The sequence below is a fragment of the Polypterus senegalus genome, chromosome 5 (assembly GCF_016835505.1).
Source record: "Polypterus senegalus isolate Bchr_013 chromosome 5, ASM1683550v1, whole genome shotgun sequence".
In the NCBI taxonomy this organism is placed as follows: domain Eukaryota; kingdom Metazoa; phylum Chordata; class Cladistia; order Polypteriformes; family Polypteridae; genus Polypterus; species Polypterus senegalus.
Window position 1 is genome coordinate 186,166,248 of NC_053158.1, and position 144,179 is coordinate 186,310,426.

Sequence of the window (144,179 nt, forward strand, 5' to 3'; positions counted from 1 at the left end):
CTCGATTATGTTGACCTCTTCTGTAAGACTCTTTGGATAAAAGCATCTACTCAGCAAAAAAATGTTTGGGTTCGTGGCAATCTCTCAGTGCCCTCTGAAGTTGAAAATGTGTGTAAATTTGAGAGAAGAACTTCCATGGTCCTACTACAGAGACCCTACAACGGCCTCCTCGTCACTTTCTACAGCTCAGGCACGAGCCAATCTTGTGTAAATCACTCTTCCTCCAGCAGTGCCAGCTTTAACATTCATTCATGATTCTAGCGGCCAATCTATAGGAACGTCTCTCTGAGAGATCAGGGCTGAGGCGGGCAGGTCCGCTGGGGGGTTGACATCACCCTAATACAATGTGCTGATTAGACACAGATGTTTGCCGAGGGCGAGCACTGGGCTCTGAAAACCACTGGACAAGCCACATCCAATCAGGGACCTCACAGGAGTGCGCGTGTGAGGGTGAGCGTGCGTCCGCAGCCAGCCGGCCAGCTTTGATGAAGAAACGCTGCGGCCTGCTCTGTTTCCACTTAGGGAGTCAAGCGAGAGGAGCATTACTTCACTGTGCAGGTGGCCAGCGTGCAACGCGCTGATTTCTAGGAGGGAATGAAAGAGACGGCCTCTGACAGAATCCAAACAAATGTGGATTAGTCAGGAATCTGGAAATCAAAACGTTATATTAGATAACTCGGGATCAAACATTTCAGTCGTTGAAGTCTTCCATCTCTACTGTACCTCGTCTTTAAATCTCACCTAACCAATAGGAGCTTCTATTCACTTGGGTGGGCTTTCTGTCCTCTTTAGCCCCTCTTACTTGCGGGGTTCTGGAGGGTTCCATCCTTGGGCCAGTTCTCTTTTTGATGCACATCTTACTTTTAGACTCCATTGTTAAGAAGTGTGGCTTCACCTTTCAACTGCTATGCTGATGACTTTCAAATCCATCTGCCACTAAAAGCAAAGCAGAGAGAGACAATACAGACCCTCCATGTGTGCTTGAGTGATATTAAAACCTGGATGGCAATGAGTTTTCTTAAATTAAATGATATTAAAAATGAAATTGTGGGGTTCAAAAGCTCATATACTCGCAGTATCTCTGATTGGACCCCTTGCCATATATCAGTCATTCCTGGAGGGCCGCAGTGGCTGCAGGTTTTTGTTCCAACCCAATTGTTTAATAAGAAGCACTTATTGCTCTAGAAACACTTCTGCTTCATTTTAGTTCTCTCCCTCATTAAGATTTTGAACCCTTATTGCTTATTTACGTCTTAAACAGCTGCATTCTCGGTTTTTTATTGACAATAAGATGCAAATGACAAAAGAAACCAGCAGTTATCCATTTTGCTGGTTACCCTTTACGCCTACAGTACTTGGAAGGAAAAGAGAAGAGAAAAAAGTGAAGGAATGAGAATTACCCATCCATTTTATACTTCAGAGTATTTGGATGATATCCTTAGAATGGAAAAAAAATCTAGGATATGAGAATGACTTGACATAGCAGAGTTAAAGCACTAACAAGCCATGAAAAGTAATTATTGGCTGGATTGGTTGGAACAAAAACCCGCAGCCACTGCGGCCCTCCAGGAATGACTTTGCCCACCCCTGCCATATAACCTAACAGTTCACTGTCGTAAGTTAGGGCCCACTGGTAGTTCACAACCCCAAAACACAGATAAAGCACAAAGTACTTAGACACCACAGTCATAGACATTTATCGTAGAAGAGTCATAATCCGGTTATTTGTTGGTGAGAAAAAGAACAAAAAATATCAACAAGAAAAATGTGCCATAAACAGGTAACAATCCATACAAATAATAGGTAGCAATCAAGCAAGAACGAAATAGTTGTATGCAAGAAAAAGGAAAACTGCAATAAATAACCAAAACGTTCATTCACTGCGTTTTACAGGCAAGGGTTCTGAAAATGCAGAAAGTCCAAAGATGACAAAAAAAAAATCTGGTAAATCTGTAGCAGCCAAAATCTAGGAGACCCCGCGGCTTAACAAGGTTAAAACATCCCTTTAAAACAGCCAAGAGAGCGGGAAAACAAAATACACAGGATCCTGAACGAATAGCACAGGGGCTTTTTAACCATATCTTCCAAACTAGCTTAAAGATGATCGACTCACCCAATTCTGAAAAATCGGGAGACGTGATCTTCTCGGAAGTTCTTGGAAGACACTTAAAAGACCCGTGAGACGATAAAGACTGGCCATGGAGCGTCTCGCGGGGACCGTAAACATGAGACTTGGTGCCAAGAGATTGTCTCAGGACCGTCTCGTGGGGACGTGGAAGATGAGATTCTGGCAAGACACGCTCTACTTACAACCGATATCAAATTAGAGCACGGCCAGCAAAACACTCAGTCATGTAAAGGCACGTAGCACTCACAGGTCCTGTGCTCTCAGCACATATAAAGCGTATAAGGACAATACGTTCTAGAGGAAAGCAAAGAAGAAAGAGCAGCGCGGAGAAAAGAGGCCCAAAAGCATTGGAGAGAAAAAAAGGCAGAGAAGCGATTATGAAATCAGTGGAATTCGAAAGGCTCAAACAAACTATGGCGTGATACACATGCAGAGAAAGGTAAAGAATATAAAAGCAGTAAAATTCGAAAGTATTGTAGCGTCCCAGCCAGGCTGAAGTTTTTTTTTGTTTTAAGGGACTGTTAGGTCCGATTGAGGGAGGGGTACAGCTTGGAAGACTGATAGCTTTGTATTGATTGATGCGGTAAACGAGACCCGGGGGATGAGGGGTTGGAGAGGGTGCTAGAAAGTTGTGTTTGGGATTACAAAGTTGACGATTGTTCAAGTAAAACTTTTGTGACACTGTATTACGTCAGTCTGTTTTTCTTACTTCTCTTTTCGAGCCGGACGCGGAGGTCGCTATAGTATCAATAAAAAGATAGTAAAGATCGCATTAGCGCAAACAAAAGGAAATTAATCATCAGGACCAGGTATAATTGGAAAAATAGCAGGACAAAGCGAGGTCAGAAATAAAAGGCAAAGAGTAGAAAACAAAGTAAAACATCATAAAGAGGTTTAAAAACGAGGGGGCGAAATACATGCATAGCAGGTTAGAGATAATGAAAACTGGGATTCAAAACACAAAAAAACGTAGGCACGATATTCATAAAGAGCAAGTTACAGAATATAAAAGCAGAAAAATTCGAAAGTATCAAAACAAGATAAAGATCGCATTAGCTCTAAAAAAGAGAAATTATGGACCATACGCTATGAGAATCTGTGGTCCTGCAACAGTTAAAGCAACGGCAAGTTGAATTTCAAAGAAAACACAATTCGGTCAGGTGTATATTTATGATCATGGAGAAGCGATGCACATTTAAACAGGCGAAAAGAAAGGTAACGTAGTACTTTGTATATCTTCCGCAAATAACATTAGACACCGAAGGAGATCTTGTTATGCCGTTCGTATTAAGGTGTTTACAGTTTCCCGTGAGAACAGCTATTGCTATGACAAATCACAGGGACAAACATTAGAAAAAGTTGGATTATTTATTAGAGAAAAAGAAACGACATTCACTCACGGGCAGTTATACGTTGTGTTGTCACAATGTATCTCTAGAAACGGAATCAAAATTCAATGCGATCCTGAAGAAAAGGTAATTCCAAATATTGTTTTTAATGAAGCTTGTAAAAGTGCAAATAATGAAACTGAAACAATTCCAAAGAAAAAAACTGTATATCCGATTAACCAAACACAGGGGTTGTCAAGTGACGCGAGCAGGGGCCGGAGCCCCCTAGTATTTTTATATAATGTACATTACAGAGCCATCAACAACAAATCAAATCAAATTAATAATATACAGAACAAATGTTATAAAAGTAATGTTTGAATAAATCGGACTCTGCAGCTGCATGAATAAAAGAGCACCACTTCCGGTTAGTGGAAATAGCTCAAAAGTTGATAGAAATCTACGATTTGTACCTAATACCTGTATGCAAAATTTGGTTGACCTAAGTGAAAGCGTCCTCAAGTTATCGTGTTTACACACACACAGACACAGACTTAATTCCAAAAATGATATTTCCGACAGAGGGAGGTCTAAAACATCGAGATTCATCAAAACCTCGAGGTCGAATTTTTGGACGATTACAATACTTTCCCTATACTTCCTTTACGAGAAAGTAAAAAGGGGGATCCACCCCGTTATAATCATTTTAGTCCTACAGATAAACTCACTTACATTCATTTCACACATCCCCAGGATTTACTTCTAAAACCTTAACAAAAAAAAAAGTACACAAAATCGAAGAAAAAAATGAAGTAAAACTTCTACCACTCCTGCAGTGCGACTGCGCTCCCCCCTTTCCCGTTTCGCTGCTCTTGACTAATGTGAAATCAGCTGCTTGCAGGACTTTAGCAGCATAAAGACAGGAGTGTCAAGTGCAAGATGGAAACTGCCTGTCAACTGAACACAACAGCAGCAAGTCTGCCAAAGAAGAGGACTCCGCCAAGCCAGTAAGTGAAGGCATATCACGAAATCTAAAAATCTGATTCCTGCTAGAATTATTCACTAACATTGTCTCGTGAGGATTCATTTAAAGTTACTGCTTTTCAGGACTGCACCTGTCAACTCCACCCTATAATATATTTGGTTTAATTGTGGCCGCTACTGGTTCTTCCAGTTCACTGGAGCTGGCAAAGGTCCCAGTGACAGCACTAATACCATCACACTTAAAGCTTCAGTTAGGTACCTAGGCCTGATTTTTGACAGTTTATTCAAACTTGACAACCAGATAAATTTGGTGAATAAATGCAGCTTTTTCCAGCGGAGACTTTTAGCTAAGGCAAAGACTTTTCTTTCTTTTAGTGATCTTGAAGAGGCCAACCATGTTTTTATATATAACATCTTGTTTGGACTATTGCAATTCTTTTTATGTAAGTGTTCATCAGGCCTTGTTACGATGCTTACAACTAGTCCAGAATGCTGCTGCTCGCTTACTGAATGGTTCACATAAGGGTGACCTTATACTGACCTCGCTTTATTGGCGGCTCGTCCACTTCAGAATTGATTTTAAAATTCTATTCCTTACAGTTAAATGTTTGAATGGAATAGCGCCATCTTACTGTACCTCTTGGAATGTCTTCACTTGTATGTGCCAACAAGCACACTGCGGTCTACTAGACAAATGCTCTTAGTTGTGCTGAGGTCGAGGTTGAAGCAAATTGGGACGGGACTGTGCTTTTGTGGTAGTTGCTCCTTTTCTCCAGAATGACTTGCCTTATTATATTAGATCTGCCACAACATTGGAAATTTTTAAGTCATTATTAAAGTATTCTCTCTTCTCACTCACATTTGACCCTGCCAGAGATTGACATTGGATAGATAGATAGATAGATAGATAGATAGATAGATAGATAGATAGATAGATAGATAGATAGATAGATAGATAGATAGATAGATAGATAGATAAGGCACTATATGATAGATAGATAGATAGATAGTAAAGGCACTATATGATAGATAGATAGATAGATAGATAGATAGATAGATAGATAGATACTTTATTCATCCCAAGGGGAAACATTATGTTTGTATATGTTTGTATATGTTGACTCATGTGCTTTCATGATTATACATACGGAGGTAGATCATTTTGACCTGGTCATTTTAAAAGTAGCTCGCAAGCTGAAAAAGTGTGGGCATCCCTGAAGCGTATATATGAGGGGGGACCCAAAAATAACCGGAAATATTTTTAAAACGTGTTTAATTTAATTTTCTGTACAAACTACAATTAGTCTCCTTCAAAGTACTCTCCATTGGCGGAAATACACTTATCTAACCGTTTGTTCCATTGTTCGAAACATTTTTTAAATTCGTCTGAAGTAATGGCCATTAATGCTCTGGTCGTTTCTTGTTTTACCTTTTCGACGTCAGCAAAACACCTTCCTTTCAAGTCTTTTTTCATCCGAGGGAACAAAAAGAAATCACACGGAGCTAAATCCAGTGAGTAGGGTGGGTGGTTCAGGGTTGTCATACCGTTTCAATAACAATAGTTTCTGCAACACTTTTTTCAAGTAGAAAACAAAATTTCACTGCCGCACGTTGCTCACGATAATCGGCCATTGTAAAAAAACGACGCTTGCACAAAACTACTTTTACAAAATTCACTGAACACAAGCACAACCTTCCAGACTGATGGTACTTGGCAGACTGACTTGTGAGGAGTGTAACTAGATCGCCCTAGCGGCCCAACCATGTACTACAAGTACCAACCTAACAACAACAAAATTCTGATTATTTTTGGGTCCCCCCCTTGTATATATCTATACTAATAAAAGGCAAAGCCCTCACTCACTCACTACTCACTGACTCATCACTAATTCTCCAAGTCCCCGTGTAGGTAGAAGGCTGAAATTTGGCAGGCTCATTCCTTACAGCTTCCTTACAAAAGTTGGGCAGGTTTCATTTCGAAATTCTACGCGTAATGGTCATAACTGGAAGCTATTTTTTTCCATATAATGTAATGGAGTTGAGTTTGAAAGCCGTGGGGGGGGGGCGGAGTTTCGTGTGACATCATCACGTCTCCCACTTAATCACATGAACTGACTGTCAACGCAAAGCGTAGAAAACCAGGAAGAGCTCCAAAAAGCGCTGAAGAAAACATGCATTATATAATTGAGAAGGCAGCGAAACAATAAGAAGCGAGCGAGTGACATATACAACCATATTCATGAGTGCTGCTACTTCGGTAACAAAGCACGGTGTAAACCTAAAGTTTAAATTAAGTTCATAGACAGGCTGCCGCTGGCGTTTCACATGCCCAAGTTTAATGAGAGGACGCAGGATATAAACAACAGTTTTGATCACTTTGTAACTAAGTTAAAATTGCAGGTGAAGGACTGTGCTTATGCAAATTCCGAGAGACTGTGTTTGTGGGGGATTGACAGTTAAGGCAGGCACTACTTACAAAAGGTCACATTGACAATCGTGTTACGTTATTTTTAAAATGTTTCCTTTTCTTAGCACAAGCACAGCTGAGAATCTTCGATGCATGTGCTCCATAACGCGTTAAAAAATAATGCATTTAATCACACTTTGCATTCCAAGCAAAGGGGAGCTTTTGTCAATGCATGATTTCCTGGTACACCGATTACATTGATCAGCGCTTCCCGATTCATTTTACCCTCGCACCACCTTAGTTTGAGAAGAAGTATGAAAAAATATGAGGTTAACACAGAAAAACAGATCACCAATTGAAGCTTTATGAATAATCGATACTTTATTCGCCATCAATAATTGTTTTGGTAAAGCCATACTCAGTGTAATCCTCCTTCCATTTTATAAATTTTCCGCCACTAGCCATGATTAAATGAACGTAAAAAAGTAAGAGCGAAGCGAGGGTGACTTATTCAGGCAGGCAGGCGACAGCTCAATAGCTCGATTTTGAAGTTAAATTTGGAAGTTGAATTTAGTCTTTAAATTTATGGTAAAAAAAAAGTTATGCAATGATGACTAAATTTAACTATATAAAGTCAAAACTTGTATATATAAAGTCATTCCCGAATATATAAAGTCAAAACTTGATTATATAAAGTCACTGTTGGAATAAATAAAGTCAAAAGTTGAACATATAAAGTCAACGTCGGTATATATAAAGTCAAAACTTGTTTCTGAATATATAAAGTCAAAACTTGAATATACAAAGTCAGTGCTGGAATATCCATCCATTTCCCAACCCGTTGAATCCGACCACAGGGTCACAGGGGTCTGCTGGAGCCAATCTCAGCCAACACTGGGTGCAAGGCAGGAACCAATCCTGGGCAGGGCACATGCATCATTTTCAAAACATTAACCGAACAGTGTTTTTTAAATTTATTTTTCTGAATACATTTTTGTTAACTTAGTTCAGTTCAGAGTCATTTCAATCAATATATTTTGACTTTGACTTTATATAATCAGGAATGACTTTATATATTCCGACGCTGACTTTACATATTCAAGTTTTGACTTTATATATTCAGAAAAAAGTTTTGACTTTATATATACCAACACTGACTTTATATATTCAAGTTTTGACTTTATATATTCCGACAGTGACTTTATATATACCCCCGTGACCCTGTGTTTGGATTCAGCGGGTTAGAAAATGGATGGATGGGTGGACTTTATATATTCAAGTTTTGACTTTATATATTCGGGAATGACTTTATATATTCCAAGTTTTGACTTTATATATTTTGACGCCAACTTTATATATTAACTGCAAGCATAATCAACAATAGATAGATAGATAGATAGATAGATAGATAGATAGATAGATAGATAGATAGATAGATAGATAGATAGATAGATAGTGTAAGAAAAGGCGCTATATAGTTGCCTGACCTAACACAGATGGACACTGGAGGCACTGTATAAAAGCAAAGACTTTTATTTTTCTTCAGCTAGAGGGCATGTCTTCCCCGTAATCCCTCCAGCCACAACACAGTCTCACGCACCAACACACAACGTGAAACAAAGCAAAACACTCTTCTCTTCCTCCACCACTCCTCCCTGGAAACCTTGTCCTCTTCGTCCTGATTCTGGCTGCCGAGTGGTGGTCGCTGCCTCCCTTTTATTGGGTACCCAGAAGTGGTACAGGTGCTTGCACTTCCGGGTAAGGTGAAACCAGTGCCCAAAAGTGGCCAGCAGCTCCTGCTGCAGCACCCCCTGGCGGCGCGTGCGGAACTTCACAGAGTTGCACAGAACTCCAACCCCCATGAGGCCCTGGGGGAGTCCGAGGCACCACTGCAGCCCAGGGAGGCTGCCATCTAGCGTCCAGGGGGAGATACTGGGATTCCCACCCTTGTCCCCCTGGCAGATGTGGTGAAGGGGCGTCCTGGCCAGGCATGGGCCCCGGCCATCCGTCACAATAGATAGATAGATAGATAGATTTTAACTTCTTGTTTTACCCTTTCTTGTTCAGTTCTTTTTGGCTGTTGTAAGTGTGCTTCGTAAAAAAGTTTGCCTTGCCCTTCTTCTTTCATTTTCTTTTATACTAAACTTTCTTCTGTTTTAAAGCAAGTTGCACTCCAGTCTTATCAAGAGTTACTCCTATGAAGGGCGCTACAAGTCAGACTAGAATAAAAACCCAGAGTAGAATTCAAAAGTATTTATGAAGTGTCCTATACACACTCCCAGCTAGGAGTGAGAGTTCACGTTTGAGAATGAATAACGTCACAACTTCACGAAACCCAGAGCCATAAACCACAACTCATGGTGATGTTTTGTACTTTTCTGATACTAACGCTAAGGCTGCACCACAAATGTAATAATAATAATAATAATAATAATTTTAATTGAGGTAGGCTGGCGCCCTGCCCGGGGTTTGTTTCCTGCCTTGCGCCCTGTGTTGGCTGGGATTGGCTCCAGCTGACCCCCGTGACCCTGTAGTTAGGATATAGTGGGTTGAATAATGGATGGATGGATAATATTCAAAGTTGTGACTGAAGAAGAAGGAAACATAATAAGGTAGGATGTTGCTCTAAGCTGCCCATGATTTTTGCCACTTTGCAACAACACAAAGAACAATACTGTAGCAATCGATACGGACAGGCCAAGGTGCAAACTCTGATAACAGGCCCGTCTGTTTAATAATGAATGCTTTGAGGATTGTTCCTGTCTTGCACCCTATGGGTTTTAGCTTCCCCGCAATCCTACTTAGGATAAAGTGAGTTTAGAAAATGGATGGATGGATGATCCACAGCCATACTTTCAGCTGAATCAACCAGAGAAATGAGAAATGCCTTGTAAGGTAACAATTTTACTGAAAATAGCCACAGCTATTCTCTCACCCTTCCAGTGTCCCAATCATCTTTCACTGTGTCATGCTACGTCTTCCTCCATGATCTCCACTTATCTTCTCCAAGGCTCCATTTATGCCCTGGGAGTCTCTGCCTGCCTTTGTGAGCCTTCCCAGGCTTGTAAAATGTAAAACGAATCCTCAAGGGGATCATGAAATGCAGAGCTCAACATACCTGTGTGACATTTCTCTATCAACCTCCCATTCTTCCCCGATTATCTTCAGAGTAATACGCTGGATACTACAGTCCAGTTTGCTTCCATAAGCACCTGTGTGTTGACGTGTGTGATATCATTTGTGATTTACATATGCGTATAAATCGTATATCACACACTTGGGCCAATGATCTTTATATGTGCACCAATTTGCATGAATGCAGCTTGCCTTAATATTAACACCAGTGGAGTTGTGGGGGGAAATATAAATCTGTGGGTTACCTAACGTGTTGTAAGGACATTCAAAGTTGGTGCAGAATTTGAGAAAAAACGGTTTGTTATGACATACCAAATAGTATCTACTGCGATGCTAAGTTTGCCACGTGATGTTAACAACACTTGCATTTCAGCTAACAGCGAATGGCTACTCCCCGTGGAGATGGGGTGATCCCGTCATGTAAAAGATTTTTAAGAGTTCATTGTTGTCCAGAGTTTCCAAAATATTCCGCCTTTACAGTTCATGAGCTGTCCTAAATCCTGGTGAAGTTATGTGTAGTTTCCTAAATTAGGAACACTGATGAAATGCTTTTACTTGTACTCCTAAGAGTAGGACCAAATTTGCATCACTTACAGATTTCTGTGAGCCAGTTAGTCATTTTCCTACTCTGAGACGTTTGATAAATATGGACACTGGTCTTGCATCCGACCCTTTACATATGCTAATCCCATCTTTTACAAAGCATCTCATCACTCATTACCAATACTGGCCTGGAAACAGGATCTCCCATTTATCTCTTGTATTGCATGGAGTTTATTTTATAAAAATATTTCTTTAGCGTCAATTGAGTTTATTTTTGTACAGCTTTCTCCGGTGAGTGTAGGCTCAGAATGCTCTTAAGAAATTCACAGGTAAAATGTAATTACACACTTTACTGACTACTAATTACATACAGCATACATACAGTATAATGATTTGTTTAAATGTGGTCGCACAAGCGCGCATAGGGAGCATCAGGACACCGGGCTGCTACTGCCTCCACGGACACTCCTATGAGTTCTGAGACGAGCTTTGACGTCACTTAGGATTTTTGCCATGAACATCTCACTGTGTCTTTCACAGAGTGATGGCACAAGAACCCGGTTGCTTACAAACTAATCCATTGCTGATAAAGATGCAGATCTCAGAGGAGAAAAAACAACAATTTGGAGGAGCGGGCAACGCCCAGGCAGGTTAGAAAAAGGATGACAGATATCAAATTATTTCTTTTGTATTTTACTTTTTTTGTTTATATTAAATGGATTGCCTGAATGGACCCCAAAACTTTTACATTCTCATTTTTAATTATTATATTACAACACACAGTAAAACAAAGTAGTTGCAGATTGATATACATAAATGGAAGCTAACGATATCTGTTCATTTAACAATTCTGTTAACTATGGTCATTTGAAAACTGATGGCAACACTACAACCTTTTTATTGAAAAAGGCAGATATTAGCCTCCATTTTCACCTTTCATTTACACTAGGGAAGTGTGGTCAGGGGAAATGTGTCCACTGGTCTGTGCTATAAATTTGTTTTCTGTATGATACCAATAATTTTGATCATTTTTATAGTCAAAATCACTAAATGTTTGCATTTCCTGCTCAAATACAGGAGAGAAATGTGAGGTGTGGCAGCGACAAGCCTCACCTCACCTCGGACTGCTCTCTCCCTCACACACTGGGTTGATGCATGGAATTGGCACGTGCCAATTGCTGTCTCTCTGTATGTTGCCAATATAAGGTTTGCAGACACATTTATTATATACCTGACTTTCCACAGTCTGGCTAATATCTTTAATGAATGTGTGTGACATATTTAGTCTTGCTGATCGGGCATAAAACTGTAAGGAAAAGGCACAAGGTGAGGCAGACAGTACCGTGCCGCACTGAAGGGGGCGCATGAGAGCCGAACAGGTCCTTGTTGTTGCTGTTCTTCTACGCAGAGGCTCGTGACACCAATAAGTTGGCAATATCAGAAAGTCAAGTGCACTGTAAAGGTCAGTTTATTTTTATTTTTTATTCCGATTGACTACCAAAATGGAAGATTTAAGATTTTTAAAACTAAAGGAAAATAAGGAGGACTTTTAAAAGAAAGTGACGGAGATTTTCGTGGAGAAGAATAGGCGCATGGACTTAATTTACAAATAAAAGTAAGACCATAAACGGTATTCAATTTTATAAAAATGGGATCAGACTAAGAAAAAAACAATCCAATATTTAAAAACTACATTTTGACCTTAAATAAAATATTCTTTTGTTTTTCTTGTTATCCCTTTGTTGAACAGTCTTTGTTAAAATTGATTAAAGCATTAGAATTAAAAGCTCTGCCTCAACATGCCATGAACCTCACTACACGTCACTGATCCCACACTACCCTGCCATTTTTAACCCACGAAACTGGGACTTTTGAAAATGCTCTCTGGAGTCATTTGCATCTGAAAATGGCAGCTCACCATTGCAATGTGGATGGGTGAAAATGTAGACTTTTTAAAAATGCAGACTCTAATAACGTTCTGATTTGGTCATGCTTATTACGCAGCTCTTCCCTGATTGGACCCTGCTAATTATAATATTTCATTCACTGATTGGTCACCCTCCACAACAAACTAAAAATCTTATTCTCACATAGTGGACATAGAACCTTCTATGACGCTTGTTGTATTGCTTACCTGTACACTGTGTACACAATCATTAGGCAAGTTGTATTTTTGAGGATTAATTTTAATATGGAACAAACACAGTGCTATCAGTCAATCCAAAATGTTAATAAACCTGAAACCTGAATGTTTCACAACGGAAATGTGAGTGTGAACATCATCAGGGGAATACATATGTGCGCACAATTATTAGGCAACTATTAGTGTGCAGATTTATTATGCAACTAAAGGAAAAATGAAAATTTTCCCATCTCACTTGTTTATTTTCATCTGTTATAGTGAGAATAATAAACAAACACCTCAAAATTTACAAATAAACATCTCTGACATTTCAAAAAAATAAATCAATCAATCAATGACCAATATAGCCACCCTTCTTTCCAATAACAGTCATAAGCCTTTCCATTCATGGAGTCTGTCAGTTTCTTGATCTGTTGACGATCAGCTTTTTGTGGAGCAGTGACTACAGCCTCCCAGACACTCTTCAGAGAGGTGTATTGTTTTTCTCCCCCGTAAATCTAGCGTTTAAGAAGTGCCCACAAGTTCTCGATAGGGTTTAGGTCAGATGAGGAAGGGGGCCATGTCATTATTCCTTCATCTTTAAGGCCTTTACTGGCTGGCCACGCAGTGGAGAACTTCGATGCAAGTGATGGAGCATTGGCCTGCATAAAAATCATGGTCTTTTTTCCTGTATCACTGTTTGAAGAAAGTGTCTTCGAAAACCTGGCAGTAGGTTTGGGAGTTGATTTTGAGTTCATCTTCAATGCAAAAAGGTCCAACTAGCTCATCTTTAAAAATACCAGCTCATACCAGTACCCCACCTCCACGTTGGAGTGGAGCTCTGTGCCATTACTGATCCACAGGTCCATCCATCTGGTCCATCAAGAGTCACTCTCATCTCATCGGTCCATAAAACCTTTGAAAAAAATCTGTCTTCAGATATTTCTTGGCCCAGTTTTGACGTTTCAACTTATGTTTCTTGTTCAGTGGTGGTTGGGTTTCAGCCCTCCTTACCTTGGCCATGTCTTTGAGCACTGAACACCTTGTACTTCTGGGCACTCCAGGTAGGTTGCAGCTCTGGAATATGAAAGTACTGGAGGATAATGGGTTCCTGGTAGCTTCACGTTTGATTCTTCTCAAATCTTTGGCAGCTAATTTGCGTCTTTTGTTCTCAACACGTTTCTTGAGACCCTGTTGACTATTTGCAACAAAATGTTTGATGGTTCTGTGATCACACACCAATATCTTAGCAATTCCAAAAGTGCTGCATCCCTCTGAAAGACTTTTTACAATTTTTGACTTTTCAGAGTCAGTTAAATCTCTTTTTTGGCCCATTTTGCCCGAGGAAAACTAGCTGCCTAATAATTCTGCACACCTTGATATAGGGTGTTGATCTCCTTAGGCCACACCCTCCCTCATTACACAAATACACATCACCTGACGTGCTTAAATCCAATAAGCATTCAAGTTAATACAGCTTGGAGTTGGAATATACGCATTAAAAATGATGATATGGTCAAAATACTCACTTGCCTAATAATTGTGCACACAGTGTATGCATTTATATTGAATTTTGTACAGACTGAAATCTGCATACATGAAGAAAATGCAAATAAATTTATAGATCGTTACAGTTTTGCAATAAATCTCCCAGTTGACGGCATTGCCATCCTTTGAAGGATGTTTCTGCTGATACACACATGCCCAGTGTGGGCTAATATGCCGTAAAAAATGCAGTTTTTAAATGAAAATGCAGCAGCGTGCACGCAGTGTAAGGAGATAAAAACAAAAACTCTGATAAAATAAGGATGACTTGACAGATTTATAAATGATTCAGAGTAGACATTAAAAGTGACACACAAAGTGGAAATGTTTACCGGATCATGAGACCCCACCATTAAGGAACATGTTTACATCATATGTAATCTAATCTAGCAACCATATGGAAAAAAGCAGGAACTTACTCCTCAGAGTGCCCCGAAATAATACTGCACACGGTTGAAATGAAAAGGTAAAAACATCTTTACACCTAAACTGTTATCATACTTTTGTAAGTTTTTGCTCTACTAAATCATTTTTACTTTTAATAAATGTATTTTTCTTTAAAAGTTTGAACCGTTTATCATTCAGTTTCACTTTCTTTTTGACGTACTTTGTTTTGTGACTTTTAGTTTATTTTACTCTTTTTAGGTGTGTTGCCATATAATGGGAAAAGCAAGCACTGTGGTTTTCATGTCTCTCTTTCTATCCATCTGTCACTCCTCATGAAAAACCACGTGTACCTAAAATCTAGCACACTTCACTGCAAGGAAATTTATTCACTGAGATACTTTAAAAAAGAGCTTTACAAACCTTTTAAAATTTGCAATATTATAACGTGAAGTTTATTTTTTATTTTCTTACTGTTTTCCTTTGTTTCTACAAATAACAGCAGACTTTGGGAGTTTTAGAGGTCAAGGAATCTGGTTGTCACATTTTTAATGATGTAAAATTAAATATGTCCCACCGCAGCACCGTCTAGTTATCATTATAGATGGCAATGTCTTGTGTGCCTTTGGTTAGGGATGTATTTATGGGTTGCCATGTGATGTCTCCCTGACATTGTGCTGAGCGAGATGACTCATAAGGCAGCAGCAAACAGCGTTCATCGTCCAAGTTTGTCTATACATCCTATCACCTCACGTTTCTGTTTGAGCATTTAAAAGACTTTCTGGCTTTTCTAACCCACAACTATGTCGTGAAGTACCAAGCCGCATAAATCCCAGCAAGTTCCTAAAGCACATCCAAAAATGCCAACTAGAGGAGGATATCACCGTCAAACCCTGACAAGTAATAAGGGAAAGCACTGAATCTTTATAAAGTAAAAAGTTTATTTTTACAAAGTTCTCTTCAATAACAATGATGCTTCGTGGAGCACAAAAAGCAAAGGGATTCCCCAAACACGCTAAGCAAATCCAAAGGAAACAAGACCCAAAACAGTAATCCAGAAACATAGTCAAACATGGAGCAATAATATTTAGAGATCAATGAATCAAAGAAACACAAGTAAACTCACCAACTCATTAGCACATTCAAAATGAACCACCAGGAGCTGCGGGAGACCCTCTGGATATATAGGGCAGACGACAGTTCCTGCTAATGACTGGCAGCTGGCCTTGCCTTTTGGGGAACCACCCATAAAGCACACAGAGCATTGAAAAGGCAACTGATATACAAAGACCAAAAATAACAAATGATGTACATAACCAACATAAATAAAGCAATTCAAAATGAACAAAAGAGGCACAAAACATGAACTTGAACCCCAGTCTGGGGAGGAATCTTAGATGAGACATGACAAACTAAGATTTAAGACTAATGTTTTGACATTGGTTATATAAATTATTTTTGATTTCTGACATTCTCGCTATGAATTAGTGAGGCTTCTCCTAGGAGAAAGAAGAACATCGGCTCCATCTACTGAATCTCAGGTACGTGATACAGAATGCACAACGGGCAGACATGGACAAACGTCTGTGTAAACTAACCTATGCTCCTATCCTCACACCAAAATGATTATGTGCAAAAAAAAAAAAGTGCTGCACAAAGTGATGGTGCGAAAAACAAGTTCAGTTGCAACATCTCTCGACCTTCAAGCCAAACACAGGAGGTGCTTCAGTGATGAAGAACAAGAAGAGGTAAGCCTAAATACACAGCCATTCAGAAGTTGGCTAATACAATGGCTCATCAACGTGGCACACATATTCCACAATACAGAAAGCAAGAACAACGATAGAGACATTAATGCCAACAAACGAGATCATCAAATGCTCACAAATTCCACCCATATGCAAATACAGCTTTTACATTCTTACGTCAATGTTTGCTTGAGGAGAACACCTTTTCAAAGTTAGTTCAGTGATGTGCTCACTGCGGGGTCAGCATTTTTTTCCATACTTAAAACAAAAAAACGTGTGGCCAAAATGGAAATGTTCAGCTTGATCCATATGAACTAACTTTTATTTGAAAACCAGACGTCTGCTCGTTTCTTTAGTGTAAGAGAATGATAATCAACACCATTCACGTTTATGAAGATGGCTCAAGTTCAAAAGTGGCCTTCTTTCACATCAAACAGGAGGGCAGTCCAGCATATGTTCAGATGTATGCTGTGCTCCTTGCATTAAAATCTGGATGCAGATGTTTCCACTCAGCTACAGCTACTGCTGCACGGCCGCCAAGTTCATAATTTAAACCTTGTGTATTCCGTCGCCTCAGGTTTTCAGATGCTCTAAAGCCTCCCACCAAGTCCTTGTCACGACTGTGAGCACATAACGCACGAGGCAGCTCATTCAGTGTGACTTGTTAACGTCTTGAAGAATCGGCCACTGGGAATGAGTAGGCCAGGAATTCAAGCCCTTTATTCCAAAAAGTCAACTTCAAATGGGATTGGAGATGATGGGAACAGTCAGATTGCAATTAAAGGTGTACATTGCACTATACAGCCCAATATGAAGGACCTAAAAGGAGACTGGCAAAGTGGTCTTGTATTCACCATCAGTTTGAACTCTACATGCTCTCCCTTTGTCCTCAAGGGTTTTTCTACAGGGGTGTTATTTTTCTCCCTCAGGTTAGGCATATTCTCTCTCTCTCTCTCTCTCTCTGACATGTCTGATGCAGACGTTGGTGATCATGGCCTTCCACTTGTCTCTTTACCTTGCCATACTAAAAATCTCACTGCAACCCATGTTGTTCCTGAACCATTTCACAGCATCTCCACTGATGGTGTTTCTCTGCCTTCCCTTCCTCTTTGCTCTCTTCCAGTTGTTTTTTCCTTATTTTCCAGAAAAATACAGTGAAAGTGCTTGATTGGCCACTAAAACAAAAAATGCTGTTCTGTTCCCCAGTTGAGTTGGGCAGCCATTACTCGTACATTCAGTCTTTAGCACATCATTTGTATTCCACCAGTTCTTCAGGTTTAAAGCACAAGCTGATCTCTTTCTTGGCACTTACCACAGAATCACTGCCATGGATGATGTTTGGGTGCAGAAATCGTCATGGATGGTACCAGTCTCCGTTTCTGCTGGACTGGTCTCACCCATCATGACTCTGCCAGTCTTGATTACATTTAGGCCTTCTCATACCATTGCCAAAACCGGCCCTGAATGCATGAGCTTCACCGGGTCACTGCAGAAGGGTTGCTCTCATAGATCAGTAGACCAATGCTCATTCAACAGATCTTTAGAGGCGTGCATGAACTTTATGGCTACCAGGAAGAAGCCCTTCTGCTCGAAATGTTTGATGGTCTTACACATCTATCCCCTCTGGATCCTGTCTGGCTTGACCTTGACAAAAGTGCACTCCTTGGTTCTGGCCAAGATACTGAAATTAAAGGAAGCTTTCCAAGACTGGCCAGTAAATCAAAACTGCTGAGCACTTTGGTGTCCATCAGGAAACAAGCTCTTCCCATTGAGTTAATCCAGCAATTTAACACTTTCAATGCCTTCAATGTCCCAAATATTTCAGTTTGTCTTTTCAATTGTGCTCTCTTTGGTACTCCTGGATTTTTTACTTTATCTTTTCATAAAGTTTTTAGAATTTATCACAATGTGCATCGGAGGATCTCCACACAGGGCTCAATCGAGGTATGTTATAACCTGCCAGGGCAAGAGGGGGTGCTGTTGCTAACATTCTCTTCTCCTTCTCTCCCCACAGCAAAGAGAAACCACCCAGTGATGGCACTTAGCCCCACCCTTTCCTGTTCATGTGATACAAGAAGTCCGGCTTTTCAGAAGGAGGTTTCTTTTGCACTCAGAGCATCCTGCTGGTTGGAGCTCCAGTGACCGAACCCTTACTCTGCATCAAAGAGCCAAATACTTTTATTGTTTGGTCTGAGAGGCTTACAGTGACATCAAGAGGCGTGATGCTTGTTTGGACTAATTAAACGGGATGACCCACTTGGTGTCCCAACTTTTCATTTGTTTTTGGCGACCTGTCATTCCTGCACCCGGCCACACATTCTTATAAAAAAACGCATCTAAAAACTTCTCTAGTCTACCTGCCATTGATTTTGTCTGGGCTTTGGATTCGGAGTTGGCAGCAACTACTAGGTTACTGGAGTCAGGGTTGGTAAAAATGTACCGAATCTAACTAAATGTAAATTGTAATGTAATGTGTTAAAATTTCCAATTTCATCTCTCTCTATATATATATAAAATGCAATGTCTGTTCTCTTTCATGACAGAACTACTTAACGGATTTAGATCTGGTTTTTTTTTCTATAATTTGCTTGAACATTCTGGTTGATTTTGTGACTTCTCTCATTGCGCTATGTATCATAGTTCACTAGCGGTGCCGATTTATATGCGCAAATCCAAGAGACACACAGCGGCCCGAGGGGAGCGGGAACCTACTCACTCACAAGCCAGCATCAGGGCGTACCTTACCTCTACTTATGTTGCGAATTAGAGAACTACTTAATGGATTTAGATTGGGTTTTTTCCTATAATTTGCTTGAACATTCCGGTTGATTTTGTGACTTCTCTCATCGTACTAAGAATCATAGTTCACTTGGAGGAGTGATATATTCGCGCTAATCCGAGATAGAGGCCGTGAGCCGGGGGTGGATTGGAAGCGTGACGTCGGGAGTAGGGAGCCGGGCAGGGCACTCCTCACTGTGGAGCCACAGGGGATGGCTAGAATATTATAGATTCAATGGAACTATGAATTTACATTAAAGACTTATTTCTAGTTTATTGCAAATTTCTAAATATTACATGCTGCCTTAAACTACCGGACATTGCCCGGTCTTCTTATACTGGGAACATCAGTATTTGTGGAAACGTGAAAATGAAACAATAACATAATCAAATTAATTCAGTGATATTTAATTTACAAATGCATATACTGTATCATTTTGATCTTCTATGTCAAGTACATGTGACCCGACATTTGTGCAATAGACATATGCGCACCCACAAAATAGCGCCGATTAAAACAAGCCGTCAAAATCGCCCCAACAAAATCGCTAAAGTTTCATTAAATATGAATTACTAGTTTAAAGCATATATAATAATGTTTATTTTAGAAGTCAATATTATGAGACGTGGCATGCCATCAGCACGGCACGCAGATAGTCCTTAAGATCACGCCCTGCATATGTAGGAAGAATTGCAGCAAGGGCGTCCCACTCTCTTGGCCTCTCTTGCGATTTTGTCGGCGCGCATTTGTCGTAAACCAGTTAGCGGGTTTGTTGGCGCTCAATTGTCCATCGCGGTTTTGTCGGGGCGCATATGTCTATCGCGCTTTTGTCGGTGAACCCAAGTACATACATATATTATTGCCATATGGCTAATTAATTAATCTGATGCTTTGCAATACATTACTTTTTGGTTTTCACCCCCAGTGCGTAAACGTATAAAATGTTTTGCTGTGCCCACTCTGGAGGAAGCCACATATCATTGACAACATGAAAAGCGTGGGCATTCTAAGTTAATAAATTCCACCTTGAGTGACTGTCCTTACGCCTTATGTATAAACATGGCAAAAGCAAGTCACACTGGGTATTGCTGTAACTTAAAATGGAAAGGCATGTCAGTGGATATCAGAGGCATGCGTGGAATGAACACATCTCCTTTAGCACTGCCAGTTAAAATTGTCACTCCTATCACTATTGGCATGAGTTTCTTTACACATAGCATTGTTCTACTGCACAATTGTGGTGGGTCAATATAACACAATAGCATTACTGGTGATCTGATTTTCGAAATTAAACTATGTGGTGGTATTCAAACTGGTAGCAAAGAATTTAGGAACTGAATGGGATAAAATACAGCTTGCTCACTACAAATGACAGTATCGATAGATTTGTATGGACCAGGATATCCTGAATTTTGAAAAAATAAATATCAAGGTTTGTAATCTGATGCCCAGAAAACCCAACACTTTGGCAGAAATCGGTTCATAAAGAAACAGTACCTACATTTTTCATGTGTCAAGGGGATGATATTGGGGTGGCTGGATGTGGGTGTGCTGGTTTTATGATAGCCTGGCATAGTCTGGATGGTTCTAGAGAGTAACTATGCAAAATTTGGTTCAGATCTGTCAAAGAGTTTAGGATTGTATGGGGTACATACATGCATTGTATTTTACATAAACTAATAAATTGAAACAGTATAAAAATCAAATACAAATTCATATTGGCAAGAATGGTTTTAACAAAATTGTCTGTTTTTTTTAAACATTTTAAAATCGCAACAGATTATTTGTATCAATGCTGTAGAATTATAGCATCCTGGGATAGGCTGAGGCTTCTCATGACTTTTATGCCAAATGCGGACTGTTGGGATTACTCATCTCCAGACCCTTCTTCTTTGTTCCCTGCCTCACTCTTAATTCTGTTTCACTGTTTGTAGCTCCCTGTTTCATAACCGCAGCTGGAGACGTCTTCAGCTGATGTGCGCGTTACCTTCTAGATTTGTGCTACTTTCCCGTCAATTCCTTACTTGTAAAAGCTTTTTTAATAGGCCGCAAAGGCCTGGAGACTTCTGCCCAGAGCACTGATCCAAGAACCTTCCCAATGTGCTCTCCACACTGCATTATTTATGCCAAAGAAAGGCACAGGCACAAGGGATCCAGTAATTTCGAAGCTTGTTTCTCAGGAACACACAATGTTTTACTCATTTAAAAACATCTCGAGAATAAATGTTTGCAGGTTTTTTGGATGGCACAGTGGTGCTGTGGTTACTGCTGCCACATCACAGTTTTAACTCCTACCCAATCGGACCTGATATAGAGTTTTCATGTTAAATGCGTGTCTGTGTGGGCTGCCCCAGATTTCCACACATATCCCAAAAGATGTGCAGGTAAGCTTTGGGTACTTGACTACTGCCATTCAGTTCAGTGTGAACGTGTGCCCTGTGATAGACTGGCACCCAACTTGGCTTTCAGCAGATTCTGCACAACTAAGACACAGATTGAGAGTATACGAGGTGGAGCAACAAAATTCCTGGAATCTGTCATTTGCGCGGGAGTAGGGTGTAGAGACTGAATACACCATTAGATATTGTCTACCTAGAGTCTAGTTAATCAGTCTCCTTAGTGGAACTGTGCGGAGTTGATTGTGTATTTCTGGTGTTTATTCTACCATCGCACAGGTGACTTGGGCAATTTTTTTTTCTCCAAGCAATTATGGCAGATTTTTCTTTAAAAGACAATGATGGTTGCGAAGAATTTTTGGAGAAGAATTTTGATAACAAAACTCCTTATACAAAAAGTAAAAAATTCCCATTAAAAAATCCCAAATTACCAGAGTCTCAAAATCCAGATCAGATATCCAGTCAAGTGCTTACAAAGTCCCAAACTTAGGTATTTTTGCTAAAATACTATAAAAAAGCATTTCTGGAAAATATTCTCCTGAATGAAAGTAAAACATGCAGTAATGAGAACAAGCTTTTGAACTAAAAAGAAGCAATAACTTCTTCATTGGCTACAATCCACTTCACATGATACCATATGATATCATCACCGAGGACTGGGGTCTGAGAGACGAATACAAATAGAGGTTACAAGTTAAAGAAAAGCTTGTGAAATTTTTATCAAGTGGAAAATATGCCTGGCATTTGTACAAATCTGAGATGCAAGTCTTCATTTCAAAAAGATCAATTCTGTTTCAACACACTATCGTTGCACATAAGCAAACTTTCCAGAACTGGTTTATTTATAAAATATTTTTTCCAACTTACACATTGGGAACACATGACTAGATTCCTGACAGGTTCATTATACGACACAAGTGGCAATTTTTATCATGATGCCTACTGTATAAAAAATTTTGTTACCTCCATACTCCATAAAAAGATTAACTTCATTTTTCTCAGGCATCACAGCAAACATGAGGTAACAGGTAAAAAAATAATTTTGAGTGGAATATTCCTTTAATTTCTGTAAATTAAGAAGTATACAGATTTAAGAAATGTGGTAGTTGCATCCTAATGACTTGTACCAATACTAATTTGGTGGACCATTAAAGTAAGAGCTAGGTAAAACTGTCATGTCAAATATCCTGGAATATAGAAAGGCAGAATTATTTAGGAATGAAGAACCTTGCAAAAAAGGAGAACAGAACATTGCGTACACTGTAACTGTCGAAAAAGATGGAAGATAGTTTCTGAAGTAAATGTTTGACTCCATTTAATGCTGTCCTTCCTGCTTAATTCCCCGACATCTCTTACTCTGTCCAGTCTTTCCTATTTTTGAGGTCCTTCAGAAGAGAAGCAAAACGCTCCGACACAGCTACCTGCAAAATGAGATAATAAGAACACTGAATATGCTATGTAAGAGAGAACAATAAAAGAGAGAATAGCTACAACCTAAGTTGACAAACGTATATAAAATTATACACAATAGACATTTGCAAGTATATTTTGTATATGCACTACCATTCAATTTGGGAATCCCCAGAAATGCCCATGCTTATGAGAGGAATTGATACTTTTTATGAAGGTATCATTACATTGATTTAAAGGTATAGCCAAGACATTACTAATTTTGCAAATGGCTGTTACTGCTTGAAATGATTTAGAATTTATCATTCCTACATGACTGCAAAGACTCATTTTCAGTAATCATTCCTCCAGTGCCCCAATAGTAAACTCTCTTAGCTCATCCTGAATTAACCATGTTTAAAATCTAATTGATTATCAGAGAAATGTTTGTAATTGTGTTAGCATAGCATAGTTGAAGCTTATTATACTGTGTAATAAAGCAAGTAAATTGTCTTTTCTTTGATTGCAAGGTACTAGTATGTCTAAAGATCAATTCTGGCTTCAAAATGGCCATAACAAAACAACTTTCTCAAGCAGCACATCAGTTTATTGTTTTTTTTAGCAAAATGAAAGTATTAAATGTGACAGATAAACTGTCAGAGGATAAGTAAGTTTGCGAAACTGACAGCTTACAGATCCATATCTGGTTGGTTTCTTAAACAGTAAATTCAGATTCTTGTGTCACTTGTAACCTTTTCACTGTTGCAATGGGCAAAAGCACACAGACATTGAACGGTGGGTTTTTGTCATGAGTGCATTGTCTTCAAAAAGCGCTACAGGAGATGCTGAAGTCAGCTCATAATATTATTAGATGCACCTCCTTCTACTCAGATTAAATATAGTATATCACTTGCTAGCTTAGAAAGGTACTGTAAATTACATCCATTACATGCACCTTTCTCTTCATCCTCCATTCCTAAAAATGTGCAGGATCACTAGGACGTTCTGTTAATTTTTTTATCTTCAAGTCAGAAGGCTCCTCAATGCCAACTTGAACTGACTACTATATGAACATATCTGATGTGTATGTATTGTCGTCTGTTTGTATTATACTGTGCCACCACTCCGTACGGTGAAAATATAACAATGGGATTGATCATGAAAAATTAATTTATGAGCAAATGCTGCAGATGAAATAAACCTAAACAAAAATTACAAACAAACACACGGCCCAACCCCAGTTTCTTCAAGACAGTCTTCATTCCGCATGAACCTATCAGCAAAGTCTCCACTTCGCCAAAACAATCAAAATCCTGAAAACTGTGTTCTCTGGAAATTTAAATCAATGTGTCTACTTTTTCACCTTATATCTGTCGGGCTGCTGTAGTCTCTTTAGACCTGGATTAAGAAGGATTAGTGAAGTCTGGACTCTATTTCTGATCTCTGTTGCACTCAAGAAAGGCTGAGTCGGCTGAAAAAAAGACAAATAGTGAAGATGGACATATAATTAAAATGGCAAACGTTCCATAGAGAATTTAAAACAGTCAGTGGAAAAATCTATTGTGAAAGCTGTGCAGAGTAAACAAACATAATACACAAATATAAAATGCTTATGTTTTACAAAAGGACTATTATTTATGCAGTGGTACATCTGAATTCATAGAATATAGAACATGCTATTTTAGTCTTTTTCATATTTGAGAAGAATTTCATTTATGAACTTATAAAATATTAAGAAAAATTCTAATATGCACATTATGCATAGGTGTGCATATTAGTTAAATAATTTAAAAACGCCACCAGTCACACTTCAAGGTACTATATAATTTTATAAAAATAAATAAATAAAACTTAACTCTGATGGTTTTTAAACATTAATAAAACCAATAATCAATACCTGGCCCAGAGAAAAAAAATCCTGATGAAGGAGCTCAACTCTTGCTGCCTTCACAGTCTCCATCTGCCCACCTAACATACAACAGTGCACTTCTTGGCCATCTGTGGGAACTGGTTCTTCCTTTAGAGTCATCAAGTCAAGGAAAGGATGACCTGCATAGGCAGACGTTATTGCTTAAATGCCATAAATTACAGATTTTAAAACACTCTTAATAGCTAAGGTTGTGAATTCTGTTCAGTTTACCTTGTCACTAAGAAGTTATCAAGAAAATTAATAAGGCCTGATTATAGACTCAAGGACAAATGAGGGAACAGAGTTCTGCATCAGTCCTGAGACAGTGTCATGCTATCTAGAAGTGCATTTGCAGATACACTTTGCAGTTTCAGCGACGTTGAATAAACAGAAAATCATTATTGTGTGAAAGAAGTGAATGAAACCATGGACCAAAATAATTATTAAGGATTCAATAGCTTACCTCTGGTTTTTAAAATAATTTATACGAAACCCTGAACTGCACTGAAAAGTTTAATACAAACAGGGAGAAGTGAACATGACAATTAGACCTAATTCAAAACCAAAATAAATCTTGTTCAGCACTTTGTGCATTGATCCCCTAAAAACAAAAAAAATAAAGAAAAAGGTACTTCTTACATCATATACTAATAAATGACTAAGCAGTGTGAATGAGCTGCTAAAAATAATAATGTGGAAGGACAAACTTGCATGAAGATGGCTTACAGTGTTAAATTACATCCATCAGCTTTAACAAAATAATAGGTATCATATCTTTGTGACATAATGATCATATAAAAAGCTTTGGGATTATAATCTGTGAAAGAAATGCACTTTATAAAATTAAAACTGACTGGAAACTGGAACTGAAGGAGTTTATACTACTCGCATGGATGCCCAGTTTTGATACATTTTTCCCAAGCATCACTATATTAAATACATTTTTAAATGTACAAATTTAAATGTCCCTGTTTCACAAAGCCAATTTACAGATGAAGCTTCTCCACTACAAGGCTTATCTAAAGCCTATTATGGAAACACTGGAAGCAAGCCAGGTACTATCCACAGATGGAGCAGACTACCACAGGGCACAATCATGCAAGACCCTCATGCAGACTCATACCAGGCCATTTTATGCACTACTGTTCCCAAAAAATGCATGTATGTGGGATATAGGTGGACAGGTGTATATCTGTAGAAAACTGACAAAGCCATGAGGAGAATGTAACATCCAGTTTACCAGAGCAGTGTTATTTTATTAAACACTAGCAAAATACCCGCGCTTCGCAGTGGAGAAGTAGTGTGTTAAAGAAGTTATGAAAAAGAAAAGGAAACATTTTGAAAATAACGTAACATGATTGTCAAAGTAATTGTTTTGTCACTGTTATGGGTGATGCTGTCATATAGATATATATATATATATTTTTATATAAACACACACACACGCACGCACGCACACACACACACACATCCACATATATACATATATATACTAGCAGAATACCCGCACTTCACAGAGGAGAAGTAGTGTGTTAAAGAAGTTATGAAAAAGAAAAGGAAAAATTTTAAAAATAACGTAACATGATTGTTAATGTAATTGTTTTGTCATTGATATGAGTGTTGTTCTCATATCTACATATATACATGTATATCTATATCTATATATATCTATATATCTATATATCTATATATACACTGCTCACAAAAATTAAAGGAACACTTTTTTATTGGGCCTGGCATGAAATCAATTAAACCTGTCTGATAATTTTCTGGTTGGTTAAGCAGCTGAGGTCATTGTTAATCACTTTCAGCTGTATTGGTGTTCATGGACTTAACGACAGGTGCACTAAAGTGGCAACAATTAGAAAACCCTCAAAACAGGACTGGTTTTACATGTGGAGGTCATTTCAAGTTTCTCCCTCTTGATCTTTTTGGCTGGTTTTTCATTCGTGCTAGTTTTGACTTGAGTAATTATCTCTACTGGCAGTATGAGGCGATTCCTTAACCCTACAGAAGTTGCACAGGTTGTCCAACTTCTCCAGGATGGCACATCCACACGTGCTGCAGCAAGAAGGTTTAATGTGTCTCCCAGCACAATCTCCAGAACATGGAGGAGATTTCAGGAGACTGGCTGTTATTCTCGGAGAGCTGGACAGGGCCGTAGAAGGTCCTCAACCCATCAGCAGGACCGATACCTGCTCCTTTGTGCAAGGCGGAACAGGCTGAGCACTGCTCGTGCCCTACAGAATGACCTCCAGAGGGCCACTGGTGTGAATGTCTCTACCCAAACAATCAGGAACAGACTTCATGAAGATGGCCTGAGGGCCCAACGTCCTGTAGTGGGCCCTGTGCTCACTGCCCAGCACCGTGGAGCTCGACTGGCATTTGCTCAAGAACACCAGAATTGGCAAGTCCGCCACTGGCACCCTGTACTTTTACAGACGAGCAGGTTCACCCTGAGCAGCTGTGATAGGCGTGAAAGAGTCTGGAGAAGACAAGGAGAACGATATGCTGCCTGCAACGTTGTTCAACATGACAGGTTTGGTGGTGGGTCAGTGATGGTCTGGGGAGGCATATCCATGGAGGGACGCACAGACATCTACTGCGTAGGAAATGGTGCTCTGACTGCCATAAGGTATCGAGATGAAATCCTTGAACCCATTGTCAGACCCTACGCTGGTGCAGTAGGTCCTGGTTTCCTCCTAATGCACGACAATGCCGCCTCATGTGGCAAGAGTATGCAGGCAGTACCTGGAGGATGAAGGAATTGAAACAATTGAATGGCCTTCACGATCCCCTGACTTAAACCCAATAGAACATCTGTGGGACATTATGTTTCGGTCCATTAGGCGCCGCCAGGTTGCTCCTCAGACTGTACAACAGCTCAGGGATGCCCTCATACAGATCTGGGAGGAAATGCCACAAGACACCATCCGTCGTCTCATTAGGAGCATGCCCCGATGTTGTCAAGCATGCATACAAGCTCGTGGGGGCCACACAAGATACTGAAAAGCATTTTGAGTAGCAGAAATTAAGTTTTTGAAAAAATGGACTAGCCTGCCACATCTTCATTTCACTCTGATTTTAGGGTGTCTACACAATTGAGCCCTCTGTAGGCAGAAAACTTTTATTTCCATTAAAAGACTTGGCATCCTTTTGTTCCTAAGACATTGCCCTGTCGTTATTTGTATAGATATCCAACTTCATATTGAGATCTGATGTATCTAATGTGTTTCTTTAAAGTGTTCCTTTAATTTTTGTGAGCAGTATATATATATATATATATATATATATATATATATAAAAATACCGCTTAGCAGGAGAAGTAAAAAGAAAAGGAATCATTTTAATAATAACGTAACATAATTGACAATGTAATTGTTTTGTCATTGTCATGAGTGTTGCTGGTATATTATATATATACATACATACATGTGTACATATATACACACACACATATACTATGGGATGCCAAACAGGCAAATACATTGATTTTGTGAATAAGTCGGCGTCAGAATATATAAAGTCAAAACTTGAATATATAAAGTCACTGTCGGAATATATAAAGTCAAAACCTGAATATATAAAGTCAGCGTCGGTATACATAAAGTCAAAACTTTTTTCTGAATATATAAAGTCAAAACTTGAATATATAAAGTCAGCGTCGGAATTTATAAAGTCATTCCTGATTATATAAAGTCAACATCGGAGTATATAAACTCACTCCTGAATATATAAAGTGAAAGTCAAAATCTATTGATTGAAACGACTCTGAACTGAACTAAGTTAACAAAAACGTATTCATATAAATAAATTAAAAAAACAGTGTTCGGTTAATGTTTTGAAAATGATGCATGTGCCCTGCCCAGGATTGGTTCCTGCCTCGCGCCCAGTGTTGGCTGAGATTGGCTCCAGCAGACCCCTGTGACCCTGTGGTCGGATTCAACGGGTTGGGAAATAGATGGATATTCCAGAGCTGACTTTGTATATTCCGACTCTGACTTTAAATATTCAAGATTTGACTTTATATATTCCAGCGCATACTTTATATAATCCGAAATATTCCAACGCCGTCTTTATATACTCAGGTTTTGACTTTATATACTGTATTTGGGAATGACTTTATATATTCAAGTTTTGACTTTATATATTCAGAAACAAGTTCTGACTTTATATATACCGACGATGACTTTATATATTCAAGGTTTGACTTTATATATACAAGTTTTGACTTTATATAGTTAAATTTAGTCATCATTGCATAACTTTTTTTTTACCATAGAAATTTAAAGACTAAATTCAACTTCCATTCCTAGCAAAGATATTTCTGTTGACTAAATAAAACCTACTTATATCCAAATTCGAGCTATTGAGCTGTCGCCTGCCTGCCGAACAAGTCACCCTCGCTTCGCTCTTACTTTTTTACCGTTCATTTAATCATGGCTAGTGGCGGAAAAATTCTAAAATGGAAGGAGGATTACACTGAGTATGCCTTTACCAAAACAATTATTGATGGAGAATCGATCATTCATAAAGCTTCAATTGGTGATCTGTTTTTCTGTGTTAACCTCATATTTTTTCATGCTTCTTCTCAAACCAAGGGGATGCGAGGGTAAAATGAATCGGGAAGCGCTGATCAATGTAATCAGTGTACCAGGAAATCATGCATTGACAGAAGTTGCCTTTGATTGTAATGCAAAGTGTGATCAAATGCGTGATTTTTAACGCGTTATGGAGAACATGCATCGAAGCTTCTCAGCTGTTCTTGTGCTAAGAAAAGGAAACATTTAAAAAATAACGTAACACAATTGTCAATGTAACCTTTTGTAAGTAGTGCCTGGAGGATTTAGTGTGGAGAAACTGTAGAGACAGTGTGTGTATTAACTTGTGGATTTTTCTGTGAGTATTTGGTGGCAGCGTCACAAACTCGCTTCCGTAACACTGCATTAGCTGCGGAGCTCAGCTCAGAGCGAAATGAGGTGAATGGGAGGGGAGATGATGACCTGACTACCCCACTCGTCTTAACTGTCAATCCCCCACAAACACAGTCTCTCGGAATTTGCATAAGCACAGCCCTTCACCTGCAATTTTAACTTAGTTACAAAGTGATCAAAACTCTTGTTTATATCCTGTGTCCTCTCATTAAACTTGCATCCTACATTACCCGTGGGCATGACAAACGCCAGCGGCAGCCTGTCTATGAACTTAAAGTAGCAGCACTCATGAATATGGTTGTATATGTCACTCGCTCGCTTGTCATTGTTTCGCTGCCTTCTCAATTATATAATGCATTTTATCTTCAGTGCGTTTTGGAGCTCTTCCTGGTTTTCTATGTACTGCGTTGACAGTCAGTTCACGTGATTACGTGGGAGGCGTGATGATGTCACACGAAATTCCGCCCCCCACGGCTTTTGAGCTCAACTCCATTACAGTAAATGAAAAAAAAATAGCTTCCAGTTATGACCATTACGCGTAGAATTTCGAAATGAAACCTGGCCAACTTTTGTAAGGAAGCTGTAAGGAATGAGCCTGCCAAATTTCAACCTTCCACCCACACGGGGACTTGGAGAATTAGTGATGAGTCAGTGAGTGAGTGAGTGAGTGAGTCAGTCAGTCAGTGAGGGCTTTGCCTTTTATTAGTATAGATCTACACACACATATACAGTATATATATATATATATATATATATATATATATATATATATATATATATATATATATATATATATATATATATATATATATATATATACACATATATATACACACACACATATATATATACACTAGCAGAATACCAAGCTTCAGCGGAGAAGTAGTGTGTTAAAGAAGGTACAAAAAGAAAAGGAAAAATTTTAAAAATAACGTAACATGGTTGTTAATGTAATTGTTTTGTCATTGAAATGAGTGTTGTTCTCATATCTATCTCTCTCTATATATATATATATCTATATATATATATATATGTTGTTCTCATATCTATATATATATATATCTCTATCTATCTATATATATATATACCCGCGCTAAGCAGCGGAGAAGTAGTGTGTTAAAGAAGGAAAGAGAAAGAAAAGGAAACATTTTGAAAATAACGTAACATGATTGTCAATGTAATTGTTTTGTCACTGTTATGAGTGTCGCTGTGATATATATATATATATATATATATATATATATATAGCAAAATACCCGCTTCACAGCGATGTCATGTGTTAAAGAAGTTATGAAAAAGAAAAGGAAACATTTTAAAAATAATGTAACATGATTGTCAAAGTAATTGTTTTGTGTATTTGGCAGCAGCGTCACGAAGTTGTTTTCGGCAGCTGCATCAGAAAATATACCACAACGTCTGACACACCTCCTTTTTACTGTTTTCTCACAGCTTGGATTGCTGCTGTCATATACACACACACACAAATTATATATATGTGTGTATGTATGTATGTGTGTGTGTGTGTGTGTGTGTGTGTGTGTGTGTGTATATATATATATACACATACATATACTTGTGTGTATGTTTGTATGTGTCTATATGTGTGTGTATAGGTTTGGTCACTGAGTGCAAGGGAAAAATAATAAATTATAGTCTATAAGTTATTAAACAGTAAAACATTAACGTTTTAAGAAGTACAGGTACATTGAAATTACATTTTCTATGTGAACGTTCAAATTTGTGCCTCTGGTAATGTGCCTTACCAGCATTTAAAGAAAATTAGTTTTGTGTCCTCTGCAGTGTTAAGAGAGAAAGGCTTTGGTTTGGGATAAAAGGAAAAAAGGTGTAAAGAAAGGAAAGTTGCCTTTTTCTTTTATATAGTATAGAGAGATGTGTTCGCTGACGTTATGATCGCCTTTTGGGGACAGTCGCGGTGGGTCTTGTGTAGACTGGTGAGACGTCCCCGCCATTAATCGGCTGTGATGGCACTGTCAGTCCTCCACTCGTGTGCGTGTCTTCATAATTCGAGGTGATAATCGTATACGTGCAAAAGAAAGTGTGAATCGCCTTAATATTATTTTGCCGTGGTGTTGAAAAGGGGTCCCGTGTTTGCACTTGTCTGGGCTATAGCGCAGGGGGAGGATGAAAAAAATTAAAAGTGCTCACTTTGACTTAAGGCAGAAGCGCAGTCAGCGTCTCAAAGGCCGGCACAGCTATGCCACGCGCTGGCTACTCGACTTTTGCTGGGCAGGAGACCCCAGTTTTTGCAGACACGCTCATGATATCAAAAGTCTCAGCCTTTGAGGTCATTCATATATATATAGCAAAATACCTGCGCCTCGCAGCGGAGAAGTAGTGTGTTAAAGAAGTAATGAAAATGAAAGGGAAACATTTTAATAATAACGTAACATGATTGACATTGTCATGAGTGTTGCTGTCATATATACATATATATATATATATATATATATATATATATATATACATATATATATATATATATATATATATATATATATATATATATATATATATATATATATATATATATATATATATATATACATATATACATATATATATACATATATACATATATACATATATATACATATATACATACATATATACATATATATATACATATATATATATATATATATATACAGGGTGGGCCATTTATATGGATACACCTTAATAAAATGGGAATGGTTGGTGATATTAACTTCCTGTTTGTGGCACATTAGTATATGTGAGGGGGAAACTTTTCAAGATGGGTGGTGACCATGGTGGCCATTTGAAGTCGGCCATTTTGGATCCAACTTTTGTTTTTTCAATAGGAAGAGGGTCATGTGACACATCAAACTTATTGGGAATTTCACAAGAAAAACAATGGTGTGCTTGGTTTTAACGTAACTTTATTCTTTCATGAGTTATTTACAAGTTTCTGACCACTTATAAAATGTGTTCAATGTGCTGCCCATTGTGTTGGATTGTCAATGCAACCCTCTTCTCCCACTCTTCACACACTGATAGCAACACCGCAGGAGAAATGCTAGCACAGGCTTCCAGTATCCGTAGTTTCAGGTGCTGCACATCTGTATCTTCACAGCATAGACAATTGCCTTCAGATGACCCCAAAGATAAAAGTCTAAGGGGGTCAGATCGGGAGACCTTGGGGGCCATTCAACTGGCCCACGACGACCAATCCACTTTCCAGGAAACTGTTCATCTAGGAATGCTCGGACCTGACACCCATAATGTGGTGGTGCACCATCTTGCTGGAAAAACTCAGGGAACATGCCAGCTTCAGTGCATAAAGAGGGAAACACATCATCATGTAGCAATTTCGCATATCCAGTGGCCTTGAGGTTTCCATTGATGAAGAATGGCCCCACTATCTTTGTACCCCATATACCACACCATACCATCAATTTTTTGTTCCAACAGTCTTGGAGGGATCTATCCAATGTGGGTTAGTGTCAGACCAATAGCGGTGGTTTTGTTTGTTAACTTCACCATTCACATAAAAGTTTGCCTCATCACTGAACAAAATCTTCTGCGTAAACTGAGGGTCCTGTTCCAATTTTGTTTTGCCCATTCTGCAAATTCAGTGCGCCGATCTGGGTCATCCTCGTTGAGATGCTGCAGTAGCTGGAGTTTGTAAGGGTGCCATTTGTGAGTAGCTAATATCCACCGAAGGGATGTTCGACTAATGCCACTCTCCAGTGACATGCGGCGAGTGCTACGCTGTGGGCTCTTGCTGAATGAAGCTAGGACAGCCACTGATGTTTCTTCATTAGTGACAGTTTTCATGCGTCCACATTTTGGCAAATCCAACACTGAACCAGTTTCACGAAACTTAGCAAGCAGTTTGCTAACTGTAGCATGGGAGATGGGTGGTCTCATAGGGTGTCTTGCATTGAAATCTGCTGCAATGACCCGGTTACTGCGTTCACCAGACATCAACACAATTTCTATCCGCTCCTCACGTGTTAACCTCTGCGACATGTCAATGGCTGTAAACAAAGAGAAACTTGTAAATAACTCATGAAAGAATAAAGTTACGTTAAAACCAAGCACACCATTGTTTTTCTTGTGAAATTCCCAATAAGTTTGATGTGTCACATGACCCTCTTCCTATTGAAAAAAGTTGGATCCAAAATGGCTGACTTCAAAATGGCCACCATGGTCACCACCCATCTTGAAGTTTCCCCCATTACATATACTAATATGCCACAAATATCACCAACCATTCCCATTTTATTAAGGTGTATCAATATAAATGGCCCACCCTGTATATATATCCTAAAGGATTATTAGGAACACCATACTAATACGGTGTTTGACCCCCTTTTGCCTTCAGAACTGCCTTTATTCTACGTGGCATTGATTCAACAAGGTGCTGAAAGCATTCTTTAGAAATGTTGGCCCATATTGATAGGATAGCATCTTGCAGTTGATGGAGATTTGTGGGATGCACATCCAGGGCACTAAGCTCCTGTTCCACCACATCCCAAAGATGCTCTATTGGGTTGAGATCTGGTGACTATGGGGGCCATTTTAGTACAGTGAACTCATTGTCATGTTCAAGAAACCAATTTGAAATGATTCAAGCTTTGTGACATGGTGCATTATCCTGCTGGAAGTAGCCATCAGAGGATGGGTACATGGTGGTCATGAAGGGATGGACATGGTCAGAAACAATGCTCAGGTAGCCTGTGGCATGTAAACGATGCCCAATTGGCACTAAGGGGCCTAAAGTGTGCCAAGAAAACATCCCCCACACCATTACACCACCACCACCACCAGCCTGCACAGTGGTAACAAGGCATGATGGATCCATGTTCTCATTCTGTTTACACCAAATTCTGACTCTACCATTTGAATGTCTCAACAGAAATCGAGACTCATCAGACCAGGCAACATTTTTCCAGTCTTCAACTGTCCAATTTCGGTGAGCTCGTGCAAATTGTAGCCTCTTTTTCCTATTTGAAGTGGAGATGAGTGGTACCCGGTGGGGTCTTCTGCTGTTGTAGCCCATCCACCTCAAGGTTGTGCATGTTGTGGCTTCACAAATGCTTTGCTGCATACCTCGGTTGTAACGAGTGGTTATTTCAGTCAAAGTTGCTCTTCTATCAGCTTGAATCAGTCGGCCCATTCTCCTCTGACCTCTAGCATCAAAAAGGCATTTTCGCCCACAGGACTGCCACATACTGGATGTTTTTCCCTTTTCACACCATTCTTTGTAAACCATACAAATGGTTGTGTGTGAAAATCCCAGTAACTGAGCAGATTGTGAAATACTCCGACCGGCCCGTCTGGCACCAACAACCATGCCACACTCAAAATTGCTTAAATCACCTTTCTTTCACATTCTGACATTCAGTTTGGAGTTCAGGAGATTGTCTTGACCAGGACCATACCCCTAAATGCATTGAAGCAACTGCCATGTGATTGGTTTATTAGATAATTGCATTAATGAGAAATTGAACAGGTGTTCCTAATAATCCTTTAGGTGAGTGTATATCTATACTAATAAAAGGCAAAGCCCTCACTCACTCACTCACTCACTCACTGACTTATCACTAATTCTCCAACTTCCCGTGTGGGTGGAAGGCTGAAATTTGGCAGGTTCATTCCTTACAGCTTCCTTACAAAAGTTGGGCAGGTTTTATATCGAAATTCTACGCGTAATGGTCATAACTGGAAGCAGTTTTTCTCCATTTACTGTAATGGAGATGAGCTTCAACGCCGTGGGGGCGGAGTTTCGTGTGACATCATCACGCCTCCCACGTAATCACGCAGTACATAGAAAACCAGGAAGACCTCAAAAGCGCCAAGAAAACATGCATTATATAATTGAGAAGGCAGCGAAACAATAAGAAGCGGCGAGTGACATATACAACCATATTCATGAGTTCTGCTACTTCGGAAACAAAGCACGATGTAAACCTACACTTTAAATTAAGTTCATAGACAGGCTGCGCTGGCGTTTGTAATTTAGTGCCTGCCCATATAAGGCCGTCCGTCAGCGGCAATCCAATAGCAAACTGCCACAGGTAAATATTCACGGGTGAAGGACTGTGCTTATGGAGAGGAAGATGAGATGGTCAGGGTGGTGTTTGACACAAACTCAGCGAAACTGCGAGAGAAAGTTTTAAGTGCCAGGACTAAGGTAACATTAAATACAGCCATGGACATAGCACGAGATGGCACCAGCACAGCTGGGAACCTTCGATGCATGTACACCGAGTGGCTCACGTGAACTGGCGCAGTGCACAGATAAAAGCAACAGTTCCAAAGAGCACTGAACAAAACCAATTACACAATTGAAAAGGCAGCAAAAATATGAAGCGCCTGATAAGCATATTCATAAATGCAGCTACTGTGGAAACAAAGCACACGGTGGAAAAGTCAATGTCCCGCTAAAGGAAGACAGTGTAAAAAAAACCCGTGCATGCAGTGTGTCAGGTCTCAGATAAAGAAGAAGATGAGCTGTTTATTGATGCAGTAAGAAACGAATCGATGAATGAAACCTGTCATCTTTACAACGATTGACAAACACGGAATGTAACTTGAACACAACACATCCTACAAATACGAACCTGATTGAAAGAAATAATGATAATCAAATCCTTGATGACAGCAACACTCAGTAACACTCACAAAACAAATACTGTATATTGACAGTCATGTTACGTTATTTTTAAAATGTTCCCTTTTCTTTTCTACCTTTTTAACACACTACTTCTCGCTGCGATACGCTGGTATATATATATGTATATATATATACCGATCTACATACTCGAATAATGGATACTTTATTCGCCATCAATGATTGTTTTGGTAAAGCCATACTCAGTGTATTCATTAGATGAACGGTAAAAAGTAAGAGCGAGGGAGGATGACTCATTGAGGCATGCAGGCTGTAGTGCGTCAACTCTATCTGAATTGCGCGATCACATTTGAAAAATATATCTTTTCAAGTTCTATTTAGTCCATATGTGTCAAACTCAAGGGTCATGGGCCACATCCGCCCGGCGTGTATTTATATCCGCCCGAGATCATTTTATATACTGTATTATTGTTATTAAAGCCGGGTATATGAAGCGCTGGTAACACAATAAACTACAGATCCCATAATGCAGCGCTTCAGCTGCCTTGCCGAACACTTACCGCTTACTAGAGTTATTGCGCACTGAGTTTGCACGGCGCTCTGGTGACTTTGAAGAACAAAAAAAGTCCGTCTACATGCGGCTCGAACCTTGTGCATGTTTGGTAGCACATATCTGTGTGAGAAGCTCTTCTCAGTGATAAAGACTAACAAAACAGCACACAGGAGTCGCCTCACTGATGAGCACCTGCAATCCATCCTGAGAATCTCCACAACACAGAACCTCACACCAAACAGAAACGAACTTGTGGCCAAAAAAGATGCCAGGCGTCCAGCTCTAAAATGACATATGAGCAAAGACAACTGAATGATTTGATTTGTTATTGCACGTAAGAGCGGGAGTCAACCGTTTTAACAAACAGCGTATTGCACTGATACGAAATAGCTGTGTGTGTATATATGTATGTATATGTATATATATGTTTATATATGTGTGTGTGTATGTATGTATATATATATATATATGTATTTGTGTGTATATATGTGTGTGTATGTATGTATATGTGTGTATATATGTGTGTGTATATATATATATATATATATATATATATATATATGACAACAACACTCATCACTCACAACAGTGACAAAACAATTACATTGACAATCAGGTTACGTTATTTTCAAAATGTTTCCTTTTCTTTTCATTGCTTCTTTAACACACTACTTCTCCTCTGGCTGGTATTTTGCTAGTATATATATATATATATATATATATATATATACACACACACACAGTGTATATACTGTATATGTATATATATATATATATATATATATATATATACATGTGTGTGTGTATATATATATATATATATATATATACACATACATACACACACACATATATATACAGTATATTATATATATATACAGTATACATATTGTAATAAAATAAAGAGTCCTTTCAAATAGAAAAAGATTTGGGGTTTTATCCCCGTATATTGTCGTCCAGAGAGCAATGAAAAGTATGATTCAAAAATGACGTTTCAGTACACAATGAATGAAATACTGTTACAAAATGGCGTTTATATAGCAGATGGAATGATGGGAGGAAGTGGTTGGCAGGAAGTGACGATTGGAGGCGGGACCACGGAACCAACGTCACCAGGAGTAGACTGGAGTAATCAAGTGGGAACCGGAAGTGACTTCATCAGATGGAAACCGGAAGTGACGTCATCGTGGCCATTTTGGATTTGTGAGTTTGGAAATGATTTATTTGTCTTCCAGTTTTCTGTAGATAGAAAGAGATTCAGGTAAGTACCACGTGATAAACCCTTGTCTCTCGAGATTTTACTCACCTTTAGGCTCTTTGACTGCCTCCAACTCGCACGCAGTGTGACATGACCCCCTCAGCCCAGACCCATCCGGTCGGGCGACCTGCACCGAGAGGTCGTGAACCCGGGAGAGAGCATCTGCGTTGGCCTGCAAGGAACCTCTACGATAAGTAACGCTAAACGGTATGGTTGAAGATCCAAAAACCACCTAGTGACGCGAGGATTTGACTCCCGATGAAGGGACATCCACTGTAAAGCGGCATGGTCCGTCACCAGAGTAAACTCTCGCCCCAATAGGTAGTACCTTAATGATGTGATAGCCCACTTAATCGCCAAGGCCTCTCGCTCCACCACAGCATACTCCGCCTCACGGTCCAGCAGTTTCCGGCTCAGATACATAACGGGGTGTTCAGCACCGTCGATACATTGGCTCAACACGGCACCCAGTCCTGTGGCCGATGCATCGGTCTGGAGAACAAAAGGAAGAGAAAAGTCAGGAGATTTTAAAACAGGTGCTGACGTAAGGGCCAATTTTAAGTCACTAAATGCTTTATCTACTGTATCATCCCATACCACTTTTATAGGTGCCCGTTTCTTTGTCAAATTAGATAAGGGCGTAGCAATTTCTGAGAAATGTGGCACAAAGCGACGATAGTAACCAGCTAATCCCAAAAATGCTTGTACTTGCCGCTTATTTATCAGACGGGGCCAATTCATGATGGCATCAATTTTAAGACATTGTGGTTTCACGACACCTCCCCCCACCAGATAGCCCAAATATTTGGCTTCTCTCAATCCAAAGAAACATTTCTTTGGATTAATACGAAGCCCTGCTGCTGCTAGTGTGGAAAGTACCATTTTCCCCTGCCATACATGATCCTTCCATGTGCTGGAATAGATGATGACGTCATCTAGGTAGGCGGCACAATAGGAATTGTGGGGCCGTAGCAGTGTGTCTACCAGACGTTGGAAAGTAGCTGGCGCCCCGTGCAAACCAAATGGAAGGACCCTGTACTGCCAATGTCCACTGTGAGTGCTAAATGCGTTTTTTTCTTTTGCAGAATCCGTTAAGGGAATTTGCCAATACCCTTTTGTCATGTCAAGGGTAGTTAGGAATTGAGCGCTTCCTAGTCGATCGAGCAGGTCATCCATTTGTGGTATCGGATACGCATCAAACTTAGAAACCTGATTGAGTCGTCAGAAGTCATTACAAAACCTCCAAGACCCATCGGGTTTAGAAACTAGAACAATTGGACTAGACCAAGGGCTATAACTTTCTTCGATAACCCCTAAATCCAGCATTCGTCTAATTTCCAACTCTACTTCCGCTTTCTTTGCCTCCGGGAGTCTGTAAGGTCTCTCCCTGACAATCACTCCAGGGTCCGTAATAATATCATGCTCAATCAATGCAGTACGTCCAGGTAATTCATCCACCACCTCAGGTACAGACAAGATAGCCTTTTCGAGATCTTGTCTTTGTTCTGATGTCAAATCAGAACCAAAATTAAGTTTGGCACAGGACATAAAAAGTGAACTAGGCTGTCCGGAGGAGGGGTCGGGTTCTCTTTCCTTCCACGGTTTCAGCAAGTTAATATGATATACTCTTTCACTCGGTCGACAATTCGGTTGTTTAACTAAATAGTCGACGAGACCTTTTCTTTCTTTAATTTCATAAGGTCCTTGCCAATGGGCTAACAATTTATAATGGGATGTTGGGACTAATACCATAACACGATCACCCGGGACAAATTCCCGAATGGTGGTGTTTCTATTATAGTAACGTGACTGTGCTGCTTGCGCTTTTTCTAAATTCTCTTTTAGGATAGGCCTGATTTTCTCTAGTCTATCGCGTAATTGCGCGATATATTCAAGAATATTTGAGGTAGGGAGTACCTCCTCCTCCCAACCCTCTTTTAACATGTCCAAAATCCCCCTGGGTTGTCTTCCATATAATAATTCAAAAGGAGAAAACCCGGTTGAGGTTTGCGGAACTTCCCGGTAGGCAAACAAAACGAGAGGAAGCAACTGATCCCAGTTTTTTCTTAGTCCACTGTTGCGGTAATACGTAACGGGTAGCAACAATGGAAATGTTACTCCCGGAGTCAAACATTGCCCTTACCTTTCTGCCATTTATAATAACTGCACCTGTATATGGAAGAGACAGAGGGTTATTCACTGTGGCACAGTACCTTTCTCCCCTTACTATCGAGCAATCCATAGGCTCGTAGGCACAGCTCGGGGACAGATGTCCGATCTCCCCGTACTTGAAACAGCGAGGGGGTCCGGCTGGTCTGTCCCTTCTACGAACGGCAGGTCCGGGAGTTTGTCTGTTGGGTTCGGCGAGAAGTCCGTTCCGACCGCCCCGATTTATAGGCTGCCCAATTACGCTTTGCTATTTGAATCAGGGTGTCCATATCCTCGAAGGTATGCTTTCTTATTTGTTGGGCGATGTGGTCAGGGAGGGCATGTACGAAGGTTTCGCATGCAAGAAGCTCAGCTATTTTATGGGAGGAGTTAATGTCGGGCCGTAGCCAGCGACACACCTTTCCCCAACCTTCAAAGCCCTGCGTTCTTAGCGGCCTTTCAGGATTAAATTGCCACTCCCTCCACTCTCTCGCCTGTTGTTCCGGTGAAACGCCGTAGCGCTTCAACACCTCAGTCTTCAGAGCGTCATAATTGGCTGCCTGTTCCTCGGTTAAGTCGTAATAGACCCTCTGCGCTGTTCCCTTCAAATAGGGAGCCAGTAGGTACGCCCACTCCGACCTCGGCCAAGCGTTCCGCTTCGCGGTCCGTTCAAAAATCAAAAAATAGGACTCGATGTCATCTTCTTCAGTTAAAGGTGTTAACTGAATTGGCTGTGACCGAGCCACCTCCGTCCGTGCATCAGCACGGGAACGAGCCTCGGCTTCTGCTAACTGGGTCCTGGTCTCCCCCATCTGGATCTTCAGGGTTTGGAGATCTCCCATGATCGTATTAAGTACTGTATTTAGGTCTTGTTCTTCGCTCATGATGAACAATGGATCCTGCCGACTACGCCAATTGTAATAAAATAAAGAGTCCTTTCAAATAGAAAAAGATTTGGGGTTTTATCCCCGTATATTGTCGTCCAGACAGCAATGAAAAGAATGATTCAAAAATGACTTTTCAGTACACAATGAATGAAATACTGTTACAAAATGGCGTTTATATAGCAGATGGAATGATGGGAGGAAGTGGTTGGCAAGAAGTGACGATTGGAGGCGGGACCACGGAACCAACGTCACCAGGAGTAGACTGGAGTAATCGAGTGGGAACCGGAAGTGACTTCATCAGATGGAAACCGGAAGTGACGTCATCGTGGCCATTTTGGATTTGTGAGTTTGGAAATGATTTATTTGTCTTCCGGTTTTCTGTAGATAGAAAGAGATTCAGGTAATTACCACGTGATAAACCCTTGTCTCGCGAGATTTTACTCACCTTTAGGCTCTTTGACTGCCTCCAACTCGCACGTGTGTGACAATATATACACACACACATATATATATATATATATATATATATATATATATACATATATATATACATACATACATACATACATACATACATACATACATATATACATACATATATATATATACACATATACATATACACATATACATATACATATACTAGCAAAATACCCGTGCTTCGCAGTGGCGAACCACTGCATTAAAATTTTTATTAAGAAGAAAATTAAACCTTTTTAAACTGAGGGAAAATATGCTAATAATTATTTGTTAAGGATCTCTTTGTATACCATGTTGTCAGTTCAGCCCTCCGGCTGTAACATGACCAAGCTGTGCGCTGAGCTTACTCTTGAGCATGTAACTTACAGTTGGCCATGTGAACAGTAATCTTGTCTCAAATCTCACAGCTTGGATTGCTGCTGTCATAATCGGTTTGAGTTTCATGGTTTGTTTCAATTACGACAGTATTTGTAGGACTTGTGTTGAAGAGACATTCGGCATCAGTTAAGCGTTGTAAGCACACAACCGGTTTCATCGATAACTTCACATCCAGCTTTTGAGAGTTTAAACATTCATAAACATCAAAGTGTGCACTACTGAAATTGTCACCTGTCAATCTAAGATGTTTAAGAGGTGTTGGCGGTTTCGAAAGGTGTAAAATATTTGGCCATTTCGGTACACTTGAAAGCGACAACCGAACAATTCAGCGGCAGCCATCAACTCACATGCAGAACCATAGGTGAAGGGCTTAAGCATTTCACTCTTGTAGTGCTCCTGTGTAGTATAATTATCTCCTGTACCGTCATCAGTCCACACCTTGAACCTGTCCCTGTCATTCAATACATAAGACAGAATGTTCCTCCGGATATCAAAAGTGAGCCTGATATGGCCGTGCAATATGTAACAAAGAGAATGGAAAAGGTAGGTGCTATTTCCGGGCATGGAAACCACTCAGTAAGTGACAGTTCTTTGATCGATGGTGATCATCTCAATAGACATGGTAATAGGGGTTGGAATGATAAAGGAAATGGGTACCTTAGCAATGTAAAGTAAGTCTAAAATACCTACACAATAATTATAATTGTAATAAACAAACAATAAAACAGCGAAGAAGCTGTGGATTAAACAAAAAGGCTGTGGTTATCATTAGGGAGATGTGAATCCCGTGGCGAAGCAAGGAAGGGAATGTAGAGACCGGAGCAACGGGCGGCCTTATATAGGCAGGCAGCCAACAAAGTGGGAGGCGTTGGGATGGGGGACCCAACGCCACCTCACACGGTGACCGAGGTGCAGGCTATGGACGTATATATGTACGTAAGTAGGATTCAGTTAGCGTTGGGAACCCGTGTACCAAATTTCTTGAAGATGGGCCCATAAGTAACAAAGACTGTTGAAAAGTTCAATATGGTGGCCGACAGTGGCATCATACCACCGAAACAAGTACGTACATTGGTTTCGGTTAGTGCAGGGAAGCCGCCTACCAAATTTCAAGAAGATGGGGCCATAAATAAGAAAGTTAAATATGGCGGATGTTGTTGACCGTTATGACCGTTATGCATAGAATTTCGAAATGAAACCTGCTTAACTTTTGTAAGTAAGCTGTAAGGAATGGAAATGCCAAAAATTTCAGCCTTCTACCAACACGGGAAGTTGGAGAATTAGTGACGTTTGGAAAATTAAATATGGCGGCCGACAGTGGCGTCATATCACCAAAATAAGTACTTGCATCGGTTTTGGTTAGCGCAGGGAAGCCAGCTACCAAATTTCGTGAAGATGGGGTCAGCCTTCTTTGTACACGAGAATTTTGAAAATTGGTGACGTTGGAAAGTTCAATATGGCGGCCGACAGTGGTGTCATACCATCGAAATAAGTAAGTATATCGTTATCGACCGTTATGACCGTTATGTGTCTCTCTTGCGAGCCTGCAAGAGAGTGTGTCTCTCGCGTGTGTGTGTCTCTTAAACGCGCGCCTCTGTGTTTGTGTGTGTGTCTGTCTCTTGCCTGTGTGAGTGTGTCTGTCTGTCTCTCGCCTGTGTGTGTGTGTGTGACTCGTACATACATACATACATATATATACATACATATACACACACATATACACATATCTACATATACACACAAATATATATATATATATTTATATACATACATATATATTATATATTATATATATATTATACAGTAATCCCTCGCTATATCGCGCTTCGACTTTCGCGGCTTCATTCTATCACGGATTTTAAATGTAAGCACATCTAAATATATATCATGGATTTTTAAGCTGGTTCAAGGGCTTTCTGGACAATGGGTCTTTTAATTTATGGTACAAGCTTCCTCAGTTTGTTTGCCCAGTTGATTTCATACAAGGGACGCTATTGGCGGATGGCTTAGAAGCTACCCAATCAGAGCGTGTATTACATATTAACTAAAACTCCTCAATGATATAAGTTATGCTTCCCGCGCGGTGCTTGATTGTTTGCTTCTCTCTATCTCTCTCACTCTCTCTGCCTGACGGAGGGGGTGTGAGCAGAGGGGCTGTTTGCACAGAGGCTGCCTAGAGGAAATGGATGCTCCTCTACAAAATGCCGCTTTATCGCGGTGCTTCGGAATACTTAAAAGCATGTATTGATTTTTTGATTGTTTGCTTTTCTTAGCGAGCGCTCTATCTGACATTCTCTGCTCCTGACGGTGCTCCTTTGAGGAGAAGATATGTTTGCATTCTTTTAATTGTTTAAAAGCACTGCCATCTCAGTCTTGTCATGGAGCACAGTTTAAACTTTTGACTAAAGGGTGTTATTTCATGTCTAGAGGGCTCTAATAATGTTAACAGTGTGGGAGAGTTTATAAGGGCTTAAAATATATAAAAATAACCTTACAAACATATAGTTTCTACTTCGCAGATTTTCACCTGTTGCGTTCCAGACCCCCCCGCGATCGAGGAGGGATCACTGTGTATATATATATATATATATATATATATATATATATCCTTTCGGGTGCGAGCAGCTGTTGCTGGGGGTGCCAGAATCCATCGAGGAAGAAAAATTAAAAACATTATTTGTACAAAATCTTCATTTATCTATCCATTCCTAAATAATTAAATGGGCAGGCTATTTCATATCAGTGCAATATGCTGCTTGTTAAAACAGATGACTTCCGCTCTTATGTGCACTTAGTGCTGCGTGGGTATTATGAACTATAGTATCTGTTCAAGTTCTATTTAAATTTTAAATATAAGTAATTTTTATTTAGTCGACAGAAATATCTTTGGTAGGAATGAATTGAATTGAATTTAGTCATCACTGCATAAATTTTTCTTCACCATAGAAATTTAAAGACTAAATTCAACTTACTGTACGTTCCTACCAAAGATATTTCTTCAAATATCTTCAAATAAAGATATTTTTTCAAATCTGATAGCGCATTTTTGATCAACTTGACACGCACCACATCGAGCTTGCGTGCTATTGTACTCTCGTCTGCCTGTGTCAATAAGAAAACATAAGGAGGATTACACTGAGTATGGCTTTACCAAAACATTTATTGATGGCGAATAAAGTATCCATTATTCATAAAGCTTCAACTGGTGATCTGTTTTTCTGCGTTAACCTCATATTTATTCATACTTCTTCTCAAACCAAGGGGGTGCAAGGGTAAAATGAATTCGGGAAGCGCTGATATATATGTATGTGTGTGTGTATATATATATATATATATATATATATATATATATATATATATATATATATATATATATATATATATACTGCTCAAAAGAATTAAAGGAACACTTTTTAATCAGAGTATAGCATAAAGTCACTGAAACTTATGGGATATTAATCTGGTCAGTTAAGTAGCAGAGGGGGTTGTTAATCAGTTTCAGCTGCTGTGGTGTTAATGAAATTAACAACAGATGCACTAGAGGGGCAACAATGAGATGACCCCCAAAACAGGAATGGTTTAACAAGTGGAGGCCACTGACATTTTCCCTCCTCATCTTTTCTGACTGTTTCTTCACTAGTTTTGCATTTGGCTACAGTCAGTGTCACTACTGGTAGCATGAGGCGATACCTGGACCCTACAGAGGTTGCACAGGTAGTTCAACTTCTCCAGGATGGCACATCAATACGTATCATTGCCAGAAGGTTTGCTGTGTCTCCCTGCACAGTCTCAAGGGCATGGAGGAGATTCTAGGAGACAAGCAGTTACTCTAGGAGAGCTGGAGAGGGCCATAGAAGGTCCATAACCCATCAGCAGGACCAGTATCTGCTCCTTTGGGCAAGGAGGAACAGGATGAGCACTGCCAGAGCCCTACAAAATGACCTCCAGCAGGCCACTGGTGTGAATGTCTCTGACCAAACAACCAGAAAGACTTCATGAGGGTGACCCAAGGGCCCCATGTCCTCTAATGGGCCCTGAGCTCACTGCACAGCAGCATGCAGCTCGATTGACATTCGCCATAGAATACCAGAATTGGCAGATGCACCACTGGTGTCCTGTGCTTTTTACAGATGAGAGCAGGTTCACCCTGAGCACGTGACAGAAGTGAAAGAGTCTGGAGAAGCCATGGAGGACATTATGCTGCCTGTAACATCATTCAGCATGAGCAGTTTGGTTGTGGGTTAATGATTGTCTGGGGAGGCATATCCATGGAGGGTCACACAGACCGCTACAGGCTTGACAAAGGCACCTTGGCTGCCATTAGGTATCAGGATGAAATCCTTGGACCCATTGTCAGACCCTATGCTGGTACAGTGGCTCCTGGTGCACGACAATTCCTGGCCTCATGTGGTGAGAGTATGCAGGCAGTTCCTGGAGGATGAAGGAATTGATACCATTGACTGGCCACCACACTTTGCTGACCTAAACCCAATAGAACACCTCTGGGACATTATGTTTTGGTCCATCCAATGCCACCAGGTTGCACCTCAGACTGTCCAGGAGCTCAGTGATGCCCTGGTCCAGATCTGGGAGGAGATCCCCCACAACACCATCTGTCATCTCATTAGAAGCATGCACCGATGTTGTCAGGCATGTATACAAGAACACAGGGGCCATACAAAGTGCTGCGTACAATTTTGAGTTGCTGCAGTTAAATTTTGGCAAAATGGACTAGCCTGCCACATAATTTTTTCACTCTGATTTTTAGGGCGTCTTTGAATTCAGGGCTCTGTAGGTTGATCATTTTCATTTCCATCAAACGATGTGGCATCCTTTTCGTTCCTAACACATTACCCAGTCTATATCAGTATAGACATCCAGGAGGATTTCTTTTTCCTATTGAGATCTGATGTGTTTTCAAAGTGTTCCTTTAATTTTTTTGAGCAGTTTATATATTATATAAAGTTATATATATAGTTTTACTGTCAAATAATGCAAAGAGTATGCAACACGTGTTTCGCCCTAATTCTGGGCTCATCAGGCGTACACACTCACTGCACCCCCTCTCGGGAATCGAACCTCGGACGTCAGTGCCTCTTGCATTGCGCCACAGCGTGTGATTTGTTTATTTGACAGTATGTAGATCGGGATATATATATATATATATATATATATATATATATATATATATATATATATATCAATCAAAATACCTGCACTTCGCAGCGGAGAAGTAGTGTGTTAAAGAAGTTATGAAAAAGAAAAGGGATCATTTTAAAAATAACGTAACATGATTGTCAATGTAATTGTTTTGTGACTGTTATAAGTGTTGCTGTCATCAAGGATTTTATTATCATTATTTCTTTCAATCAAATGCGTATTTGGAGGATGTATTGTGTTCTAGTTACATTCTGTGTTTGTCAACCGTTGTAAAGATATCAGGTTTCATTCATCGATTCCTTTCTTACTGCATCAATAAACAGCTCATCATACACTGCATGCACAGGTTTTTTTTAACACCGTCTTCCTTTAGCTGACAATTGACTTTTTCCACCGTGTGCTTTGTTTCCGCAGTAGCTGCACTTATAAGCTTATATGCGTCACTCGCTTCAGATTCTTTTGCTGCCTTCTCAATTGTGTAATTCTTTTTTGTTCAGCGCTCTTTGGAGCTCTTGCTTTTTGTCTGCGTACTGCGTTCACAGTAAGTTCACGTGAGCCGCTCGGACTACATGCATCAAAGGTTCTCAGCTGTGCTTGTGCTATCTCGTGCAATGTCCACGGCTTTATTTAATGTTAGCTAAAACCCTGTACTTAAAAGTTTCTTTCGCAGTTTCGACGATTTTGTGCCAAACACCACATTGACCATCTCATCTTCGTTTCCATAAACACAGCCCTAAACCCGCGAATATTTAGCGGTAGAGTGTTTCTATTGGATTGCTGCTGACGGACGGCCTTATATGGGCAGGCACTCAATTACGTGGGAGGCGTGACGATGAGAGACGCAACTCTGCCTCACACGGTGACCGAGCTGCAGGCTATGGCCGGTATATATGTATATAAGTATGTTCCAGTTATGACTGTTACGCGTAGAATTTCGAAATGAAACCTGTCTAACTTTTGTAAATAAGCTGTAAGGAATGAGCCTGCCATATTTCAGCCTTCTACCTACACGGGAAGTTGGAGAATTAGTGATGAGTGAGTCAGTCTGTCAGTCAGTGAGGGCTTTGCCTTTTATTAGTATAGATTTTGCTACTGGATTAACCCATCTTTGTTTCATTTTTTGCTCGCTCTTTAATATTGAGGACATAGTGCAAGAAATGTTACCATCATTGTTGTATAGTCTGTAAACAGCTTTCCTTCCTGGTAAAGTTGCCTTCTCAGGGTCTTCACAGAACTTCATTCGAGGTTTCCCATTCACCTGCACCAGCTATGGGGATAAAAACAGCATAAATATTATACTGCAATTCCCCAGTAAAGGCCTATCGACAGACGTTCAGTTAATTCACATAATTGCATATAGATGCAAGTGAAAATTTCTGTAATTTAATAGGAACTCAGAAAACAAATTATTGCAATTATTCAGATAATGAGATCTCCAGTTACGGATGTTTTATAAGAATCTTGTTTATTTGTCAAAAGTTACTTGCTTACCAAGTGGTATATCTATAGAAATACAAAAAGGAAAAGAAGTATTACCTTGTAAACATGACCCAGTGTTGGCTGGAGAGGACATGTTACCAAGTTTGTTCCCACTGCTATAATGTCAATCTCATTCTTCTACAACAGGAAAAAAAATCCCAGACAGACATATTATAATATATATATATATATATATATATATATATATATATATATATATATATATATATATATATATATATATATACAAACAATTAATTACTTTTCACAGCTGAATTAAACATAATGAGAAAAAAAGTGCCGTAAAAGCCAATCACATAGGATAAGGGAAGCCTTACGAAGCAGCAGCCCCTTCAAAACTTAACAAAATTATATTAAAACATTCAACAACAACAATTTATTTCTTTAGTACATTTTCATTATTTATTTCTTTAGTACATTTTCATACAAACAATGTAGCTCAAAGTGCTTTACATGTTGAAGAGAAAAAAGACAAAATAAATAACTAAAATTAGGGAACACTAGTTAACACAGAATAAAAGTAAGGTCTGATAGCCAGGGAGGACAGAAGAAAAAAATAAAATAAAATATTCACTTTGTATACTGCTGACATTATTATATTTGATGAGTCTTATTACCTGTTCCTTCATTTCCATTACAGATTGCTCAGAGATGCTGTTGCTTCCAATAATAACTAAAGACTTGAAGCCAGGAACCTGAAATCTACAGTATAATTAAATTAGATTTTTACCATTGGTGAGGGTACAGCCAAAAAATAAATACATGTAAATAAAAAAAATGTCCTAGATATATTTGCACTTGTGTAAAAATACTTAGCTCTTACTGTAGACCTATTAGTGATGAAAACAGTGAAAAGATAACTATGCTTTTTTAATTTTAATTTTAATACAGACGATTTTTTAAATCATTTAACATAATAAAAACAACACTAATAGTATACATAGAAAAAACTTTCTAATAACAAATAAATGATTAATTTTCAATAAGAACAAAAAAACAAAAATAAGTACTCACTCAGTGCTACAGGAATGAAAGATTCTGCGCAAGTCAACAGACTGCCTGCAGAGGTCTCCACTGTCAAGGCGAACACCAACCGGCTGATAATTAAGCTGACACAAAGCCAAAGCAACTGTGCAAAAGTTTACAGCCCCACTCCTGAGTACAAAACAGTAGGCAAGTAAGGGATTATGTGATAACCAGTTAAGAGGACAGAAGCGTCTAGCAAGAGGTGGTTATTACCACTTAACCAAATAAATAAAAGGCATGAACAATTTAAAACCACAAACCAATTTGCTGTAATTCAGATTAATATTTAGTGATTAAAACATTTTATGTGAATAAAAACAACCCATTTCATATTGTATAATATCAAAAACCACAATATACTTAGCCTTAACTACTTTAACTCAACTAACCTTATCTCCTCATCTGGTTCACCGTTATGAAATAAATCTTAACTCCTTTACAGTATATTTTAAACCTGTAAGATTTATATTGCCTTAACAGATCTCTGCAATATGGCATAGTTTGATAAAGGACTACATATATGAGATATTTTACAAAAGCATTAGAAAAGAGATCATGCATGAAGGAAACTGAAATAAAGTCACTACCCCACTAGATTAAGAGGACCCAGTTAAAGTGTCTCAGGAATATATTTGTAGTTAGAACAACACACTGCAAGAGAACTCTGATGCACATACAGGTGATGCTGGAAGAGTTGAATATATCCAAGATATTTTTCAGTAGGTGCTTTAGACTGCTAAAGTACTGTGCTTTAGTTCTGTACTTTAGATTGCTAAAGATAATAGGCTTGGTCTTCCTTGCTCAGTTTGTTTCTAACTAACTAATAATCACCAGAACAGACAGGCAGATAATGAATGAGCAATTGGCCATGTAAAAGAATTCCAATCTTTTGTATAATGAAGAAGCACTTTTAGGCAATGCAGATAACATTTTGAAAAATATTTGACTGTAAAACTATATTTTTCAGGAATAATGGTATTTCTACTGTTAACAAACTGTAGTTGAAAATCTAAGAGGGAAAAAAAGTGTCAAGATCCACAATGCTTGACCTCACCTGATAACACTGTAGGTATCCAGAAGTGCCAAAAAATTCCTAGGAAAAGCAATGGCATATGAGATGAAAGCAGCTAGTTCTCCCTTGTTCGCCTCTTCAGGGGTCATGTGCAAATGACTACAGACTCGGTTCAGCCAGAATACACTCAGCTTCACCAGATCTACTGGTGGGCCCTCTCCATTTTCCGAAATGAGGGTCTTGAGAAGCAATGAACAGAAATCTGTTCAAATAAAATATTCTGCAACGTTTAACAGGTTATAAGAGAAGCAGATACAGAAAGTTAAAGAATAGTAAACAAACCAAAAGGATTCAGGAGAATTTGTTTTTAATAACTGATAGAATCTGCTTCCAAGATATTTACAGAATCTACAAGAGCAGATTTATTCCTAACAACTGACATCTTGTAAAAGCATCAGAGGGTGATTTGTACACGCTATACTCTCCTGGTCATTGATTCCTGTATATTTAAACTTTCTCCAAGACTCTTATGTTACCTAAGTAAATCAAAATGGTCAGAATTTCCTATTCTTGCTCCTCTATGTGCTGCAAATTTTGATAGTAAGAAGAGTACAACATGTAGGAAGGCAGTGCTTTATTCTAACATTAAATATCAAAACCTACAACATAAGTCCCAACAACACAGCTACTGAAAGTTTTCTTTGACCAGCACATGCAGATAAAAAACATACTGCTTTACATCATTTGTTAGTGACTTTGACACATGCAAGGTTATTTCTTAAATGAAATGAATCCTCCAAATTCTGCGAGACCATTACTAATGTAAATGACTTACTGAAGGATGCACCTCTTTCAAAGAGGAGAAGGAAGTGATGAATGAGTGAGCCATTGTCCCAACAACTGGAATGTTAAAATACTTCCCAGCAAGTACATTGCTACTACCATGAAACCCTGTGCATAAGAGAGAGAAGAAAGGGATATCATTGGATATCTTTGTTCAAGGGGGCACATGGCATCTTATCTTTATTTGTAATAGAAAAATCAGTGGCACATTTAACAGTTCTGAAGGGTGAACTAGGGAAATGTTTATTAGTGTACAAAGAAGTAGTTTTAAATGGCATCAGGTAATTTATTTGCAAAGAGAGCCCAGAAAAGCAAATGCTTCAGAGTATTTAAAAGTAACATCCAGGTCTTTTCTCAACGTAACTACTTAAGAGAAGAATTTATTTACAGATACTTTATATAATAGTAGCGTTTGTGTGTCTGCACATAACGTATTTGCAATTCTGCAAACACACAGCTCAGAAAAAACAAATCATATCCACATACCCATAAGATGTTTTTTGGAAAAGTGCTATGAGAGCAAAACTTGTACAGATGTCATTTCATATACAGAGTCCTCAGTAGGATTGCAAAATAAAAAATAAAAAAATAAAAACACACAATGGAGCTCTAGATATACTTGAGTAGAAAAGAGCTACTCTAAACTCACTAGACAAAAGGTGGTCCATTTTATTGATTACAATAGTAGCTAGTTAAACTATTTTTATTGATTTTCCCTATTTTGCTGTAGGTGCTACTGGAGTCAGAAAAATGTTATTTCTCTCCTGTATCATGTGCAGCACTACCAGTTATGTGTTTCTCCAAATGAACAACTGAGTATGTATTCTGATGATCAGTGAGTGGATGATCATTATTACAAGTATTTATTTAAGAAACATCTTCATTTAAAGTGACTGAAAAAATAAATAAAACATATCTGACTGATTAGGCCAACAAAATGATTGAATGCTACACACCAAAACTTTTAAGTACTGCAAAATGAGCATAGCGCTATAGTTACTGTAATTCCACGGCAACATATTCACAGTATGAGAAAACCACAGAAGGATGATAGTTAATAGGGCCACTGCATCTGTAAATCCAGTGCAAATGCAGGGAGTGCAAACTCAGTTCCAAGATACATTGTGAATGCAAACAACAAAAGAATTATAAACATGTCATGTGAAGCTTTTGCCCCATAACAAACAGTCAAAGTGTAAAACATTCTATAGATGGAATGAAAGTCTGTGAACAAAACAAAACATTGTGCAAGAAAGAAAAACTCAAGAGTGAATGCTGATCATTATGTAACACTTTCTTTTTTCCTTAATAGCACATTTACATGGACCTTATAAGAACCAAAATGTGTACTTTTTGCTTGTTAATATCAATTATATAACTTAAAAATTATTTTGTCAAAAGTACATAAATGAGTATACTTCAGACAGAAATGTACAGGTAGCCCTGAAATTGTTAACCTACACTTGAATATGTCTATTCTAACAATACATTTTCAAAATAAAGCATTCCAAAATCCATTTCTGTCTCTGACCACATCCCGACCTGTCGTCACATCCAAGGTGATTATGGGAGGAAGAGGAGTTGGATTATACTATAGGCAGATAGTCAGACATAACACATGAAGTGAGTTAAGTGGGAGATTCTTAAGCCGGAGAAAAGACAAAGGCAGAAAGACTGAACAGGTCAATATAAGCACAATTGTGTTTTTTTGAAGATTTTTCTGTTTTATGTAGCCTTACTTTCCAAATATTTTACACTTGTTTGATTACATATCTGCTACATTCAATATTAATAATTATACTTTATTAAAATAATGACACCAAACTCATATTCTGTTACCGCTAATTAACTAGCAATACAAACACTTAAGACTTAGTGCTATTTGTCAATCGTGCAGTAACTTGAAAAGTTAAAAAAAAAGTTATAAACTGTGCAGATGTTTCTCACATCTGTATCATAAACTAAATCTCATAAAAAAGGCACTCACCTCCAATGTAAGAATAGCGTGAGGCTGAGAGCCCACCATCAGGACCCTGGGCTCGCCTTAGTCCAAACTCCAGCAACTTCTTGTTTGAGCCAGCAGCCAAGCAGAAGCGTGCAGCATTGGTGGAAACCAAACTGGAGTACACGGAAAAAAATGCATAATCTGTCACAAGATGTTGCCAAAATTAACAATAAAATCATTGCTCAAGGTAAAATGTGGGAAAAATAACTACATTCTTCTTCTTGCTTTTACTTAAATATATTAAACCACAAGTAATCTAAAAATAATAATGTTTATGTTATGGAAAAGTATACTTCTAAAATTTTGGTATGAAATTTTCTAGATCACAATAACAATAAAAATAGAGTAAAAGAAATTTATTGTTAAAAAAAGGGTTTGTCAAAAGAGATCAATTATAATTTTGGTGCATTAATGACACGGTGTAGTTGAGTTTAGAGCACAGGGTAAAAATAATATGAATTAAAAAAGGCCTTTTTCTACAAAACGTTTAGTTAAATGTGAACAAACTTCACGGTACTCCACTCTAGCATATACTATAAAGCTTTTTAACAGCTTTTAAAAAGTGCTGTGAAACTTATAGTTGCTCAGATCATTGGCTCAAAGTTTAGAAAAAAAAAAATACAAAACTACTCACAGCCATTAATCTTTAACTATGAATATACAGAATTGCAAGAAATATAAAATACAGCAAGCTTCTATTTGGATATGGATATTCCTGTTGTTTAAATGTAAGGGTAATTAAACCATTTTTGGCCCAGTAAGACAAAAAGGCCGGTACTGGTAACCCAAACAAATTTTTATATCAGTTGACTGGAATTTTAGTAATTTGTACTTTTTCTTGAAAATATTTATGTTAGATATGGTCAAAATATTAATTTACTGTGCAGTTAATGTAGATGGAATATCAACATTACATTATTACATTTCCATCATGGTAAGCAATGGTTAGTGCTACTACCTCAAAGGTCCAGGAGACTGGGACTCAAATCCTGCAGGGTCATGGTCTGTTTGAATGTTCTCCACACTTTCTTCACATACACTAAAGACAATTGGGGGCTGTAAATCAAAGACTCTAAACAGCCACTGTGCGAGTTATGAATGCCTGTGCCATAGGACAGAGTGATGTCCCAACTAAGATTGGTTCCTATCTGGAACTGCATCACTGCATGCTTCTGGGATGGGCTTTTGCAATCTTTTGCAAATTAACAGACAGATCAATGGATGAGAGGATGATTCTTAAATGTGATGGGTTGAAAAATAAAAAAAAACACACAAAGACTCTCATTTAACAGAATCTACTGCATTTTTGTCTGCATTATTTCATGCTCATTGGAGGCAAGGCAATGCAGTCTATTGTTTTTTAAAATAAGAAATAAAAGGTCACTCACTAAAGTGCAACATGATAAGGTAGTACTTACATATGCAAAAGACATGTCCAATTAGGAAACCGCATATTGAAATTGTTAATCAATACATATAAAGAATGAAAAGTAAAAACTATAAACTAGGTCCACACTATAGAAAGAGTTCACAGTTTCAATCCCAGGGCAGGACAATGTCTGTTCGGAATTTGCCTATTTAACTTCTCCTACTAGTGGAGTACCAGATCTCTCCCAGATACAGTATTTTACATACACACTAGATATATTAAAAACATGAAATTCAACACAAAGCCATCTTTACTTACAAACAACTATCATATTTAATAAAGAATTTAAAAATACTAAATTCTAATCATCCTTGCAAATAATGTGCTCAATATAGCAAGAGAACAAAAAAAAAATACTTTTTAAAATACTTACCAATTGGTTTTGCATCCTTGATTTTTCTTAGCTGGGGATGACGGCAGTTCAATCATTATATCAAAAATATTAGCTCCAGTGGTCTTAATATTTTCTTCTGAAACACTAGTTGTCATTAGCATCTTTTTAAATAGATGCTGAATAAATTCAAGTTCTTTTTTTAAGCTGACAATCTCTGCCCCATGCTCATAAACTTAATCTCATTTATATGAACGTGAATCCCTTTTTAGGGACCCCACCACTTTGTTCACTTACTGGTCAGAACACTAACACATAAAAAAAATAACACTCATGGTGTGTACTGAAACAAAGGAGTGAGCTTCACACTCCAGCAGAAATTTAGGTAGAACCACAACATACTTCTCTATCAAGGGGACAAAATAGATAGTTTTCTCATATTTGAGAACCACTATTATTTTTCACGTTCATTGCTTATTTTCAGGAAAAAAAAATCAAATAATGAAATTTTCAGTACAAAAAAAAAAAAAACACACAGGTTTTTGTAAGAAAAGATAATCAATTGAGCATAGCACCACATTTAATAAATAAAACTGTTATAATTCATGAAGAAATGTACAGTGATGTAAAGCGATGGAACATGTGCACTAACAATTCTCTGCTTAAGAACCAATAAAATATTATTGGTAAATTTTTGAATGTTAAAAAAAGAAAATATTAAATTATTCTATGATCATGGTTAGAACTAATTCAAACAGAAGTACTGCATACCAAAAGAAACTAAAATTGATGCAATGATTAATATTCTCTTAACAGAATCTATATATGCAAATAGACAAATGGATAATAATAAGGAAAGCATTTGAATTATAAATACAACAATTACCTGGCATAGTTTACCATGCACAATAAACTTGTCTCCAGTAACTGAACCACTGGCAATGGGCCTCGTACTTCCATCAATGGCACCTATGATGGCATGACAGAGAAGGTAAAAAAAAACAAAACAAACACAAAATAAAAAATAAACACCACATACAATCTGGATCAGGAATGGACGTTCAGAACAAACATAACTACATATCAAAGCAGCAGTAAACAATAAAATAGTCAATACTCAATAATTAAGTTACTATTGCCTTTATAAGTTTACATATGAAGATTGAAAATGATTTATTTCTAAGCTCAGTAGGTAATGAATTCCAGAGCTTTGGAGCAGAACAGCTGAATGCTCTGCTCCCCATGGAGGTTAGACGGGCGAGAGTGATGGTCAGGTGGATGAAGGAAGAGGATCTACGCTTATGGGAATGGCAACATGAAGAAGGTTGGACAGATATGGAGGGGCAAGATTATGAATGGCCTTAAATGTAAATAGCAGAATTTTAAAACCAATTCAAAACTTAATCGGGAGCCAATGAAGCTGCTGCAAGACCGAAGTAATATGGTGAAAAGAGGAGGTTCGAGTAATGATGCGAGCTGCAGAATTCTGGACTAGCTGAAGCTTACGGAAAGATTTATTAGAGAAACCAAAGAGGAGTGAATTGCAATAGTCCAGACGAGAAGTAACAAGACTGTCAAGAAGAATGGCAGTGGTATGGGGAGTGAGGGAGGGGTGGATGCGATTAATATTACGTAGGTGGAAGCAAGCAGAGCGGGTGATGTTATTAATGTGAGATTGGAAAGATAGAGTACTGTCGAGGATGACACCCAGACTCTTGACCTGAGGTGATTGGGGAAACAACAAAGTTATCAATAACAACAGAAAGATTATCAGCTTTGGATAATGATTATTTTGAGCCAATGAGGAGAACCTCAGTTTTGTCACTGTTTAATTTAAGAAAATTCAAAGAAAACCAGGATTTAATTTCAGCAATGCAGTCAATAAGTGAAGATGGTGGAAAGGAAGAGGTGGGTTTACTAACAAGGTAGAGCTGAGTGTCATCAGCATAACAGTGAAAGTTAATGTTATATTTAAGAAAGATATTGCCAAGGGATAGAAGGTAAATAATAAAAAGAAGAGGCCCCAGGACAGAGCCCTGGGGAACACCTGAAGTAACAGCGGTGGGTTGGAATGTGAAAGTTTTAAGCTGAATGAACTGAGTGCGGCCTGAGAGGTAGGATCTGAACCAATCAAGTGGAGTGTGGGTAATTCCAATCAAAGATAATCTATTAAAGAGAGTGGTATGACAAATAGCATCAAAGGCTGCACTCAAATCAAGGAGGATGAGAATAGTAATTAAACCGGAGTCAGCAACCATAAGGAGGCCACTGGTGATTTTAAGTGCCATTTCTGTACTGTGAAGGGGGCGAAAACCAGAGTGGAACTTTTCATACAGATTATTATGAGATAAGTGGGAGTTAAGTTGGATAGCTACTATTTTTTCAAGAATTTTGGAAATGAAGGGCAAATTAGAAATAGGGCGAAAATTATTGAAGTTAGTAGGATCAGCACCAGGTTTTACCAGTATTGGGGTAATTGCATCAGTTTTAAAAGATGAAGGAAAAGTACCAGTAGTGAGAGAAGAGTGAATTATGGCAGAAATGAACTAATTACTGAAGATGTTTTAACATACTTATTTTAATACACTGGCAGCCAAACCTCTTTTAATGAGGTTTTAGTTTTCCATTATTAAAAAAATAAAGACTCAAAAGCTTGTTGGCCAATTTTCATAAATCGCTTACTTTGGAAAGCACTTTCTCATAAGCCAATAAATGTACACAATTGAACTTTTTATCTATTTTAAATATTTTTTTCTATTTTAGAACAGTGATTGACACTACTGTCTTACATGCATGCATCATTCTTAATGACTTGACTGAGAAGAGAAACTACAACTCCATCTATACAACATAAATATGTATATGTCAGGGATACAATGCCAGGATAAAGCATTCAATTTTATACTGAACAATATCTGAAGCAAACAGCAGTAAAAAAAAAAAAACATGCTACATCCATATCTGTGGGAACAAAGCAGGTTAGCATGATGGTCTGTAGATTCACAAGGCCTTTTTTGTAATAAAACATCACAAACCTTTATACTGTAAGTAGTTGATTTAATGGCATCAATTAAATATGAGAGATTTACTGTATGTAAATGACGGGCCAGTTATTTACTACTGACATGTGTACTTAGGTTAGCATCAGATTTATTTTAATTTATTGTAGCAATTCGAGATGGCATCACAAATCTGTCTTACTATATATATATATATATATATATATATATATATACTGTAATGACAATAAGCTGCCTCAAAATATGAAGACAATGCAGCAGAAACACATTGTCATTTCAATCACATGCATATCATCTCATAAAAAAGTGCTTCTTCTTTCTTTGTGCTTTTATACTTTTAATTTTTATTCTTTTCATTCCATATTGTGAATCCTTTTATTCTTATGGAAGAAGATGATCCGCTGTGGCAACCCCTAACGGGAGCAGCCGAAAGAAGAAGAAGACGACTGTGAATCCTTTTATTCCAATAGGGGTCATGGAGGAGCAAAAGAAGATTAAGAGGCAACACGACTGAAGTGTTTAAAAATTAAGAGTTCATCAAGAACACGGGGACAGAGTCGGAAACTTGTTAAGGGTAAATTTCGCACAAACATTAAGAAGTTTTTCTTTACACAGAGAACTAATATTCTAATGGAAGAAATCTATCCTGGCAAAAACCCAAAGAATCAGGCAATCCACTGCCTGGCACACAACCGCACTTAATTATACAGTACATTGGTTGGAGAGCCAATTCAAAAATCATAAATTAACATAACCTTAACTTCTTTGAGAGGAAACTTAAGTATCTAGAAGAAAAGTCCAGGCAGTAAAATTGAAAACATATAAATTAAATACAGATACTACACAGGGCAGAATGTGAGTAAAGAACTTTAAGTCTAATACTGCACCAACCTTGCTTCTGCTTGCAACAAGAAGCAATACCCATCACGTTACCTTTATTGTTTGTGCCACTTTTCAGCAGCTTTCACTATTGCCTTCACTTTTTTTTCCTCCTTCAACAAAATAAACATACACTTAAACTTCCAGACCAAGGAATTCTATCATCATAAAGTTTAGTACATTCCCAATCCATTGCCCTCAGGGATTTGCATGCAATCCAAGTTATTTTTTCTGTGTTTAACTGTAAATCCCGGGGATGTTTCCTTGTATAATTTACCTGTAGATATATGTATTATTATTGACATGTTGACAGTTTATCTCATCTTGGTCACTGTCCCCTGCTAACCATTTAGAGTGGTCATTGGGCTCCTGTTAGTGATCATAAGAATGTATTATAGTTGTTGATGGTCACAACTATGAAAATAATGTAACACATCTATTATTGCATATGTATTCTAACATGAAAAACTACATCTGCAGGACTTACATACTTTTGGAAATACTACTGAACCTTCCGGGATAGCGGCTACGGAGACACTGCTAGAATCCACTTCCCTAAGGAAGTCAAAAAATCCTTCATCAATCGTGCTGGGCATAACACTCTTCAAATAAGTCACATCTGTAAAAAAATAAGCACAGTTAGTAATCAAAGCATTATGCACATAAGCTCACAGTATTTAAGGGTTACAAACCATACAACCATATAATCACTTATGAATGGATTGTGGCTAAACATACATTGTGCATAGATTATATTAATCCTGCTTTCCCTTCAACTTCTGGAAACAGAAAGAGTTTAATAGCTAGATTCCAGTTGTTTTTCCATTACAAGGAAAAAAAACTCTATAAAAGTCATTACATATACATTAATTATGTAAAATTTAGTTATAAATATAATTACATTACATAAATTACTTCCCCATATAGGAGACATGGTGGAATCTACTACAGTGTTTGTTATTTTGGCTTTATTATAACATTTTTTCTCAGCAGTGTTTTATACTGCACAGGATGTCTATTTCTGCCAACCTCAAAAAAGCAAAATTAAATCTACTATGACTCGGTGTTCTTATGGACTCTATACATAGAACATATATAAGGAGATACTGTGGTGATAATTTTCCTTTTCCCAAAGTTATTGTTTTGCCATGGTAATCCACCTTACAAGTTATATGGTACTTTGGGACTGATTAACATTTTCAAGACACGTTCGCATGTCATGTGCAATTAAGTACACTTGTTGGTCGCTACTGTATGTATTAAAAAAACAAGTACAGCATTGCACATAAAAGATACAGTATAAACAACAGAGCTGTGTGTTTAATAATGGCACTCAAAGAACAAGAAATAATGTTTCGAGCTAAGACTTGACTTGTGTATAATGACATGAGCTGTAACCAGTTAGCCTTGTTCTACATACAAAACAGGAACCAACCATGCTGAGAAATGCAATGGCTTCTTCCAGGAACCTTAAGGAAAATATAATCCACCTTAATAAAACGATAAGTGTCTGTGTGTCTGCCTAATTGCTATATCTTTGTCATTCCAAATGATGGCGCATCACAAATATTTTTACTAATAAAATGCATTGCATGTTTCATTCTAACAGATGGTGCATCACAAACATTAACACTGCTTTTACAAATCCCAGACCAAATGGCATATAACAGAGACATATGCATTGTATGGTGCACTGCGAATGTTAACGCTGAGGTCTACATTGGTTACTTAGAATTCAACCCCACTTAAACAGGGAGAACAGCTAGTCCGTATATAAAAAATTCTTAGATCTACTCCAGTCTGTCTCTTATGTGATTACTTGCAAACAATGGGGATAAAACTTTGAACTTAATGGAAAGCTTATTTAACACATTCTGGAAATTAAAAAAAAAACTGAGGGAACAACAACTACGGTAAAGTGACCTGTGCTCATGGATTTATAATGGCAAAGTGAAAACAAAACTAAGTAACAAGGCAGAAAGAAAAAAAAAAGAGCAGCAACATGAATGAGTGCTGAGCAAATTGCAGAGGCCAACTACACAACAGGAAACACCACAGTAGGAAAAAAAAAAAGATAAGAGCAGTGCCATCTGCTGAGCATGAAATGCGGGATACAAAATGCAAGGATGACAAAGACGGAAAAAATGCATACCGATTGTCAAACATGTTCAGAATTCATAATTAACTGTGATTTTAAGTGTGTAAAGAGCAGCACCATCCTTTGCCCCCAAACAATAACTGCTTTGACATCAACACTCACATCAAATTCAAGATAATAGAACACGATGAAAAGATTTACTTCAGTACAGTCAGTATTACTTCTGAAGATGAAAATGATCGACTTAAATTACCTGTTGAATTCATCAACTCTTTAACACTTTCATGGCTGACAACTCCCAAGCTTACTCTCAGAAAAGGGATTATATTCACAGTTCTTAGAAACTGTAATGGCAATAAAGGAATATTCAATGCCACCAGATGTGTGATCACGAATCAGCTTTAAAACGTTACTGAAGCCTACATCATCATTGGATCTTTCAGTGAAGAGAAGGTTTTTTTTCTGCTGCATGGATCTGTCTATTGAAGACCAAGCAATGCCCTTTGAAAACTGAAAGAAGGAAGTTTCTGATTTACCCAGCCTTTGCAATAACCATTAATAAAGTCCAAGGAAAAACATTTAACAAGGTCAGACTTTTTTTGGAGGGTGGTATGGAGATACAGTAGTAACACTGTTATCTCGCATTAAGGAGACAAGGGTTCAAATCCCAGTCCTCCCTGTGTGGTGTCTGCATATTCTCCCTGTGTCTGTGTGGGTTTCCTCTGGGTGCTCCGGTTTCCTCCCACAGTTCAAAGACATGCTGGTTAGGTGAACTGGCAATGCTAAATCGGCCTTGGTATGTAGTTGGTGCAGATGTGTGTGTGTGTTCACCCTGCGATGGGTTGGCACCCTGTCCAGGGTTTGTTCCTGCATTGCACTCTGTGTTAGCTGGGATAGGTATCAGCACCCCTCGCAACCGTTTACAGGACTAAGTGGGTTAGAAAATGACAGACAGACTGGCTGACTTTTTTTTGGATTTTCATGTTTCTTTAATTTTTATTTTTAACCTGCTTAGGCCCTTATCCTGCAATTGCTCCGTCCTGGGTATGATACTAATCTGCATCCATCCCTGCATGTAGGCCCTCCAACCCAATAGGGAAACACTTGCCGGGTTGGTGGTGGAATTGGCACTCCAGCCACCACAAAAAAAACTCACACTGTTCCACTCCATCTGAACTAGTGTGATGCTGAGCTGTCACCCACTGCACGGCTGCACTCGGGTTCTAATCTAGACCCCAAGTTGGTTTGTGGTGGGTGCGGCAATGCACTTTATCAGTGCGTGCTCCTAACCTCTTAGTGATTCACAAGCCAATATTCAGCTTATTCTTTATACAATTCATACAATACAGTTTATTTTTGTATTGCCCAAAAATCACATAGGAAGTGCCGCAATGGGCTTCAACAGGCCCTGCCTCTTGACAGCCAAGCCTTGACTCTCCCAAAAAAACCTTGTAGGGAAAAATGGAAGAAACCTTGGGAAAGGCAGTTCAAAGAGAGACCCCTTTCCAGGTAGGTTGGGTGTCAAAAGAAGGGGGTCAATACAATACAATACACAGAACTGAACAAATCCTCAATACAGTATAAAAATAAAAATTTTAGAAGTACGGAGCAGAATTTAACAGTAGATGATGAGCCACCACAAGTAATAAAATACATTATAACTACAAAAGGAACTAAAAGAGCAATTATTTAGGAAACTTAACAAGTACTGGCAGCTCCTTATACTGAACTAGGTTTTGATTTGCATTTTATTTTATGACGGCAGGTCTGCACAGGCGTGTTTCCAAGTTTTTATTTCTTTAGGTTTCTAGGCATAAATGAAGAGTGGGGGGGTGGGGGTCCCACTTGGTGCTTAAAGGACCTTGATATTCACATACAACAAGAAGCAGCATGGTCGTTTATACATTTAGATATATTTTGGAGGGATTTCCAGCATTTTAATTTACATATAGAGCACTGAAGAGCAGGCAGTTGCATTTGTATGTCTGGGTAAAAATAAAAGAATGGAAAGATCACGGGTTTAGCTCAACAGTGCAGGGGCGTAAGCCTCTAAAACCAAACCTATCCCTGAAGCCACTGAGTCCTTGTGTCTAGTATAAAAATATCAAGCACCAGATTTTGTTACATTCTCAATGCTTCCTAGAACTGGTAGAAAAGATGGGAAAATAGATTTTATAAAAAGAAGAAAACCAAAGATAACAGTTCTGAATTCTGATTTACCCCAGACTGATAATGCAAATTCGGATCCATCCATCTATTTTCCAACCAGTTTATCCAGGTCAGGTCGCTGAGAGTTGGTGTATATAATGACAGCGCAGGACTCAATGGGGTAAAAAGTCCGTCATGGGGTGCCAATACACTTACATTGGGCTAGTTACCCTGTCCTCCACGTCTATGGGAGAAACACTCAGGCACACGCTGGCAGAACGCCGAGTGCGTGCTGCACTGGAGCACTGACTTCTGTAATTTTGGCTGCGAGCTTGTCAGCTGGTTTTTAGAACAATTTTTCTGAAACGCTCCACGTAAACACACACAAGACGACTATTCTAGATTTGGCTTGCCTAGCCTCGCTAAGGATGATCAAGACCAAAAGTCAATGTTATCGATTACTTGAACCTGCAGAACGACACAATCAGTCAAACCTGTTACATGAATAAAAAAAGAGTGCTAATGTAAATGTTAAACTGTACAGTTCACGGTGCAGATTTGCAAAAACACCTGTAAGATTTAAATAGTTCAAAACTGGCTGAGGCATATTGAATGACGTACCTTCTGGCTTAATTCTGAAGTTGCGTATGAAGTGTAAACAGTCCTGAAGTCCGCAGAAGAGAGAGAAGCCACCCCCGAAAGGAAGGTCACGAAAAAAGAGCTCGAACACTGCCTCCTCAGCTTGTCGCCCACATTTCCAGTACCCGTAAGCCATAGTGAAATGGTACAGGTCTGTGAGCAGCGGCGGAACTCGCTGCAAAAGAGCAGAGTCCCAGCTGGTGGACCGAACCGAACCGCACAGTACTTCCATCTTCGCCAAACACGCGCACGCGCGGGGACGCCTGGGAATGGAGGCGGGACACTTGTCAGCATCCCCGAGAATAAGGCGGGATCGTTGACAGTTGTGATCATAATGTGATATACAGGAGAATGTTCTGGCATGGTGAAGCAATCTAACTATACGTGAATAATAAAAATAAGGAAAAAATGTGGTGTGTGGAAGAAAGGCGGAATATCAGATCAGTTTAGATATAGTTTCATTCCACCGCATGTTCAAGTTTGAGGGGAGTGGACAGCCAGAATCTTATCAACTTTTGACAGGGTGCCAAACTACAAAGAGGTTAAAGATAGCCCGTTAATCTATAGCTACAGATTCAGCTTCGACTGTCAATCATAGAGCGCGGAAAGCCTCAAATTCATTCGACAATTGACTAAATGTGTACGCTGGGGCTGAGGACGGGGTGGATGTGCACCTGTTCAACCCCTCTCCCTCAAATCCTCGATCGTGTCCGGTTATTGTCGATTAAGAGTTTGCCCTTTCAGCTCACTCTGTTCGAGAATTTAATTTCGACATCCCCAATGACGCGCAGGTCATGTGTGTGATTATGCATGTGTCCTTAGATCACCCTTAGCCCGGCCCTTTTAGTGTTGTCAGGTGCTGCAGTTAAAATGCCACATCAGCAAACCAATGTCAATCCCCCAACAAAATCTGAGAACAACAACTAACAAAACTAAAATTACTGTATAACGTGTAATTATCTACATGCCTAATAAACGCTGTTTAAAAAAACGGAACACTGCTGTATTGTAAAGAAAGGCTTTGTGAAAACGTGTATAAAATGTAAATAAAACAGAATGCGGGGAGCTGTAAATCATAAACCCATACAAAACTGAAAATAAAAAGACAACGTAGTAAAGGTTGACACTAATCAATTTTATTGGTTTATTAAAAATATATGCTCATTTTGAATTTGATGCCAGCAACCTATTTCTAAGTAATTGGGACTGAGACAACAGAAGACAAAAAAAAAAAAAAAACCCTGATGAAACATCTCTCAACTCTTGAGATTCATTGGCAACGTGTCGGTCACGTGAGTGGGTTTAAAAGGGGCATCCCAGAGAGTCTCTCAGAAGTAAACATGGTGAGGGGTACACCACTCTGTGAAAGGCTGCGCAGGCAAATTTAAGAATAACGTCCCTCGATGTAAAATTGCAAAGATTTTGAGGATTTTCGCAAAATCATTAAAAGACTAAAAGAATCTGCAGAAATCTCTGTACGTGAGGGACAGAAACCAGTACTGGATGGATGTGATCTTCAGACCCTTTAGGTGGCACGATTTTTAAAACATCAGCCATTCTGTAGTGGAGATCACTGCGTGGGCTCAGGAACACTACAGAAAAACATCGCCTGTGAACACAGCTCATCACTGCATACACAAATGCAAGATAAACGCTCTGTCATGTAAAGGAGATGCCATATATAAACATGATCCAGAAATACTACCGCCATTTCTCCAAGCCAATTTAAGATGGAGAGAGAATAAGTGGAAAACTGTCCTGTGCTCTGACAAATCAAAATTTAAAATTCTTTACTTGCGACAAAGGTGGCATCCTATGAAACTAAGGCAGATTTAGCAGAGCAGAAATTCCACATACAAACTAGTGACAAAGGTGGCATTCTATGACAGTGCCACGTTTAAAGTCACTGAACTCTTCAGTACAACCCATCCAACATCCAAGGTTTGTCAATTGCTTGGTTATGTGCTTGAGTTTAGGTATCTGTTAACAGTTGATGCAGCGGAAACATCTGAACTCAATAATTTGGAGGGCTGTCAACACACTTTTGGCCATACAGTGTATAATGACAGCTGATGTTTGGGGGTGTCCATGAAGATGTGTAGAACACCGGGTGCCTGAAGAATCGATTGTTCACATCTGTACATTCCCTCTCTGACACACTTGGATTGAGAATGTTTTGCCATCAGGTTCAATGAAAAAAATCTGTTTCACATCATATTTTTCAATGAAAGCTCACATCTCCTGTAATGAAGAATTATGTTAAATCATGAAAGAGATTACATTTTAATTATGATCCTTTTTAATTTGTGTGAACCAGTTGATGGTGTATACAACCTGGTCACACTGTGATGGTTTTGAAAACACAATCAGCCATTAGTTTTGTTTTCATTCTTTCCTCCACTACTACCTCTGGTAGGTCCAGAGTGCATGCCATAACTGAGCCTGCCTTCTTAATTAGCTTGATGATTCAGTGGGCCTCTCTTGAAGTGATGTTACCAGCCCTTTGCTAGTTGTAGAACATGTAAAGGATGTCACTACACACAAAAAAGAGTCAACTCTGCCCTTTCTTATATACTGTAGATCCTCTGTTACAAGACTAGTCCAGCATGTCATTAATGTGGACTACCTCTACGTCCACTCCTTGAATTGTAATTGGACACAGAGGCTTTTTGGTGTAGCAATGGTTTTGCTGATGTTAAGCTGCAGACAATTCTCAAAGTTCTCCACCTGACTCCTCTCCTCTATCTCCTCCCCCTTATTAATACACCCCATAAGTACAGAATCATCTGAGAATTTTCACAAGTGACAGGACCTGCTGTTAATATTTATAGTCCGAGGTGTAGAGAGTAAAGAGAAAAGGAGACAGGACTGTTCCTTGTGGTCCTCCAGTGTTGCTCACATCTGTATTAAAAACATAGTTCTGGGGCCTCATGTATCACGCCTTGCGTAGAATTCACACTAAAACATAGTGTATGGACAAAACTGGAAATGTGTGCGTGCAGAAAAAAAAAATCAGATGCATAAAACTATGCGTAAGCAAAGTTCCAAGCACTTCCCCTTTATAAATCTCAATCAATGTGAATTTTAATACACATGCAGTGCCAATAGCCCCACCCTGACCACTCCCAAAATTTTGCATATTTGAAAATGCAAATCAATTTAAATCACCCCTTCCATTTGGTGTTTTGTTAAAAGACAATAACAAAAGTATTTGGAAAAATTGAAGAATTTCACCAAATGCAAAATAGAGGTCAGCTGTTCAGTGATGTGGAAGCAGGAAAAAACATGCTAAGCAGGCTTAAGCAGTGGTATAAACAACAAAAGGAAATTAATGGCGTGGTACAGCGTGGTAGAGGCACTCAAAAGTTCAAGTTTAGAAAGTCACACAGCGCCCAAAATAAAAAAATGGTCAGATATCAAAATCGACATGAAAAGCTGAGTTGCAGCCCACCATCTGGAAAAAAAGTTCTATATCAAGATTAAAGTCGAAATGTTAAAATTAATCTTAAAATTTCCATTTTAATCTCGTAGTTTATTTTGTCATTAAAATAGAATGTTTTAAAGTCAGTGTTTAATTTAATAGAGTTTCTCGGACCCCATCATAACTAAAGTAGCATGAAAAATGCTTTGTATTCTGTGTTCCCTAATTCATCTGTTTATTTGCTATGTGCTTCTTAAATGGCCTTTCTTTTACGCCTACAGGAGCACGCAGGCAGTGATCTCCACACAGAATACATTACATTCATGGTATTACAGCTCTCTGAACATTTTAGAACACTAAGATGTATGCTTGATATACTTTTCATGATGAAATGTATTAAAGCATGTATTAAACATGTGGGGGAACAGTGGTGCAGCGGTAGCAATGAGCTGGCACTCTGTCCAGAGATTGTTCCTGCCTATTGCAAGATGCTTGGTGGGACAGATGCGACCTTGAATGGAATAATTTATTGCAGCAGTACAGTCTCTATCAAATATACCAACTACCAATTCCTGTCCTTCTGTTTTCATTCCCCGTGTAACCAATCGCAACATAAAGCATCTGTAATAAATGAAACACCATCTGTAAGCTTAGAATGTCGATTCTTCAAAACTTTTAAGGAACATTGAAAAATTTTCATTATACATGTTTAACTATTCCATTCATACATCCAGGGCTGTGCCAGTCCCAGCAAACATCAAGGCGAGAAGAATTCCTGGACGGGGCATCAGCTCATTGCTACCGCTGTGCCACTGCGTCTCCACATGTTTAACTATCTCTATATATAATCTTCATTTGGATCTTGATCTTTGTTTGTCCACGAATTAATTAGAAGAAGAAGCACTAGATGGCAGTAGAGAGACAGCTAAAACATAGGCATTGCATTAAGAATCTCCTCCAGGCTTATACTACTGAAGACTGTAGTACGCCAGTCACACCTCAAAACACAGACATTCAAACTAAACAAATTGTTGAGCTTTAAATTAACTAAAGAGATCTTCATTTAAATCTTGATCTTTGTTTGTCCACGATTTCCACGCATGTGTAGACCACCTTCCAGATTAGTACGGTGTTGTTACTCACGGATGTCAACAATGTGCCGGAATAACGAAAGGGGTGGTGGACAGTGTTACGCTGGTTAGCTCCTGAGGCCTGGTTAGAGAATGAGATTGCCGAAGATAAAAGGTACGTGCCTACGTAACATATGAATGAAAGAAAGACAGTGTGTAAAATGAATGACAACGTAACAGCACGTTCCGGAAATTATTATTGTTACGTGTAGCCGGCGAGTGCTGCGTCTCACAGTTGTACCGTGGATTGCTCACATGTCAGTGAAGTGATCCCTATTTATGCTTTAAAGAGCCTGGATACATATGTGTCCCCCTTTTATAACCATTGCTCCGTGTATATTGCCTTACTCTTTGGATTGCCACAAAGCAAACTGTGAGATTGGAGAAAGGTTGAGAAGACATCATGAGAGGAAACGATACCGTCGTGAAAACGAGACGGACTGTGAACAGACAGAAGCAGAAATGCTCCTACACCACCACATAATTATTATTCGGACAGTGATTCCGAGTAGGCCGTTCCTGTCGAATCAATATCCAAGGGTTTTCTTTTGTAATTTTGTTTTCCTTATAAAAAATCGTAATGCTGTGCGACGAAGGGCCCAGTTCACGACTGGCAGTCACGTTTAAACAGGGAGCGCTTCACAGACAACTTTAACACGCTCAACGTAGTTGGGCGCACATGGCTAGTTAACAGTATAAAATGGTTAACAATTTATTTGTAAAATGTAATACACATACTTTAATGCATTTCATAATAAAAATGATATCAAGTATACATCCCAGTATTCTAACAGCACACAGCTCAAAAAGGATAGCTCTTGGAAATCTAAATCAACTTAGAAGCCAGTTATCATCTATAAATATGCGCTCTCTTCTAATTCATCCATTTGCGAGTTCTTCTAACAACACTAAAGCAGCCGTTGTATTTGGAATAGTTTGGCCATTCCATGCACCATTATATTCTTAGAGATTGATTCCAATCAAGTGCCTTAAATTTGTAAACGATATGCAATTAATTTGGTGTATTTCATAAAGCCCACATCATGGATGTGAATCTAAAAAAGAAAGGGAACTGTCAAAGAAACAGTAGCACTGCTTTGACACTGGGTGCCACCCCTTTGCAAAACCGAGCAGAAATGTGCGTTTGCATGGTGTGAGGCTGCTGTGAAATGTGCATGGTGTAAAAAAGAGCAACAGACAGTATAAAGGGTTGGGGTTTTCCAGCCCCGTATATTGCAGACAATTCCACAAATTTTCAAAAAGAACAGGTCAAAATATAAACAAAACAGTTCATATGCGCGCCCGCCTTTCAGAGGCGTTGGCAGCCATTTTTTAGAGGCGTGGCCGGAAGTGGAGGAATGCTGGGAAGGAACCGTGAGGGAGGATGGGACTACTGACGTCAGGAAAGATGGCGGAGGAAGGGCGGAAGTGGACATACTGCGGGCAGGCTATGATGGTGGAGCGTCTCTTTTTCTGGAAGACAAAGGAGAAAGGTTAGTACCCCTCCACTCCCCGCCGGCGAACGTCTTTCGAAGCGGTTTAAGATCCGTCCGCGGCCTCCTACTCGCGCATGCGTGACACGACCCCCCCATTAGCCCAAGACTGTCAGGTCGGGCGGACCTAACCGAGAGGTCGTGGATGCGAGAGAGGGCATCGGCATTGGCGTGAAGGCCACCGCGGCGATAAGTGACCGCGAACGTATAGGGCTGTAAGTCCAGAAACCACCTAGTGACCCGCGGATTCGACTCTTTGTGGAGGGACATCCACTGAAGCGCAGCGTGATCAGTCACCAGAGTGAATTCGCGACCCAACAGGTAGTACCGGAGATAAGTCACGGCCCACTTAATGGCCAGGGCTTCCCTCTCCACTGCTGCGTACCTGGCCTCTCGGTCCAGCAGTTTCCGGCTTAGGTACATCATGGGGTGTTTGACACCATCGACGCTTTGGCTCAACACGGCGCCCAGGCCTGTGTCTGAAGCATCGGTCTGGAGGATAAAAGGCCACCCAAAATCAGGGGTTCTTAATACAGGTGCCGACGTTAGGGCCTTTTTCAGGTCATTGAATGCGTGTTCCACCTTGTCATTCCATACCACATGCAGGGGAGCGCCCTTCTTTGTGAGATTAGTCAAGGGTGCTGCCCTTTCGGAGAAACGGGGTACGAACCGGCAGTAGTACCCCGCCAGCCCCAAGAAAGCCTGTACCTGTCTCTTGGTATTCGGACGCGGCCATTCCAGGATGTCTTTGACTTTGGAACATTGGGGTCTCCCCTGTCCTCGTCCCACAAGGTAGCCTAAATACTTGGCCTCCTTTAAGTCAAAAAAACACTTACGGGGGTTAATGCGGAGGCCGGCTTTAGCCAGGGTCGTGAGGACAGCAGAGACCTGCAATAGATGCTCCTCCCAGGTGCCGGAATAGATGACGACGTCATCCAGGTAGGCGGCACTATAGAACTGGTGGGGCTTCAGCACTCTATCCACCAGACGCTGAAAGGTCGCTGGGGCCCCGTGCAGCCCAAATGGGAGGACCTTGTATTGCCAATGTCCGCTAGGGGTGCTAAAGGCCATCTTTTCTTTTGCAGATGCCGTTAAGGGAATTTGCCAATACCCTTTCGTCATATCAAGAGTAGTCAAGTACCGAGCCGCACCCAGCCGCTCGAGCAGGTCGTCAATGCGGGCATCGGGTAGGCGTCGAACTTGGAGGCCTGGTTTAGACGTCTAAAGTCATTGCAGAACCTCCAGGAGCCGTCCGGCTTGGAAACGAGGATGATTGGGCTGGACCAAGGGCTATGGCTTTCTTCGATAATGTCCATATCCAACATTCGTTGCACCTCCAGTTCCACTTCGGCACGTTTTGCCTCCGGGAGTCTATAGGGCCTCTCCCGGACGATCACTCCGGGGTCCGTGACTATATCGTGTGCAATCAGCGAGGTCCGGCCCAGTGACTCGCTCACTACTTCGGGGATGGCGTGGATAGCCTGGGTTATCTCTCGCCGCTGTAGGGGTGTCAGCTCATCACCGAGGTTAAGGGCAGACGTGCTAACGAAAAGGGAGAGGGATCTACGGGTGTCGGGAGGCTTGTCCCTGTCCTTCCAGGGTTTTAACAAATTGACATGGTAGATCCTCTTGCTAGGTCGACGATTAGGTTGCTTAACTAAATAGTCGACGAGCCCCTTTCTTTCCTTAACCTCGTATGGCCCCTGCCAGTGAGCTAGCAACTTGGAGTGGGAGGTAGGAACGAGCACCATCACCCGATCCCCCAGGTGGAACTCCCGGAGGACGGAGTTGCGGTTGTAACACCAGGCCTGCGCTGCGTCACGTGGTCCTTTAGGAGCGGCCTGATTTTAGCGAGCCTGTCGCGCAGTTGCGCCACATACTCCTATATATTGGAGGAGGGAAGGGCCTCAGCCTCCCAGCCCTCTTTTAGTATGTCTAAAAGTCCCCGGGGTTGTCGGCCGTACATTAATTCAAAAGGGGAGAAGCCTGTAGAGGCCTGGGGCACCTCCCGGTAGGCAAAAAGCATGAGTGGTAGGAGCTGGTCCCAATTTCTGCCATCGGCGCTGACTACCTTGCGGAGCATCTGTTTAAGCGTCTGGTTAAAACGTTCTACCAGCCCATCTGTTTGGGGGTGGTAGACAGACGTCTTCAGGTGCTTTATTCTCAGTAATTTGGCAACCTCCCTGAACGTATCCGAGGTGAAGGGAGTACCCTGGTCCGTGAGGACTTCTTTGGGGATACTCACTCTCGAAAATAGGTTGACTTAATTCCCGTGCGATATTCTTGGTGTTAGCGGAGCGCAGGGGAACCGCCTCTGGGTATCGGGTTGCATAATCCACCATGACCAATATGTACTTGTGGCCACGGTTCGAGGGTTCCAGGGGTCCTACTAAGTCCACCCCTATTCGGTCAAACGGGATGTCTATCAGGGGTATTGGAACAAGAGGAGCGCGGTCCCTCCAAGGAATCTGGCTTCTTTAGGGTGTTGAGGGGACAGGTCGGCAGTAAATGGCCGGTCTCGCCGCACTTGTAACAGCGCGGTGAGGCCAGCTTTTCCTTAGGCCTCTGCGGTGCTTCCACAGCGCGTCGAGAGGGCTCGGGGATGGCCGCCCATCCCTGTCGGTTCCCACGAGCGTGTCTTTCCGTCCCCCCGGCTTGGTAGACCGCAAGCTGACGCTCCAGGACTTCCAGGAGGCCTGGCATATCCTTATAAGGATGGCACCGGACCTGCTGGGCGAGGGAGCTTGGCAAGGCGTTTACCAGGCCCTCACAGGCCACTTGCTCTACGACCTTCCGGGCTTGGGGACCTTCGGGCCGTAACCAGCGTCCCATTTTGCCCCAGAAGTCGAAGGCCTGTGCACGGGCCGGCTTCTCCGGGTCGAACTGCTAACTCCGCCATTCGGTCGCCTGCTGGCCCGGCGTGATGCCGTAGCGTGCCAGGATCTCCTGTTTTAGGAGGTCATAACTCGCGGCCTCCTCCTCGGGGAGGTCGTAATAAGCCTGCTGCGCGGGTCCCTCCAGGTAGGGCGCCAGAATGGACACCCACTCGGACCGCTGCCACTCGTTCCGGGTGGCCGTCTGTTCGAAGATGCCCAGGTAGGACTCGATGTCCAGGCGTTGGACGAGGCAGATCAGGTCTTAACCTTCGGGCTTCTGCCAACCTGGCCTTCGTTTCCTCCAACTCGCGGGTGGTTGCGGCTTATGCCTGCTGCAGGGCAAGGATCTGGGTATTCATCCCCTGCAGCACTGTGTTAAGGTCTTGCCCTTCAGTCATCTCTCTCGGGCTCTAAATCCTGCCAACTACACCACTGTAAAAAAGAGCAACAGACAGTATAAAGGGTTGGGGTTTTCCGGCCCCGTATATTGCAGACAATTCCACAAATTTTCAAAAAGAACAGGTCAAAATATAAACAAAACAGTTCATATGCGCGACGCCTTTCAGAGGCGTCGGCGGCCATTTTATAGAGGCGGGGCCGGAAGTGGAGGAATGCTGGGAAGGAACCGTGAGGGAGGATGGGACTGCTGACGTCAGGAAAGATGGCGGAGGAAGGGCGGAAGTGGACATACTGCAGGCAGGCTATGATGGCGGAACATCTCTTTTTCTGGAAGACAAAGAAGAAAGGTTAGTACCCCACCACTCCCCGCCGGCGAACGTCTTTCGAAGCGGTTTAAGATCCGTCCGCGGCCTCCTACTCGCGCATGTGTGACAATGGCTTTACGCCAATTTTAGTTTTTATACATCATGAAGTGAGTGTGGAAACAGGCGTATGCAACGTTTTTATGCATACACACCGTTTATACATGAACCACCTGAAGCCAAACAAACTGTGGTCTGTCCGACAGACAGTCCATTATCCAGGACTTTACTGATGTTGAGTTCCAAAATGAAGCAAAATGTGATAAGTGCCAGAGAGTGTACGTTATTGTGGCAATACCAGAAACCTGAAAATATGTTAGTTATAAACCGATGTAGGCTTGTTGTAATTGTTTGAATAGAAAATAATCAATGTCTGTTTTTAGTGAGGAATATACCACATTTATAGTGTGATGAATGGACATACCTTAGAACACATTTTCAAACTTTATATATTTGTTACTAGGGGCTTTGCTCACCAACCCCAAACACCAATGCTACGTAACGCTGTGAAGAGGGTGGTGAACACACCCCAAGGAGACGCGTCCGCTCCTCCATAAACCCTCTTAAACTGTGATACAATGGGAAACAAGTTTTTTTTTACCTCCTCTTTGCTCGATCTGCTGCTGGCTTTCTCCTGCTGCCGTTATCTGCATTTTGTGCAGCATTTCAAACATTTAAAAGCCTGTACAGCAGCTGTCCTTTCGTCTCACTGCCTTGTCTCTCTTCTCCCCCTGACATCCTCAAACACTATGTGATCTCTTTTTGCTGTTCCATTATTTCACAGAGTAATATTTTCCGTTTGTTTGCTCTATTGCAATCTTTATTCTCATTTTCTTGAGACTTTCAAATTTTCCTACTTCCATTATTTCTAACCTGCTCTGATGGGTATCACGGGTATTGCTTCCAAAGGTTGTAAGTATGACGTGACTTGACCATCTTGCGGGATGTGAAAGTGACTCTCTTTAAAAGATCATGTCTCGTCGCAAGATTTTTTTTCATAATAGAGAGATGTCCATTTTATAAAAAATGATTACTCGATATTAGCTTTACTTTCCATTGCCTAGCAGCAACGTGCTATTAGCGCATGCTCCCAACTTCCTCCTCTTACCAGGTTGTAAAAACAATGCTAAAAGCAGTAGTCTCGAACGTTACCCAAGCAATGGTATAGGTGTGCCTAGTAATAATGGTGTTGCCTGAAAAACGTTTTTCACAGTCCAAGTTCTGCACTCTCTTGACATCGATACGAGCAGTGATGACGAAAGGAATCCATCTTCAGGCAGTGAAAATGAAACGGACAGTGAAACCGAAAGTGATGCTCGCTTGGTATTTGCATCATCATTATACCTTTTACACTTCTGACACTAAATACTTTGTGTTTTACACGTTTTACAGTAAAAAAATGTCAGAGCCAAAAATGCAACGCTTTTTACGTTTTTAAGAAAAAATGTAACGCTGACGCTTGCTGCTCCTCCACAGATAATTTCCAAGAGCTGAACATGTTTAGTAATTTTAGTACTAATTTAGTATATTAGTAATTTAATAATAAAGCAAAGACATCTGATGTTTGGCACTGTATGTTGCAGCAGTCTACTAATGCAAAGTCTTTATAAAATGTGATTTTTTCACATGGTGTATCTGTACATCATTCTACAATCGTTCTACAATTTGCACAAAGAACATCTGTATGGCAGAGTGATGAGAAAGAAGCCCTTTCTGCACTCACGCCACATACAGAGTCGCTTGTTGTATGCAAATGCTCATTTAGACAAGCCAGATTCATTTTGGAACAAAATGCTTTGGACTGATGAGACAGAAATTGAGTTATTTGGTCATAACAAAAAGAGCTTTGCATGGCGGAAGAAGAACACCGCATTCGAAGAAAAACATCAGCTACCTACTGTCAAATGTGGTGAAGGTTCCATCATGCTGTGGGGCCGTGTGGCTAGTTCAGGGACTGGGGCCCTTGTTAAAGTCGAGGGTCAGATGAATTCTTCAGGATAATGTTCAAGCATCAGTCACAAAGTTGAAGTTACGCAGGGGTTGGATATTCCAACAAGACAATGACCCAAAACACAGTTCGAAATCTACAAAGGCATTCATGCAGAGGGAGAAGTACAATGTTCTGGAATGGCCGTCTGTGGTAATGTGCCTCACTGGCATTACAAGCAATTAAATAAAATTAGTTTAGTGTCCTCTGCAGTGTTAAGAGAGAGGCATTTTGGGAAATTTGGGAAAAAAGGACAAAAAAGTATAAAGAAAGGAAATTTGCCTTTTTCTTTTCTTTTATATAGTGCAGAGAGACATCTTCGCTGACCATATTAGCGCCTTTTGGGGAGTGTCACGGTGGGTCTCGTGTAGACTGGAGAGACGGCCCTGCCATTGACCGGCCGGGATGGTATTGTCGGTCTTCCACTCCTGCGCGTGCCTCCCGTGACCTCATAATACTATAAGAGCAAAAGAAAGTGTGAAGCACCTTAGTATTTGTTTGCCGTGGTTTAGAAAAGGGATCCTGTATGGGCAGTCGTCTGGGCAGTAGCTTGGGGAAGAAAATGAAAAAATGCTTACTTACACTTTTGGGAGAAGCGCAGTTGCACGCGCCGGCTGCTCAAACTTTTATAGTAATTGTGTGGGACAGGAGATGCCACTTTTCACAGACGCTTTCACGTCATCGCATGCCCACGGAGGGATGACGCAGAACAATTTGATTGGTTGCCGCAGGGGTGTCAAATACAAAAAGGAATTACCACCTCTAGAGGGGGTCTTCTGGCTAGATCTTGGTAACAGAAAGGAACTTGGTAGAACTCCGCTTTGACTTTACCAAGCACTACGGCTTGTGCCTTGATTATTGTATTTTTTTTCTTGTATACTAGAGGGCTCCGCCCCCTGCTCGCTTCGCTCGCCCACCCCTGTGTTTGGTTTACCAGATATACAATACAATTTATTTTTTGTATAGCCAAAATCACACAAGAAGTGCCGCAATGGGCTTTAACAGGCCCTGCCTCCTGATAGCCCCCCAGCCTTGACCATCGAAGACCAGAAAAAACTCCCAAATAAAAAAGCCTTGTAGGGAAAAAATCGAAGAAACCTTAGGAAAGGCAGTTCAAAGAGAGACCCCTCTCCATGTACGTAGGGCGTGCAGTGGGTGTCAAAGAGAAGGGGGTCAATACAATACAATACAGTACAGTACACAGAACAGAATAAATCCTCAATCTATACTAATAAAAGGCAAAGCCTTCACTCACTTACTCACTCACTGACTCACTCATCACTAATTCTCAAACTTCCCGTGTAGGTAGAAAGCTGAAATTTGGCAGGCTTATTCCTTACAGCTTACTTACAAAAGTTAAGTAGGTTTCATTTCGAAATTCGACACGTAACGGTCATAACGGACGATAACGGTGGACAACATCCACCATGTTGAACTTTCTTATTTACGGTCCCATCTTCACAAAATTTGGTAGGTGGCTTCCCTGCGCTAACCAAAACTGATGTACATACTTGTTTCGGTGGTATGACGCCACTGTCAGCCGCCATATTGAACTTTCCAACCTCACTAATTCTCCAACTTCCCGTGTAGGTAGAAGGCTGAAATTTGGCAGGCTCATTCCTTACAGCTTACTTACCAAAGTTAAGCAGGTTTCATTTCAAAATTCTACGCGCTACAGTCATAACGGTCGACAACGTCTGCCATGTTGAAGTTTCTTATTTATGGCCCAATCTTCAGGAAATTTTGTAGGCGGCTTCCCTGCGCTAACCGAAACCAATGTACGTACTTATTTCGGCCGCCATATTGAACTTTTCAACGGTCTTTGTTACTTATGGGCCCATCTTTAAGAAATTTGGTACACGGGTTCCCAACGCTAACTGAATCCTACTTACGTACATATATATGTCCATAGCCTGCAGCTCGGTCACCGTGTGAGGCGTCATTGGGTCCTCCATCCCAACGCCTCCCACATTGTTGGCTGCCTGCCTATATAAGGCCATCCGTCTCTCCATTCTCTACATTCCCTTCCTTGCTTCGCCACGGGATTCACGTCTCCCTGCTGATAACTACAGCCTTTTTATTTAATCCACGGCTTCTCCGCTGTTTTATTGGTTGTTTATTACGATTATAGTTATTGTGTAGGTATTTTAGACTTACTTTACATTGTTCAGGTACCCATTTCCATTATCATTCCAACCGTACCCCCATTAACATGTCTATCGAGGTGATCACCATCGATCAAAAAACTGTCACTTACCGAGTGGTTTCCATGCCCGGAGATGGCACCTGCCTTTTCCATTCTCTGTGTTACATATTGTATGGCCATATCAGGCTCACTCTTGATATCTGGAGGAACATTGTGTCTTATGTATTGAATGACTGGGACAGGTTCAAGGTGTTGACTGATGACGGTACAGGAGATAATTATACTACACAGGAGCACTAGAAGAGTGAAATGCTTAAGCCCTTCACCTATGCATCTGCATGTGAGTTGATGGCTGCCGCTGATTTGTTCGGTTGTCGCTTTCAAGTGTACCGAAATGGCCAAATATTTTACACCTTTGGACAACCGCCAATGCCTCTTCAACATCTTAGATTGACAGGTGACGATTTCAGTAGTGGACACTTTGATGTTTATGAATGTTTAAACTCTCAAAAGCTGGATGTGAAGTTATCGATGAAACTGGTTGTATGCTTACAACGCTTGACAGATGGCGAATGTCACTTCAACACAAGTCCTGCAAATACTGTCGTAATTGAAACAAACCATGAAACTCAAACTGATTATGACAGCAGAAATCCAAGCTGTGAGATTTGAAACAAGAATACTGTTCACATGTCCAATTGTACGTTGCATGCTCAAGAGTAAGTTCAGCGTACAGCTTGGTCATATTACAACCGGAGGGCTGAACTCACAATGTGGTATACAAAGAGATCCTTAACAAATAATTATTGGTATATTTTCCCTCAGTTTAAAAAGGTTTAATTTTCTTCTTAATAAATATTTTAAGGCAGTACTTCGCCGCTGCGAAGCGCGGGTATTTTGCTAGTACAGTATAAAAATAAAAATTCTAGAAGTACGGAGTAGAATTTCACATTACATGATATCACATAATATGATTTGGATTTGTTTTAAGTCCTGGAGACTTCATTCGTCAAGCTGCCTCCCCCATTTTGCCATTCCACATCTGAAATACCGGTAATCCGATGAAAGGACCCCTCTTTCCCACGATTCCTGCGATCCTCCATCAGGGATGACTTTACCTTAGGCAGGCAATATACAATTTAAAGAGATTGTTATTTTCTTGGGAATTATTACATATGCATTATTTTCACTTTTAGTTTAAAAACTTTCGTAAAAACAATACTTGTCCTTTATTTCCGGCCCCATGTGTGGTTACATCTCTTTCTTGCCAGACGTATAATGCTTCTCGTGTTGTGAAGGAGAGCGGCTGAACGAATGCATTTGCTGTCTTTTTGCTGCTTGTGAGCTGCCTCTTGTTGCATGTCGTCGTTTTATCATGGGAGCACATGATGCTTGTCTGCCACAAGCAATCCAACAACTGCTAGGTTAGATGTCTGTGGACTTCTTTTAAATGATGGCTCACTGCCTGGTCTCGCACGACATTGTAAAAACAATACTTGACCTTTATTTCCGGCCCCGGGTATGGTTAAATTCTTTCTTGCAGGACGTGCAACGCTGCTCGCGTTGTGGGGGGGGGTATGGGGTTTGCAACAGCTGCCCTTCTATCTTTTTAAAGCCTATACAGCCACTGTCCTTTTTGCTACTTTGTGTCTCTTCTGCTTGCGTTGTGATCGATTCTCCGTGATCATAAATATACACCTGACCGAATTGTGTTTTCTTTGAAATTAAATGTATTGCTTTAACTGTTGCAGGTCCACAGATTCTCATAGCATATGTTCCATTATTGTGTAAATCTACGTTTCGTGCATTGAATGTTGTGAATGTGAAAAGACTTTTCCTGCTCTTTTCCTTTTATTTCTGACCTCGTTTTGTCCTGCTGTTTTTTTCAATTGATTTCTTTTTTGCGCTAATGCAATCTTTTATTCGTTGACGTTTCATTTATAACGTATTGTCCTTTATATGCTTTATATGCACTGAGACGCCTGATTTTGTTTGAACAATTATTGCACACTTTCTGTAAATTCAATAAACTTCATTTCACTTTTTAAATATCACTGTGTGTGTCTCCTATATGATATATTTAACTGACATTTTTTATCGTAACAACCAACGATTTATACAGGAAAATAATGACTATTAACAATGGGCAAATTCGGATATGGGGAAATCAACGACAACGTAGTACGCCTTTTATCTTTCGCAGCGTCAAACAACTTGACTGTCGGCAACAGCATCTTTTGTCACCCCCTCAAACATCAACTCACGTGGCGAAATCCATCTGGCAACGATGCAGCGATGTTGGACTATGTTTTGGTCAATACTAGATTCAGATCAACGCTCAAAGACGTACGTGCAATGCGTGGACCCGACTGTGGATCAGACCATTATCTTATCCGAGCGAAATTGCGAATGAAATTACAAAGAGTGAAGAAAAAGGCGTCACCACCAACTAGGAGGAACTGGGCCTGTCTACGAGACCCAGCAACCAGACGAGAATTCCAAATTGCGTTATCCAACAAATTCGCAGCACTCACAATACCGGGCGATAACGAGGCAGAAGAAAAACAACTATCGGAGTCCATTGTAGGGTGTACAATGGAACTGTGCACACCCATCCGTCAACGGACGCAGCAATGGATTCTGATGATTGTATCGACCTCATCGACCAGTGAAAACGAATGAAACACGTCGATTTCGAGCAGTACCGACGATTAAACAAAGAAGTTCGACAGAAAATGAAATCAGAACGTGAAGCGCACTGGAATAGTGTTGCGGCCGACATGGAAGAAGCAGTGTCGAGACACGAATACCGGGCGCTGTACCAGACAATCCGACGGTTAGGCGGCAAAACTACATCAACGAATGACAATAGTAAAAAGTCGTATGGAACTTTTGTGAACTCTCCTCATGAGCGCCTGCAGTGGTGGAGAGAATTCTTTCACCAGTTGTACAACCATGATCCGCCACAAGGTCCAGTGCCTGAACTACCGATTATCGAGCAACCGATGAATCAGTTTCCCGATACCGAACCAACAATCAACGAGGTGAAGACAGCAATAAAATCTCTGAGAAATGGTAAAGCACCGGGAGGAGATCAAGTAACAGCCGAGATGATCAAAGCCGGAGTAGACGTCTTATTACAACAACTCCACGTTCTCGCAACACATATATGGCATTCGGATCGTGTTCCATCGGCGTGGAAGAAAGCAATCGTTGTGTCCATTTCGAAAAAAGGTGACAGTCGTGAATACAAGAATTATCGCGGTATTAGCCTCCTCTCAATCGTCAGCAAAGTTTTTATGAAAATCATACAATCGAGGCTACAGAAACATTGAGAGCAAACAAGTCGGGAAGAACAAGCTGGATTTAGACCACATCTAAGATGCATCGACCAGATATTCGCTCTCCGTCAGATAACGGAAGAAAGAATTCGATGCGGTAAATGAACTGTCATCGTCTTCATCAATTTCAAATCTGCTTTCGATTGCATCGATTGGACCAGTTTGTGGAGAGCCCTAGAAATCGAATATGTGCCGCTGAAAATCATTCATCTTCTTCAAGCATTATACGACGGCTCAACCAGCAGTGTCCATATCCGGAATGATATGTCTGAGGAGTTCCTGATTCGAACTGGAGTCCGGCAAGGAGACGTTGCCTCGCCGCTTCTTTTCAACATTGTGATCGACGCGATTATGCGAAAAGCATTCGATGGGCGACACGGAGTTCAATACGACGACACAAACTTCTTAACCGATCTAATGTTTGCCGATGACAGTGCTGTTTTCGCCGACACGGATACTGAAGCAACGAACACTTTGTATGACATTTCCCGCATTGCACAGTCATACGGATTGAGAATCAACGTGGATAAGACCAAAGTACTTACAACAGATGGATCGGAAGCCAGAGTTTACCTTGATGAAACTCAAATCGAGCAGGTACCACAGTTCAAGTACTTGGGATCACTGGTCACGGAAAAGAAAGCAACATCGGCAGCCGAAGTTCACAGCCAGATTGGCCAGGCAACAGCAGCATTCGCTTCACTCAAGTGGTGCATATGGAAGCGGGCGAATATTACAATCAAAACCAAAATACGCCTATATAGGACGCTGATCCTTCCAATTCTTCTTTATGGATTGGAAACATGGACATTACTCAAGCTGGACCTCAACAAGCTCGAGGCCTTCCAAATGCGATGCTTGAGACAGATTCTCAGTGTCTCACTCCGCGACCGCCTCCGAAACGAGACAATCAGAGAATGGTGCATTCAACAGGCACCAATCGCGGAGGAAATTCAAAAACGTCGATTAAGATGGTTCGGCCACGTCTGTAGGATGGATGAAAATCGACTACCGCACAAACTCCTATGGAGAAAATGCCCTCCTGTTTGGAGGATACAACAAGCAACACCGAAGATGACATGGTTGAAACACGTAGAGAACGACCTAAAGAACCAGCGACTGACAGCAATCGAAGCAAGAACCGTCTCAACCGATCGACTACAATGGAAGAGTGTGGTGAATAGACCACGGAATCCAGCGGCACCAACAGCAGCATATTGGCTAAGAGGTCGACCCCCTTTCCAAGTGCCAGCTATGGAATAAAGAAGTCACCTGAAATGGTTTTCACTTCACAGGTGTGCCTTATCAGGGTTATTTAGTGGAATTTCTTGCTTTATCAATGGGGTTGGGACCAGAAGTTGTGTTGTGCAGAAGTCAGGTTAGTTGGACGATCATTTATTTTTCAACAGGACAATGACCCCAAACACACCTCCAGGCTGTGTAAGGGCTATTTGACCAAGAAAGAGAGTGATGGAGTGCTGTAAATGGTCATGAAAATAAAGAAAACATGGTGTGTCCAAACTTTTGGCCTGTACTGTATATATAGATGTCTTCAAATTTACTTTATTAGAGGGATTTATTGGGTTGTGGTTATTGGTGCACAGTTTATGTTTGAATATACACTTTTTCTGTATTTTATTTTTATTGTTTGTTTTTGTTGAATCCTGTACTATACCCTATTTGAAGGATCAGCTTCCTGACTTGGAGCACTGTGGAGGAAGACAGCTTCATATTGGTTTGTGTATATATGGGTTTCACTAGTTTGTGTGCATTATTCTTTTTCATTTGGGACTTTCAGTCAGCACTATAAATACTGTATATAGTCACTATTTTTGGGCTCCATTTAATTACTGTTTTTGTGTGTTCTTTGTGGTATTGGACTGTGTATTGATATATAAATTCTGCAGGACATTTTTGTTTTTAAGTGCACCTATAAATAAAACCTCACTTTATTCATGTCTCACACCATCATCCTGGTCACACTCGTATTAACTAAGCATTGATGTAATATCTCTGTTGGGGTGCCCAAATGTATGCACCTGTCTAATTTTGTCATGATGCATATTGCAAATTTTCTGTTAATCCAACAAACAAATATCACTGCTGAAATACTACTGCTTCCATAAGGCATGTCATATATTAAAAGAGAGTTGCTACTTTGAAAGCTCAGCCAATGATAAACACAAATCCAAAGAATTAAGAGGGGTTCCCAAACTTTTTCATATGACTCTATATGCAAAAGTTAGCCAATATATAACAAAGAGATCCATCATCATAATGAAAAGAAAATAACTTGGTGCTGCACATATCAAGCAATTGGCACAACAGGCCATTGAAAAACTACCAAAGACAACATCACTGCTCAAAGCATCAGTAGAGGAAGGAATTGGTGAAATGCTGACCATATCATAAACAGTAGATGATTATACTGTACATCAAATGAATCAAGCATCAAGGCAAGCAACAGAAGAGGCTTCTTCTTGTCCTCCTTGCCCATCTCTTCCAATTGCAGATGACCTCAAAACAAAGGGATGTCAGTTCCCTCCCCATCCCCTCTAAAAGTTTAACCATTTAAGAACTGGACTGTTTTCCTTTGTACTGTCTTTGTGGACTTTATATTCATTTTACATGTGTATGGGTGGTGGGGTATACAATTTTTTCATTGCTTACGGTCTCTTGTAGTCTGCTTATGTGAATGCTTGTTTTTATACACTCACTGAGCCAATTACTTGGGACACCCCCATACTAATGCTGGGAAGGGGCTCCTTTTGCTGTTAAATCACCCTAATTTCTTCATGGTAAAGACTCCACAGTTCCTTTGAAATTTTGGTTCATGATGACATGACTGCATTGCTCAGCTTCTTAAGATGCACATTCATGCTGTGAATCTCCCAAAGATGTTCTAAATGATTCAGATCCTATGGCAGGGTCATTGAAGAATACTAAACTCTTTGTCGTGTTCTTGTGACATGGTGCTTTATCATGCTGAAAGTAACCTTTAGAAGACGGGTAAATTGTGGCCATTAAGGGATACATTAGTATTCAAACTGCCAGCGACACTCAAGCAACGATTGATTGGTATTAATGGGCCCGAAGTGTCCACCACCTTGGACTGTTGACTCAAGGCAGGTTGGGTACATGGATTCATGCAGTGCCACCTTCTGACCATCAGCAGCGTGCCTCAGCAGAAATCCGAGATTCACCAAACCAGTCTACGTTTTTCTAGTCTTCTAGGCTGACTGCAGCCTCAGGTTTTTTTTTTGGCTGACAAGAGTGGAACCTAACATGGTCTTCTGCTGTTGTAGCCCATCCACCTCAAGGTTTGATGTGTGCATTCTAAAATGTTTTTCTGTTCACCACAGTTGTACAGAGTAGTTATCGGAGTTACCATAGCCTTTCTGTCAGCTCAAACTAGTGTGGCCAGTCTCCTCTGACCTCACTCATCAACAAGGCAGTTCTGTGTACCAACATTTTTCACAGCATTCTAAGTAAACTCTACAGACTGTTGAGAGTGAAAATCCCAGGAGATCAGAAGTCACAGAAATACTCAAACCAAACTTGTCTGGCACCAACAATTATGCCACTGTCATTCAAAATACTTCTATAGCTAGATTCACAACGTGCCAGTACGTTGTTTGAGTCAGACCCATGAGCTTGAGGATTTTAGACCAGCTGTAGGCAAGTAAAAGTAGTAGCTATACATGTGGGCTTTGAAACCATTACTTAAACTCCTGAGAGCAATCTACAAACAAAATAAAAACATAAATTAATAACTAAAAAATTCTGTGTGTTAAGAATTAACATTACAATTGCTTACAGCAGACAGTATACTAGAGAAACCATTAATCCATTTTCTTCTCGCCTGAGAAGTGGCAGACAGCGCTACAAGCAATGATGCCGAGTTTCGGAGCTACATTTTCATCAATGGAACACCACAAAATCAACAAACTAAAAGTTTAAAAAAAAAAAAAAAAAAGATTAAAGTTGCCTGTTTCCTATAAAGAAGGTATGGAGGTGGAGTGGTAGAAAAACAATAAACATCTCATTTAATATAGCAGATAATCTGTGGGCCAGCACTACTCCATTACGACCACTCTTACTTTGTACAGTCACCATTGCAGCACTAACACCACATACTAGAATATGAGCAAAACAAACTTCCACTATGATACTACAATACATTCCTAAAATAACTTTTCTCACTGAAATTATTTTAATCAATTGTAGAACACTAGTTCTTTTAAATAAATATTGTTTGCATGAAGATGTTTCAGTTAAAGACAAAATTGCCAATTCTGCAAAAAACTGTACGCAGAACTCTACACTCTTCATACAGTCATAAGTAATTGTTAATGAAAATAACACATACGTTCACTAACTTAATTCCCTAATAAAATATTTTATCAAATCACAGTAGTCTTGAGTTGCTTTATAACTAGGGTAAAATCTCTATAGTCAAGTCATTTTACTTTGCTTCTGTGTTGAGTGAGACACATTAAGGAAAATTCATTTACAGAATGCTGTTACAACACATGAACAGAAGCTTGTTTTGGAATTCTACTTTGTTGTCTGGAGTCATAGATATAAAAGAAAGAGGCAAGTACTTGGCAACAGCAAAAGTCAACTATGACAGTGAAGCAACATCTTTGTGACAGACTGGTAACATACAACAGCTGAAGTGGGGATTTAGGACACTCAGGTCTATGTTCAGGTCTACAACATAGAGTCAGAAAGTGACAATAGGGCCGCCCTAGGACCCTTTAACAATAAAGCACTACATAAATCAAGTATAATGTTTGTACAAATTATCAACCTCCCAGCTCTTGCCACTATTTACAAAGTTCCCAGGTTTTCCCACCATCTTTAAATAATAATAAAATATCACAAAATTACTTCTGCATTCAAAAACAGTTCAACTTTTATTAACGGTTTCAATCAGGGAATTTTCACAGATTACATCAGATCTTGTTGAAGGCAGCAACATCAACACTCTGCACCTGCAACAGGAGATAAAAAGAACCTCTTATCAGATTGTAACAAATAAATGATCTAAACCTAGAAAACCAAGTCTCAATGAAGAAAACTCCATGCAAGTTGTTAAAAAATCTGCTTCCACAGACAACAGAAGCAAAAACTATTAGACAAAGGCTTCATTATTCAGTGTTCTAATCACTACTGTGCAACAAAAGGCTCCTCCAAATTCAACATTTTAATAAAAATCTTAATTCGTAGCAATGGGTAGCTAGAAAGTAGTCAGGTATAACCTTAACATTTAAACAAAAAAGTCGAAAGCAGGAATCTAGTATACGTTTGGCATTAGCACAATAACACTGATAAATATTACCACAGTATTTAATACAAAATATGGAAAAAAAGCTGCATCAAAGATAAATGTAGAGTAAACTGTAAAGTGTTAACTTACATAGTCCTCAAATTTTGTGATCTCCTCTTCTAGCATGTCAGTGCCCACTTTGTCATCTTCTACCACACACTGAATCTGCAATTTTTTTATCCCATAGCCTACTGGCACAAGTTTGGAAGTGCCCCAAAGAAGACCATCTGCCTGTACAGATCGCACACATTCCTCCAACTTTACCATGTCTGTCTCATCATCCCACTAAAGAGAAGAAACAATTAATGTGCATTTCAATTTTAAAGACACAATAGTAAACCATGCAAAGGGAGGAAACTCAGCTTTGCTCACTTGTAAATGTTGCATTTGATCATACAAGCCTTGAAAGTATTTTAGTGTTAATATTATGCTGTTTAGCATAGAAAATACTAAAATTATTAGAATGTGAACAACACACACAATGGGCAAAAACACATTAAAGATGCTGAATCCTAGGACAAAGGGAAAAAAAAGAGTAGCAGAACTAGGAGTCTAGGATATTTTTTAGTGGTGCATAAAACAGGGGTTGCATGAAAAAATACTGATGTTAAATTTACAAAAAAAATTCATTTGGACAGGGTGAGAACTCCTACCGGTTTAACATCTAGCAGAATGGAAGACTTTGCAATAAGAGCAGGTTTTTTGGATTTCTTTTCTGCATACTGTTTTAACCGTTCTTCTCGAATGCGTGCAGCTTCAGTGTCCTCCTCTTCATCATCACTACCAAAGAGATCGATATCATCATCATCCTCCTCCTCCTCTTTAGCTGGTTCCTTAGCTTCATTTTGTCTTGCAGGAATAGTCTACATAAATATACAAGCAAAAGGATAAGTGCTGTATATGTATGTACTAATTATACAAAATACTATTTTTATATGTGTGTATATATATATATATATATATATATATATATATATATATATATATATATAAAATATTTTGTAGAAGAAACTTTAGTCCTTTATAAGGAACTTAGTAAATACATATTTATTTTAATTAACACAGGCTTTGTCGTCTTCCACTAAAAAAAATAAATAAATAAAGTGTTGTTACATTCTTATGCGACATGGGGAAAAGCACTTTGGAGGAAAAAAAAGGCATTCAAATATATATGAATGCAAAAATAACCAGTTTTCATTGGGTAAATAATTAATTTGAATCTCACCTCGCGCCAGCATATAACCTGTGATAAGCAAGTCATCAATTAGGTAAGCCAGTCTTTGAGACCGTGGCACAGTTTTCATTTAACTACACTAGTATATTTCCTGGGATGGTGCCATCGATTAGCATCCATTTTGGTACACCAACGTACACATTTTTTTCCTTACGTTTTAGAAATGGCACATTTCTCATTCAAGTACCTTTTGTAAGCATTATTCTGTGCATACTGTTGAACTTACAACCTTGCTAGATGTGTGCTAGTGCACCATGCTTTTAAAGTGTACTCCAGTGTAGATCTAGCCAATCTGTTCCTCTTCTAATTCAAAATGTGAGTTGCTATACTCCGCTCCCATACTGTCCACACACATACGACGAGTCCTTTTAAAATCTTAATAATTCAAGTACAAACTAAAAAGGCCCCACATTAAAGCATCTTCTCTTTCAATTTATGAGGAAGATGTTGTCGGCTCCCTTTTCTTTGAATTAAAGTATAGCCAGACAGTACATTTGTTTATCTATTCCTCTTCATGAACAAAACAACATCTCAGATTCCTGGTTCTCATTTATTGCTCCTCTTTCTGTAATGTGAAAGGCAGTTATTTCAGATCTTCTCCTTCCTATACTTTGTCCAGCCATTCTCTTTTTACAACAAATCAACACTTGGACTTCCACAACTACTGATACACGTAGAGGAGCACTTCAACTTCATTATCAAAATTTGATTTCCGAGCTCGGCCTATTTCTGAGACTAACAATCAAATCATCTGGAGAGAAAAATCAGCCTATTTACATCAGTAGTGATGGAAGCATCACTAATGATGGTAGATTCCTTTCTTTCCTTGTGTACCTACATAAAGAGTTATTGCCATTAATGGTTACTAGAGAGTATTCACATTTTCTTATGTACTGTTTCTTGATACTAATTAATATGAAATAAAATATCTAAGATATAACACATTCTTCTAATATTAGCAGAAGCATAAACAAAACCTTTAAAATTTATTAATTTAACTTTTTTTAATCATATTCTGCAAAAGCCATTGGAAAACAAAAAACAATAATAGACCTACCTTAGGCTGAGGAGCTGGTAAAGTTGTGGGAGCTGAACCACTGGCTGCTGGTGATTTTTCCAGTGTTGTCAACCGTATTTCTAACTTTGAAATGGCAAGCCGAAGGTCTTCAACCACTAAAGGGGCAAAAAGAAAAAGACATGTCTATATGTTTGTTTGAAAAGTAACACTTTTTATCTGCTTCACTGTTGTTAGAATGTTTTAATAACGGGCAGCACAGCCCACTCCTTTCACTCAGGAAAACATGCACTACTACTACATCTTCTCTTTCAATTAATGTGGAAGATGCATGGCTTTCAGATAAGTACATCTATCAAATAGACAACATTATTTCAGTATTTGGAGGAGCATACAGGAAATACTGTTAAGTTTTTCTGCTTGAAATTCTTCAAACATCAAGTTTTTTGTGAACAGAACCAAAATAACAGCAGTACACCAAACAGACTCAAAATGTCACCATGTAGATAAAGTTATTATAAACAGCAGTAATCCAACAGAGCAACCGCATATAAATTTTGGTGCTCATGTTACATATTTCAAATCAATTGCCTGAGTAGCAAATTATGCAAGATTTGTCCTTGACACATACACACTTCTGAAAAATGGTGAATTTATATAATAAAATTAACAGTAAGAGACATATGCCATTGTTTCAACAAAATACTTATTCTATGCTTGCTTTATAGTTATGATCATGTTTAAAAGGAAGCCACAGCCTATCACAGATGAAACAGACAAAAGGAGTCGGCATTAGTACCAGTATATTGCTGGGAATGCTCATACACTGGCATGTAATCAATTATACAGACAAAAATATCAAGAGTCATTTAACATGACTTTGGACCCTAGGAATATACCCATAAAATTAAATGGGAAAATATAACAAATGCACAAAAGCAACCCAGTCAGGATCCATTTCATGGCTCAAGCATTTTAAGGTAACAACACTAACATGCTACTCCTCTCACAGAATAATTCATATTCAACTTATACCTGCACGCAGATGCTTGTTCTCATGCTCAAGGCTGCTGATTCTAGTAACCAACTCACTCTGTTCTCCAGCTGGCCCAACAGGGCTCTGTGAAAAGAGAACACATGGAAAACAAAAGTCACAACCTTAATAATTAGGTATCACTTAGTCATAGAAAGGTAAGTCCCAAAGCCACAATGTTAATTAGCTGTATTTTAATAGAATCATAAGTCAAAGAATAACAGCAGTAAAAGACAGAAAATGAAGCAAGCAGGTCAAATGAAGCTCAAATGCGAGTGCCGTCCATCAGATCATGTGTGTTTTCTTGCCTTCAACAGAGCAGTCACATTGCACAAATACTGTTAAACTCTAAAATCTCTTTAATATTTAAAATATTTGATTGTACTGTCGTGACTGGAAAAAATATGCAGTTTCAAGGGAGGATGGAGTTGGTTATGCCAACTGTATTTTGGTCAAAATCTTTCTGGGAACTCAGAAATGAAAATTATGCTAATGTCTATGGTAATCTACTGTGCAACCCAGAAGAAAGCAGGTGAACCAGATAGCTTTTTAACAAGTTTTTGGATACTTGCTTACCGTAACTGCAGGATTGCTAGCGTTACTTCAATGCTAATTGTCTCCTTTTCAGTCAGCTGTGCAATATGCATTAATACAGTGATTAAGGTATCCTCTCAATGCAAGAATTACTGCTGCATTTCTTAAAACTTTCATTCAGAAAAAGCTGAAGATTTTAAAATAAGCAGTAAGCAGAATGAATCCTACTTCTGATCTAGGTTGCATATTTCTAGTAATTGTTTCCACTGAAATCAACAAAAAATCATCAAATACATTACAGTATCTTCTGTAGGTGGTGGAAAAAACAGAACAGAGTTTTCTGGGTTTTTAGGCTACAAGTGGACCTTGTTTAATCAAACAAAACATCATGTCATTAGCGCAAAGATTAACCTATAATGTTATTTGCTTGGCAGATAAAAAAATAAGTAAAAAAAATCCCTTAAACTCTGCACATATTTCTAAAGGTAAATCGGTAATTTTACCTCAGTCTTAAGAATTATTACCCAAGCAAATAGCATTAATAAAAATATTAATTATTAAATAACAGAGATATGTTATTTGGTAAAAAAAAAAATTATATGCGCATGGTGAAACTGTCAAATTTAAACATGCTGCAAGAACAACAAAATATAGTTTACCAGTACTGTACTTCCTGCCACCTGCATACTACACTTAATTCATAATAGTCATGCCACAAATGTGTGTCCTCTCTTGTCAAGTGAAGGGACACTTACAGATTGTGATGGCTGGTTTGGGCTCTGCGTGATGGGAGGGTTCCCACAGGGCAACAGGATGGTCTTCATCTAGAAAGTGGAGGTGTTTTTGAGGAGGAACAGAGTTGCTTAAAGTTTTTAAATGTCAAGGAACAGACAGAAACATGCAAAAGAACTGGAAAGTAGCACATTACAAAGGCACAGCAAGCTGACAGACACATGCTGACTTAAGACCAAATACAACAGAATAATTATTCCTCAAGGAATAAGCTCCCTCTCAATAAACTCTTTAAACATTCAAAACTGAAATGGCAAAAAAGTAGTTAAAATTAAAACAAACGTGTTAACGTATCATCTTTGGCAACTTTTCCAACCAACATGCACTAATTTGAAGATCTGTAAATCTGAGCAATACTTCTTGCCCACCAAAACAAACAGCACTATTCATACACACACATTTTTTTTTATAATAATTAAAAAGTAGCAAATTGCCTGTAGGAACATGTTATTCATGTTACTCATTACCTGATCTTGATTTTCTACACTTAAAAACATTCTTAAATGCATTGATTACTACATTTCAGGGGTGTGAACAACCACTGCTTAAAACACGCAACTGATCTGAAGATGGAAACTGTTTCAGCAATTTCAAAAATTGGTTAGCACCTAATTCCAACCACAACATGCTTTATAGAGAAAACAATATTTCAATATAGCATCCTTGCATATGCATATCAATTCAAGATTAAAAACCTGAATTGAGCATTACAAAGCATGTAGTATGAGCATACTAAGAAAATAAGTGTCCGTTTTCTTGGATTCAGGACACAGCGCAATAAGCAATGTTTATTATCATATAAACCAGTTGTCAAGATCAGTAAGCTGTTACTGCTTTAATAATTATAACCTTTGATGGCGTAGCTTTCGGCTGGGCTGCTTCATCTGAATACAAAAAGGTTGGTAGTATGCAGATGCATATTTTTTTTATGGAGTTAAAAGGTGACACATGAGTTTAAAAGGGTTTCTCTACCTTTGTTCCTCGCCAAGCTGCAACAGGATCGCACTTCAAGGGCTATAAGCATCCAGAAGTATATGAGTACTTTTAGTTTTTTTTTTTCTTTAATTTTATTTTACAGATCAATGTGAATCTACACTTTATTTGACTGCAATCAAAATCTCTGCATTCTGTCTACTTAAAAAGGTGGTATTTTAGGTAGAGATAAAGTAAGAAAAATATATTTTGCAAGTCGTTTGTTTTAAAGGTTTGATCTAAAGTTTTGCATTTTAGAGGACTATGTATTCTTTGCCACTGAGGATTAGCCTTGGTTTGATAAGTATTTTTTAGGTGTAGCTCTCTTTTTACATAGGCAACTTACTTCTTGGCGTTTGCTTTAAATGGAAAAGAGTATTGCGTATATAAACAAAAAAAAAAAGGGTGTACCTTGCATTGTGTAAATAGGTCTTATCTAGTTTATTAAAGTTTACCCAAACCACCATTCAAATTTTTTTTCTCCTTATCCTCTAACAAACAGAACTGGAAGACTCCATAAGCAGCTTGCAAGTCAGTTACAAGATGCCCCCTTCATGCTCACTTTGCTTCTGCCTTTGGCACACATCGAATATGGGTGGATGGGAAAAATAGAATGGCTGTCCAGTTAGGCATCAACTAGCTATACTAAAATAAAACATGGAATAATTAGCAGAGTCTTCCTGTACTCCAAGTATAATATGCAAAAAAAGGCTAAAAATTAAATGTGAAAATTTTGAGCTAATGTAATTTGGCATTAAGTAACAGAATTATGTGAACTTTTATGTGCCGACTGTTTAGTAAACATTTACGAAATTTCTTGGATTTCAAAAATTCTTATATTTAATGCTAAAACATTCCGTTTCTGATCCAATAGATGGTTTCCATACTGTACTGATGTCACTGGCAAGAATTTTAAAAGTGTAGGAGTTTTACCCCCAAAAAAATACACGGTACTGAAACTGTCTTGTAACACCAGACTTTCCTGTTAAATGTCCACATTTTGTTGAGCTATCAGACATGCGTTGCGTTTCTACTGCTGAGAAAGCGGCCACTTGCCAATTATGAAGACAATGCTGGTGACCAAAATTCTAAGAATGCATCAAAGACGGAAATAAAATGAGACTTGAAGCCCCACGGAGCATACAAACTTTTTGTGTGCATTAATCAAGAAATAGAAAAGGGTGGTTGCTAGGCAAGGTGGGGAAAACCTAGTAATGTACCCAATGGTGCCTCTTTTTTGTAGAAAATGTGCAGAAAGACATAAAAAAGCACTCCACCTCTACAAAAAAAAGGTGTAAACTAGTATTTGCTTTATTGTTGTGCAGGCAACTACCTGCATCATGCAGCTGTGGAAAGAAACACAGGTAAACATCAAAGAATAAGCAATTTGTATGGAGCAATACTTGACTTCTACTCCAGAAAAACCTTTTAAACCTACACAATAACTCTTTAGAGCTTCACATTTTGCAATTGCAAAATCACCAGCTAAATTAATTTTGGTGTCATTTTTTTCAAAACTATGTGAACTTAATCTTCCCTGTTACACTCATCACTAATCTTGGAATATGTTAACCAGGCCAAAATCTCTGTAGGAGTACTGTGCTAAAATGCTAGAAATTTATCTCCTCACAATACTTAATTTTGCATATTTCAGTATCCATGTCAAATTGAATTGATTCTTATACAAGAATCATTCACCATAAACCACTAATGCTAGAAACAGGTCATTCAAATATTTTAATACACAGAAACCAATCTTTGGGCATTTACAAAATCAGTACTGTAAATACCCATTTCAGTTTCAAAATGTTTAAAATACTACTTGTACGTGCTGGTCCTGCCTTTTCATCAGAGTACAAAAAAAAAGGCCACCTGTCATACAAACTTTGTCTTTTTTCTATTTTTATTTAGTTATTGTTACTCTAGGCATGTAGATGATAGAACATTTAAAGGAAGCAGCACACTGTCTCAAGGTTGTCTACACTGTTTTGTTTCTCTGATGTATTCAATTTCTCTAAATTGTCTATTCTGCCTTTCCAGCATTTGCTATCCTTCCAAAACTCACATCATACCTGAACTTTTTATACATTTAACCATTACATCTGAATGTGTGAAGTAAAGGAGATATCCCTAAGGGGGCACACACAATGTCACACTTCATGCAAAGCATCCTGGTCTTGAACATTTCTTAATAAAACGTTTTGAAGTACTTTTCGATATAATGATATCCTATTTTAGAATCAATCTTAATGTAATTTTGGGACCGGAATTTTGAAAATAAAACTGTTGTAAGCTAACCTTTTGTCTACTAATGCAACTATTTTTTCAATAAAGTCTAAATCTTAATTTTCCATAGCTTTCCACTACTAGAGTCCTTTTGGATATAATGATATCCTATTTTAGAATCAATCTTAATGTAATTTTGGGACCGGAGTTTTGAAAATAAAACTGATGTAAGCTAACCTTTTGTCTACTAATGCAACTATTTTTTCAATAAAGTCTAAATCTTAATTTTCCATAGCTTTCCACTACTAGAGTCTAACAAGACTTGTTTTATTTTAGATTATTTAGATTAAATTCTGCAACATATTTTAATGCATTTATTCCGTTTTTATTTGGCCAAAGTCAAAATCATATCTTTAATGGCAAAAACGTGTCAACCTGCTGCACTAAATAAGAAAATAGCCAAACTCAGTTCAACCTGATGAAATCTTTAGTTGTAAAAACTGATTTCAAGTAGTTTTGTAGTCTGCACATCCTACCCTTGTGAGAGGAGCCTTATGTATGTTCGATATGTACTGACACATATCAAATAACCCTTCTTTAAAATGTACTTCATGGCATAGAAATGAACAAAAATATTTATTTTTAAGGGGTTAGGCTGATGGGATAAAATAGGACCACCCACATTTGGATGAGAGGGGTATATAAACAGAAAAGAATATTCATGCTTGAGAACTAAATACTGCACCACGAATTTTAATCAAATATAAGCATGCAGACAACAACAACCAAGCACTTGGTGTGTGTGTGTGTGCATGAGTTGGAAAAAAAAAAAAAATCACTGGAAAACACCAAATGGCAACAAAAAAAAAGGTTATAGTTAAGCAGGAGAGCCCAGAATTCCATAACCAGTACAATGTAGTAACATTTTCTATTATGACTATTTAATAATGCATACTAAGAGTGACGAATAAAACATTGAAATAAACTTTTCCGGATTGAATAAGACTACAAGTCTGTATAATGCTGATGGCTATAGAAATGTGGGCTATCTGAAGATGCAGAGGTTAGTTATATGATTGTACAAGATGAACAAATGAAACAATGGGTAAGCCTGAACTTAAGCCAGTCCATGGTTTTAGTTCATCCACACTCGCTTTGTATGATGAGTGAGTTAATCACACTACTGATGATGTGGTCAAGCTGGGTGAGAGAACGCAGTACTCACTCCGGCTAGTGATTTCTGGATATTCTCTCTGGCTCTTGCAATGTCTCGCAGGATCGTATTTGCTCCATTCTCCTGCGGGGAGAGGGGCAGAAAGAAGCAAGTCAAACATACAAGAGCAGATCATTTCTGCCTTTATATTTTATTATGTGATGTTTATGAAAATTACAAGACTCAAGACCCGAATTCAACTTCTGATGCCGCATTTGACAATCATTAAAACCAATGTAAAAGATAATCTGTCTTAGATTTTCTCTGCACTACTTATGAAAATTACACAATTATATTCATGTTTGCTGGAACAATGTGGTAAATAGCCAAATATTTTTTTTTCTCAAAGTGTAACTACAGTACTTTAAAAGCTTCATGTCTCTTTTCTCTAACAATAAAATGACTTGCCCACATTTAATGAATCAGTTACTATGGATGCCAAAGTCTCTTGAGTTTTTAAAATGTAAAAACTACCATTTGGAATAAACATAGGTACTGTCCCTATGAACAAAGAGTTTAGTTTGATCAAAACAATAATATAAACACTAATACGGAAAAATAAAGGATATTTTCTACTACTGCTTTGTATAAAAGGTACTCTTCTGCAGATGACAATAAAGTTCACTTTGACTTTTTGACTTTTGGTAATTTAACATCATACTGGCCTCAAATTTATATTTTACCTACCTCTCTTATAATAATAATAATAAAAAAAAAGTAATTACCGGAAACAAATAATAAACTGAAAAGATGCCAGAAGTCACAAAGGGCAAAACTACAGAGAATGCAGTAGTAACTGAAGCACTAGCAGCAGTATTGATATGTGAAAAGAGTCCATTGGCAAAGTTTCTCCAATTACCACAAACAAATAATAAACTAAAAAGATATCAGACGTGACAGAGAGAAAAACTATAGAGAATGTAGTAGCAGCAGTCCTTCCAGCTGTAGCAGCAGTATTGTTATGTACAATTGTTATTGTACAGAGTACAATGGAATTCTTAAAGTGTAACTGTGTTCTACAGGAATAAACATTTAACTTTAAAATACAGATCACATTTTTTAAACTCAAAATATTCTCTCAATACTGCAAAAGTACTTCACTAATCACTTTTAACAAATACTAAAGGTATATGAATTATTGATAGATCTATTACCTGTAACAGCTGTAAAGTAACATGCCTTGCATTCTAAAACCACTATCTGTATTAAAATGTACTATTTCACAGCACTGCATCTAATGTTCTGTATTTCAAATAAAATGCTCTTTTAAACACGTGCAAACTTCTTGTCACTTTCATGTGTTGTTTTGGTGATCAGAGTTAGATGGATGTATTGGTTGTGCTTTGCTTTCCAACACCCCGGCCTGCGCTACGCACCAGCCACTTTGCGTCTCTGCCGCTTTCAAATGTGGATTTCACTTTCTCCAAACAACAAATCATAATTCTCACGGATACGCCTCTTCATTAGGAAGAAACACTACTTTTTCCTGATGGCAACACGAATTAGATGATCTACAAGTCTCCGACTTAAAAGTTTAAATCCAAACAATATATTCGATCTCTTTTCGATATTCCATTATTTCACCGAGTAATAATTTCCGTTTGTTTGCGCTAATGCAATCTTTACTATTGTTTTTTGGAGACTTTCAAATTTTAGTACTTTCATTATCTCTAACCTGCTCTGCATGTGTATCATGCCAACGTTTTTGAACCAAACAAGATGTTCTACTTTGTCATCTACTCTTTGTCTTTTATTTCTGGCCTCAGGCATGGTTAAAGCTCTTGGCACAAAGTCTCATCTTGCAGGGCTTAAAAGTATCTCTAAGAAAAAGTCACATCTCGTCCCAGGCTAAAAAGTCTTTTCTCGTCCCAGGATTTGTTTTATATAAGAGAGATTTCTTATTCAAAATTTCTGTTCTGTCCCACAAGATTGCTCAAAATGCAGTTTTGTATTGTTGTGGGCAAGAATTTATGCTAATTGCTAATTTGTAAAAGCTGCAGTGTTTCCATGCTGCTTTTTGGCCAGATTTTCTTTGTCAGGTCATATCTGACACAAGCCATATGTTGCAAATTCCCAGATTAAGTCTGATTCTGTTTATTTGTAATATTACCTCAGTGACAGCCATTATAACAATAAATTTGAAATTCACCCTAAACCCACAAAAAATATAATTAAAAATTAACACTATGCAGCTGTCCATTTTAATTATGTTGATTTGTTTTAAAGGCTAATATTTCAAAGAAAAAAGACAACAGAAGCTATAAAGATGAAGATTTAACTTCAGTTTCAGATAATCCATAAAATTACGATTTTTTAGTATCGTTTTTGATCTGTTATGTAAAAGAAATTCTACAACTGATTATTACTGAAGCAACATCTCTGCTGAAGCAAATGCCTCAAGAATACAGATCAAGGGCAGATCTGCAGCTTATTGCCAAACTGCCAAAGCCGTATTTGTAAGCATTCATATGATCTCTATCATGTAGATCGCTTCAAGGATCTGAAAAACCATGACAATTTTTAGACTAAACAACAATCAGAATCACAAAATTAAATAGCAAAAGAACACAATTTATAGAGTCAAACAATAAGCAACCTCAGCGTTTTACAAACACTTCAGCTACTAAATCGACTGATGAATGGATAGTAAAAAAAAAAAGAAAGAAAACACTTGGCGTAATATGATTTGCAAAAAAGGGGCTCACTTCATAGATGTTAATATTTTGACAAATATACCAACAGCACATATGTTATACCATCAACGGACTAAATTCTCACTAGGTGTAAAAGCTGGGGCCAAAAGGTCAATTTAAGGCATGGCTAAGGAGAGGATTTCTAAAACAAGGCCAGAACTCTGCCATCTAACAACTAGAGGTTGCACATTTTCCTTAACCAATTACGATGGCCTTTTAATGGCTGCTGAATGATGCAGAGGTGAAGGCAATGGGAATCAAATGTACCTGTAAAAATGTAAAGCCATCCATGTGCACAGAATAACCTAAAGTGATGAGAAAAACAAGCTAAAGGGCAGATTTTAGAGTTAGGACAATGTGCTCCGGTTATGACAGATACAGGAGTAACTAGTTGTGGTGACTGGAATTTGTTAGGTTAGATGTCCCATGCAATAAATGGCTGAGTTATACATGGCCTTTCGTTTACTAGAAACATGAATAGTCAAATAATTTACCCCTTTCTTTTGTGCTTCATAAACAAAATGTAAACTTTTTCAGACATTTGGCCGATAATAGCTTCATTACACATGTGGACCGATACTACAAGGTGCTTTCACCTATTACGATTAGGGGAGCAAATGCTTTGCATATGTACAAATCAAGGAATGGTGGTCAACACAAGACAGTCAATTAAGGCCCAATTCAATGTTTTCCCAAATTTATAATCTTACGTGAGAAACTGCTCAAACCAAGTTTGACCCAAACAAGTTTTTAAATAAGCATCTGAGGCGATAAGACTCTGATAATTAAATTTTAACGAAAATTATATGTTCAATATAAGTCATTAATTTTACATTGATTTTTTTGGTTAACAGATGCCTTTATTTTTGCTAATACTTTCCAAAAAATCAACAGGACTGTCCTAGGGGAAAAACATATTTCATTTCAAAAATATTCCAGCATTTCAAGGAAGTTGCATTTATAACACACATTTAAATGAAGACAGTTTATAACTAGTTTTTAATTATGGTCAATTGATAAACATAAAATGTATTCTTTAAAACCTTCCTATGTACCCAACCCAACAATTGTACCTGAGCTGCTTTTGAACAAACAGCAGGAGAAACTGGGCCATTCATCTGTTCGTAGTATTGCCTCTCTGCGTCATCGTAACGGTACTTGTCGAACCAGATCTTTTCTTGAGAGAGGTATTCAGTACTCATGGTGCTGTAAAGAAATGATGTCTTAATTAGAACCATAGTTATAATTTAACATCAATAAAAAAAGCTTTTTTTCCAGAATAAACTTGAATCCTCAAAACTGTCAATTTTCATGAAAAAAATCTACATTTTTATATAGTTTGATGAAAAAAATTAATTTCTGAAAGGGACCACCAAAATTATACACAAGATATCTGAACCGAGACAATAGTTTCTCAATGTGTAGATTAAGCACTGTTTGTAAATGTGTACAGTACTTGGACATACTGGAAAAAGCTAAACTAATGTTTTAATTAAACTATTTTGTTTTTAATAAAAAAACAAGGTCTTTTGCATTGAACTTGAATTGGCACTGCAGTTGCTGCAAGAAACTCACATTATTTTTACATAGAATTTTACTCCATGATTATCACTGCTCAATAACTAGCCAGCATTTTTGTCTGTTGACACTGCTAATAAATCTTTCAATTAATAAAAAGGCGAAGATATTTTAAAACTTCAGAAAAATGGAGTACAAATGTGTAACATTTAGTCAAAATTAGTAACATAAGGAAATCTTTTGACTTATACATTTACCTTAAAACAAAAAAAAAAAATGTATAAAAATTTGTTCTTAAACTACAGTTGATAACACAAAAACGAGGAGGCCTTATAGTCCAATCAAGACTGTATATTCAACTACTTGCGAAGCTATCCCAATAATTCCTTCAGACACTTTTTAAAGGTTGTCAAGTTTTCTGGTTTAACTAAATGACTCCGTAGTCTGTTGCAGATACCCTTTATAGAGATGCGATTCCTGGCTTCAGTTCTAAAAACACTTCCCCTTAACTTCCACCATTGTTTTTCAATATGTTACACTCTTTTTACTTTATCAATGCCTTAGACGGTTCTTTAGACCTTGATTTGGTTCCCAAGTGGCGTTCTCAGCTCTAAAGATATCTAATTCCCCGAGACTGTAAGAGAAGGACATGCCCGTTAGTATAGGAAAGTAGAGATTAAACCAATCTCATATAAAGTATGGTGCTGGGACAACAGCAAAAAAAATTTTTAGCAGACATTGTGGAAAAGGAAACGAAATAATCCAATTGGAATTCTGCAACAAATACAGTCATTACATTTGTGAAAAACTCAGTGTTTCAATTTGTATAAAAGAGACAGGCAGTTAATCTACATCTACTTCTAGAAACAAAAAGCAGCATAACTGGAAAACATATATGACTGATGACTGTGCTTGATGTGTTTGAACCACCACAAGCAATTTTGCCTGGGCTTCTTCTGTGAACAGAGAAAATCCTGTTTTTATAAAAGGCTGCGTTTTAAGGTATCACATGCATTCAAGTGTTCATGTCCTTCTTTAACCTCCTTAGCGTTAAATTTTATTACAAAAAAACAAAGTATAATGATACAAATAATAGTAACGATGAATAAAAACAATAACAGTAATAATAATATGACTAATGATGCCAAAACAGTATGTAATCTCATAATGAGTCCTATTGTCAGTCAGGACAATAGCAGCGTCATCATCAAATCCTTCCATGAGAACCCTGAATACAATGAGGACTGATCATTTATGTTAGGTAGAATGCCTAGAGCATTCTAGGACCTAGAACCCCTGCAGATTTAATTTTTTCTCCAGCCGTCTGGAGTTTTTTTTTTGTTTTTCTGTCCTCCCTGGTCATCGGACCTTTCTTTTACTCTAAGTTAATTAGTGTTCTCGGATTTTAATTCTTACTTTGTCTCTTTCTCTTTCTTCATCATGTAAAGCACTTTGCGCTACATTATTTGTATGAAAATGTGCCATATAAATAAATGATGTGCTTCTTTTCAGATCTTCTTTCCAGATTTATCAGTTTTTGAACAGCACACAGCACAGGTGTGAGTTGGATTTTTTTTTTGTTGGAGGTATGTAATCAATAAAATGTCTACCAATAAGGCACTCTGGATTGATCCATGATGTGCTGGGCTGACCACGGGTGGATGTGCAGCAATGATTTGTTCTACAAGCTGGCATGTCAAGTTTGCATGAGATACAGTTTTGCCAGTTTTTTTGTTTGTATAACACAAATGCATTCTAGATGCACTATTCCCCCAGATGATGAAATAACTTTTGTAGTATTTCTTTTGTTAATAATAATAATTCCTTGCATTTATATAGTGTTTTTCTCACTAGTCAAAGCGCTCAGCAATTGCAGGTTAAGGGCGTTGCTCAAGGGCTCAACAGAGCAGAGTCCCTTTTGGCATTTACGGGATTTGAACCGCCAACCTTCTGATTGCCAGTGCAGATCCCTATCCTCAGAGCCACCACTCCGCCTGTTTTTGCCTCCACATAACAGGATAGAAAGTCAATTCTTGATCCACACAATCTACACTATTGTAGTTGACCACAGCACAAGGCTTTGTAACCTGCTTGTTCCCTTTTGCCTGCACAGTGACTGTAGCTGCATTATGGACAGTGCTAAGACAACAAGCATCTTTCTTCTCCTTCCATTTTAGCGTGAGAACTACTGCCAAACTACTAGCGCAACACATTGTAATTTAGCTCTGCCAAAGTCTTCAGGCATGCCATGATGGTTAGGATGCACTGTTCCAAAGTTTTGATCTTTCTTTGCAGCAAGATGTGAAACAGCTCTGGCTAAACATAAAAACTGCCCATGGTTATACAGTATCCTTGATCCAAAAGAGCATCTTATCAAAGTCAGCACAAATGAGTAGTGTACTGATTGCATTTCAGATCAAACATTATGCCTTTCCCTGTGTATAGAACCAAATTTTAAATGTATTCAGTTTAAGATTCACAAAGCTCGTAAAGCTTTATGCCAAATCTTGCTCTTTTTGATGTGATGTACTGTATCCATGACACTTTCATCAATGCCGACATCGTGGTCCGGAATGTAAACAATCCAAAGTTTTACTATCAATAAATAAAGCACTGACATGTTCACTCTATAATAGTATGTATTTGGTTGCACTCCTCAGTACCGAATTGAGTGCTGCTGTGTCTTTTTCACAGCATGGCAGCTAGAATTGTAGACAATATTCCATGTGCAGACATACTAGGCATCATATTGTGCAAAAATATTTAGTGCCTTCATTTATATTCAGCACTTCTTACAACATAACTTAATATTTGATTTACCTTTATAAAGGTTTCTGCACAATGTTTAGTGATAGAAACGTTGAATCAGCATAAAACCCTAAATCCTCTTCTGAGGTTGCTTCATGTAAAACAATTTCTACCATCCTCTATTTATAACGTTAATTTTTCTTATGTGCCCTTTGCACTTTTCTACATTAAACTACATTTTCTAAGTGCTCATCGCATCTTGGAAGATTGTTTAGATTTAGACAGAACCTTGTGGGAATAAATTTATGAGCGGTCCTCACTGCATGTGAAGCTTTCACCTCTTATCTGTACTCTTGGTCATCTGATGGCTAACCAAACTGATAAACAGTTTTGTAGGTTACTTCTGGGGCCAATAGCATCTACTTTCAAAATTAATCTTTATTGTAGGAAAATATCAAAAGCATTTCAAAAATCCAAGTGTGTCTCTTTCCTCAAGTCTAGCAGATGGAGAAATATAATCTAAATACACAGAGAGGAGACTTCATTCTGCCGATAGTGCTCACTGTTCAAAATAAAAAGCCCAAAGCATTTTTTTCAAGTGAGATAATAAGCGCATGTAGGAATGTTACGATACCAGAATTTCAGCATTTGACACCAATACCTGTGAAATTTCACAATACCTTTCAATAACTGGAAACAAAAATCTCCATTAAAGTGAACAATATTGTGCCATTTTCTGTAATAGAACATAAAATATATAAATACGAATACATTTACTTATTTGGCTGATGTCATGTGAGAGAACTATTTCCTTTTTTTTTCTTCCCCCAATTAGAGCACAGATAGATGAAGTGACCTGCTCATGGTCACAAAGTGTCAGTAGCAGGATTTGAACCCAGAACCTCAGGGATGGATGTCTAAAGCCTTAATCACTATACCTCACTGCCTGCCAAAAACTTTACCACAGAAGTAACAGCAACATCAAGAAGTTACCCAAGTATCATTAAATGAATATATTGGCATTCATAAATATCAAATTACAAATTAGTGCTTGACATTTAATGTGTGATGGACACGGTGATCCCCCATGTTTTTAACGAAAACTGTGGGAAATTTTATAATCTTGAAGGGATTACAGCATAGGGGTTATAAAGGATAATATCCACATGAACTATCCTGATCTTACCATGTGCACATTAAAGATTTATTCTCTTGATATTTTCATTCCAGGAACTGAAAAACACTACTTAATAAACGTGAAAATTTAAACATTACTAAGTCTGTACTGTTGAATTAGTGCATTTCAAGATAATTTCAGGTATTTAAATTTTAAAAACTCTTTAAAAAATGTTTTTAACATGGTTTTAATATCTAGTTTGTCAGAGCATCTCCGCTTTTAGGTTTGTAATAGCTGAAATTATATTTGCATCATTAGCTTGGTAAAAATAAGCTAAAGATTAATGCATGAGTCAAATTGATTCAATTTTTAAATGTCACAAAATCCAATACAATGTTTCCCTCATGACTGCAAACTGTACAAAACCAGATAGAAACCATTTTTATATGTAGTTCTTATTCATGTTTTTCTTGAGCATTACTTTGCCTTCTTGAGTAATTTGTCTACGTGCAGTGACACATGAATGCAGTACCAACTGTCATTCAAAACTGAAACAAAGATTGTGGTTTTGGAACGTTACTATAGACTGGAACTGAAAGTATGAGTTCCTTTAACATTCCTAGCTGCACGTACTGCAGTTGCGTTAAATCAAAAATGCTTCCATTGCATGAACTTACTGGGGTATAGTTATTCAAATCACAAAAGATTTTCAGACAAAACTTTTAACGTCTCTACAAAATATTTATCAAAAATTACAGTTTATAACAAACATAACCTCTCTCTGTAAAAAGTGTGAAGGAAATGTTATTAATGCTTTTGCTACAACTGTCAATTATATTACAGTGGCTGAAGGTTTTCACTGTAACAAATCAGATATTCAGAGACTGATTCCAGACTTTCAGTGTACTCCTGGTAAAATGCCCTCCTACATCTCCTAGGTAGAATTAAAATGCTATAATGGTGTATAATTTGGTTTCCCATCTAGATGCAAACACCACAAGGCAAGAATTTTTACAATTTTGCGAACAAAATAGATACATTTAAGGGTTCCAAAATCATTTAAACTCTCTCAAAACATTATTTACTCTTTAACACCGCTTTGCTGATGAACAGGTTTTGTTTCATTTATATCTCAGAGGAATAGACAGATCAGTCTAATATGTAACTCTTATGTGATCTGTAGAAGAGCCACTCCATTGTTCCTGAACAAACATTGAAAAAGTCCCTACTATGGATCAATTTATCTATAAAACTGAGTAGAGGGGAATGGAAAAAAGGAGCTAAGACAGTTCAAAAATATTGCCTGAATAACCATGCAATGTAAACCTATAGCCATTACTTTAAGAAAAGTGTATGACTGCAATGCAGTATATACAGTGGTCCTTGAAAGTTATTGAACCCGTAAGAATTGTCCATATTACTGAATATATATTTAAACTAAAATAGACTAGCATAGAATAGAATAGCACATAGACTTAAAGCATCATCAGGTTTTCACACAAGTCCAAGAAGTAGGAGAACCCAGCTAAACAAATGAGACCAAAATATCATACTTGGTCATTTATTGAGGAAAATCACCCAATATTACATATCTGTGAGTGGCAAAAGCATGTGAAATACGTATGTATGTATGTGAAGCTAGCAGGTAATTTGAATGTGAGATCAGAGTCAGGTGTGAATGGTCACCCTGTTCATATTAAAAGAACAGGGTAATATGCTTCATCACCAAACAGGTTTGTGCAGTATCACTATTTCATGCCACGGACAAAGGACACTTCAGAGGAAACAAGGAAAAAAGAATTGTTAATGCTCAACATGCTGGGAAAGGCTAAAAAATCATCTCTATGAAGAGTTTGGATTGCACCAATCCAGTTAAACAGATTTTGTAAAATGGAAGTTTAAGAGTATTTTTAACTCTACCCAGGAGTGGTCCACCAACAAATATCACTCCAAAGGCAAGGGATATAAAAGGTCAAAAAAGAATCAAGGGTAACTTCTAAGCAACTAAAAGCCTCTCTCACATTGGTTAATGTTAATAAGTCCAAAAACACTGCTGCCTGTTTGCTGAAGAGCAGGTGGACAAGCTTAAAAGCTACAGGATTTATATTTTATGGACAGATGATATCAAAATAGAAGTTTTTGGTTCAAATGAGAAGTGTTGCATATGGAGAAAGAAAAACGCTACATTCCAGCATGAGAACCTCATCACATCTGTGTTGTGTGGTGGTAGTATCATGCTTTGGGCTGGTTTTGCTGCTTCTGGGCAAGAACAGCTTGCCATTGTGGATGAAAAAATTAATTTTAAATTATATCAGCGAATTCTAAGGAAAATGTCAGGACATCTGTCTGTGGACTAAATCTCAAGAGAAATTGGGTTATGCAGCAAGACAACTATCAAAGAGAGGCTGAAGAACAATAAAATAAAGGTTTTGGAATGGCCAAATCAAAGTTCTGACCTTCACAATAGAAATGTTGTGGAAGGATATGAAGTGTGCAGTTCATTTCAGGAAACCCAGCAACATCTGAGTTGAGGCAGTTCTGTATGGAGGAAAGGGCTAAAATTCCTCCAAGCCATTATGCAGGACTGATCAAGACCTGCCAGAAATGTTTAGCTGCAGTTTTTCCAACAACAGGGGGGTCGCATTGTTTTGCTACTCACAGACAAGTAATACTGGGTGATTTTCCTAAATAAATAAATGAATGATCAAGTATGGTACTTTTGTCTCATTTTTTTCAGCTGGGTTCTCCATATCTACTCTTAGTCATATTTATGCAGGAATATGGAAAATTCTGAAGGGTTCACAAACTTTCAAGCACCGCTGTATTTACAATTCACAATTTTTTAATAACATTCAACGTTTGGCTGAAAAGATTTCTTACTAAACCCAAATTATAAAAAACATAAAACTGCCCTACTTTGTCATCTGACAATGTGCAGCTGGAGGTGTCCTAGATGTTGCTGAAGCTTTCTTGCTTGAATTATCCACAACAGCCTCGTAAAAATTCTTCTCTGCGGCATCAAATTGAGATTTCCTCAGCCAAATATACTCACTATCTGAATGTAGGAAACACTGAACTGTGGAAGGAAAGTCCTCCTGTGAAAAAGGTACAGCACTACATGAGCCTCCACTCCGGTCTTGTGTGGGTTTCTCCTCTTCAAATGAAACCTTTTTACTGCCCTTTTTCTTTCCTACCGACTGGTCTGGTAAACTGTTACAACAGCTATCAGATTTTACTGATTTGTGCTTTATATTAGAAATACTGCATTCCATTCCAATAGTTCCGCCAAAAAAATCACTGCTTCCTCCAGCCTCATTTAAATCCATTTCCATGTTAGTCTCATGACTTTTGGCAGTTTTGCTTTTTTTCTTCCCAACTTGCTTAGATGATAGGGATGGTGGTCCATCATACAGGTTTTCGTAGAAAGTCTTTTCTGCAAGATCATATACTGGTTTATCTATCCAGACACCAGAGAGAAGCTCTTGAAGACAAACAGAGAAATGTGGGAGGCCATTAATTGGATGACTTGGCCCTACTGCATTTAAGTTTGAATTAGCAGTCAAAGGAAATCCTTGCATTATTGGGGTTGGCACTCCAGACATGTACCCTTCATCAGGAGTTCTTTCTACAGATGGCAAGTTAACAGGAAAAGATTCAACTGGTAAATAATCTGGAATGGATAGTGTTCTTTCCATAAAACTGCACTCCGCATCATCAAATATTTGCTTATTAATCCAGACAGTTTTAACAACATGATGACAGGCAACCAAATCACTATGGTTGCATGCTGCGGCTTGGGGAACATAATTTAATATATTCCGGTCGTGCAAATCTGAGTTAGGAGACAGATGAAAAGCAGAAGCAAGTCTTTTCTGAAACACACTCTCAGCTGCATCATACTGCGATTTTTTAAACCAAACAGTGTCTTCACGCATGCCAAGCAGCATTAGCTCCTGTTGATCCAACTGGCTTTTTATTCTCTGTGACATCTTCCTTCTTTTCTGTTTCTTGATTACCTTTTTATATTCCCCATCTGGACTGCTGCTTTCGGTGGAAGAAACTAAGGAACTGTCGTCTACCTTTTCCAAGTTTTTCGCAGAATTAGTCAGGTTTTGTGGTTGCTCTATCACGGCTGCCAAAGATGCAAGTCCCTCATAATAAAGCTTTTCAGCTTCGTCATACTTTAGCTTGTCCATCCATACAGTTTCCAATAGAAATGGGTGTTTTTGCATCTTCATCTTCCAAATTGCAGCATTAAAGAGAAAAAATGAAAACCAAAGAGAACACAAGCACAGTGACAGGATATGGCTACAACCAAGTAACATGCACATACAGTACTTTTTTTGGGTTTGATCTAAAAGAAATGTAAGAATGCAAATTCATTCCTATAAATCAGATTTATATCACAAGTAATAAGCATTTGTGAATTTAACTTTGAGATTAATAAAGTATCTATCTATTCTCATATCAATAAATATACAGTTATATTAAAAGTTTCAAATCCAATTTTTCCTTACACATAAAAATGCACAAAAGAATTTACCACAAATAATATATTTATATTGTGTACTAGAATAAATTGCTCTATCAATTTTCATTCAAAGGTTTGTAGGAAGCTGGAAACATCTCATCACCAAATATTACTGAGCTCTTTCCCAGACATTCCTAAAATAGGCCAATTGGGAACTGCCAATTCACCTAACATGCAAGCCTTTGAGATGCAGGAGAGAACTGCAGTCTAGGAGAAAACCAACCCGAAATAAAAATGTACAAAAATCCCTATAACCGGGGGGCCAGGTTGGAACCAGACTCACCTACCGCAGTTTCACCATGATGTCAAAGTCAGAACTCTGGGAAATGTTACATTTTTTTAAACCAAAATGTAAGATCCTGTATGAGCTATGTTTTTAAGAATATAATCTCATTTACAGAGATAGAACTTGCATTCTTTATTTAATTGTGTGATTAGGTTTTGGACATTTATCCTGTGGCACTGAATAAATTATCAGCAAACCAAAAAATCAAATCAACTGGAAAAAAATAAATACATCCTTTACTCTAGGTCTGCAATACCCTCCCACTGGGTATTTTAAAAAGCTTTGTTTAAGTAAATGAATAAATGTCTAAAGTAAATGTATAAAGGTGCATGGCATGGAGGAAGTGCATTTAAAATCTACATCAGTAACAAAAGAAAAACTGAAAAAGAAAGCAAGGCTTTCAGCCAACTTCATATTTAATTTAAAATGTGTAGTTTGATGCACACTTTTTCAGATCATTTTTGATCTAACATATAGCATGATGGTATCTATTTAAGGAGTACATATACCAATTCTCAGCAGCTCTGGAAGTAACATATGTTCATGTTATAGCTTATATCTCCTTCTTAATCCTAATTTGCAATAGTAAGATATTGCAATGTACAACATAAGTGTATGAAGGGAATATGCATGTGCAATACAGGTGTATAAACTGCATAAAAAAGTATGTGTAAATAAATAAAGCCATGCACATTTCTACTGTAGGACACCTACACCATTAGCTCCAATATTTTTAATCAGGAAGAACAAGATTTTGTTCACTACATGAAGATTTAGTAAAATGTGAGATTTAACAAGAATCTTGAGCAAAATCGCTTTAATAATTGTTAACAAATAAAATTGTTTACATCCAAAACAACTGAACAAAAACATCATCTGGTCTAAGAAAAGATTTAAACAATTGTAAAGTTTTACATACACAAAAATCAGGATCAGAAACTCAAAAGAAAATGGGCATGATACAATACTATATATGAAGCCATACAGGTTCAGCATCCCTAATCTAAATCCTTTTGAGCTCTGAAATGATGCTACAAGTTGAAAATTCCTCTTGCTTCTGTGGGGCTCTGACCAATGTTCACACTATTTTTTTTAAAAAACTGATAAGCAGATGTGAACACCACAAGAGCTGGTATGTACTGTTTACAATCAATATGAATTTCAAAGGGCATGATGCACCACTACATAAACGGGAGTTGGGGCGGTTCACCCATGAAGTATCAAGGAACACTAAGCACCACTCGGTTGAAGGATGAAAGGCGTAATAACAATTGCATAGCAGTTCATGACAGCAGCATGGCACACACAAAAAAAAAAAAAACCTTAAAACACTGGCTCTGATACTCTGCTAGTGCAGGTTTATTATCAGCCATTGTCACTGCCAGATCTACTGTAAAATCTAACATATAATGCGTATGTTGATTTATTCCAAAATTTTCAGGTAAAAAAAGAAATTTCTATCTAATGTGAAACCTTAACTTTCAAGATTTTAGGGTTTGGGCAGATGTTGACTTTGGTCAACAGGAGGGGTGAGGGCGATAATCAGCTGTAAACGTTTAGAAAACTAACTGTTATGGTAAAGGTAGACTGTCTTTGCTTAGAGGAATATTAGGCCTTGTTGACTTGTGTCGTCTAATCCCTGGGTGTACATGAGTAGTGAAGAGCAAAGAATGGCAAAAATGGTGACAATTGGCGAGAAAGTGAGGCAAATGTGCAAAGAAAAATATTCAGTGGACAACTTTTTGCATGTATTTTATTATTCTGAATTGGAATCTGACTTGTCAGACTCTGATTTGGGTGCAAGTAACCTGGACATTGAGATTAAAAATGAAAGTGAGGTACCAGCATACCAACATCAGCTGACTTGTCCCCAGCTGATCATGGTGCCGAACACCTTTGTGCAGCTGATGCACCTACGGCAACATCTGCCTAGAAGGGCCGCCAATTACACTTCCAAGAGGTAGAAACCAGAATGTGTCGGTCGCTGCCCATCCGCTGCAGCCAGATATGGGGAATATGCAGCAAGAGTGGCCACAGAACCAGCAACAGATATTTTTTTTGTCGAGTTATATGTGAAACCATAGCTTTGTGTGCTTTTCAGAAAACAGCCTGGCAGCCGCTCACCCCACACCAAACAGCGTGCACTGCCGCTGCAGCCAGAGACACTGAATGCACAGTGACAGCAGACTGCATACAGCAACAGACATTTTATGTTGATTTATTTGAGAAACTATTACTTTAAGATTATGTGTTGTGTATCATGCACACCCCAATTTTTAATGAACTAAAATGAGTTGAATTTGTGTGCATTACTCATTGTGATATTTGCTTATTCTCTGCATACAGTGGCCTTTTAATTACAGCACAGCATTGCAGGTGGAGAGGGAAACCCTGATGTTTATTGTTTTTGTTGTTTAACAGCTGATAAAGGTATTCAGCTTATGCTACTCTGCACAAACATTGTTTCATGCACAAAATTATTACAAATATTGTACAAAATTAACGTGTATACAAAACATAAATGTGGTGTTTAGACTTAGGTTCAAATCCAAACATTTTATTATATGTATTCAGATATTCCAAATGATGAAAATATTCAAAAGTACTTCTGGTCCCAGATATTTCAAATTAGGGATGCTCAACATGTATCAATTGCTCAAACCATTGATGAAATAAAAGATCTTCAAAACACTTAGATCAAACCCAATGTAATATAATGAAAGTAATGAAAGATGTCAATATAAAAATGTAGCATATACGATTTGATAACAAGAACTTTGGATTAAATGGGCACCAAACTACCATTTCAACAATGGAAGGCAGTTTCTTAAAATGTAACACACAATACAGAGACGTTTTATGTTTACAGACAAACAAAAATAAAAATGAAATGAACAGTCAAAACAAAATAATATGGTGCATGATGTTGGATTGAAGCATGCAAAATGACATTCAGCTTTTAGCCCTTTCAGTAAAAAAAAGATGTAACTGTAATTGATTGTTGCAAAGAAAACAAAAATCAAACCTCAGTAATAATCAACTAGTTTAGAAAAAGGAAGCAATGCTATATTAAAGTTACCATAGCTTCTAACAATGAAATAATGCATCCTAGCGATGAAATATATAAAATCAAAACCTTGCAAACACAAGAGATACTCAAAAAAATGCTGAAGCATTACTACAATCGAAAGACTTAATGAAAAAGTAAAAACAATTAAAATTACTTTAAGGTGATTAAATGTTTGACTCCACTTCTTTGCAACAACAAACTTAGTCAACAGTTTAAATCCTCATACAGTAAGAAATAAAACTTCTGTATACACTACACCTTATGTAGCTAACATATTAAACTGTTAATTTAATAAGATCTACCCATCACTCACTGACTCTTTAGAGCTGCACTAATGCATTTCACTCTAATAATGCATCTCAGCGTAGAGCTACTTAAAATATAAAGGAGTGTTCTTTCAGAGTATTATGGCAAGTGCATACCTTACCTTGGATCTTCCTTGAAAGCAGAAGAAAAAAGATGTACAAATATGATTAGAAAGGATACAAAATTTAAGGACAGAATTACAGTAATTGTTTTCTATGCATGAAATAAACTTGTGCAAACTGGTACAGACTATATGTGCTATTTAAGAAATGCAGACAATATGTGCCATGCAGGAAATGCACCTTTGAGACCTTGCCTTTTAGCAGGTCAGTACAACATCTTAAAAATAAATTTGCAAAATCCCATTTCAATTCTTCACACTATATATTGCTTAACTAAGTGAACTCTTCTATAATGACAACCGATATGTAAACTGCAAAAAGTCATTACCTTTTCACTGCACTAGAATATGAATGTTTCATGTACATTTAAATCTTTAACAAAATGAATTACAAAAAGACTGCAACGATCAACAGAGAGCCTGCAATTATTTAAAAAAAAAAAAAAAACTCAAAGCAAAAATGCAGTCTGACTACCACATGAAACATCAATAATTCAAACCAAGCAATTTCAAAATGTGCTCCACTTACAAACACGTTTCAAGCTTTAAGAGGTAGATGCCAAAAGTAACCATATCCTGTAAAAATTCCACGTTAAAATACTATTAGGTATAAGAGGTAATGTCAATATACTGTAGTCACTGTTAACTAAAGATGATATAAATGGGCCCTTAATGCTCAATTCAACATTACTATTTATGAAAGAAGTGGGTAAAAAGAGACACCATGTATGATCAACAATTTACAAACATTTAATGAGGTTCTTCATGATGTATATTTAAAACCACAATGAATGTGCACTTTCATAATGCTTTATAAATTACTTAATACTAAATGCATCATGCCCATCAGTGTAGAGAATAGCCTACTGTCAAGAACAAACCTTCTCTTAAGATTTTGGTCATATACAAAAAGAATAAAGATATATTCTGCGTCCCAATCCATGGTGCTCCCATTTCTGTCCAAAATGTACTCTGTTTGATGTATTTAGGGACATTTCCTCTTTCCAAGCAATTTTTTAGTGCCAGTACTCATCTTCAAGTGTTTATACATACACATATACACTCACTGATAGACATTCATATAAATGCACACAGCTGTCAGTTTATTAGGTATAGATCCTACCTTCAAATTAATTCTACATTGCATAATGTCATATGTTGAGAAATAGCAGTCTATAGTATACAAAAAATCTGCCAGACCAGCAATTTTATCATCTGTAATAACTTGGTTGTAAGGGGAAAATGTTAAAAAAGGAGTTACACCTTTGGAACTTTGAACATAGCATGACAGATGGTGCTAGAGGTGTCAGTTCTAACATCTTCCAAAAGGCTGTGCATCACGGGTTATGCACAACCATTTCAAGAGTTACTGAGTGATAGTCAATCTGGATTAAGATTATAACTGCCTGTGAACCAATGAGCTCAAAGATAAATGGAAATTATCATTCAAGGAAACAGACTGGCCTCAATTAGGCAAATCCCATGGAATTTCAAGACTAATATAGAGAATGTCCTTTTAGAAAGCACCATGTATTCAGATCATGTACAGTACCAATTCTGTCGACAAGAAATCAACAAAGCACATTCCCAGCAGGCACCAAAACATCAAAAGTGGACAATCCTTGAAGCATGCCTACAAAGCAGTCAATGAATATATGTGTATATACATAAATAAATGACGCTCATAACGCAATACGCTTTCTCGACCACTCAGGTCTACTGATAAATGGTGTCTGGTTACATCAAATCTCAATCCAGCTCTTTTCATGTGTAGCTCCTTGCTGGCGGAACAAGGTGTCCACCTCCATTTGAAATTCTGACTCACTCATTGTGTATAAAAAGCATTTGAAGACCCTCATGGTTGGTGAATCTCTGTGTAACTGATGTCAGTGGCTAGGTTTTTGTAACTAAGAACTGTATCAAGCTTGCATTATTTTCTGAGCTCTCCAATAGAGAAGATCAAGTTTGTAATCTTGGGTACTTGTGCACTAAACGGACGGACGGCATGATAAAGGAAAACAGAAGTGTTTTGGAGGTTGCATAAGGTTTTCTCCCTACCCATTCTAGTGTTGGGGTCCGTGGGGGAGGCTTCACTGCCGTCTGTTTAGGACACGAGTATCAAATCTTGTCCTGTAACACTTGATACCAAACAGTCCCCCAAGGCTGATGGTTACTTGATTATGATAACCTGTTTTGGATAAAAGCATCTAAGGAAATAAATGTAAGAATCCAGGATTATTTTACATCTTGCTAATGAAAAGATGAGAATCTGGAGCTAGCAGCGTAAGTCCATGCAGCCACCCCTTTTGGAGTCAGCAATACAGGCTTGTGGTGGCAGTGCAAATGATGTTAGGAAAATGTTTTCCTGGCACACATCTGGGCCCCCAATAACCACTAAAGGGCACATGAACGGCAAGGCATATCTGAACACCATTGCTGCCCAACTAAATCCCATAACAGGTAAAGTTTATTCCATATTCAGATGGATTGTTTCAGGATAACAATGTATCATGTCACTAGGCTCCTATTGATAATGAATGTTCGCGGGGACGTGACAAGAAGATTTCATTGCTTCAATAGCCCTCATGTTTGTGGGATCTCAACTCTGTCAAGTAGCTTTACAATGTACTGGAAAAGGGCCGTCTGTAGCATGCCTACAAAAAGAAAGTCCTCTAATAACCATTTATTACCTTTAACTCAAAAGGTTTTTCTGTGTTACATAAATATTGTTCCAAGAGATTCAGCAGTGTGAACTGATAGTTTAAGGGGTCCCATTAGATTACCATTATAGCAAAGGTGTTTTACACAGACTTGTGTCTATCAGCTTTAAAGCATGCAGAAACAATCTAGGAAGCAGCCTCTGACCCAAAGCCTCTGTACCACTAAAATATTCCATTATTCATGTCCAGATCTTTCTCTCCTTTACCTTTTTATGTTAATGTTCTTTCCTACAATTTGCAAGTTATATATGCTAAAGATGCCCTTGTAAATTCAGATCTAGAAAAGCTTTGTCTTAAAAAAAGAATTGTTAGCATGTCTGGGATGACACAGCAAGAAAAGCACCTGGCTTGGTATGCTTCTCAAGCAACTTTGATCAAGACATTTATTTATTTATAGAATCCTGATTGCAACTGTATTCGATCAACAAAGTGAACCTGGGATCAAAAGAAATTTGAGATCAACAGTTTTTCCCCGTCAGCCGCAGTACAATTTTGTAGCGCAATCTTTTTTGCTTGGTGCAGCATGCCTACATTTTTCAAAATCGGGTCCTGACGAATTCTTCCTGCTCTGAAAGCCAAAGGCAACACTACTAGGTTTGTGTACCAAATAAACTGGAATAGTCACGATTTAAGCAAAAATATCGCGTCAGTACGCGAAAAAGGTTTACATTAAGGAGCAACTTTATTCCAAATTAATACTTATCTCGAGTCCCTAATTCTTAAAATCTGAAACTCGGGAATCTTAGTGAAATAAGTGGTCGTACTTACACACACAAGACTGTGTGCTCGGGTGACGCTTATGCTATGAATCGCTTCTTATTAATATTGTCAAATCGACTTTACACGCAAAAATTAAATAGTAAATATACGGCATTTAAGGGCAACAGACTGCTGACTGTTTCAAGTGGGGCCAATAACAGGTACGATTAGCAATATCACCTTGTCGAACTTCACACAAAACACTTGAACGAGGTGTCTGCTGGATGTGACTAGGCACCTTCTGCCAACATTACTGTGCTAACCCCTCACTCCGTTACTATTTAGCCACATGATACTGCCTGTCATCGGCTGCAAAATCAGACCAGGCCTAACCGTGACGCTCCAGGCCTAGTTCTGCTCAAAGACATACTAGGAGAAATAGACACAAGTTTAGCCATAGGGGTAAAGGCACAATACCACGTCTCACCGCGTTAAATTTGCCGTGTCTTCAGACCTCAGCCTGCCTCGTGCTGCCTGGAGAGTGGAAAGAGAACAAGCTGGGCCGGACGACGCTTCTCATTCACGCTGGGGGGGAGTCGAAAGTGCATCGCTTTATCTGCGGTTGAGTAAGAAAATATTTTAAGAGTATTAAAGAAACGATAGAATGTTATTAAGAATACGTGTCCAGTAATAAAGCACAAGATATAGAAACAAACGAAACTGTGTACTGTGATATTGAATTCGTATCCCTCTGATGAGTGAGCTGTTGGTACAGTCCAAAATGGAGGGTCGATAAATTTAAAGAGACCAGGCAGGCGCGATCTATTTACTCTCCCAAGGAAGAAAAAAAAAGAAGTGGGAGTGATTCATAGTAAATTTATAATTAGCGATTACGACATTTTTAAATTCGTTAAAACACGATGTGTTACGGAAAAAAAGTATTAGGATTACAAGTAGAGATGGAAAGCTAAATAGATTTTTATTATTTTTAAACAATTACAATTATGAGTGGCTAAAATCATTTCAAAATCATATTTGTGATAACCCACATTATATATTATTTACTCTTGTGCTATTTAATTATTAATAATCTGCCATGAGCAGAGTGTATAGAATAAGTTAAGTTCTTGTTTGCAAATAATGGAACCATCTAGAAGCAGATTTTGATTTTGTTGCCCCAATGTCAGAATTAAAACCACAGGTATGATATATTGAAAAATTGTTTTGATTGTTTCTTGTAATTCCTATATATTTTATGGAATATTACCTATATATTTTATGGGCCAAATTAAAAAATGAAAACCATTTTTTTCTATCAGCTAACAATTTTTCAACAAAAGTTACTTTAATTGAACACCGATGAGTTATAGCAGAAGATAGTAGCATGTATTGTAAAGATGTTCAATAGAATGATCAAAACTTACTACCATCCAGACACAACTTTCTTTTAATGCCAAGATAGAGAAGAAGACTTTGCAGCACAATCCAGTAAAGATGGATCTTTTGTTTACTGCACTGGCATAAGTACAGTTAACTCAGCAGAGATTGGAAGGTTAGGGTGACTCGTCTAAAAGAAGCTTCTTTATAATGTAATTCAAAAACATCAATACCTGTTGCCCACTCTGTGCTTTTGAAAGAAACCTACCAGATCTCTGAAAAACTTCTTGAGAGAATGAACTACAATGAGCAACACTGGTTCATATGTGAGGAGCTGATCATTATGCGTATCTTACTTACTATGTTAACAGTCTGGGCATGCAAAATTTCCCCATTTCTTTTGTGAGTGGGGCAGCAGAGCCAAGAATTTACTTTGGGTTTAGAAGGAATGGCCAGCTAGGAAAGAAGTTAGAGCTTGGTGCCAAAAACTTACCTATCTTGGAGGACCAGATAATGTGTTGCTACCACCTCTTCAAATTACGCTTGGTTTAATGAAGCAGTTGTCAAAGACATTTCAAAAGATTGAGTCTGTTTAATGTATTTGTGACAAAAGTTTCTGGGTTTGTTTGAGGTTAAATTAAAGGAGGACATTTTTGCTGGACCTGATATTAGAAAACTATTTTCTGATGTAGAATTTGATGAAGCAATGAAAGACATGGAATGAAAGGCTTGGATTGTATTTAAGAAAGTCATTTCTACAATTTTTAGGTAACATTAAAGTTCCAAATTATAAAGAAATTGTGAAAAATGTATTAGTTAAATTTAAGGAATTAGGTAGCAACATGAGTCTCAAAGTTCACTCTTTGAATTCACATTTGGAATTTTTCCCCTGAACAATATTTGTGTGGGTAAAAGAGTCCATTATAAAGTCATGGAAAGAAGGTACCAAGGTTGTTGGGATGTCAGACTACTGCTGGGCAATTCATAGAGAAAATCAAACAAACAACAGGCCACCAAACAAAGTTTTAAACAAAATAAACCATGGAGTGACAAAAACTAGAGAAGGTTATATGCAATCAATTAATATGCATTGATGTTTTCTGTACATATGTTTACAAATATTAAATTGTCCAAGTATTTTAATGTTAAATTGATTTAGAACGATATTAAATATACAGTGTTTATCTGATAAATTTAATTACATTTCTTTTCAGTTTTGCACTTAATTGTGACGTGATGTAAACATTCTAATCGTGTTTTTTATGGTACCCTTAATAACAAATAAAAATAACTATTTACAATTAAAACATTTTTATTAGTTTAAATTTGAAGACCTGTGTAATGACCATACAAAGGTTGTTTTTTTGATCCTTTAAAAACAGTACAACTCACCCAGCAAAAGAAGTTCAGAATTTAAAAATGTTCCAATTTTTTATAACAGACTAGATCTGAAAATAGTAGCAATAAGGAATTGTAAGATAACATTACACTTGAAAGTATTTAGCGCATCCATCCATCCATCCATTATCCAACCCGCTATATCCTAACTACATGGTCACGGGGGTCTGCTGGAGCCAATCCCAGCTAACACAGGGCGCAAGGCAGGAAACAAACCCCGGGCAGGGCGCCAGCCCACCACAGGGCACACCAAGCACACACTAGGGACAATTTAGGATCACCAATCCACCTAACCTGCATGTCTTGGACTGTGGGAGGAAACCGGAGAAAAAGGAGGAAACCCACGCAGACACGGGGAGAACATGCAAACTCCACGCAGGGAGGACCTGGGAAGCGAACCTGGGTCTCCTAACTGCAAGACAGCAGTGCTACCACTGCGCCACCATGTATTTATGGCAGAGAAACATAATTTGTTTAAAGGAGCCATGTCTCTGAATTGGGGTTGTACTGAGCAGGAATCTATCCTGGCATCAACTACTACACCTCAGGAGTCAACCAGCAGTAAGCAAGGCATTTCAGGTCATATTAACACACATGCATATTCACCTGTTGGGTTAACACAGATCTTTGAGATGTGCGGGCAAAATTAGAGCACACAAAGTAAAAAAAATAAAATAAAAAAACACACACACACAGATATGGGGAGACATTGCAATCTATAGCAGCCAGGCTTACATTTGAACCCAGATTTCCTCTCGGCATTGAAGTAGCAGAATTAAGCACCACCATACTGCTGCTGCTCATTTTATAGATATGTTTTTTAATGAGACTGGTATTGAGTAATACGAATCAAATTTGAGATTTCAGCATCACTGAGTGCAGTCCTATAATTCCACTACAACTAACTCTTTCCTAGTAAAAACAGAGCTGCATGAGCTTAATTATTAAATGAAAACTGACATCAAGGAAAAACAAGCAAACCTGAAGTAAATATGAGAGTGGAATCTAAGAAAGGGCAACATACCTAGCTAAATGAAGAGTTTTTAAGCAAAGTGAATACTGTCATCTGTGGCTCTGTCTGTTGTATCCATCGATAAAGGTTTATTTTCTTCAGGAATGCCATAAACTGTCAACTAGCCGTATTTTAATTGTTTTGTTAATGGGAATTTATATTTGTGTGACTTTAGTGTGCTTCAGTGTATTCAACTATTGAGTTATATTTTTATTTAACTGTTTATCTGTGCAAGATTGTTACAGTATATGTAAGGTTTTATTTTGTAGTGTTGAAAAGATTTGACACCCTAGGACACACTGTGACATTGCATTAAAACAAAACTAGACTTTTATGCAACACAAGTAGTGTGAGATTTTTTATGAACATTTCTGTATTGTTTGATGTTGTTCAGCATTTGTCACCACTGAAACTTTGTTATGTTCATTTTCTATGAAATAATGAGATTAAACATTTTTCTTGTCCATCACCACAAACTACATAGGCAAGTAACATATACAAAGTTTAAGATATTAAAAATTCTAGAACTATTGTTAATTTTTCTTTTCATAATTGACATTTTGGTCACTGCAATAGCAGCTTGCTGAAATCACACAAAACAGGAAGTGTTAGTGAAGAAGGAATTTTTCATTTGTTTTTGCAGTTTATTGGTAGGCAAAACTACATTTTAAGAAAAGTCCAGTTTTAAACATATTGAAAAGGTCATTTTCTAGACTTTTTATGTGTGTAAAAAGCAAGGCTCTCAAATTCAATTCAATTCAAATTCTCAAACCACTGGATAACTTTGCACATCATCTCATGAACATTTGCTGATATGTTCTATCAAAATGACACCAGACAGAGAGGGGCTAGAGGTCTTCACCTTGGGCTTTGACAAGCTTTAAATAGTCATCAGCTTCAAGTGGAAAAGAGCAACAGTGAAGAACCATCACCAGAAGACCCATTTGCTTTGCTTCTGTTTTTGGTACATTAAGAACATTAATGCTTGTCTTATTGCTGTCTTTCCACATGGGGTTTGGAAATTAGGCATCGAGGGAGATGGAGTCACAGTAGCAATCAGATCCAGCCAAGTGAGTGTAAAGATAAAGAGTATAAGAGTTGGGTGGAGGACGTATCTGTGAAACTACATAAAGTCTCCATCTTTCCACAATAAAACATCACATTCTCTCTGTATCTGCATTGTATTTTCTTTAGATTCTCAGGCTTTCCTTCCATAACCCAAATACATACATGCTAGGTTAAATGAAGACTCTAAAATTATCCCAGTATGGGTATGATGAGTATGTGTCCTGTGATGGTCTGGCATCACAAGATAATGTCTGACTCAAATTTACCATGAACTGAATTAAAATATGTTTGAAAATGGATGAATGGTTATAACAGATGAAACAACAATCATGCAGCATATAGTCAGTTATTTATGCCAGGGTACCCTGACATGAAACATAATTAGTGACATATTGACAGGCACAAGACCCCCCAAAACACTGTACAAATATATTATCATATTGATATTGTTCCTGTCACAAGTGGAAAAAACAAACCAAACCAAAATAATATCAAGAACATTCATTTGTAAAAAATACACATCCCACAAAAAGCAGCAAGAGCATTGCTTTAAATAAATAAATCACAAAATACTTAAGTATACATAATAGATGAACATGTACTAGAAATGTGTCCTTTTTATACATGCAAAAGTGATAAGCGAGAAAGCAATTAAAATAAAACCTACCAGTTACTTGTGTCAAGGGTAGATGAAAAAGTCCTGCCATGAATCTGGCCTTTTCATCAGTCAGGACCTACCAAATGGATTCTTCTCCGGGGGGGTTGGGGTACAATGTTTAGTCAATCTGTCACAAGGTGGCTGGGCAGTAATTCAACTCTAAATCAGTTAGTTAGTTAACTAATATTACAAATTTTTAAGTGGTGCCAAGAATTAGATTTAAAGATGTAGCACAAAAAAATGCTTTATTTTATTTAAAATATTAGATAGATAGATAGATAGATAGATAGATAGATAGATAGATAGATACTGGGTTCTCAGAGGTTTATTTTCTCTAGAATGTATTAGAGTTACTTTCCCTGCTTTCACTGGCTGCTGGCCTTAACATATGTATTGGGGCCTGCCATACTGGTGTCCCATTCCCCCAAAACTGGACTAAGCAGGTTTGAGTGTTAGGAGATTTATGAACATAAACCTAAATAAAGCACAGATATACTGTAATAGCAGATGGCATAAACGGTAAAGATACATGAAAGGGAATGGACCTGTTAGCATAAGTTCTTCATAAAGATGATCAGAAAGATGACTGGAGAGGCTGTTGAAGTACAAGTAGGTGAACACTGCAAGAAGACTGGATACATGTGATACCTGTGAGGGACCAACCAGCGTCCCTGCCAGGATGGATCCCTCTCCTTTGCCTGGCAAGGAGGTCATGGGAAAGGGAGGTCAGAGGGGCAGCATCAATACTCTTCTGTGCAGAAGCTACACTGAGGCTGGTGTCCCAGCAACCACAGAGGGGCACACTGGTTGGGCTTGGGTACTTGGAAGGACGGGACAATGGGTGACTGCTTGCTGTGGGCAGAGTGTCTCCCTGTACATTGGATGGCAGCATCCCATCTGGTGGGCCTTGGACAGACATCTGCAAGGCATCATGGGAGTTGTAGTCCCATAGGCCTTCCTTGTCGGGTTCTGTAGGAGCCACCAGGGGAAAGATGTTGCATACTGATGGCACAAGAATCATTGGGGTTCTGACTGACCTGGAAGTGTTTTTCGGAGGCAGTAGATTAAGCACAAGAAGTACTCCTGGGTCCAGAAATAAAAGAGAGCCCCTCCAACTGACTCAGAGACAACACTTACCTGAGTGGAGTAAGTAAAGGAAGGACTTAAGAGTTTGCTGTGCTGCAATTTGAGACATTGAAACACCTGCTGCAATGTGTAGAAGAAACCTGTCATAAGTATGCTAGTTGTAAATAGAAAAAACTAGTTTTGAGTTCAGGACTATGTCTGGTGTTTTGGGGCTTGGTGCACCCCTGCTCTGGACCTCAGACTGGGCCGAATGGTTTCCCTCCAATAGGTCAATGAAGCTAAACACAAAGCAAATATAACGCAGAGTGACTTAGAGAAAAGCCTGTGAATCTTCTTGAATGGCCCAGGTACAGCCCATATGTGAACTGTACTGAACATCTCTGAAGAGATCTAAAAATGGCTGTCCACCGACGGCCTCCATCCAACCTGACAGAGGTCAGTCGAGAGGATCTTCAGAAAAGAATGGAAGAAAATACCCAAATCTCGATGTGTGAAGGTTGTCACGTTCCACCAAAGAACATTCCACGCTAGAATCGTTGCTAAAAGTGCTTCAACGAATTACTGAGTCTGAAAACTTGTGTCAATGTATGATTTTAGTTTCTTTGTATTTTAATTAATTACACAAACACTCTAAAACCCCATTTTTCGTTGTGAAGTGTAGAACAAATGAATTTAAATGATTTTAGCACAAGGCTGCAAGATAAAATGTGTAAAAAGTGAAGGGGTCTGAATACTTTCTGAAGGCACTGTATGTTTGCTTGATGGTATTGTATGACTACCATTGTTTCAAGGAGACATGCAAGTAAAATGATCACATATTATGTCTACATGACAAAAAACTTGAAGTCGTCCAATAAACAGACCCTGGGGATTGTTCAAAAGTCACTCCTTGTCAGTGTACTACTGAACTTGGAGTCAGAGATCAATATGATGACCAGGAAGGTTGTTGTGAAGCTAGAGAAACCTGCTAATGTAAGATGGACGGTGGACTATCTATTCACATCTTGTTTATTTTTTTCCATGCAGACAGCAAAATCTTGTTGACAAAGAGCTTTATATTTGCTTGTGATATTTACTCCTAGATATTTAAACTGATATGCTAAGATAAATGGGCTATATAAAGAAAACCAGGGATGTGGGAATATTAATACACAGAACTATCCCATTTGTAGCATCAGACATAATATTTGATCCTGAAAGGTGATATGTCATAGTGATTGGCAATTTGTTTAATACTGAAGTGATTCTAATAAATATTTATGCACCTAACGTGGATGATAGAGATTTTATACAAAATGTATCTGCATCCATTCTCAATGTGATACTCATAAAATGATAATGGCCAGTCCTTTAATTGTGTTTTAAATCCAGATCTCGATAGGTGTTCAGCTACAGCTGCAATAACATCTAATACTGCAAAAATAATGACACAGTTTATAAAGGATCAGTACTTACCAGACCCAGTGAGGTTTTTAAATCCTAACCTTAGAGCATATTCTTTCTCACAAGTTCATCGTTACTCAAGAATAGATTATTTCTTCATAGACAATAATTTTTTTGTCCAAAAGCAAATCATTTAAGTATGACACTATTTATCTCTGACCACGCACCTCAGATCATGGAGCTTAACTTACTATGTCCTACACACTCATCTTGTAGCTGGTGTTTTAAATCCCTGTCATTAGCGGATGAGCACTGTACAGAATTCATATTTACGCAAATTGATAATTTTGTGGAGACAAATGCATCCCCAGAGGTCTCTGCAGGTATATTCTGGGAAACTCTAAAGGCATTTTTAAGAGGACACATTATTTCATACCTTTCTCACAAAAATAAATTGGAAACCAAAAAGGCGTCTGAGTTAATCAGCGAAATTACCATAATTGATCTAAAATACGCAAGGTCTCCAAATGAGGCTCTTTATAGGGAAAGACAGGTTTGGCAATCAGAATTTAACCTCTTCACTACTAAAGAAACGGAACAGTTCATCATTAAATCGTGGCATCATTATTATGAACATGGAGAGAAGGCCAATAAGATTTTAACTCAACAAATCCACAACCAGGAAGTTGACAATGCAATAACAGTAATCACCAACATAGATGGGGATAAACATAAAAATATAACCCACACATTTAGAGAGTACTATAAGTCCTTATATTCCACTCAGTCTAAAGAAGATAAGACACAAGTCTGAAGTAGTTCTTTGACTCATTACAGATGCCACAGTTAGATACTCTTAATGTTATGGAACTGGATAGACCCCTGACACTCTCAGAATTACTAAATGCTATAAACTCACTTCAAAGTGGGAAAACAGCCAGCCCTGATGACTAACCAGTGGAATTTTCTAAACATTTTTAAATAAGTTACGTCCACTATTATTAGTAACATTTACAGAATCTGAAGGCAACAAAGATTTTTGCCAAGCATTCATTTCCGTCTTTTCTAAGAAAAATGAGGACTTACTAAACTAAATACTGCATACACTTTTTCCATTCCAAGAACATAGAGGGCTTTAGCCAAATGCAGCAGCACTCGGCAACATGGCAAAAACCAACCTACCATATGGCACACTCACAAATACGCACCAATGCTACAATCTAACCTGCAAGTCTTTGCATAATGGAATAACCCAGCTCTTCTTTGTCAGTTTGTTTGTTCTTTCTAGAAACTTTCGCAGTAAACACCAACATATGTCTTAAAATGCATCACCATTTTAAAGTTCACACAAAAAAAAAACATAATCTGGTTGTGTCATGCTATGGGTTACAAAATGAAACATGGGTTCTGGGATTTCAAACTTCAATCTTGTGTTTTTAATACTCAAAAAAGCTAGCTACTTGGATAAATATAAAATCAAGAAAAACATTGATTTCCTTAGGGACTTTCAAAAATTAATTAAAAAGTAAACATCTCTCTAGATGTGCATTTCACAGCTTTTCATAACCACAGAACTTTGTATGCAGCCCATGTAAGGCATTTTTTACAATTAATTTATTCGATACCCAAACATTGTTTTGCTATCTTTAATAACTATCATAGTTTGGTTGAATTTGATACTCTAGGCTGTAAACATCATAAGTGAACCTTCATTAGAAAAAACATACACTGCTATATCAATTAGACATACTGCATGTTGTACATGTGATTTATAACAACATTCTCAAACCTACTTAATCCAGCATTGGATAAAAGGAAGAAACCAAACCTGGAGTGGGCACCAGTCCATCTCAGGACTCTCACATTGAGCCACTTTGGAATTAACGATTAACCTAGCCTGCATATCTAGGAGGAAACTCATTGAGACCCTGGAGAACATAGGATCCACAATAATTTACCATTTTTAATCTAATTTAATTTGAAACTTTTAATTTTAAGTTATGGAGAACAATAACAAAGAACAAGTTCTTCATAATGCATACTCTAAACACTCAAACTGAAAGAATAAATCAAAATTCACTGGATAGAATGACAAAATAACACTGAAAATACTTTTCAAGGGCATCTATTAATCAGAAATTGGGTTTTAACTTATGTTGTAAGAAAATCAGCTTGAATAAGCACAATGTAACTTGTTTTTATTTTCCCAGCAACATTCCCGGTCAACAGGAACATGTTTTTCCTTTAAATTAACATTTTTTTTTCTCTTTTGGAATTAAATAAATACTGTCAAAGAGTTAAACAGAACATGAATTTTGGAACAGCTAATTTCTGCTTGTGGAATTTGACCAAAATTTCAGGAACACAGTGCCTACTGACTGTGGTCTAGGTATAAGTTATTGGCAGTATTCTTTGGAATTTCAGTCAGGACACTGGACCTATGGCTTCCGCATAGTCCTCGTTTATTTCCTTCCCAGCTCTCTAGCTCTTTCAGTTGCTGCCTCAACTGCATCCATTGTTGTGGAGCGCAAGCCTCCTCGCTCTAGTGCATGTAAACCAAAGATGGTGGTACCACCTGGTGTGCAGACATCAGCCCGTAATTGAGCTGGGTGTTGGCCAGAGTCCCGTAACAGCTTCCCTGCACCCTACAGTTTAAAAAAAGCAAAAAAAAAGAAAAAAAGAAAAACTCATGGTTACAAATAAAACCTTAAGTGTTACACAACCAAAAAGCATCCAACATACAGCACATAAGTTTTACATATTTGTGGAAAATACGTCATGCACAACATCTAATCTTGGACTTCTGTACAACTAAGAAGTAAGTACTTTGCTGGTTACACTTAGGCTATGTTCACACTTCTAAGTTTTTGTTTAAAAACACATATATTAATCTCGGTTTTTGCCTTTTGCCCACAATACCTCAGTGTTGATAACCCCCGAAAATGGACACTTTTGATGGCTCTCTCCAGAACCTTATACATCTGAAAATATTATATTGTGGAGTATGTGGATGGGTGAAAACGCAAGACTCTAATCACACTCTGATTGGTTTCTGCTTATTTCGTGGCCCTTTCCTGATTGGATCCAGCTCATTATAATGTTTCACTCCCTACTTGGTCACCGTTCACGGGAACATAGAGCTGGAGTTACTTTCAATGATGCTTGTTCTGTTGCTGACTTTTATGCATCTAAATGTCATTTTGTACCCTTTGAATGATGCATACATGCACAAACGTCCAATAATTTATCAGTCATTACAGTTTTGTAATAACTCCTGTGGCCGATGGCGTAACGATCCCTTCAAGCAGAACACTTGCTCTTCTTGTTTCTTATGATGTCTAGTGTAGGCAAACTTCTATGTTATATGCGTTTTTGGTTGTTTTAATGAGGGTGGAGATATTGTGATAAACAATGTGAAAAACCCTAGTGTGGACGGAGAATGTTTTTGTTTAAAAATGCCTGTTTTAAAATGAAAATGGAGCAGTGTGGATGTTGAATTGGATGACATACCAATTAACACATAAGAGGTAAAATTGTTAAAAAAGTAAATCCTGTTTCTAAAGATATACAGTAGTAATGAATGAAAAAGGTTTAGACATACTTTACTCTAAAAGGGGGTTTTAAGGCTTGGAAAAGAAAACCAGCTTGAAAAATGCTTCAGGCTCACATAGTGGCAAAAAAAAGTTCATCCTTAAAAGGTGTGAAAGGCAATATATAGGCGAATGACCCGACACAGACTGACAACGGAGGCACATGAAAACTAAACAAAAAGATTTATTTTTCTTCACCTGTGGGGCCCATCATTCCCGTGTCCCACAGGCAGTACATAGTCCCAAAAGCAGACCAAACAAAATAAAGCAAAACACCAAAACAAGACACATTCTTCACCACCACTCCTCCCGGCAAGCGTTGTCCTCCTCCTCCCGACTCTGGCTTCTGGAGTGGTGACTGCTGGCTTCTTATATAGCCCACCTGGAAGTGCTTCAGGTGATAATTAACCTAATTTGGGCTGCACTTATGGGTGTAGCTGCTTTCCAGCCCACACAGGCTCTTTAAGCCGCGCAGCTCCCCCTGGCGGTGGCCACAAAGCCCAACAGGGATGAGCTCTGGAATCCAGCCTGTGGTGAACCTTTCTGTTTTATTGGTGTTTTCTTCTTTATGAAGAACCACTTCAGATGGGGCTCTCTTGTCAAATGCTGTAATTACCTGAGTCAGGCTGGTGTGGAGTACTGTACATTGTTTTTATGGATTGTCTTTTAAATATATTATTGTATTTGCTATATTTTATTCTTTTATCTGACTGGTTCATGTGTTGTCATTGCATTGTACTCTTCAAATAAAATATAAAAAAATGAATTAATGAATTAAATAAATAAATATATGCCAGTAGACTAAAGCTCATACACAGTGATTGCAACTGTATATAACATCTTCAGATCTCTGCTTCTTCAATTACAGTAGATTCAGAAAGTATTCTGACCCCTTCACTTTCTGCACATTTTATTGTACTGTAGATTTATTTTAAATGGGTACATTTGCCATTTTTACCCATCAATCTGCACTCAGAACCCATAATGACAAAGTGAAAACACACTTTCAGAAATGTTTGCAAATTGAATTGAAAATCACAACCTGAACACTCTCTAGCATGTAAGTATTCATATCCTTGAAACTTAAAAGTTAGCTTGAAGAAATTCCCTTAAGTTTCTGTTCAAAATCACTCAATTTCTCTGGAATTATTCTGTTGATGTTCACTTGTTTATTTACATTGAACCCATCAAAGTAACAATAAAAAAAAGAAACAAAGCATGACAGCTGGAAGTAGAAAACCCTTCTACTGTAGAAGACTCTTTGGCAGCAATTCCAGTTTCATGTCTTCTTAGGTAAGTCTCTACTGGCTTCACATATGACTCAGGCGCCGCCGTGAGTGGCAGCCTTTCCAGCAGTTCCGTGTATGACTTATCTTTCTACTTTTTTATCTATTTTTCTCTATTTCACTGATCACTTCTACCACTTTCTTTTATGTGGACTCGATCCCTGGACACTTTTTACTATGTGAATTTCCCCTTGGGATTAATAAAGTATCTATCTGTCTTCCCACACCTGGATTTGGCCGGTTTATCTCATTCTTCCTGGCAGATCCTCTCAAAGTCTGTTAGATTGTAAGGGAAGCATCTGTAAACTGTCATCTTTAGGTCTCTCCACAGATGTTCTGTTGGGTTTAATTTATTAAAAAACAGCAACTGAACTCTCGCTCATTCATGTAAATATGCAGAGTCTTTGCTGTGGTACTCCAAATTGTGCCCAAGTACATCCTGTTTCATTTAATTATCTGAGGGATGTAGCTAGAAGTTGACAAGAGTCCACCTGTGGCAAAATTAATTGATTGGACATCATTTACAAAGGCACACACCTGTGTATTTAAGGTCCCACAATTCACACTCCATGTTAGGACAAAAACCAAGCACCTCCACCACCAAACTGTGATGACACACAGATCAGGGCAAGGGTATAAAACCATTTCTAAACCTTTGAGTGCTCCCAGCAACACAGTGGCCTCAATAATTGTAAAACAGAAGAGGTTTGTAACCACCAGGACTCTCCCTAGAGTTGGCCATCTGGCCAAACGGAATAACCAGGCAAGAAGAGCCTTGGTTAGGGAAGTGGTCTAAAAACCAATTGTCACTCTGCTCAGATGGGAGAACCTATCGGAAGGATGAGCATCTCAGCAGCACTTCATCAATTAGGCATCTGTGGAAGAGTGGCTAGGCAAAAGCTACTCCTGAGTAAAACATATATGGTACTCTAAAGGGATCTGAGAAAATGAGGAAAAAGATTCTCTGCTCTGATGAGACAAAAATTGAACACTTTGAGTGAGATTACAAGAAGTATATCTAGCCAAGACAGGGCACTGCTTGTCACTGTTTAAGAGAATCTTCTAGGAAAAGTAGGATAAATTGGCCAAATCCAGGTGTGGAAAGCCTACACCCACAAAAACTCAAAGCTGTAATTGCAGCCAAGGGGGCTCCTACAAAGTACTAAATTAAGGGTCTGAATAAGAGATTTAAATTTTTAACGTTTAATAAACTTGCAAACCTTTTTGAAAGCATGTTTTCACTTTGATATTATGGGTTATTGAGCATAGATTGATGAGCAAAAAAATGGTAGGTTTATCCATTTAACATTACATCTACAAGACAATAAAATGTGCAGAAAGTGAAGGTGTCTGAATACTTTCTGAATCTACTATACAAGTAAAAATAAAAAAAAGAGTTACAGTTAAACATTGACATTAGCTTGATGAAATATTAAAGCATCCCAAGGAAAGAAAATATATTCATGACCATTATAAAAGTCCCAGCTTGCAACTCACTCTCAGTCACTAAAATTAGACTAAAGTCTGTAATATAGTGCATTTCAGATCTACCTATTTGTTATGACAAATTTGTTCTGAGATTTTACAGGTAAGGATGTCAGAAATTTTGAAGAAAGGTAATGATAACTCACTAATCATGATGCTGGACAGTGGTGACATGTTTTAGGTTTATTAGAACAGGCAAGCAAGAATATCCCAGTACCATGTACATGTAACAATAACGACCCTCTAAACTAAACTTGGCTTATCAAGCAACATTTCACTGAGCAACATCAGAATTAATTCTACATTATTAGCTTTTCACACTATTATTTGCTTGAGAAATAATAACTGCAAATAAATAACGTTAACATTTTTCAGAAATATCTATATATACTTCAGCAACTGCTCACCAGTATTGTCTGTGCAGCAATCCTATTGGCGAGTGAACTGGGCATCCCCATCTTAACAGCCCCATCTGCCATAGCCTCTGCAAACATGTAAACCTAAGAAATAATCAGATTCCATAGTTACTCAATGGTCCAGCAATACTTAGCTTGCAGAAATTCCCTTAAGTTTCTATTCAGAATTACTCAAATACTTTTCTCTGGAATTATGCTGTTGATATTCACTTGTTTATTTACATCAAGCCCATCAAGTTCACAGAATAAAATATATATAAATATATATATATATTTATATATTATTCTCTGCATAAACAAACCAATTCAGCCCATTCCTCCTCAACACATGACTTACAGTATACACACTCCAAACACATCCTTTCTTTAAAACATTGTCACAGATGTTCTGATGTCCTAGCTGGAATGCCAGGTGTTCCCTTAACAGAATGGACAGCCATGAAGACACATGATGCAAAATGATGGAAAAGCATCCCGAGGAAGAGATGTAGCATTCTTTCTTGATGCCATGAGGATGATATTGAAGGACAATATAATGGATGGACAGACCTTCCATCTGGCTTGAATAGTATTCCTTTGGCTAACTGTGAGAAAATATCAAAAGAGGTTCAATGGTAGAGATGGATGGGCATCCTGACCTGGATAGGTGCTACTCCCTGCCTCAAATAGGGGTCAGGAATAGTGGATAGACAAAATGGGGGTGTACTTCCAAAGACAGCTGTTTCCTCATATGCTAGGTGGTAACGCCATGCTTTGGATACTCATAGGGCTGCATGGGAGCCCTGGAGGGAAGCCCTGTTGGGTTGCTCTGAAGCTGCCATACTTTGTGGCAATTACGCCATTACCCAGAAGTGCTTCCTGAGTGCAATGTTCTGGCACTGGAAGTACATCATGGTCCAGCATAAAATGAGCTGATTCACCCTACCCAGAAGAGTTGGAATCAGGAGAGGAAGAGGACAAAGCTGGCCTTGGAAGAGTGGAGTGGAGAAAGAAGGGAAAAAATGTCAGAGAATTGTGCAGTGTCTGTTTGAAGAAGCCTGTAACAAATGCATTTTGTCTAATAAAAGGTGTGATTTTAACCTGGGGCCTGAGACTTTGTAGTTTTGTAAGGGGTTTGGGACTTTACAAATTTAAATGTGCCTCCAGGGTCAGCATCCTGACCAGAGAGACAACACACTGTGATCTCATTGATGGCCGACCTATACCTGGCAAGATGATGACTTTGATCTTTGGTGTCTTTGCTTGGCTCAGCATGGAGTGTTGCTATTTATTTCTCATCACCTTTGATTTGATCAAATCAATCACAAGTTAATTCAGATCTTTTCTTTAATGTGGTCAGTCACTCAGCCTGATAAATTACTAGGACTGAGGCAAGCTGTGTTTTCCAAAATGCATTAGATTTGTGTGTATGTGTGGTTCTATTTAGATATTTTATCATTTAAATGTCTACTTTGTGTGCTTTTTTCATATTTGTTTTCATATAAAGTACATTTTTCTTTCAATATTTTTCCAAAAATAATCCATATATATTTTGTTTTGTACTGTGCTTATTTTCCACTTTATTAATAACTTCTATTATGGAGTTTTGTGCATCAATGCCAAATTATTCAAGACGGAGAATCTTGGGGCACATGAGAGTCTTTTTTTTTTGTTTATTTTGTTCACACTTCATACACAAGATTAAAACAGACAGGCTGACAATGCATTACACTGGCATATTGGTTTGTCCTTCCAGTAATCTGAGCTGGGATTTTTTTCTGCTTGGAAAGAGACAAAGTGTTTCTAAAAGTCAAGAAGCATTTGAATGTCTTTGTAGGCTGTGTGTTATTTTCATATTTTAAGTTAGACATTTTGGGGATGCTCGAGCTCCAAGGCACTCAAGGAATTGGCTCCTGTGCTTGTATTCTATAAAATAGCTTTGTACAAATATACCTGAATGCTTCTCTATTACTTACATAAGCAATTCCGCTACCACTTAGTCCAGTGTGAATATCAATGAAAGATTCAGGACCTTCCTCCACCAGACCACAAGATGACAGCAAGGATCTGAGCAGTTCTGCTTCCTTCTCTGATGCATGTGTGCCACGAGAGAACAATAATGCTCCTTCTTGAACCACACACGGCAAATTTGGCATCAATCGAAGCACTACAGACTTAGGTGGAAGTAACTGTGGAATGTAATTAAAAAAAAACCTTGCGATTAAAATTGTACATAACATCTTCAGATCTTTACATTTTTACTTACAGTACTTTCAGGAAGTATTCACACCCTTTCGCTTTCTGCACAGTCTATTGCATTGTAGATTTAATGTAAAATCAATCTACACTCAGTAACACATAATGACAAAGTGAAAACGTTTTCAGAAAGGTTTAATTAAAAACTAAAAGCTGTTTTTTATGTACATAACATATAGTAATTCTAAATATTGTGCCGGATGGCCGGAACACCCCTTTGACACTTTGATCCGGGGGAGCAGCCATGGGATGCACACTACGTCCCCTGGAACGCGTGGTGGCAGCCCTCCTGGGTTACATTGGGGCCTCAGGGCTCAGCTCTGTTGGGGTCTGTGGCCACCACCGAAAGGAGCTGCACGGCTTAACGGAAGTGCAGTCTGAATTAGGTTAATTATCACCTTAAGCACTTCCGGGTGGGCTATAAGAACAGCCTGCAGCCACTACTCGAGTCGGGAGGAGGAGGAGGAAGAAGCTGCCTGGAAGGAGTGTTTTTAAGGACTGTGTAGGGCCTGTGGGACACGGGGAAGACGTGCCCCATGGCTGAAGACAAAATACATCTTTTTTTTTATTTTAATGTGCCTCCAGTATCAGTCTGTGTCGGGTCGGTGCCAACCAAGCGCTTCTGCCACAATATATTTCAACTTTATAAATTAGTTTTACAAATCACTTCAATACATAACTAATGCCTTCTGAAATCTTAGCAGCTCTACCAGATGCCACTCCCAAGCTCTCTGCAGCAGAGAAGCCCAAATGATTGGGGTCTACATCTGTCTCGTCATTAATCTGTGACAGGCCATGATGCAGCAGTTAGGCTTCAATGTCTCTTCAAAAGTTTTTTTTTCCCTTTTATTCTCATGACATGGTGGTCTATACAAAAAACTGCTATATGCATTCTCCTGCTGATCTTGCAGTATAATATACTGAAAGATTACATTGTTCTGACAGACATATTTCATATACATTTACTGTACCTCTTCCAGTTTAGCTATGGTGATTCCTGCAGCTACTGAAATGATGATTTGTTGTGAAGTGATTAATGAAGAGACTTCATTAAGAACTGTGGAGATCAGATGTGGTTTCACTACCAGGAATATAATGTGAGAAGACTGTACAACAGTAGTATTGGAATGTGTTGTTGCAATTCCAAAGTCCTAAAAGAAAAAACAGGAATTCATTTCTTTAGTAAGAAAAAAAAAAATTCAACATTTCCCTGCAAATTCCAGTTACAAATGTTAGGGTAATTTTCTTAGCATTCATTCATAGTTAAAGGTTTTAGACAAAATGAAATAAACAGTGTGTGCAATAAGGTTAGTTTATAGTAAAAAAGTATAGTAGTCAGGTAGGCTAATCTGGCTAAAAGGTTTGTATTAATTGAGCATGTTCACTAATGAGGGGCTGCTATATCTCCTGAGATGAGACTTTCTCAGATATAATTTCATGTCCCGCGAGATGAGACTTTTTGCCAAGAGATTTTGACAAATCCCACCCTCCTCTCAAACATTTACAACCACACCCACAGTCCACTCACTTCTCATTCGTGTGAATGCTATTGTCAGACACAGTTCCTGCACTCTCAGCTCCAAGCGGGGTCGGAAATAAAAGACAAAGAGTAGAAGACAAAGTGGAAAGTCGTAACGAGGTTCAAAAACGTTAGCACGATACACATGCAGAGCAGGTTAGAGATTATGAAAATACTCAAATTTGAAAGTCTCAAAAAACTGATAGAAAAGATCGCATTAGCGCTAACAAATGGAAATTATTGCTCTGTGAAATAACGGAACAGTAAAAAGAGATCGAATATATGGACATAGGTGATATGACAGAAGTATGTAGATATTGTTCGGCTTTAAGCTTTAAGTCGGTGACTTGAGGATCGTCGAATTTGTGTTGCCATCAGGAAAAAGTAGTGTTTCTTCCCAATGAAGAGGCGTATCCATGAGAATTAAAAGATTAGTTATTTGGTGAAAGTGAAATTCATATACATGAGCGGCACAGCCGCAAAGTGGCTGGTGAGCAAAGTGAGCAGGGGGCAGAGCCCCTTAGTACTGAAACATTTTTATTCAATTCACATAATGTAATTTAATTTTCTCTTATTTTAAGGAATATTGAACATAACCACCCATTGCACTATAACAGGCAGCTCAATATTCCGCTGGTTAGGCAAAATGACACCGTGTTGACGTGTTGTGTTTCATTCAGTGTTAACTCAAAAGACGCTATTAAAGGATAAGGTTTATGGTGATTTAGTAGATACATCAAAATGGAAGCCCAACGGAGTTAAAGTAGATGACTAAAACAAAACAAGCAGCTGAAGGAGGCAAATTGGATCTAATGCTGGAAGTGATTTTAGACAGCGTAAGTCACAAGAAACACAGGTGAAGCACGATTTTAAGATAAATTAAACCCTATCTTGTTTAGATCAAGGATAAATTCATTTTTCTAGGTCTGACATCCTAAAAACTAATTAGAAGGCTCTGTTCCCAGTTTCGCATTATCTACAGAAAAAAAACTCCCATTGCCCTGTTATGCTTACTTAACCGACATTACTACACCATAGTAAAATCACTGTAATAGATAAAAGAGAGAAATATTTGGCAAGTGAGTGAAAGTAACTTCCATATTGTTATGGTATAGCCATGATGGTTGTCCTAGTTCAAATTTATTTGTAGTTAATTTAACCCTTTTTCATTATTTAAAAATACATTTGTCATATTATGTTATTGTTTCATCTTTGTATTTAAGTAATATTATGAATTGCATTTGATATACTATATACTTTATTAATTCCAGAGGGGAAATTGTCTTTTTGCATGACCTATGGGGTTCAGGGCACAGCGTCAGCCATTGTACAGCATCCCTGGAGCAATTTTCAGGATAAGGGTCTTGCTCAAGAGCCCAATGGAGTAGGATCTCTTCTGGCAGTAACGAGATTTGAACCAGCAACCTTGATATGGTGTTTATTAATTTTGTTGTTACCTCTCAAGCTGCCTGTATGTCAAGCCTAAAGAGGCGGGCCCCCGAATACTGGTCCCAGCATTATTTTATCCGAAGCTGTTGAAGGCTTAAAAGCTTAGACATTGCTTACTTGTTTGAAAACCTGTTCTTGTTAGTGTTTCTTTTTTATTTTTGGATTATCTGGTTTGGACTCCTGGTTTACTTAAGGTATGGTTTAACATTGGAGCTTGCTTTTAAGTATTGGATATTAGGCAAAACCTATCTTTGTTCTTTTACTGCCTTGCCTTTTGTTATTCTCATTTTGCTTACCAAATTGTTAGATATTAAAGATTTGTTTTGTTTGTTTGTTGCATGGTCTTTCATTTTATGTGCTTTTTGATGACTGCTTCCCCTTTTTTAGGCTTCTTTGTGACAGATAAACATCACACATATAATGAAAGAAATGTTTTAGTCATGAAATAATATTTGTAGTAAAGCTGTTTAAATGCCACAATTATATTATTAGTATAGAAGTCTTGAAAGGTTTCATCTTCTTGAACTTTACATATAATAAATACTGGGGATTCTTACACGGAAGGGCACATTTAATTTTTGGTGGTGTGACTAACAGAAGTATCTTTGTTAAAGAGTATACATAAATAGTAGTGTAAGGTCTTTTTTCAATTGCTAGAATTATGGGTATGTTTCCAGTGCTCTATGACAGATACAGAAGTCACAAAGTATGTTTGCAAGTTGCAACCCAATTTAACAAAAAAAAACCAAAAAAACACACAATTACGTTGATCCTCACCTTCTTGTGATTTTGGCTTTACACAGGTCTTTATGTGCTCCTCAAAAAAACTGTTATAGCTGCATTATTTTTTCAAAGAATAGCTTGCTCAAATATACAGAAATATAGTGGACAAGGCAGTGAAAGTCGGGTAAGAAAATAATTGTGCTTATGTTAATTCTAATGTTATGTGAATATGAGGCCAGTTAGTAAAAGCTTGCATAACACACTATATATTAAAGATATGAGAAACACATTAAACATCAACTACAATGGTGTTTTTTTTTTGTTCAAGTCTATCCTTCAGAATTCCTTAAATTTAGAATGATTTTGCAAGTAAACAGGAACTCGCTCAAATGTAAAACTGAAAAGAATTGGCGATAGAAAGCATTTCTGATGGATGTTATGTTGCACAACCTGAGAAAGGAGTTCATATCGTTTCTATAAATGAAGGCTTTAGTGTTTGAGTGTACAAATTTTATCCTTATACATTCATATTAGATCCTAAACTAGACCTATGTACGCCATGTCACATTATACAATCTTTCCAGCTATTTTCAGTTGTAGAGAAGAGGAGATGCCAGACTTGACAACTGCAGTTGCTGATCACATTGCCGAACAATGTTAGATTATAAGTAAAAACAATCCATCAAAATATACTGCTCAAAAGAATTAAAGGAACACTTTTTAATCAGAGTATAGCATAAAGTCAATGAAACTTATGGGATATTAATCTGGTCAGTTAAGTAGCAGAGGGGGTTGTTAATCAGTTTCAGCTGCTGTGGTGTTAATGAAATTAACAACAGATGCACTAGAGGGGCAACAATGAGATGACCCCCAAAACAGGAATGGTTTAACAGGTGGAGGCCACTGACATTTTTCCCTCCTCATCTTTTCTGACTGTTTCTTCACTAGTTTTGCATTTGGCTACAGTCAGTGTCACTACTGGTAGCATGAGGCGATACCTGGACCCTACAGAGGTTGCACAGGTAGTCCAACTTCTCCAGGATGGCACATCAATATGTGTCATTGCCAGAAGGTTTGCTGTGTCTCCCTGCACAGTCTCAAGGGCATGGAGGAGATTCTAGGAGACAAGCAGTTACTCTAGGAGAGCTGGAGAGGGCCATAGAAGGTCCATAACCCATCAGCAGGACCAGTATCTGCTCCTTTGGGCAAGGAGGAACAGGATGAGCACTGCCAGAGCCCTACAAAATGACCTCCAGCAGGCCACTGGTGTGAATGTCTCTGACCAAACAACCAGAAAGACTTCATGAGGTTGACCCAAGGGCCCCATGTCCTCTAATGGGCCCTGAGCTCACTGCCCAGCAGCATGCAGCTCGATTGGCATTCGCCATAGAATACCAGAATTGGCAGATGCACCACTGGTGCCCTGTGCTTTACAGATGAGAGCAGGTTCACCCTGAGCACGTGACAGAAGTGAAAGGGTCTGGAGAAGCCATGGAGAACATTATGCTGCCTGTAACATCATTCAGCATGAGCAGTTTGGTGGTGGGTTAATGATTGTCTGGGGAGGCATATCCATGGAGGGTCACACAGAACGCTACAGGCTTGAGAAAGGCACCTTGGCTGCCATTAGGTATCAGGATGAAATCCTTGGACCCATTGTCAGACCCTATGCTGGTACAGTGGCTCCTGGTGCACGACAATTCCTGGCCTCATGTGGTGAGAGTATGCAGGCAGTTCCTGGAGGATGAAGGAATTGATACCATTGACTGGCCACCACACTTTCCTGACCTAAATCCAATAGAACACCTCTGGGACATTATGTTTTGGTCCATCCAATGCCACCAGGTTGCACCTCACACTGTCCAGGAGCTCAGTGATGCCCTGGGCCAGATCTGGGAGGAGATCCCCCACAACACCATCTGTCATCTCATTAGAAGCATGTACCGATGTTGTCAGGCATGTATACAAGAACACAGGGGCCATACAAAGTGCTGCGTACAATTTTGAGTTGCTGCAATTAAATTTTGGCAAAATGGACTAGCCTGACACATAATTTTTTCACTCTGATTTTTGGGGCGTCTTTGAATTCAGGGCTCTGTAGGTTGATCATTTTCATTTCCATCAAACGATGTGGCATCCTTTCGTTCCTAACACATTACCCAGTCTATATCAGTATAGATATCCAGGAGGATTTCTTTTTCCCATTGAGATCCTTTAATTTTTTTTGAGCAGTTTATAATTAAAACAATATTTCCAAAGGTATACTGACTCAAAAAACAGAGAGACATTCTTTTAAAGAGATGGACCAGGATAAGAGATGTCATCAAATACACACAAAGATTGTAGCTCAGAAAACAATCAGCTCTTTCGCCAAAAGCAAATACAAAACTAAAACTTTTAGTCAATAATGATGCCAAACATTTCATATGCCAGGGAGTTAAAAGTAAACAGAGATGTGTGGTAGTCTTTTAGAGGTTTATCTGCAAACTCAGATCATTGTGGAAGTGAGCCGTTTGGCCTTTATGTGGTCATATCTCTGATGTCACATGCTGTTTGTTTCTTAGTAATGCTATTATAATAAGGGGAAAATGGCTGTGTCCATGACAAACAACAGGACATCATAGGAAGATGCAAAAATATTTCATCTCTATCTATCTATCTATCTATCGATCTATTCATGTCAAATAAATTTTTATGACAAAAATGAACTAAAAATGTGAAATCCTCATATTTAAAAACTTCACATCAGACAAACAAATGATTACAAAAAACATAAATGAAGGTTAAGAAATTTTTAAATTAAAATGGATTATAACAAAAAGAAAGTAAGATGTTGGGAGGATTATATCATACTAGGGGGGCCTAGTCCCGCTGACGCCTTTGGCACCCAACACCAAGTTGTGGCCGGAATATTAGTAAAATTGTTAAATGTAAAAAAGAAAAATTATTATTTATTGGAGTCAAACTCACAAAATTCTATAAATATGTAAAAGAATAATTAATTATTATTATTTAACAGAGTAAAAATCATGAAAAGAGAATAAAATATAATACTCTCTTACCAATTCCCGTTAAACTGAAGTCCACTATGCTCAAAGAGTATTTATAAGAGACTAAATAAACAATCCATTCATTTTAACTGACATTCTTATAGATAAAAAAAAAAACTTTTTTTTTAAAAATTACTCATTTAAATAACAGGAAAAAAATCACATGAAAACTAAAGTGGTATGCAATGGGTCATCGTAACTCGACCTTCTTGATATTTTAGTTTGTAATTTAAAAACAAAATAAGAATCTGAAAATCTAACAATATCACATTAAAGTTCGATAGATTCTGAAAAGAATGATAACAAACATATATGTAGGTTTTAAAATAAGCCCAATTTAAAGCATGGCAAAAAACGTTGCACTTTTAGTCTTAGGATTTTATATATATATGTACTGTGTATATATATATATATATATATATATATATATATATAGAATAGATGCAACACTTAAAGCCCCACCCTTCCCTGTTTGGAAAGCTATGTGAATAAAACATCCCTTATAAAGCAATTCCTCACATATATTATTATATCAAAAAGAAAACAAAAGAGGCAGAGGCCTGGAAGTCTTATTTTAGAAAAACATTCCAAAGAAAATTTTTTCCTAGTTTTAGATAATGAAAAAAATTGATTTTCCATTGAGTTATTGAGTTTTGGATAAGATACAGTACCTCCAGTTGAACATGATAAGTTGACATGCAAGCAATGTAGGGGCGGAAATCACAATGAATTTATCTTTATATACGCTTATCCCGCTTGTTATTCCTAATTATTCAATGGCACTGTGTGGAGGTATTGTATGTCAAACACTATCTGACAAACAAAGACAAAATTTACACCTGGTGATGCTTTATCTTAAGTATAAGTTCATCAAATACATCAGAGGGCAGGAATTACTGCATACTGCCTATAAAACACATTCACAAATAATTAGGATGAATGGTGGCTTGGTGGCTAAGGATCTGTGCTGCAATCTGGAAGGTTGCTGGTTTAAATCCTGTTACTACCCCCAAAGTGTCAAGCGAAAAGACAATTACCCCCTTGAGGATTAATAAAGTATAATTCCATGCTCAAAAATGAACACTTCAACATTATGGTTTTAAACTTTACAGCAAAGAATTAAGTTTAATCTATTTTTTGATTTTTACAAAATGCAGTGCATGTTGCCTTATTATTCAGTTACTTTCAAAAGCTAACTTACCAGGAAGAATCCATGGTTTTTAGAAGAAGGTGCACTTACAATCACAGAATTAGGCTGGACTTTGCCTGTTAAAAATAAAACATATGCAAAATTACACAATTACAAGTGAAAGACGGCATGACTTTGTTTAAAAGTAATTATTAATAAAGCCTCTAGTTTGACATGTAAGGTATGTCATTGTAATAGCCAACCGCATGCTTTTTCTGCCACATCTATCCTTGATCTCCCACATTTTTCAAATCTTACTCTCTTTCATAAATACTGATGAGACATTCTCCACTCTGTCTGTAAAACACTTACAGTATCTTGTATAATTCTAAGAGCTGTACTGGAAGGGAGTTTATGAATGAGCATCCATCCAATGGGAGTAAATGCTAACATTACTCAGTTATTGTCTGCTTTTTTTTTTTTCTTTTTTATCACTATTTAATTTAATTTTTTTTTATTTTTTTTGTATCAGTATACTGCTGCTGGAGTATGTGAATTTCCCCTTGGGATTAATAAAGTATCTATCTATCTATCTATCTATCTATCCATCCATCCATCCATCCATTACCCAACCCGCAAATTTGTCACAAAAGTAAAAGAAATAATTAACAGTATAATCACTGTAAAATGTACAACTTGAACTGTGTTTACATTTGGATTAACAAGATTAATACAGTACAGGATTGAGATAATGATTATTTTTCAGAAATGTGAGACACTTTATTTGTACACGAATGTGGGTTAATAAATGTTATGCTGCATTCTCCGTCTGAGAAGTCTAACTGACAATATTCACAATTTAATCAACATATTATACCTGAAAATATTTTCCTAACCATCCTAAATTAGTCATTTAATCTATAACAACCACAAAACTAGACAGTTAGATAGAAAGATATGAAAGACTATATGATAGATAGATAAACAATTTAAAATAAAACTTTACTTGTCTAGGAGGGAAAATTGCCTCTTTACAGAAGCTCTTTAAATAAATAAATACACAAATAGGTAGACAAATAAATAAATACAAACACACACAGAGATTGTAACTAACATACAGAATGCTTATACAGGGTCAGAGTCAAAATTATGTTAACATTTAAATAGTGGAAACAATTTATTCACAAAACATACTTCATATGTGCAAGATGATGTTGTCTCAGCCTGTTCGCTATCATGTTCAACACGTGTACCATATGTGGCACATAAATTGTCCATAAAAATGTTATATACGTATATACATAGTAGTACCATTGCGTGCCGTAGTGGAAAGCAATCTTTCGTTTCGATGAGATCTTCTTAATCATGACACGATAACATTAAATGCACCGCGGCCATATACATTTCATTGCAATGTAGTTACTGGCTGAATTGCATTTAATATTAGCACAAATAATCTTCCATATACAGTGCTTTTTTCCACCCAACTGGCCATTTTAGATCGGACAAGTTGGGCTTTCAAAGGTTACGGTGCTTTTTTAATAACGCAGTAATTTGGGGGACAAGATCCTCGCCCCCCAGACCGGTTTTCGATGTGTCACTTTGTCTCCTTTGGATGTTTTTTGCGCCACTACGCGACTTTAGAGCTGTCCCTGGACTATACATTTTTTAACTTTTTGGCAACCCTGGCTCAGTGCCACGACAGAGTTAGCTTTAAAACGGACACCGGACTCGGACTTGTCCTTGTCCACACGTGGAGATCGCAGTCTCGCTGGAGTGGACACTGAAACGACCTGATCAGCGGAGCTCAACAGCATTGGGGCGCCTAGTGATGAGCCCAGCTGCTACCGGATAATGAACGTTACAATCATTTTATTATGTCCAGGTTAAGTCACAATGACAATGAACGTTACAATTATTATAGTATGTCCAGGTCAAGTCAGGATTTGCACATTGTATGTGGCTATACTGAAAAATGCAAAAAAAAAAAAAAAAAGTATAGAAATCACAGGCACCTACCCGATGACAGAAGACCCCGGGCGATGCCCTGTGCCATCTTCCCCGCCCCAATAAACCCCACTTTAAGGTTGGTGATATCAACAGACATTGTGTACTTCAATACAATAAGTCTTATTCTATGGCAGTTGTAAAGCTGTTCAATCCCAATTAATGTATTTTTGACGTATGTGAATAAAAAAACCTAATAAGAATTGGCAAACAGTAACTCGTGTGTCTACTTCTGTTAGCAGAGCGGCCCGCCTCCTTTCATAGTGTTGACGTTGACCAATATGTCCACCTATCTAAGTGCTCCCCGCGTCACCACTAGGATCGTATTTTTGGTTCCGCAAGGACTACAGAACAATGAGAAGGAACACAGGCAAGCGATTTACAATTTAAGATCCAGTCATTGTTTAACTTGAAGGAAGCTCAGCATCTATAATAAAGTGTGAAGTACTTTTACGAAATTTGAATGTACAATATATTTTTTTGAAACAGAATTACTTTTTTCTGAGGATGAGAAATCTATTTCCTTTCTATCAATCATTCAAGACTAGTCTTGCTTAAAGGCTCATTACAATTGTTTATTCATCAAGGATCATTGACATGTATCTAATTTAAAGTAAATTAAAACAGTGTAATTTTGAATTGCTGTTAATTTTATTACTCATTTTCCATTTTCAGAACAGATTCTATTAAATGTTAAACTTGTATCAGAAATCATAGCTTAAAACATCCATGGTCTGTGATGCACAGTATAATTATTCTCTGGCCATAGAAGTGAAACACTGACTGTTTCAGAGTGGAACAGTGTCAGCTCTCAGATCTCTGGCTCCAGACCCCATCAAGACAATCATCTACAGTGGATTCAGAAAAGTTTCTGATTCCCTCACCTTCTGCATGCTTTATTGTGTTGTAGATGTAATTGTAAAGTACTTTCATTATTTTGTTTTCACCAAACAACATATCTTTTAATTCTCACAGATTTGCCTCTTCATTGGGAAGAAACACTACTTTCCCTGATGGCAACACTAATTAGATGATCTACAAGTCTCCAACTTAAAGTTTTATTCTGAAAAATATATTCAATCTCTTTTCTCTGTTCCATTATTTCGCTGAGTAATAATTTCCGTTTGTTTGCACTAATGCGATCTTTACTGTCATTTTTTGAGACTTTTGAATTTTAGTACTTTCATTATCTAACCTGCACTGCATTTGTATCATGCCTCTTTACAATGTTCTACTTTGTCATCTACTCTTTGTCTTTTATGGATGCATATCCTTCCTCGTGGGCAACCACAAAATGGTCTGTACATTTTAAGTCCATGGGGTACTGGGCAGAAACCTTGTAACATTTTACACACACACGCGCACGCACACACACACACACACACACACACATACACACACACCTCCATTTCAAAGGGTCATGGCAGAGCTGCAAGGAAAGTCAAGGGAGGATTGTACCAATACAGGTACAGTGGTTTTCACAATGGTAATTAATAAAAAAATATACACTTTAATAAACTATCACAGTTATGCAGTAAACGTATATTCTGAATGTTGTCTGTCATGGGTTGTCTATGGGAGTCACTTCTAAGGAGGGGACACCACTTGCTTGCACCCCACATTATACTAATTTAATTTAGAGTTTCCAATACATCTAACCTGCATCTGGTTGGTATGTGAAAGGATATCAGAATCAAACCTATGAAGACACATGGTCGGAAAATGAATACATTACAGACAGGCAGAGGCCAGACCAGTATCAGAAAACAAAATTCTGAAGCTACAACTCTATGAACTCTATTTGTAATCATTCCATTGGTACTCTTATTCATTCATTCATATGTTCTGT

General features: G+C 38.3%; 3 protein-coding genes and 1 pseudogene across 7 annotated transcripts; all 4 read right to left on the minus strand.

Annotated features, from left to right (window-relative positions):
- Nucleotides 1–15,670: 15,670 nt before the first annotated feature.
- Nucleotides 15,671–18,838, minus strand: LOC120529701 (annotated as a pseudogene).
- A 3,482-nt stretch (nt 18,839–22,320) lies between these two features.
- Nucleotides 22,321–64,416, minus strand: naprt (nicotinate phosphoribosyltransferase). 2 transcript variants are annotated; one of them, XM_039753756.1, is made up of 13 exons: nt 64,127–64,414; nt 59,751–59,878; nt 56,247–56,329; nt 53,583–53,713; nt 51,588–51,703; nt 50,795–50,991; nt 49,729–49,869; nt 49,332–49,416; nt 48,751–48,831; nt 48,379–48,481; nt 24,786–24,937; nt 24,252–24,359; nt 22,321–22,920 (listed from the first exon to the last, which is right to left on the minus strand). In XM_039753756.1, the coding sequence occupies exons 1-13, from the start codon at nt 64,374–64,376 to the stop codon at nt 22,852–22,854; spliced, it is 1,644 nt and encodes a 547-aa protein (XP_039609690.1). In that variant the 5' UTR covers nt 64,377–64,414; the 3' UTR covers nt 22,321–22,851. The 2 variants fall into 2 exon arrangements, with proteins under 2 accessions (XP_039609690.1, XP_039609691.1); XM_039753757.1 differs by lacking the exons at nt 22,321–22,920; nt 24,252–24,359; nt 24,786–24,937 and adding an exon at nt 38,035–38,142 and having other exon boundaries at nt 64,127–64,416.
- A 21,779-nt stretch (nt 64,417–86,195) lies between these two features.
- eef1db (eukaryotic translation elongation factor 1 delta b (guanine nucleotide exchange protein)) lies at nt 86,196–112,046 on the minus strand. Of its 4 annotated transcripts, none has more exons than XM_039753759.1 (10): nt 112,041–112,046; nt 106,643–107,964; nt 99,417–99,549; nt 95,663–95,734; nt 91,203–91,271; nt 89,916–90,000; nt 88,923–89,038; nt 87,285–87,494; nt 86,722–86,916; nt 86,196–86,296 (listed from the first exon to the last, which is right to left on the minus strand). In XM_039753759.1, exons 2-10 carry the CDS (start codon nt 107,962–107,964, stop codon nt 86,258–86,260), a joined length of 2,241 nt encoding a protein of 746 aa, XP_039609693.1. In that variant the 5' UTR covers nt 112,041–112,046; the 3' UTR covers nt 86,196–86,257. The 4 variants fall into 4 exon arrangements, with proteins under 4 accessions (XP_039609693.1, XP_039609692.1, XP_039609694.1 ...); XM_039753758.1 differs by having other exon boundaries at nt 112,036–112,046; XM_039753760.1 differs by lacking the exon at nt 91,203–91,271 and having other exon boundaries at nt 112,036–112,046.
- Nucleotides 112,047–125,033: 12,987 nt separating this feature from the next.
- pycr3 (pyrroline-5-carboxylate reductase 3) lies at nt 125,034–142,601 on the minus strand. Its single transcript, XM_039753764.1, has 6 exons — nt 142,343–142,601; nt 140,396–140,460; nt 133,425–133,604; nt 132,174–132,386; nt 130,210–130,302; nt 125,034–126,086 (listed from the first exon to the last, which is right to left on the minus strand). Exons 1-6 carry the CDS (start codon nt 142,428–142,430, stop codon nt 125,904–125,906), a joined length of 822 nt encoding a protein of 273 aa, XP_039609698.1. The 5' UTR covers nt 142,431–142,601; the 3' UTR covers nt 125,034–125,903.
- Nucleotides 142,602–144,179: the final 1,578 nt, after the last annotated feature.

Excerpts from the sequence above, each read along its gene's own strand:
- naprt (XM_039753756.1), bottom strand. The coding sequence starts at position 64,376 with ATGGAAGTACTGTGCGGTTCGGTTCGGTCCACCAGCTGGGACTCTGCT. Across the intron at positions 50,992-51,587 it reads TGAAAGAGGTGCATCCTTCA|ACCCTCATTTCGGAAAATGG; the intron begins GTAAGTCATTTA and ends TTGCTTCTCAAG. Across the intron at positions 24,360-24,785 it reads ATTTTTTTTCTCTGGGCCAG|CCGACTCAGCCTTTCTTGAG; the intron begins GTATTGATTATT and ends TCTTTTTTTCAG.
- eef1db (XM_039753759.1), bottom strand. The coding sequence starts at position 107,964 with ATGAAGATGCAAAAACACCCATTTCTATTGGAAACTGTATGGATGGAC. Across the intron at positions 91,272-95,662 it reads TCCAGAAATCACTAGCCGGA|ATGAAGACCATCCTGTTGCC; the intron begins GTGAGTACTGCG and ends TCCACTTTCTAG. Across the intron at positions 87,495-88,922 it reads TACCAGCTCCTCAGCCTAAG|ACTATTCCTGCAAGACAAAA; the intron begins GTAGGTCTATTA and ends ATATTTATGTAG.
- pycr3 (XM_039753764.1), bottom strand. The coding sequence starts at position 142,430 with ATGTCTGTTGATATCACCAACCTTAAAGTGGGGTTTATTGGGGCGGGG. Across the intron at positions 130,303-132,173 it reads GTGGTAGCGGAATTGCTTAT|GTTTACATGTTTGCAGAGGC; the intron begins GTAAGTAATAGA and ends ATTATTTCTTAG. Across the intron at positions 126,087-130,209 it reads TTGCTGCACAGACAATACTG|GGTGCAGGGAAGCTGTTACG; the intron begins GTGAGCAGTTGC and ends TTTAAACTGTAG.